Source organism: Pseudopodoces humilis, chromosome 7 (genome assembly GCF_049639895.1).
Source record: "Pseudopodoces humilis isolate 2021_Gansu_Grassland_sample_001 chromosome 7, ASM4963989v1, whole genome shotgun sequence".
In the NCBI taxonomy this organism is placed as follows: domain Eukaryota; kingdom Metazoa; phylum Chordata; class Aves; order Passeriformes; family Paridae; genus Pseudopodoces; species Pseudopodoces humilis.
Window position 1 is genome coordinate 37,670,839 of NC_142206.1, and position 121,896 is coordinate 37,792,734.

A 121,896-nucleotide genomic window follows, 5' to 3' on the forward strand; every position below is an offset into this window, starting at 1 on the left:
GAATGTGCACTAGCAGGCTGCCATGTGCAAGCACATGATGATGGGACACAAATGTGCCACAGTAAACCTGACTCCATAGGGCTGCCCCAGTCCTGCACTCTGCTGAGCTTCACAGGTTTTAAACATCAGGTAGCCTGGTCACTCTAATCCTGTGTCCCTGTAAGCTAAACAGCAGACATAAAAAACCATCTTGGTGCCACTGAAATCCCACTTTTCTGTACTGAGGAGCAAGTGTCTGGTGGGCTGGGTGAGCACTTTGGTGGACAACTTGAAATGATTTGAAAATTGAAGTGTGGGAATGTACATATTATCAAAGGTACTCTGGCTCAACACAGATGCTGTAGATGCTTATGCAATTTGCACAATAAACTCACCTCAGACACCAAGCTCCAGGAAGTATCTTCCATTTTGAGGTTTTATGTCTCATCAAGTCAAAAGTCAATAAAAATTAAAATATGACAGCTGTATAGAATTTTATAGCAACAACCTCAAAATTGTGATTTACAGAAACGTATTTTTCTTTGTTGTAGACAAAATATGAGGGGCAATCCCTTGTGAGTAAAGACATATCCTTCAGCAAACAAATTTAAAAACCTGATAATGATAAAGGGCAAGGTTTAATTTTTCAGTACTTGCAGTACCTGTACCAGTGCAGATATCGTTTATAGCTTTGCTCAACATTTAATCTTTCCCTTTTTTCCCCCCTAAAAAAAATTCTCAGATAAATTTCTAACATATATCCAGAGATATTTTAATATAAAGCTTTGGGTTTTTTTAAAGCTCTTGTATGAACTAATTTCCAAGTATAAGAGAACTGAGCAACAGTTTTCTTTGTCAGAGTTAACAGTAATGTTGTGTCAAGCAGTTGAGCCCAACTTTCCCGCTGTTTGCAGCATTTATTACAATAGTGCTTAAATGAGCAATCTGAAGCTGCCTGCTTTCACTTCTTGCCTGAGCTCTGCCCTTTCCATGGTGAATTCTGTTTTGACTGGGCAATGGGGACTGATAGCCACTCCTCACCCGCGGGCCCCTGACCAGTTGAGTGCAGCAGCAGAGGGAGAGTGCAGGCAGACAAGAACACCACTGCCAGCGGTGCATCCTCAGGACAGCAGGGATCTGATGGGGCTGGGGCAGGCAGCTGCTGGATCCCCAACCACCACCTCTCCTCCTGGGGGTGGGTAGTGAGGAACTTTAACAAGTGGCATTAATGCCACTGCACTTGACAACCAGCAATTGAATTACCCCTCTAAAAGAGTGTCTAATCTTTGAGCCCATTTAAAACCTTGTTCTCTAGTCACATTAAAAAATAAGAGCTGTACAAAATTAGGAGCTGTACAAAACAAGAAGTCTATTTTATTTCCTGCCTGAAAGGTCCACAGGTTACTCAAAAGAAGCTACAGCACTTCTTCTTTTGAGTACTTTTCACTGCACTACTGATACTGATCATGTATCATCATGAGCACTTTCATCTCCCATTGGCTTCAAAAAGCTCTGTGAACTCTTAGCAGCTACTAAAAACCAAGTCAAATATAAACAGATAACCTAAATTACATGCACATTTCCTTTCTCATTCATCTTTCTCTACCCTACAGAAATGCTGACTTTCCTAATGATGTTTTAGACATATTGGGAAAGTGTATAGTCCATTACATAGCCATAAATATAACTATGGAATTACACTAGTTTTCTGATTGTCTAAAGAATTAGTAGGGACATGAATGCCCCAGCTTTCAAAATCAATCTGCATATTCAACTTAGATGTTTACCCATCAAAATATTTTAATTTCCAGTTCAAATCATTATGAGTTCTGCTCTGATCTTCTTGCCAGAGATGTAACTCAAGTAACAAAGATCAGAGAAAAAGCTAAAAAGGAAATCAGTGAAAGTTCTGTGATGAGAAGGTCAAAATATTGTTCAGATTTGAAAGAGAGGCAGTGATGGTGTCTATGCCAAAAGAGAGTCTGTATTAGTCACTGCTGTTCTCCAGCTGGGTAGCTTTGCCATCATATTCTGCTGGGTTTCAGCTACACTTGTGTGGATGTTGATCCACAGATAAAGGACCATAACAGAGGGAGTCATCTTCATAAACGTGCTTCTGCACCACTGATTTGGTTGCAGAGCTATAATAGTTATTATGTTACCACTAATCTTCTCTTTCCTGGTCAGCTTTTACATGTTATGGCTGAGACTGTAGTTATTTCTTTTTAGTGGTACTTCACACAGGTCTCTTGTTCACACAGATCCAGGCAAAGTTCAACTCAGGCATGCTTTAGAAATGCCACCACAGCTTCACAGAGCACAGACGACAGACGTGCAAATTCATGGCCACTGTAAGGCACGGACAGTCAAAGCGGTGATGGAGAGCTTCCACTGGTAAAACATGTGGAAATTTCATAATAAATTTCAAATAACATTCAGAAAGGTTTAACATACTAACTAAAAAAATCAATCAACTCAACATCCAAATCTTCTTTCTCAGTTTTTCTTTTAACTTTCTGCTCTAGGTTTCCGCAGTTCAGTAAAATCTTCATTCTTAGCAGCAAGAAGCTACATTTTTCATGAAAGGAAGTTTCAGCATCTGTGGATGCTAATCCATGATGCAATTGGTCATTTTTTAGTGATTCTTTCTGACTCTCCCTTGCTCTAGCCCATTTTACACAAATGGGTGTAGGATCGGAATCCCCCTTACATAGCATTAGTCCAGCAGTATCAAACCCCACTTGTGTGACAGTTCTGTTTAAAAAAGTGGCATACAGTTCTAATGCTCACGAATAGATAAATATATCTTGGCATTTCTACCCAATATTTATAAAAACCTTTCAGGTCAGTATAACTAGGTTTAAAAATATCTTATATGGCAAGACTTACTAGATTCCTATGGTCCTATTTCTGCCAGACCTGAAGCTCTGCATGAAAAGGTTCAGGACCACATATAAAAATTCACACACATAATCATGCAAGTTAAACCTGTAGATAAAAGTGTTTATTTAGAAGGGAGGAGGCTAGGGGTCAGAGGCAGGAGTGAGAACGTAATAAACACTGAGTAAAAAGAAACCTTTGATACAACATTAATTTTCAAAAGGCAGACTGAAGTGTTTCTTCTCCTTGTGGCATAGGAAAAGTGCAGGAACCTCTCTGGCCAGACACATGTTTAGAGGTAATGCCACTAAAAGGGGGGGAAAAAAACCCAGAGATAATTTGCAGTTTGGGCTTTAGAACACCCTTTTCAAGAGTGTATGGGAAGTGCAAAGCAGACCTCAGCCCCTCACCTGCCCTCTCCTGCTCTGTAAGGCATAAGGAAATGAATCACACTTGCAGGAAAGCAATGTGGCTGATGTGGCCTTTAACAAAACACATTTCTGGGTGCCTTGCTCCCCCAGCTCAGCTCTCAGCCTCTCCCAACAGGGTCAGAAGCCACCTGTGATGCTGTAGCTGCTGGTGATATCACCCATGCAGCAGAGGCTGCACATTAGGACAAGGAGTCCACAGCCACTCCCATTTCACAACTCTTGGCCACAAACTCTTTCCCTGGGTCGGGCCCTTGAATAAATTGGCTGTTACTGTCTTGATGAGCAAACACAAAATATTCCTGAGCCTGTAGACCCACCCTGAGAATTTTTTCTCTTTTACTGTAATCAGATTTTTCCACAGGCAGACAAGCCTGGGAAGGTCTTCTTGGAAATCCCTCCCCAGAACATTTCTTTGGAGCCAACCTGATGACAAAAGAGCGAGTAGCTCATTAGCTATGAGGAAAACTCCAGTGGCCTTGCAAATGCCCCTTGCCAGGAGATGTGAAGGCAGGGGACCAGGGCTTCCAGGAGCTCTGTGTGCCTTTGCATGGGCCAGCAGTGCCTGGTGGGCTGGCCTGGGCTTAGGAGGAGGCTGGTGTGGGCTTCCTTGACTGGCAGGACCTGGCCAAACAACAGTGGTTTGACAGAGCTTAAGCCATGAATCATTTCCAAACACAAGAACAGGCCTGCCAGTCCTAAGTCTCTCCTGAAACTCTGGATTTCCCAAACAAAGGCAAAAAATGGTAAAATGAAGCAAATCTCTCCTGGGCTAAACTACAGACTATGTCCAACCCCTCCCCACTCGTATTAACCTTAGCAAGTCTAGGTGATACTCTTTGTATCCAAAAGAGCATAAAGCAATACTAATTTAACCATTAGTTTTGATTTATAATTTATGACAAATCCTTTACTGAACTTAAATACTTTATGCAAAGAGAGATGCTTGCACATGGGCTTTTGGTGCACACACCTTTTGGGGATTTAATTAGAGGCTGGTTTGCTAAGTTGCACACCTAGTAGGAAGTGTGGCTCTTACTCATCTTTCTCCTAAAGTAAACCAAAGTAACGGGCCTCATGCAATCAGCAGCAATGGGTCTGATCCTTAAAAACAACATTTGAGGAAGCAGGTGTCTTCCAGCGAGCCTCGCGCTCTGCAGATGGGCTGGGCAATTAAGTGCTGTGGGAAGAGCTGCATGGCGCTGCAGAAGCCATACCAACAGCTTGGTAATGGCACTGTTCTCATGAGAAAAGCAGGGTCATTTTTAAGTGGATGGAAACTGTTGGTTGTAAAAGGCATTTATACAAACGTAAACCCTTCTTTACTGCCACATTAAATTTATCACAATGCAAAGAACTGTCAGTAAGAGGGTGTTCAGTCTTCCCCATCTACCACAAGCCCATATAAAGCAGATAACTTCATCACTGGTGTCTTAATCCAAAATTGTATGTTCAAAAGTTGATCAAAATACTAATCCTCCCTTAATCCTTTGCATTCCTGGTAGAATCCCTTTCATTCCTGTTCAAGGTAAAGTTAGTTACTGATTTCATGACATACTGGGAGCAATGCTTATATAGGGTACTTAACACCTTTCCTTATAAAAGAGGACAGAAAGAGAGAGAGAAATCGTTCTTCATTATTGAATGTGCATGCAGCTATTACAGCAGATCTATGACATTTGGTTTGAAGCAAAATGCCTTTATTTTCTTTCATAAAATTTCACTTGTGCTTTTCTTGGCTAGCAGCTGAGAAGAGAAACCTCTCTTCTCTGGCTTCCATTTTCTGGGGAATAGCAGCTCCACAAGCCAATCCATAAGCAACAAGCAAGCACCACAATTTTTTGCTGGAAATCCGAGCAATTTCTGCAGCACTTGGAAAAGCAGAATGGAGAAAAAGAGGCTGACTGTATAGGTCTGTATAGCTTAACACCCCACCAACACCCAGAGACAGCAGAAGCACTCCCAGAAATATGAAAAATAAAAAAAAATAAAAAAGTCTGCCATAATCTTTCCTCACTCTGCTGAACATCACCAAGACCCAACAAGTAACTTTTACAGTCCTATCCATCACTGGGATAACAGGATCTCCTGCTATCATTAGTTTCCAGTTCAAGTGGTAGTAGTCTCTGCTGAAATGCTTAAGGAGATGGATGAAAATCCTATAGGTGACAGGGAAAAGGCAATTCATAGCATCAAACAGTACTCAGTTCAACTGTTTTTATTTAAGGAAGTCCTTGTTTAAAACCAATGCTTTGCTTTTTAAAGAGATGTTCTGGTTTTAAAACAATGTTTTCCCAATTCAAGCACTATGAAATATCATTTCTTCCAGAAATACACCCCCACATGGCACACTTAAGGGACATGGTCTTGGACTAGCATTTCTCCACAGAAACCTGTCTCAGTCAATGTACAGATTGAAAAATTAAAATCAGAGCAGCAACTAAAGCCTTCTTCAATGAAGCTGACTGGGTTTTGAATGTAAAATTAGTCGTGATGCATAATTAAGAAAAAAAAATCAAAACACCCAGCTGTTTTTTACAAAGGAAGTCAATTTCATTTAGTTATTTGTAAAAATATTTTCCTCAAAAAGAAATTAACAGGTGGATACAGACTGACCTTGAAGTGTTACACCATTATCTTTTGTGATATCCAGAAGAAAAAAAACCCCACAAATTATTTTATAGGCACCTGGCTAATTATGCCTTACAAATTAAATCCTCATTTATCTATATGCACCTAACAGTACCTATTCATCGCCTTCACTTAAAAACACATTGGCCTTCTTTCTAGCCTTGTTAATTTCCAGATGCTAATTAAATTTAAACTCATAAGTGTATCTGTTTAGCATGCATGACTAGATCATCCCTCAATATCCATTATCCATTGTACATTCCAACATGTTTACCCACTGCTTTTGTTTTGGTTTGTTTTGTTTGGATCCATTTCCATCAGTTTAAAGGAGGGAGCTTATGAATTTAAGTTTCCTATTTTGATGCTGGGTGGCTGGATTCTCAGGCTTAGTGCTTTTGTAAACACCTTTGTCTCAACCTACTGTGAGGCAGAGGTATTTTCAGGTTATAGCATCAGAATACGATTAATGTGAGAGCAGAATGGAAAAAAATGGAAAAAAAATTAGAAAAAATGGAAAAAAATGGAAAAGTGTTTCCATCCCTCTGCAAAGCTGCATATGGAGCATTTCAGCAAAGATAGAAATTCTTTTTTTCCCCAATCCTGCCCTGCCCATTGCAAAGTCTGGCTAAAATATGTTTTTTGTATTCCCTGCTCCACTCAGTGCAAGCAGCACAGCCCAGATTCATGAGGAAAGGCCTGGGACTGTCACGATGGAAAACAGCACCTGAGTTCCAGCCTGATTCCTCTCACAGTTTGCAGGATCTGGCCAGGAGGATGACCTGGCAGCACAGCCGAGCACTTCCCTGGTGATATGACAAGCAGGTACATGACTGCCTTCAACTTCTGTACCTGACCAAGCACAGAGCCTCGGAGAGAAGTCCAAATGGAGAAAACCTGAAAGGTCTCTAGAGCCCTTTCTAGAGTCTCACTGCATCTGTCCAGACTCGCAGCACTGGGCAGCAGCACCCTGGCTGTCCCTGCAACTGGTTCACAGACTTCCCCAGCCACCATCTGGCTCTTAGGGGACAGACAACAAAAGACAGCTATTTCTTCTTTGTTTCTGAGCCTTCTGTACCAACTCCACGGTCTCAAAGCCTGGTCTACTTCACACTCTCCATTTTTGTGTGTTTTGCACCTTTTTGGCATCAACTAATGCCATCAGCTTTGGTCTGCAACTTAGTGACTTGGATTTATTGTCATGAAGGACACTCATTCTATAAAAAAATCCTATGATTTCAACAAAAGTCTCTATTTCAAAATAGGATTAAAAATCTGCTTTTTAGCAGTGGAGAACATTTGGGGAAAAAAGAAAAATCTGCAAGTTTTGTTCCTCTTCTGTCTCCCTTACTTATATTTCCTTACTGAATTACATCAGCCAGGGAGGAGTTCAACCCACTTTGTCATTTCACAGTGCAGACTGCATATCAACATAGCCTTCCCTGCCCTTCACTGAAATTAAACCTCAGATCTGTCTTAGACTCCTAAGTATCTCATTCCAGGTTGTTCCTTCTCCCCTGCCATGCTCTGTCCCCCGCCATGACCACAAAAAGCGTGACTTCCAGCACGGCTCTTTCAGTCAGAAAGTTCTGTGTAGATGGAAAATGTACCTGTCCAGGAAGTCTAGGGTCAGAGGAGCAGTGAGGCTCAGTGTCCACAAACTTCCACTAGCAGTGGCCATTGCAGCACATTTTAGGACACAGATGAATGTTGATTCAATACAAAAGCTATTCAGTTATGATTGAAATCAAGTACATGCTGAATTGCACCAGTTCAATGCAAAACAGATCCTACCCTCCATTTTTTCTGTGAAAAACATGACTGTGCAAAGCCTACTTTTTTCTGTTAAGAAAATGTAAGTGAAACATTCCCAGCGTAGAACTGGTACATGTGAAACTTGTACATGCAATGCTTACTTAAGGAGAACTCAAAAACTTGGTTTTAGCATGCCCCTAATGCATGTCCCCAAAACTACCAAAATACATCACTGCTCACCAATTTAGTGAAAAATATTCTTAAAAAAAAAAATCGGAAATATTCCAAGAAGGATGGTTTGACTGATGCATTTGGCTTTGAAGATTGCAGAAATGGCCTAGTAGGAAGAAAAGAGGAAATACAGCTCTTGTCACGTGGGCTGGTTTTACTGCTGGTAAAGTGAGGAGACTCCTGCTGTAAGGAATACCTGAGACTCAGTTTGCTGCAAAAGCAGAGGCAAACAATGGAGGCTACTGGTTCACTTACACGCCACCAATTCAGTGATTTGCTTCGGCACAGGATCTGCAGTGATATTTCATTCACTCTAACACAGACAATCATTATCTGCATGTGGGTGCTGAGAGGACAAGGCATGAGCGTGGAAATCAAGGTCAAGGAAGCAAGAAATCCCTAGTTTATCCCAGGGAACAGTTATTCCATTCTGCAATAACGCAGGTTAACAAATAATGTAATAAAGATTGGCGTGCTGCCAGGATGACTGAATTGATTCCTACACAGCACAGCACAAATCTTTTGATCTCCCCATAAAGAATGGGAAATTATAGCCACAGTGTGTACCTTGCAGGGAAAGCAAATAAAAATGAAATGAACATTTCTAGCAGTTTTGACCTTGCTTTGGGGAATACTGCTTTAAATTTGATTGCCCTGCCCACTTATTATTTCACAAGAAGACACAAGCAAGTCACAAAGACAGTTTTTAGTATTCCCTTTGATGAGGTAAAAAACTGGATTGTCTTCTCCCACCCACTTTTTTTTTTTCCCCCTTCGTTCTTACACTCAACAGAAAAGATTTTATCCAGGCTTTGATTTGATTTTCAGGATTTCTGGTGGGAAATTCTTACAGCAGATATTTTGCTTCCATTGGGGTTTATGGTGCTATTCTGTCTAATTATTTCTGGCATTTTGCCCATCAAATTGTGAGTTTCTTCAAAGGAACTAAATGACAGGAGGCCTCCTTTAGAGCAATCATGGATCGGGTTTGAATTTTGTTGTCTTGGAAACAAGCTAGTTCTTGTCATTGAATATATTCATAAAATAATGGTTGAAACATCACTGATAATAATGGGCTCTTTCCTTGTCAAAATTCATGTTCTGGGGACTTCGCTGCAAGAGACTCTGTCAAAGAGTTTTTGCAGATGTTGAAGATAATTTCAACACCTCTTTTTAAAATCTCCAGCTCAGGATTCCCATCTCTCCACACCTGCGGCCAGCTCTGATAATGGGAGGGGTCAGCGGGGGTTAGGAAATCCCCAGCATCCCTTCACAGCCCAAGGAGCACCGACTAACTGCATCCCTACACCTAGACAGGCACCCTCCTGTCCCCTTTGTCAGCCAACAACAGATCCAAATTGGGGGCTGAGCACCCAGCACGGAGAACTTAGTCTGCATTGTGATTAGGTAGGAAAATGTATTTACCCCTTGCTTGCTGATCTAAGTCCCCACGTTCAGGGTATTTACACTCTCTGTCAGGGGTCTTACCAGCTTTCCAGCAGGTTCTTCACTTTTCAAACAGATGGCTATTGACTGATGAGTAAAACCCAGAGAGGCGGCATTTTTCAGGAAGACTATTTAAACCAGGAACCCCCTGTCTCTGAGCTTCTGTATCAGTTAATCTGCCTTTGGTTTCAGTTTTTTTCATATTTCCCTTGGTTTTAAAACCAAGGGGGAAAGAGCCCCTGCATCAAGATGCTGATGGTTTCTGAACAGCGTGAATTAAACTGAGAACTGTGCAGGACTTGACAAACTCCTATGTCTGAGACTTCTTTTGTGTGTGTCTGTGTGGACGTGCATGCACGTGTTCACAAGTGTGGCACACAAATACAGAGGAAGAGGAGGTGAAGCTTTAAAAGCCACTAGTGGGGACAGGTCATAAAAAGCTTCCATTCTGCCAACTTGTCCGTGAAGCATTTGGCTGGATATAGTAAACCTGTGGGACGCTTGAGAAAATTAAAACTCTAAATTATTATGAGTGAGACTAGCTATAATAGATCTGCTGTGAGAATCTTACTAGCAGTTTTATGATTTTTTTCTGTCCTTCTCAAATCACTACATAATGACACTCAATACTCAAATGTCTAACAAGGCCATTTAATGTAGCCTGCAGAAGAGGATTCTCCTGTGAAATTTTACTACAGCCTCTTTAGCACAAAGCTTTCTCAGATTATTAGTAATTTGCATTAGGTCTATTTAATTTTGAGGAGTGCCAGTTCAGTGACCACATGCATATTAGAGCTTAGCAAGTGCATGTGTCTAAAAAGTTACCAAAAGGTCATAGGAATTCTACAAGGCATTTGGGATTTTCAAATTTTTTCTTCATTACAGCAAGGGAAACCAGCACAAACCTTTTCATGAGGCCAGAGCCTCTCATCTGAGACATGATGAGCTGCAGTGCTATGCAATGCTCATGTCCCTGCAGCAGAATCCTTTTCCACTATACATTAGAGTATTTTAGCAAAATTTTCCCATTTCACTGTGGAAGAACAGTCTGATGACAGGGAAAATTCCTTCCAAGAATTCTGAAGGAAAAGCACAGCTTTCCTTGCAAGAACTGGTAAGAGTCCCCTCTTTCCAAGCAAGAATCACATGAGCTGGTGTGACACATATGCTGTCATGGAGCTAGGGGGCACAAGAAACTCCATGGCTCTTGAAGACAGGGCTAACAGAACAATCAAATAAAAAAGGATAGCAGCAAATAAAAGCAATAGAAAGAAAAGTCAGCTTCCTTTCACAAAGACACTCCTACTTTCTCCTTTCAAAACATCCAACTTCATGCTTTAAGTGTCTCTCAAAGCCTACGAGAAGTGTAACACCAAAATGAACAGGTATGACAAACCTTTTTTGGGAACCCAGTTGCTTGGTAGCTGTTTTTCAGCACAAAGGCCACATCCTGCACCCAGCTGTAAGGTTAAAATTGTAATATAGTGGATGTAGCAATTGGTCTCAGAGCCATGTAGTCTCCTGACACAAACATCAGATGAAAACTGCTTCTTCCCCTTGGTGAGATGGAAAAAAGCCAGAGTGTCTGCTGTCCTGTGCACCAAGGGCACATGAGCTGTACATAGCCTCACCACTTTGTGAGGATATTTTTATGCTTTGACTACTTTACACACATGCAATATTTCAGGCTCCTATCACAGACACCCGAACACCAGAAAAAATATGATTATACTTGCTCAAGAAAGCAGGAACTTGCCAACAAAATTAGCTCGTCCTTGTGAGTCAGACACTCCAATCAAGATTATAGAGTCTCCTACAGTAGGTCTGAGAGAAACACAGCTTTACAAGGACAGAGCATTTCAGGCTGTCCCACACCAGGATTCAAAATTGATTGGTGTTATGTGTTGTACCATTGCATTAGTCTGAATGTACACTGAAGCCCAGGAAGGTGAGGAGCAGACAGGAAGGAGAAAACTCTGAAATCTGTTCTTCGTAAGTCAATGATTATGAATCAGTTATCTAATGAAGCAGTAATAGGAATGATGACTAAGTAAAGTAGCTAATAAAGCTAATTTATGTGAAGTTGAAATTTTTAGTACTGTGCATTAAAATAAGCATGATGTCTCAGCATAGTAGGGACAATATTAGTGCTATATATACCAAGCATTTGCAATGCTTCAGGATGGTAATACAACTAGATATGCTGAGCTTCTGCATTTCTGATTGAAAGCTTGGTTCTTCAGCACAGACCACCCCACTGGCCTTTCCATGCCACCCCCATGCTTGCTGCAAAACACACCCCTTTCAGAAGTCCTGGGTGCCAGCATATCTTCTCAGCCCCACAGGAAAAGAGAATAAACAGATGAAGGGCCCAATAAAGCAGACGTTTTTTCCTATTACCAGTGTCTCCATTTATTTAGCTTTTTTTTTAAAAAAAAAAACCATGAAACCAAACACGAGCATCTTACTAACCTTGACTGGAATGAACCTGATATTCTGCAACACATATAGTGGGCAATAAACTATGGCACATATAGCATCCCAATACTTCATTTCCATTTTAACTGCTCAGCTATGAGAGTATTTCACTCATACACTAACTCAAATGATTACAGATTACTTTAATGCAACCTGCTCTTTTTTTGCCTTCATGGGCTTCAGAAAATTAATAGGCATAAGCAAGCTTGCCAGGAAGTTTGAAGGCAGAAACAAATGAAGGTCTTGGGAGCCCAAAACACAAGCTACTTAGCTACTCAAACTATACCCTTCCAAGAGAGGAAATGTGTAGTGTGATACATTTGTTTGCTGTCACTGGCAGGAAGGCCTGCCAGGATAGCCTCACTGTTCTGGCACATGGTCAAGTTCTCTCCCCATACACAAAGTCAAACTGAAGACAGGGGCACAGGGACACTCCAGGGCTCTTGCTACCTTTGGCTGAGAACACTTTTTCTAGAGAAAAGATAGCTGTGTTTAATCAAAAACTGATATTTGGGGTAAGACTTCACAGTTCAAGTTCCCAAGTGAAGAATTTGAATGCACCCATCAAGGCATCGGTTCATCCCAGCACAGAGGTGAAGGGCAATGGGTGCACAGAGATTGCATTCTTGGGACCCCAAAAAGGCAGAGCAGCTGGCAGCTGCCACCACTGAGACACAGAGGAGCGTGTCCAAGAGCCCTGGCCAGACAAAACAGCCCATGCCACCACTAGAGCACACTTTGCACCATCTGCCCCAGAGGAACCAGTGCTCACCGTACAGGATTGCCATGACACATCAAAGTGCTCATACACAGCTGCCTGCAACCCAACATCCTCACCACCCTGAAATCACAGTAGGAACTTTGAAAGTTGATTTTTTTTTTTCTTTTGTACTGGTATCAAAAGACAGACAATACTTTATTAAGATGCAATTTGGGGGCAAGAACGATCTACCAAAGGCAGTAGCCAAAGGGCCAATATTTCTGAACACAGGCATTTTATTGCTTATCATTTCTCCTAACCATTCTCTCTCCCTCTCTGAGCCTCCGCCCATGAAATTGAAAGATTTCTAGTAGAAATGCCTTTGTTGTATCAGCTTTGGAAATATGGATTACACTATTCTGTGAAAAACATTTATTACTCTGAACTGTGACTTGGACATTGTTGCATTTCTAGGGTTATAGATTTTCTTTCAGCTAAACTAAGGCTGTAAGTCACAGTGACAGTTGTAATGTGTGTAATACCACAGTACCAGATTCTATTACATACATATTTTTGCTAGAGGTTTATGATGTTAAAAATATTTCTTTTTTTTCTCCAATACCTTTCCCTACCTGTTGTGTAAATATATTGGAAACTATAACACTGTATAACACTGAAGTCAATTTCCCGATGAAATGTGCATGGGAACAAGTAGTTTTTCCTTTTTCAAAAAAAAAAAAAAAAACAACAAGGATGGGGGAAGGGTACACTGCATAAAACCTAATTATATTCAAGCACAATATTGAATTGTAATAAAAGATGAATGAGAGAAAGTGTGTGTCATTGTGAGGAATGAGGAAGGTTACAGAAAACTGAGACTAGGGAAGGATTTATCATGTGTGATGCTTCAGGCATTGTGTTGAAAGATCTGCAGACTTATTTGCAAGAGTGTTTTACGGGAAAAATAGAGCAGTCTACATAGGAAAGGATTACTATAGATTTTCATCCTTTATACAAGACAAAGATACAAAGATAAAACACTGTTTCTGTTAAAAAAAGAGAATCTGTGGAAGAAGTCCCAGTTGCAATACAGAGGGGGAAACCTTTCAAACTGAGCTCTGAGGCCATCAACTGCATAAATTCAGGGAACAGACAGTTGTTAAAATACAGCTGATCCATAATTTTTAATGTAAGCACAAAAGTGTGCTGGGTTTAAAAAAAAACCCACAACTGCAACAACTAGAAAGCTTTCCAGTTTTGCTTGCAAAATCTCGGTGCACATATACAAGCAAACAAACCTTTTGGCTGGTTGTTAGAATTCAGCTCTAGTACAGTCATAACACAGCTGTGGAAGCTGGGGAAATAATGGCATTCGGGTTGTATTAGTATGCAAACGGGCATGCCAACACTTCACTTCCAGAATTCATCCAGTATGTACATGTCATGTTTCAAACCAAATAGGGCTGGAAACCAGGAGGGTCAAGTACACCTGACATTCCTTTTCAGCCATTCCTCCTTAACCTAGCACCCAGCTGGGGCAGTACAAGGCTGCTCCACTGCCTCTCCAAGCAGAGGTGGGATTAAGATGCTGTAACACCATTCCTCACAAGCATGAACCTCCTGTTGGCGTTATGTTTAATTGCTACAGAAAGACTCTGGTTGGGCTGGCCTGTGCACCAGACCCACAGAGTGCATCGGGAGATTAAGCTCCCTACCAAGAAGCATGTTTTGCTTTTCCATCGTGCTTCCAACCACAGAGTTCTAAGGCCTCTAAAACAGGAATATCTAAATTAAGCTTCAGGAGGTGTTTATCCAGCTCACAAGGGTATTCTGCTCTCTGTTTTACAAATGGAAAAACTGGGTCACTGAGAGGTTAAGTAACTTGCCCAAGGTCATTGTGCTGAATCAATTTCAAAACTAGGATTAGACGGAAATTCATTCTGAGCATCTCATCACAGAAACACAGACAGCATTGACTTTTTTTTTTCCAAAAGAAGCTACTTATATGCTAAGCTATTTAGGGTTGAAAGGCAAAAGTAAAGAGCTTATTTGAGAAGTGAAGGGATTTGTTTTTAAGGAGTTTAAATTCAAGGAAGAAAGAAACAGGATGCCACTGTACAACATCCCCTTCAGACTTGGAGCCTCCCCTTGGGTATCCACCAACCAGCTAATGCAGTCCTTAACCCCAAGGGCTGCACAGCCTGTCCACATGTCAAAGTCCAAACCGTAGCACCTAAAAAGAGCCATTGTAGCAGAGAGGACAGGTTCCAACCCCCAGGGCTCTGCATCCCCACGCATTCCAGTGAAGGGAAGAATGGGATCATGACCTCTAGCCTGCACCTCCATCTCCCACACAGCAGCTTCCCTGATGGTACTGGGCAGCTTGGAGCAATGCCAGCAGCCTCCCAGCCCATGACAGCTAAGAGCCAGGATGGAGGATCTGCCCTCACCCTCTCTGCCCACCCCATCAAAGAAGTTTGAATGGCATGGGGGCATTGACATTTCAGTCCCCTTCTGTAAACTCCACTGCATTCTGATTTCTCTGTGTGGAATTAAAAATAACATTAGGAAAGAAGGCTTACCAACCACAGAAACTCAATTATTGGGGCTGTCAAAACTCTGGCAGACTTCAGTGCCACCAGGATTTCAGATGCAATCCCCATGACAACTTTAGCTTGACCCTTCCGTACATATGAGCTATGATAATGGCTACACAGCTTTAAAAAAAACTTCCTTTTTTTAACCACAGGCAAGTGCATCTGGGCTGATTCCCACAATGGATCACATTAAAGGGGATATAGCACACCCTTCTGAGCTGCTACACAGCCTTTTATCTTGTCTGCAGTCTCAGAGAATCCAAAGCTTCAGCTGGGCTTGAATGAGTTGCATGAGCTATTAGGAGAAGAGAAGACAAGGGTCACTAGAACAACAAATGCCCACTATGTTCTGCTGCTAGTAAATTCATGTCTATTAATTGCAATAAAGTATCAGGTTATATGAGCAAAATGACACACAAGAAGTTCTCAGAAAAATAGATAATGACAGGAAAAACAATCAGGCTACGGGTTTTGTTTGCCACTCCCCCAGAGACTATGTAAATTGAAGCATTTTTTCTTATGCAAAGAGTGGCACCATGTAAAGAACAGAATTTGCAAAACTGCTGAGAGTCATATGGAGTATGAATACGCATTACAATTACAGAACCAATTTTTAACTGCCAGCAGCAGGAGCAACTCCAACAGCAACACCAGCAAATGCAGTGATGCCTGGCTGGGACCAACATCCCATCATGTATGGGATCATTATATCCATTCATGTATGACCACAGAAGGACATTCTTAATCTAAACTGCATCTCATCCAAAGATACATTCAGAGATCTACCCTGCTCTGCTGGAGGGCTTTGAGAAACACTAGTGCTAACAAACACCTAACTGACAATGTCTTCTGGAAAATGTATTATGTATTCTGGAAAACAGGGGAACTTTCTGAAAACTTTAGTGCCTAAAATGAAATTTCACGTGTATTTAATTCGTTCTTAGGCAAGCTTTCCTTTGTGTTTTGCAAAACTCTTTTGGAATTACAGAAAAGCAAAGTAACTTACCATTTTTCTGTGCAAGTAGTGTTTTAGATACTGGCCTATGTGCAGTTCAAAAAAGGGGCTGTGAGACTACAAGCTGACCTCCACAGATTAACTAACAGGTTTAATAGCTCAGCTGAAATATTACATTAACATTGATTTTTATACTTAACAGCCTGCTGAAGTCTAGAGCACTGGCACAAATTCATTCCATTTTCCATTTGTCATAGAAAACCTCCCAGTTTCACCCCCTCCCATTATGTGGCCATCACCACCACTCTTCTTGTTCCAAAAGAGAAATCCATGCGCATCATGCTTCAGCTGCGCTGCTACCAGCATTGTCCAGGCTGGTGCAGTAGAGGTGTTCCCCCAGTGACAGCAGCACAAATGCTGTCTGAGAGCACAATTTAGAGATGTGTTACATCCTTTGTGCAGCTTTTGACCATGGCACACAGGAACAGACCAAATGACATGCTCAAGGTCACACTAGGAAGCAGAGACTGACCCTAATTCAGATCTTCAGGGGTTCCTCTCAAAGCCTACACCACCTGCATGCTACCCTTCAAGGTACCCATACAGTCCAAGCTCCTCCTTCAGCCATTCATTTGGGGAACAAACACCAGAGAGGATGTTTCCTAAACCTAAAAGAGCTTTCTTCTGGATCCTAAGAGCCAGCCTCAGGAGTCAATCCAGATCAATAAGCCTAACAAGCTTCTGGAAGCATTTTATTCCAACAAAAAGCTTTTGGGAAGGGAGGAGACAAGACACACACAAAAACAACACAGAAATCATACATGCTCAGGAGAAAAGAGCAGAAATAAATTGCACAGACAAAAGAGACCAACTGTTCAGAGATCAGATTGTTCCATGGTGCTTCCCAGCAGTCACAGGTAGCTGGACTGGTTTAATTCACTTTCCATAACACAGTGTTATTTGTGAGAGCTTTCAGCAGAAAGTGATCTGCAGACACCTTATTATAAATTTCTGCAGAGGTGAAGTCAGTCTTGAAAAGCACTTCTTGTTCTGTCTTCTTCCTGCCTGCCTTGTTCCTCACATATCATTTTCTTTTATCAAAATGGATGGCAGTATCAAAATTGAAAGGAAGTAGAAGCTGTGAAAATAACAGACCCAGGAAAAGAATTTTTAATTTTGCCTCAATTTCTTTGATGATGAAACCAGTGCTGAATATTAAACACGTCCTGAGAGTTGAACATCAAGAATAGCTGAAAGTTTTGCTTCTGTCAGAAATGTGAGCAGAATTCCTCTATGGCCCACTTCAGCTTCTTTTTCAGATACAGATAAAACTCTCCTCAATTTCCCTGGACAGATCCTGCTGTGTCCACCCTAACCTTGGACTTGCCTGTGGCATCCGAGTTTGTCTGTGTTTTAACCAGAAAGGGTAGGGAAGCTTTCCTCCATTTAAAACCAGGGCAGATTTTTATTCCAATACTTAAAAATAATTTTGAGAAATTTATTCAGTAAATGAAAAAAACTTTTTAAAAATACTGTGATAATGATTATTCTATCATTCTGTTTGGTTTATAAGAACTTAAATTACACTTTAAGGCCTAAGGGCAAAGGAAAACAAATAACATCTTTCTTTTTGACAAAACCCAAAACCACAGTGGAAGACGCTTTCCAAACTAGATTACAGTAATGGTCTCTTCCAGCCCTAAAAACCTCTGAGCCTCCCTTGATGTGATTAATAATAAAATTGTATCTAGGGCAAACAAAAAAGAAAGCTCCACGTTGCCAGCCCTGTGCAGGGACGGTAGCAATTTATAAAACCTGAAGCAGAAACACTACCAGAGGCAAAGGGACTGCTTCCCAGGAGGAGCACTGCAGAATCGTGCTGGAGGGGCAAGCTGCTTCTCCCAGCATGGAGCAGGGGTGGCAAGGGGAGACAGGGACAGCACTGGGTCCTGGGACGGGTACAGAGGCACTCACTGATGGTGGGTGAGGAGAGGACTTGGTTGGACAAGACTTTCCATACACTTCCCAAAACAAGGGGCTTGAAATTACAGAACCTTGGCCAATATTTTGGGTTGCATTACATGTTAAGGGTCATAATAAAAACATCACTTATTAATTTTTAATCTCACTTCCTGAAGCAATGCAGTTGATATGACTGCAACGCCTGAATTTCCAGGTTCTACTTCTATCCAGTAATGTCAAACCTGTTGTCCAGTTTTATCCAAATCTGACAAGAGCATAACACTTCTGCTAAAAAAAATATCATATAATGCCAGAAAATCTATACTGGAGATATTTTATACATGCTATAACCACAAGACAAGTTTTGATCAATCTTTGCACTCTGTTGGGCAAGAGAGATCCTCACCATGAGCTGCAAATGAAGTTCAATAAGTTCCACTGCTCACTGACCTCAAAGCACAAGGGCTGCTATGGGGAGTTCCCCTCTACTCCCCCCATGCAGGTGGGAAGCACCCAGGAGGCACCGAGCCCTCCTCTTCTCACCATCCAACCTGGTCATGTCCACAAGACCCTTCTTACCAACATTGTCTCCGCTGCCATCAGAAAGGTTCTTTAGTCTCATGCAGAGCTTTTGTGGTGCCACTGTAAGGAAATATGAAGACTGTACAAGGACTTCTATGGACGATTAAAATCTGACCACTTTTGCTTGTGTCCACCAGCAGGAGTGAAGGTGAGCTGCATGCCCAGCACCTGCCAGAAACACCTGCAGCACTCAGGAGCAAAGGCAAGCAAAACAAATGACCCAAGGACCATGCTGCCAAGTGGGCAACAGCTCAGGAGAAAGCGCCTGCAGTCCACAAGCAGAGGCAGAAACTGAACAATTGAGAAGGCTCCCAGCAAGCCTGCACAAGGGAATTAGAGGAGGAGGATCTCAACAAGTTTCCTACCTAATTCCATTTCAATCTCTGGAGAGCACTGGGATGGTGTCATGGTTTAACCCCAACCAACAACCAAGCCCTGTACAGCCACTTGCTAGCTCCTCTACCTGCAAGAGCACGGAGAGAACTGGAAGAGTAAAACCTAGGAAACTTGTGGATTGAGATAAAGACAGTTTAAAAGGAAGAGCAAAAGCTGTGCAGATAAGCAAAGGAAAACAAGGAATTTATTCACTACTTTCCACAGGTGTGACCAGGCAGACGTTCAGCCTTCTCCAGGACAGCAGGGCCCCATCATGCATAACAGTGACTTGAGAAGCCAAATCACATCACTCCAAATGTCTCTCCCTTCCATACTGAGCGTGTTTTGTGTTTTGGAATATCCCTTTGGTCAGTTTGTGTCATCTGCCCCAGCTGTGTCTCCTCCCAGCCTGACATGTACACCCAGCCCCTCACCAGCAGAAAAGGCCTTGGCTCTGTATAAGCTCAGCTCAGCAATGACAAAAACATCTCTGTATTACCCTTTGTTCAGCACAAATCCAGAACAGAGCCACTGTGAAGAGAGTTAGCACTACTCCAGCTGAAACTAGCACAGATGGCTGCCCTGCCTTCGACACAGCCACTTTGTCCCTGAGCACTACTCAATCATCCCACTGCAAACCTGGAGCAGGAGAAGACACTTCACTGTCTTGCATCAAGTGCGTTAGGGACTAAAACAGAAAATCCAAATGCTGTCAGAGCTGCTCCCCTACTTTTCCTTATCAACTCTCACACCTTTGTCCTTGCTCTAGTGTCCCACTATACCACTCTTTGGGACCCAACTGCTTCCAGAATTTGTGCTTACTATATATATATATTTATATATCTGTATTTATATTCTATATATTTATATATTTGTATTTATATTTTATATATTTATATTTTATTTATTTATATATATTTGTATTTATATTTTATATATATAATATTTATTTTTATATTTGTATTTATATATATGTATAACTTATCTATAAGTTCATTTGCCAAATGCCTTCTGGCTGTGACTGCAGAAAACAAAACCCCTGATGACCAAGCCTCCCGATGACCCAGCATGGGAGCACCGGCCAGGAGCCCGGCAGGAGAGTCCCTAAAGCAGCACTTCAGCACCAGCACAGGTTCTCCAGCAGAATAACCTCACAAAGAGATTAACAGGCAACTCCAGTGCCCCCAGTGGACACACAGGAGCAGCTGATGAAGGGGGTTTTTGCCCAACGCAGAATCGGAGCACAAAGGAGACTGATCCTTGCGCTAGAACACAGCCTGACAGTCCCCAAACAGTCGCGAGCCCAATTTTGCCTTTGTTGTCAGAGTTATTTAAAGGGCTGACAGACCAGCTTGAGTTGTGCTGGATTGCCCCCTGCAGCCCACGGACTGCATCGTCCCCAGCACGGGGCTGGCCCCACATCGCGGCACGGTGCATAAAATCAATCCCAGAGAAAAGGCTCTGCCATCATTTTAATAACATTTTCCTTTCTGACTGTAACCAGAGAAAGCTGTTTTGCCTGTTTGTTTCCAGATGGTTCCATCTGATTACAAGGGGAGCTTGGCAAAAGAAATTACCTTTTAGGAAACACTACAGCCTCACGTAGTCTTTTCTTTTGCTTGTGGAAAGCAAACATCTTTTCCTAGGTATTTCCTCTCTTTTCACAATATGAAAAGTTGAGGAAAGAGAGAGAGAGAAAGGAAAGGGACAGAGAATAAGTGATAAAATATTTTCTAATTCTCCCAGGTAAATGAAAGCAGCAAAGGAGATGTCAAAAGAAAGTGCTTTTTTCCCCTCTCTACACACTTCAAAGATATGTATCCTTGTATAAAAGATACAGTACAGATGACCAGAGATAACTTTGAAGAGTGCACAGAGCACAGAAGTGGAAAAAACCAGGGTAGGCCCTATTTTGTTTAGCAGCGAAAGCAGTACCAGATAATCAGTAATTTTACTCATGTACTTATGTCTCTGCCTCACCACACTCCTGTGAAACTTTTGAAGTATCATGGTTTACTTGTCAGTAAATGCTGGACTTCAAAGGAATAGGAAATGGATGCTGAATGGCAAAGTGACCTTTTATTACTCCAGCTACAGTTTGTAACCTGGAACGTGACAGAACATTTTTCATTCTACTTTAACAAAAAATATCCCACAAAAGATCACACCTTCAAAGCAGCTTCAGTCCAAACGTTACAGAGCAGTTTTGACAAGATACTGAAGTATATTTTCTAGTTCTAGTCACACAGCATGGACCAGGGTGACAGGAGGTTAGAGCTCATTGCAGAAGTCTCTCTCTGGCTTCATTAGCTGTCATTATAGGCTCTTTTCTGGTCTCAGATATTGCCCTCTCACCATCTCCAGATGTTTTCACTGGCAGAAGCAATCTTCAATTTCTGTAGGTAAGCGGCTGCTACTGTGCAAGGTGGGTACTGAGGTCTCCCCAGTGAGCACTCTCTAATTTCAATATTCACAACCCAGTGGTACATATCAAAATCTGGTGGCCATTTTGCAAATCTGTCTACTTGAATGATATTGCCTCTTAGGAATCGTCTCACCATGAGAAAACCCACCATACAACATCTTGTGTTCATGTGTTTAGTGAATTCACCTTCAGCTAGTGTAAAGCAAAAAGATTCTGGCAGAGATTCAAGATGAACTATTTATTTGAGGCTTCACAGTCCTACCAAATGAAAGCAAATGAGTAGCTTTCGACTGCAAGACAGGGTTCATAAGATATACTACAATATAGTATACAATACTACAATGTTTATATTACCTTGGGCACTGATTAGCTTGGAAAGTAATATGGGTCTATCTGTGCATCAATGCAACCCAGGAAGGACAGCAACGATTTGTGCTACTACACCTAAACTGTGTTATTTAAAATGCACTAACAGTGAAGATCCCATCACTACTTAGACTTGAGTTCCTGGCTCTAAGTCTTGGCAGAATTTCTAGTCTGGGCAAAACAAAATGAGCAGATGTGATGCTTGTCACATCACCATCACTCACATGACATTAAAATACAGCACTCTTGTCCTGTTTTGGCATGCTTGGGTGTCCCTAGGCAGCAAGAGCTAAAGACAGGCAGGGAATTTAGCTCCCCCTGTCATACCCAGCACAGTAAACCTGGCATCTCTCCTTGTAGGCCCCTGCTCAGAGAGGCTGGCACTCCCCAAGACCTCCCCCAGGCTCAGATGAGATCTTTGATCCACCCTCACCTCCTACCACCCACCCCCCTCCAGCCTTTTTTTTATCTTTGAGGTAAAGGCTGCAGGGCCTGACCAAATCCTCTTATGCCAGGGATGCAGAGAGGATGAAAATGTACTCAGTAGCAAAGTAAGTGTGGAAGGACTTTGGAGAACAGGGAGAGTGAACTGCAGCAACCATATGATGACAAGCAAGGTCAAGCTGATGTAACATATTGGCAGAGTAGTCAGGACACAGGAAATAAAAAGAAGAGAAAGACAAAAGCCTGAGAAGGAGAAGAGAAAAAAATATTATACCTAAAAGGGAAAAATGTTCAGCCATTTGAAAATTAAGAAGAATATAACTGGAAAGAAACATATGCTAAGAATAGGTAGGAGAAATAGGAAAAATAGATAAAAAAATCACAGTCAGAAATTCATACAAATTCCATAGCAAAGTGGGAGACTAAATGAAGTGCTCAACAAAGCAAAATATTAACAGTACTGGCACCATATCCTATAACCATTTCAGGTGTATTATGATGTGACTGAATGAAGGTCTATTTCTTTCTGCTTTTCCAGAAATTGAGAACATGTGATAGTGCATCTTGACCAGGCAGAAAAGAAAACCCAGTGGTTAGGAGGATAAGTCAGGACAGGTGACTTACCATGTTCTTTTCTTCATCTGTAACAAATGGATTGAGCACAGAAAAAGTAAAAAGAAAAAAAGTATAATTGGATTAAAGGAAAGGCAGGGGGATCTAGAAAAAGAAAAGTATGGCTAAAAGAACAAAGCAAGAACTATTCAGGATAAACATTAAGGATTTTAAATCCTATCAACATTTAAATATGGCACTTTAGAAAAAAACACTGACTTTAATAATCCCATCTGTGAATTTAATTTCCCTAAGCTTGAGAGGTTCTAAAGTTCCTCAGTCAAAGGTTTCTCTGATGACATCCTTGCTTGACCCTGAAACATCTCTGCTTCCTCCCAACTGGATTTAAGGGTCCCCACCATCCTTGAGAGGGAGATGGGTATGTACCTAACAACAAAAAACTTGCATGGGGAATTTTAAAAAATTCCAGATGAGCTACTCAAAGAGAAGAGCTGGAGAAACCTGCCTCCCTGATACAAAGAAATTAGGGAAGGCCATACTGCCTACACCACCCCAGCTGAAACCAAAGAGTAGAAACTCCACTTAGTCTGTGGTTTTTTAGAGAAATCATTTTTAAAGTGTTTCTCTCCACCTGGTGAGGAATAAAGCCAGCATTTTGGCTGAATGTCAGAAAATTTGTAAACACAAGCATGGAGCCTCCATAACCAGCTTAAATCAAGGTTTTCTTCCAAGCATGCTGATACAGAGAGTGTGTGGGAGACAAATTTAGACATCAAACAAGGGCCCGCACAGTAGAAATCCATCTGGCTACACTCAAAAACGGGCATTCACTGACTCAGACGTGCTTTTACATTATATACTAAGCCATTTGGATGACAGTAAAACTGAGCCAGTCAGAAACATCATCATGTTTATATCTGCCAGTTCTGCCAGGATAAAGTTGGTACATCATTTATGAGCATTCAGCATTTCACAAGACTCACAATATGGGAAATTTATCTACGGCCTCCTGTACATAAATAAATATTGCATTATCTCCTACGCTGGTACTACTGATATTGTGTGGGAACAGATTTTGTCTTCCATCCGCAGACTGGTGGAATTTAATAACATTTGTGGTCATCCCATCCAACTGGAAAGACACATCACACCCATTACACTGAATGGCTCATCATCAGCTGAATATATAAATCTGAGAGAGCTGCAAACAGCAAGAGAGTGACAGAGTTTTTATTGAACATGGATACGTTTTTCTCTGACAAATGGGAGTCTCCAGGGACTTAGAATTTGTCAGTTGTGCACCAATAGTGTGCTAAGTATTGCACATGACTCAATGAGAAGATGGGCCTGATGAATTTGCAATCCAAGGTACTGAATTCTGGAAATGCTCTGGTTGAAATATTCACAGGCATGAAATTAATACGAGATATCTGGTGGATTGGGTGATGTCTAATGTCCATGGAGAAACAAAGTGGAACATTACATTAAATTCAGAACTACCACCACAGTTTTGCAGTCTGAAGGTTTCTCAAATAGCAACCGATACCAGCAGCAGGTAGCAAGTTGCCATCAGAAACACAGCAGCAGTGAATGTCTCCAAGGCTTTCTTTCAGTTTATATGGTGACTTTTTTTCTCTCAGTAACCAAGTCCTTCCTCTACAGGATGAAATATATTGACCAAAAGACTGAAAACCAGTTCATGGCCCTCTGCCTAGGACTACATGGCCATTAGACATTACCTAAAGGTTGTGGAAAGTTCCTGTTTCCCATATGTTGGTTCAAACTGGATTTAGCCCTGGAGCTTCCCTCTAAGTGGTACCTCAGCTGTGGTATTTCCCCACTACTTCCATATGGCATTTTAAGACATCTCAAATACTCCCATGATTGCAGATTCTGGTTTAGATGGCAGCTGCCTTCTTTTGCTTCGGCTTACACCATTTCTCTTTGAAGCAACAACACTCCTCAGAAGGGGACAGTACCTGCTGTGTTCCCACCTTCTCTCTCTCTCATCAGGGACTGAATTTGGTCCTAATCCAAATATGTGATCCTTGGGAAGCCAGAGGAACAGTTACTCTTCCATGAGATTCCACTGAGGAACTCACATATGACTTTGGCCAAAGTCTCAAACTCTTCTCTTTATATTTTCCTGACTCAAGGTCCACTTTCAGCCATCCAAAGACTTGTCTTTTGCCTCCTGCTGCTTTGCTGTAAAGCTGCTGCCTATCAGAGGAAACTCAGAAGCAGAAAATGAGGTAGAGGTTCTGCCATAGAGCATGAGAGATTCATTCCTAGGGCCAGAAGACCAGTGCCATGGGAATAGCCAAAACACAGCCAGCAGCTGTCTGGGCACAGGGAGCAGAAAGAGGGAAGGAGATAAGAAGATGTAAAGGTGATGCAGAGGTTTAGGAAACACCTAGACGAAAATCCCTGACCAGACAACCTTTGAGTTCAGTGGAAGTATGATTTCACTCCAGTTGCCACTCTGGCACATGAAAAAGATACTGTGCTCCCTTCCTCTCCAGTGAGATCTCACCTATTCTAACTGCTCTGAAGTGCTGCTCCATTAACCCTGCTCTGGATGCTGTGCCTTATTTTAATCTCTGTTCTTTGCATGAAGAATAGAGTACAGTTGAGTAGAAATAAAATCTGTGTAAAGTCTAAGGCATTACAATAAAAGCAGAGCACATCTCAGGTGTAAGAACCTGTTCCTAGCTGATGCAAACTAATAGGAGGCAGGTCTAATTCCAGCGGTTTCCCCAAAATTCTCCAGCTGTCTTTTTCAGTTATGAGAAAGATATCAGAAAGGCTGCTGAAATTCAATAATACAGTGAATCTGCTTTTAAAAGAGACTGAGTTCTGGGATCATCCCCATTTCCTCTGGAAATCCCATGTGTTATTTCTGAACCTGCAGACACCATTATGTTTTTTTAATTAAATTAACTTCCAATAAAGCTGCTTATACTGGAAACAATAAAACTCTTTCTACCATGTCACTCTTCCTTCTTTAACACACATGCAAAACACACAGAAGCCTCAAGAAAGCTCCAGGCACTCTAAGAAAAGAAATAACCAAATACCACCAAATATTTAATTTTCTATGCCGGAAATGAGAAACAGGTGTAATTAAAATAACACTTTTTAAATTAAGTGACCTCTCTTGACCAACCATCTGTGAATAATTCAGATTTTTTTCCCATTATTACTGCAAAATTAAAACTAGGGCATATAAATGACGAGATCCTCTTTAACTATCTTTAAGCACCAGCAATATATATTTTCCACCAGTTAAAATCCTTAATGATACCAAAAATCTGTCAAGCATAACTCCCCCAATTCATTTGCCTGAAACCATCAATATTTTATCATGCATTTGCAGTTGGCTTTAATTTAACAGTCCAGGTTACTAATCAAACAAAACACCCAAGTCATTAAAAGTTAGCGTGCCATTTAGAAAGTGCATTTCACGTTTATTAAAATATCTTTCATGGAGCCATTAGAAGGCTAAAGTTTTAATTACAATCAGATATTTAGTTCTACTTCAGTTATGCTTTTGGCACTCTCTTGCAACTGCCTTGATTAATCTTCCAGACAGAGCTCATCCATTACCTCCTGAAATTATTTTCCTCTTAACTTCTTCATAATTCATCTTTTTTGTTCCCCCCTCCAAACATGTGAAATGCATTAAAAAGGTGTGCACAATACCTGCCTAAAAGATAAGTCATTAGAAAGATTCCATTTCAAATGCAATTTATTCTCAAAAGTACCAAATAGCCATAATTCAAACAGATGTATTGAAATTGAAATGTAGGTTTTCTTGTCTTTGTTGTCATTTTAACTATTTTCCTACAAATGAGAGACTAATCTGTGCTGCTCTTTTTCCTGTCTCAGGTTTTGAAATATACAGTTCAGCTGAATTTTGCCTGGGTAATTCTGAGGGCATCTCAAGCTCACACAGAGTCTCTGCCATAGAAAATGTCCCATTTTTTTCCTCCTCTTTAATATAATGGTTATATTGCAATACATTTTACCAAACTTCTGTGCTGAGACCATTTCAATGGCTCTTTTCTATCCATTTTAACTAACATTATATGAAACCTCAGTCAGCAGTAATGAGAATATACTCTCATGTTGATTGATATTTTAGAGCTAAACAGACCCCTACACAATGTCTTGCAAAGCTTCACCCTAAATGGATGTAAAGTTTCAAGGACTGAGGAAACAAATTTGGAGGAATTAATCTGACCCAGAGATCCCTTTCATTTCCAGCTGAGCTTTGACATTTCCCCTGGATCTGGCATAGAGACAGATTCAAATCCTTTAAACTGCACATTTCTTATTCTACATGCTTTTTTGCTGGAGGTATAGACAGATTTGGATTACACACACAAAAGCAAAGCCTTGAAGCTGTCCAAATGGACAACTGAAGATCAAGCTTGTCACCCACTGGTTTAGATTCTTAGGTACGTTGTATATTACAGCCCCTTCTCCAGGGCTCAGCCTCATCCTCAGGTTGAACAGGATCAGAGAACGGTCTTCTCAGACTCTGTTATGCATCACCATCCTTTAACTGATCCACAGCTGCAGTAAGTCTATTGAGAAACAGACTGGAGAGCTCTTGGCAGATCTCAGACAGCCCTTTCCTCCCCCACAGCTGCCCATTGCCTACTTCCAAGAGTCTCCTGGGGAGAACAGGCTGGCCTGGCTCCCATCCCAGACCAGGAGCCAGGTAACATGGGGGAGAGGTTTAGCCATGCTCCCAGCAGAAGGCTCACAACAGCACCACAAAAACCCTTAACCTGTCTCTCCTCCTTCATCAGATGGATCCAGGGCCACAGCCACCTGCATAAGGAAACCTCTATGTTTCTGTTGGTCTGAACCAAATACAATTCAACACCTCTCCTACAGCAGCATCTCACTACAACACTGAAACCTGGTATTTCACACCAGCAGAAATCATATGGTGGGAGGCAGGGAATAGAAAGGATTCAAATAAAGGCCTCTACTCTCATTCACGTGGTCATCAGAATTGGCTCCAGGCAGACTCAGGAGGAGAGCTGCAGATGTGTTTCAAAACAAATCTCAAGCACTTAGGCAGCAAAATGGGAGATGCTTGAAGAGTCTCTCTCCATGGCCCTTGTACAGCACTGTTTGTACTGAAAAGACTGCCTTTATTGTCTTCTGTGCTGGAGATTATTGACTTCTTTCTTTTGAACCTATCCAATCCATTTTTTAATTGGAAAATACAGCAAATTGCTTTAAGCAGATCTGTTAAAAGCAGGTTTGAAGGGATTTTCCATTATATTCTTAAACAACATTTGAAAATCTAAGTTAAGAAATGGGAGCATATGAGGAGGGAGGGAGATGGGGAATTATAGGAACAGATTAGAGATAAATGAGATACTGTGGTTACCAGTAACCTCGGGTCTCTGTTGCCTGTCACATACTCCAAGGAAACACAGCAGGAGCAGAGCTGTTTCCAAAAGAAAAGGAAACAAGTAGATTGGGCTGAAGGATGTCCAGGTTTGGAGCAGAACAAATGCTCATGTTTAGAATTAGGAAAGGCTCTTTTCACTGTCCGCATACTGTTTGAGCGAGCGATAGGCGCGCTGGGGAGCAGCAGGCTGGCACTGCCGGAGCGCTCCGAGCGAAGCCCGGTGCTGCAGCACCATCTAGTGCCGCCTATGAAAAGCAGGGAGGAGCCACAGCCGAGCTCCAAACTGCCCCGAGAGACTCTGCGCTCCCTAAAGACAGACCCTGCTGAAGAGTGAGCCCGAGATTATCGACATGCGACTTCGCGACAGCCAGGTGGGCCAAGGGAAATTCTGGCTCGGGATGTGGAGCACCGGGCTGCGGCAAGAGAAGCGGAAGGAAATGTAGGTAAACTCTTTACAGTTCTTTACAAAAGCGAATGGCAAAAGTTTTGGTTCTGACACTGATGACACCGCATTTAATTTGTCTCAAGAAAGGATTTATATCACTAAGACGCAGAGACACTCAGTTTTTGCACGGAAAACTTCTTGTTCCTTTAACTTTTTGAAAATAATCCTCTTCGGTATTTGACACTTTGTAATCATATAAATTGTTTAGATCCACTCCCCAGCAGAACACTGAGCAATAATAAACCAAAACTATGTTTAAGATCCTCTCACAAAGGACATAAAAGACAATTTCTCCAAGTGGAGCCATTTAAGAGAAGCAAGCCAGGGACATGACCTTACCAATAGAGACCCTGAAATCCTGTCCTCGCTGGAGTACAGAGAGTGTTACTGCTGATTTCAATGGGACTGTGATTTCTTTCAATCCTCCTACCTCTCATCATGGCAAGTGCCAGATGCTGATGTAACTTAACTGAAGCCTCCAGTCATATGTACTGCACTTCACTAAATTCACAGGTGTGCCAAACAATGCAATCTACCAGAGCTATAGGCAGCATGATAGAGCTGAATATAGGAAGAAAATTGACTGCCTTTCATACAGGGCTTCAGTATTGACAGCTGATTGCTGTACTTCACTTAAATGAAACAAAATCTTCAGAGAAGCATACTGACTAGTCTATGCATAAAAATCATTCCATAGCTGTAAAGCTGGAAAACACAGACTTTTCCTGAGAGCAATATTCTGCTCTCCCTTAAGAGGGCTAGGGCTCAAGGAGATGATACTTCAATTACTGAAATTTTATTTTCCTCTAAAAATTAACTAAATTTTCTTTTAAGTAGTAGAATAAGGGCTGCTAAACCAACTAGAGGTGGATTTATTCCTTTGCTTATAGAGCACCTTTTCAATATGGCACTTATATCTGAAGACTTTGCATGCTGTAGTAGTAAAGAAACACATTATTGATAGTAACATTTTTAATAACAATAAATGTTAACTTTAATAAAAATTCAAACCTAAACATAATAACCAGAGACCAGCAAAAATGCCAGTTGCTCTTTTGGCACAGGTGAGTTATACTAAAAGGAGTGGAAAGCATCAGTTCTTTTTTCTTTACCTCTTATCTTTGGTGGTAAGACTAAAGGAATGTAACATAAAAATAAGGGAAAAATCTAATGTGGAACTAATGCAACATTCACCACTTATTATGTGATTATTATCTGATTATTGTTCCCAATGATATTTCCATTTCTCTAATCTTTAATCTTCTTGTATGTAGATTGAAAGACCTTCAGGGCAAGACTCTACATGTCTCTAACATCTGACATAGTTGATCTGATCCTCCTCAGATCCTCATCAACATCTGATCCTCCCTCTAGCCTCCAGAAATTTATTAAATTAAAATATACAAGTGGTAAGAGCCTCCAAGCTTGACTCACAGAATAATTTGGGAAATACAGTACTTAGTTTCTTATCACTCCTAGGTACTTTGCCAGCTTGCAGAACTGGGAGTCCTTAATCGGGTGCCAAGGTTCCACTGGCCTGAGCAGAAGCAATTGCAGCATGGATGACCAGGGCCAACACACAACCAAGAATATGCCAGTGAGGAAAGATCCTGAAGGTCTTTTCCAGCCTGGATGAGTCTATGAAGCATTAAAGGGACCCTGCATGTCCCCTTATCTCCCTGGCAAATCTGCAGCTATTGTTGATGACAGGCTCAACAGAAGCATGTGCATGCACATTACCCCAGAGCACACACAGTCACAGATTTGCCCTGTGTTTTACATTGGCTCAAATGGTTTTGTCACTAAATGTCAAATTGTGTCCAAAAGGAGGCCCAGGTGCTGCTCAAGCATAGCAGTGCTTTTCCACAGCTTCTCCCTTGTTCAGGGCACAGACATGCAAGTAGGAGTCATAAGGTGGGAGATAAAGAGAATTGCATGTGTTAAAGCAGAGACTTGCTGTAAGGAGCATTGCCCCTGTCTGGTCTGGATGCACAACTTTCAGTTCTCCCCTGCATTAAGGGGCTAACCCTTTATGATGGAACCATGGCCATAAGTCACACCTACCAAAGAGAGATTTTGGTACAACTTCTCTCATGTCCCTTGTGAATTCAAACTCGCATGTCTCTCATAATAGGTGTGCAGCATCCAGGGCCAGGACAGTGTCAAAACACCAGACTAAAGCTATTCTATTTTTTCAAGGAATACTTACATATTCCTTGGGCCACAAGAACAAAAGAAAGTCCAGCTACATCCTTAAAGCTTCAACTCGAGAGAGAAGAACAAATTCTTCTTCTAGGGAATACTTTGATGTTTGATTGTAGGGATTCATTAATATTAATTGTTGTGTTTAAAGCAAATTATCTTAGAAGTCTTTCTGAATATTACATTCCCTCCCATAAGTAAAAAACTACTGTAATAAAAAATTTGGGAGCCATCAAAAGGATAGATGAGCTGAGGAAATATAGATGCAAAATAATTTGTCTTTTCCAACAGTTCTAGGAAAGTTTCAGAAACTTTGATTAGGGAATGATTAAATAGTCATTTAGCGCAAAATGCATTGTAGAGTTTAAACCATGATCAAACCAGACACAAAAGCACAAAATTCTTTTTAAGTTTCTAGAACATGCATTTCTTTGAGGGCACAGCATTGCCACTCCCACGTTCTATGAGTATAGCAGCATACCACTTTCATGCAGGAAATGAAATTTGCCTTCTTCACCCATTAGTATGTGGTTATATGTGTTTACATGATAGAACAAATTAATAACAAAAATGTAATTTTTGTTTTTTTAAGAGACAGTAAAACCAGTAAACAAAGCAGGGAAGTGACTTCTGCCAGTTGCTCAGCCACAAAAACTGGAAGACAGAAAGGTGTGAGCCAGAGGATTCCTCCCTGCTGGGATCCCACCAGTGCTACAGAGGAAAATGAAACCCTGCAAGCCCACAGCAAGTAAGCTGCAGAAGACGAAGTGGAATTTAGATGAAGAAGCACCAGACAAATAAATCTATACAAAGCTCCAGTGCTCCTGATGGGAGTCCTCCATGACAACGACACAAACTCGTTCCAGGAGGGCTAGGTGACTATGCTGATTCAAACAGAGATAGTTCAATGCTTTCCCTAGATTTGCAACAAAATGTTTGGATATTTTGAGTGCTTTGAATATTGACATGTTATAGCAAGAATCATTGCTCCTAAAACCCATGTAACTCACAGAAAATAGGGTGTCAGTATGGGACAGAGAGCAAGGCAGCACGTCACTGTGACCAGCCCTACTTCAGCTGCAGCATGAGGAACAGAAACACTCCTTCAGGCCTTTCCCACATCTGATTTTTTTGCTTCCAGGAATGATCTCTCAGAGCCAATTTGTGCCAAGCAGCTACTCAAATATCTCAGGAGTATTTGCAGCATTCAGAGTAAACACAACAAAAATGTGTGTTTGAAGAAGCAGAATAACAGCTACCAGCAGGTGGTCCAGCAAATAAAATAATTTAATCTCAGCAACCATCTACTTGAGACTGACAGTTCTCCTTCCTTGGTGCTTCTGAGCAGTGGGGAACAGTGGCTGAAGGACTCTGTTAAACTAAGATATTACAAGATGTTGACTAAATGTGAAAGATTATATTATTTTAGAGGTCACAGTCTACTACAGAAACAACCAAAGAAAATATATGAGCAAGTATAATGAAATTGTTAAAAAATTACACACACACACAAGGGGAAAAAAAACACCACTAAAACACTTTCTCTGAAGAGCAGTCATCAAGAGGGTGTGCAGAAGAGTTGATGGCAAAAAGGAATTCATAGTGAAAGATGGTCAGAAATACTAAGGCTGGTAGGGAGCCAAAGCATAAGTAAACAGCACACTAACATAAAATTAGACTGGAAGGCATTTGGTGTAAAAAAAAATAAAAATAAACTCAGGTATATGGACATGTCAGCAATACCATTTTAACTGGCTTATAAATCATTACTCATGGTTTGCTAATGTCAAGAAACAAAGCTAGTAATAGTACTAGACTGGATAATCAAAGTTAACAGTCAGTTAAGGTGATATTAATTGTATTTGACTGATGAGAAGGGGCAGGAGAGTGAATAGCTGGCAGAGGGAAAATGTAAAATTTGATGCCTGCTAAATGAGGCATGATGAATAATGGTTTTTCCTGTCAAAACCACTGCTTGATTCCCCTCAAGCTGTGAGCGGGTATTCAGGAACACGTGTCTGGTTTTAACCAGGGGTCTGATCCTTCTCCTAATAAAAACAACAAAAAATATAATAACTGATGCAAAAAGGAGCTGAAAAAGACCAAGATAATGTCCTACAGTCACAAGCTGAAATTCCATCTTATTTCACAAAATGTACATCCAAAGCAAGTTAAAAACAATCCAGGGAGCGTACCTATTATCTTGCATGAACAGACAGCAGTTGTTGACAGGAGTTAATAGCATTTCTCAAGAAACTAGGCTTAATCTGGTTTTTGTTGAAACATTTTTTCCCTGTATTTATTAACAATAAGTTGAATTTCTGACAATATACTCTCTAAACAAAGCATTAAAAGTGGATCTCACCTAAATAAAATAATACAGCAGGAACATAAGTCATTCAGATCTTAGGATAAGGTTATTCAGAGTTAATATTAGTGGTTTCTGTTTATCTCACTTGCTAAATCTTTCCAGAAATTGTTCAGTTGTTAGCCTGCTCTATTTATATATGCAGTTGTCCTGTTACAATGAGCATGAGGTTAAATTGCGCTTTTTTGGGGAGGAAAGCAGAAATAATTGCATCTGTTGACTGCAGTCTGATGTATTCTGAAACTGCTCTCAGATCTTGTTTTAGAGAATCAGGACCTTTCCAATAATCATTATTTAAAAAATGAAATTGTGGTAGGGCAACTAATAAGTCATTACTTTCTTTAGTTTTCTTGCTAAGCACAAGACAACTCTGTCCAATTATTGGGTCAAGAGCCCCAGGGGTTATGCACATAGAAACTTACACCACATAACAAACCAATCAAGATGCTGTAAGTCATATACAGAACAGAGATGTGCAATAAAAGCAATGCTTGAGATTCATTCTGTCTATAAACGACCTTTCCGATATTTTTTCTCTATTGTTGCTGAAGCAAACTGATGCTAGATGTTTAACAGCAGGCTGCAGAAATAATTTAGGCACAGAACAAGCAAAGCACATCCTGGAGATGAACTGCTGAGCAAGGAGAGCCACAGACCCATCAAGGTCCCACTGCTTTCAATGAAGAAAACACTGAGCAGCTACTACATAGCTGGATTTCTAGTCTCCAAATCCAAACTTTTAAATCAAAGGTCAAAAAATCAAAAAGAGCCTTAGTCAGCCATTCCATTACAGAGCTTCCCATGTCTTGCCCAAAGCATCTGTTACTGACCACCTTGAATGACTGTGGAACAAATAGATCCAGTGATTTCCCAGATTTCTAGGCACACAAAGGAAATCAATGTTTTGAGAGATACAGAATTAGGACTCCCAGCCCACTAAATCATGGGGTTGGAAATGAGACTACATCACCAGAGTTCAGGCCAAAACTCAAACTTTCCCAAATTTAGAGGGAGTTCTAATTTAGATTAGTCCAAGTTCTAATTTATATTAGATTAATTAATAAGATCAAGGGTCTGCAAAGTCTGTTTATGAATCATGCTAATGGAATCTATGTTACAAGTGTACAGTGCCACTGAGATAAGTGAGGAGCCCTGAAGACCTTACAGAGCCCTTCCAACTCTTGCAGGCAGCACAAGGCACAAGTAGAGGTCAGGCTGAAAAGCAGACGGGACTTACCTGCAGAGCAGGACTTAAATCCAGCATCCATCTGCACTGTAAATTCAAAGGTGCCACTAGTCATGTGTTAGTACTAATTAACTGATCCCAGGAAACTTACATTTGACAGCTTACTTTCATTATCTTTGCAGCTCTGTGGTTACCCAGTTTTTTTCTAGTCCAAGAGCTCTGCTACACTGCTGGAATACTCAGGGTACTACCTCTGCCAAGTTCTTCTCACTGCAGAGGTGGCTCCAGGCTGTCCCTGCAATGATCTGTAACTCTTTTCTCAGACACAAACATGTCTTCATGACTCACACACACCTACAGCCACAAGCACCATCTAAACACTGCACCTTCTCCATCCCTCTGACACAGCCTCACAGAGCCTGTCGAGATGCTCCAGCATTTACCCCACCAATGGGAAATGCATCAACAGCCCTTTGCAGATGACATGGAAGCATCTACCTCCTGACCACCTATACTGGGATAGGTGGCAGATGAAGCTCTAGCCTGGGTGTGTGCCAGAGGAGGAGTCTGGCTTTGTGGGCAGTGTCTGAGCAACAGAACAGGCAGAAGTGTGCATGGGCCCCATGCAGCCCGCACACTGCTGCTCAGACCACACTGTCATGAATCATTCAGAGAAGACACTGCATGCTATTACAGCCTTCTATCTAACAAAGCCCATGGTGAGGAAAGTACATACTTACTACCCAAGCAGTAAATAATTCAAGGTTTTGATATCCCCTGTTTTGCAGAAGTTTTTGTGACAGTCTTTTATATATATATATATATATTTTTATTTTTTTTTTTAATTGCAATGTTTGTGAAAGTAAAAATACTAGCACTGGAATGGCATAAAAAATTCCACATAAACTTGTAAGCAGATTCCCACAGAAACTTCTTCAGCCCAGCCTGAAATACCCCGCCAATCCTATGCAAAACTTGCCAGTTTCACACAACTGCCTGCTGTTGATGCTACCTTTCAAAGATGTCCGGTTGAGGTGAATTACAGAAGGGTCCAGTATGTCTCAAACAGGCACTGGGAAGAAAGCACAGTAGAATTAGTTGTTCAGGAGAGGGAAAAGCACTATTATGTATGTGTCTTGCTGGAAACCAGCCCTTCATTTATTTCTAACAACAGGGTCTCCCATTCTGCACTCATTTCTGCAAGGAGCACACACTGGTTGGTTTAATAACATAAATGTAAGCAACACACAAAAAAAGGGAACTTTCACTCCTTTTTGATTTTTCCCTCCTCCCCCAGCCCTGCATGCATATGAGATTTCTCCCTCCATGTGACTTTATGTTTATTTTAGTAATATGCCTCTTACACAAAGGTGCTGAGGTTGACTGGGACCCTTTGTGGGTCATCTAGTCCATCCCCTGCTTTGCTACAGATATCTAATCTCTGTTCTACAAGCATGCAAAAGCAGAACATATGCAGGAGGAATTCATCCATGAACTTTTCAAAGGACTCAAAAACCTTCTAGCCTATTAACCTATCCAGACATCACACTTTTATACTTTTCCACCAGATAGAAAAAAAGGTGTCTTCATATGGCACCATGAGAAACAGGCTCCAGTAAATTCCCATAAACACACAGTGGGGATCACCCAGAGGTAGGTGCAAATGAAGGCTTTGTAAATTCACACATTTATTAGCACTGTCTATTGTCAATGGTGAAACTATTGAGAAGGTCGTACTGCCACTAGGTGTCATCTGCCAGAAGCTGCAGCAAAATTCAAGTCACTTCATCTGTAAATGGAAATAACACCATTTGCAGCTCCAGCTCCTTTCCCTGAGACGACTTTGATAGAACCTGTAAAAAGAGCCCCCACGTAAGAGCTGTTGTTTACATGTCAACATGTTACAAACGTGGGCTGAGGGTCTCCTTGTGAGGGTTCTTGGTGGGGTGAAGCAGGGACAACGTTTATCTGTGAAATTTTTGAGAGAATTGATGGAATTATTTTATTTCAAACCAAAAGAAACATTTGTAGCATTGAACTAATATGTAAACACAGTACAACAGCCTGTAGTAAAAAAAAAGAAAAGCACGTGAGCAACATCCCTAAAAGCTGTGTCTGAAAATCGGGCTCATGCAGATGAGCTGAAGCCCGGCTGTGAGGCTTCCCACTCGCTCACAGCAGAGGGCTGTGCTGGGCTGAGCAGAACCAGGACTGACAGCCAGGAGACTTAGCTACAGAGGAAAAAAGAGGTTTTAAACAGAAGGAAATCCTCAGGTCCCTCAAGGTAGGACAGGGAAGAATCAGGAAGGACCAGTATGATCTCCTCTCATCTTCCCCCCTCACAGCACTGGAGGTCCGGCCATCACCTTCGCTTCATCCCAGTAATTCACTGTGAACTCTGGGCTCTGCAACGCCTCCTCCCCTGAAATAAGCTTACTTTTCCTGTGGTCTCACCCAATTTCAATTCCAAACGCTAATTTATTTTGTTACACACATTTATTCCAGGAGAGAGTTGTTCCTTTGCTGCCACTGTATAAATCGATTGTCCACTCTTTGCCGTAGGCACACAGACATTTCTGCTTGCTCCACTACAAAAGCGATACATCAGCACTGACAGTGTTTCTGGGACAAATGTTATGGATGATTAGAAACCCAGGAAGTGTTGAGTAAGTGCAAGGAAATGGAGCTGTTATCTAAGAAAGGAGATGGGTGCTACAACATATCCCTCAAAACACTACAGATCCTGTGTACCTGATAAAACATGAAATATTTTGTTTCCATGATATAAGGTGGGATATTCTGAGATATATAGTATGCACTGTTGCTATAACAACATGTCAGGAGTGCTACATCACAGCATTAAAACTGCAGATACTTGTGATGGAGCTTGATTCATAAGCAAAGAGACAGAAACCTAGAAGGCAGAAGCCTGAGGTCAGATCAAATACTTTTAGGGGAGGAGGGAAATAGAACTGCAGGATTTGAACAAGGCAAAAACAGCATTAGTTGGTAGCAATGACCACTCAGCCCAAACAGCTGCCTAGCACCAATGCTGCTTCATCATAACAGATTCATTTTGCTGTAATGACAAATGTGTCCCGTGTCAACATGAGGAAGAGCTCTGTTTCACCTCTTGTATGACTTAGGTACATAAGTCTGACCTTCATGGCAAGAGGTGTTCATTTAAGGGCGAGCTCTTCTGTTCCTGGCATATCTTTGGAAAGATGAGTTCTTATTTTGCTCACTGTGACATGTCAATACTCTGAAGAAATGACAAGTATTGTAGTCTAGATAAATCTATTGGTGAGCAGCTGCCTCTCATGTATTTTTGAGAAGTAATAGTCCTGGAGTCTCCTGGAGTTTTATCAAGGGAGCTCTCTCCTGGCAATAATATGAGGCAGAACATCAGCAGAGAGACATTCAGTCTTTATGGCACTTAGTGTTGAGCAGGCTCTGTACCCCACTGCTATTTTCATTGTTGAGTCACCCAAGCACTGAGGCACTTCTCACAGGAACGATTTGTATAGAAACCTATTTTGAGAAGGATAAAGTTCACTCTCAGAGGTACAGTGATTGCATATCAAGCAACTCAGCCTGTTCTCAAATGAGTCACAAAAATCTCCTCACAAGGGTAAATGTCAAGGTACAACGGCCATGAGTCACAGCTGTCATTCTCCCTTCGTTTTGAAGGGTATGAACTGTCAGTGAGACTGAGACAGAAACATGATGCTGCTAAACTTGAAACACTAGAATCAAGCATTTCTACCATCATTTAGACAGGTTTGTCCTGTAGCACTATTTCAGGTGACTGAGTTAGCACCTGGACCAGAAAAGTGACAATTCATATAAACAGGAAAGAGCAAGAACTGTCAGAAATTCACTATCCCACAGTAGCAGTATATTTCAAATCTCAAGTCTTATATGAGATAAATCTCATTTAGAGGTTGTGGATTACTGTCTCCCTTTTTATTTTCCTATGCATCCAGTACAACCTAGGAATGGAGATTAGTCTGAATATAAACAATCTAATCAAAGCAAAAATTAGGCAGTGTGAGAAATTGACAAGGAGGTGATACATACTTTTCAACCCTCTTGAAAAAATGGTGGGTCTCATTCAAGAGGTACAAATCAACAGGACAAATTTAAGGAAGTGCTGCTTGGGTTTTTTTCAGACAAAACTAGTCTATTCATACCAGCCTGATACACACAGTGATATACTAATGCAAACAAACTATTCCCACTGTCACAAAATTTGAGGTCTTGAATAATTTGCAGCTAAATTCATTGACAGTTTACAATAAAGCTTAATTGGCTCTAGATTATTGCATTGTATTTTGTACACCTGGCTTTGTTTTAACTTCAATTAGCATTGCTGACATTGTAATCCCATTATTGCTATTATGCTGACAAGGAACAAGTGTTTGCACATGTTGTCTATCTGCCTCCAGAACATAAGCTCCATGACAGGCTGCAAGGTTCTTCATTACTGAGTAGACTGTCCCTCAATATTACATTCAGAAAGCACTAAGCATCTAAAATCATGGGCCAGTGCAGATTCAACCTCCTGTTTTCAGTGCTGACAGCTGTGAGCACCACAGTCAGACCACCCTCATGCAACATCAGCACCCATCCCTGGGGACTGCAGGGTGCACCTACAAGAGATAAGCACTGCCCAGGCACGGCACCACACACATCTGCTTACCTTCTCCATGTCCATCACAAAATCCAAGAGGAGTGACAGCGGAGTCACTAATGTCATTAATCAATAACTACTATTAATTTAATAAATGCACATTCCCCTATGCAGGGGAATAGACAGAGCAGGGATGTTACAAAATCACCAGAATTGGTGATGCCTCAGGTTAGACAGGCATTAGTCTAGTTCAACAAAGCAGATGCTGCTGATCTGCACAACTGGTCCTGCACTTGGATGGGACACGAGCAAAGCCATGTCCAGCATCATTTTTTCTGTGGAACTCAGATTTTGCTATCCTAACATTGCCTTGATCTTTCTCTTTTGTCTGTTCATCAAAAGAAACCACTTACTGGCTTAAAAACCCACAAACATGCAGAGAAGTGAGGGTTACCTCCCCCTTACATCAGACTAACTTTGACCCTTAGCAAGCCGATCATTACACTGTCTGAACAAAAGGAATTAAAGGGTACTGCACCAACCACTCTGCTCAAGGTCACCTCAGCACCGAAAGCACAGGCTGGAACAGTGTCACACTAGTCCCATCTGCAATAAATAATTTGGGTGTATTGCCAAAGAGTAGCTGAAACACTTCAGATCAAGCAGTCAGGTAAAATACCTTCCAGATTAGACATAAAACCAGAGTGCAATTAGAGGTGTGGTTAGGAACATACCCAGGCCAGTCCCACACTGTTGGTGGCCAGCAAACACATCTGACATGGTCAAATCACCTACTTCTGCCACATTTCACCGTGGAGGCAAGATTCATATGGACTTGTGAAAACTACAAAAGCAGGTATTTGTTTCTTCCCCACACCAGACACTTCTGATAAAATTAGCCAGCACTCTGGTTGTACAAGCCTTCCCTGACAATTCCCAATTATTAATTCAAATTCCCCTCACCATTATTAATTATTATTAATAATACCAATTATTAATAATTGGACCTCTGTTACTATCCAGAAGCTGTGGCTGGGAGAAGGCAGTAAGTAATAATCAGGAGTAATTTTATGGCAGACCAAGCCAAAACAACATATGGACACTGTCTCACATGGGGATCTCCTAAATAATCTATAACTAGCACTCCACAGTTCTTTCCTAATCAAAATAACTACAGCTACTGTATGAAAATGACTTCAGCAAAGAAACACAACACAAGTGTAAATTGAAAGAGAAAGCTAAAAGTCCTGGGCTTTATTTGTTACAGGGTATGCTAAAAATGAGACCAAATAAAACCAGAACTGTAGGGTAATAAATACGGAGAGGATATCCATAAGGTAAGTATTACTAACCTTGCCTCAATAGCCTTAAATGGAGGAAAAGTATAACCAACCAAAGATTTAGAAAATGAGATGAATTAGGAAACAGACTATCAGTACAATCAGAAAGAGCACATATTTAAAGTAGCATGGAAACTGAAAGTGAAAACAGTGAGCAAAGAGGGGAAAGAGGGCCAACAGCAGAACAAAAGCAGAAGAACAAGAGAAAGGAGCAGACTTATCAACTTTTGTTCTTCCTAAAAATAGGAATTCTCTCTCCAAAACATCACCAAATTAAAAACAACAACAAAACCCAAACAAACAAAAAACATGCCAGATTTCAAGACTGAAAATACTTCCCCCCTCTTCCTTCTTTTTCTTCCTGTTTGTTTGGGGTTTTTTTAACCAAAGAACAGGCTTAACCTCACTTGGTTTATTAAAGATTTTGACTCTGCAGAGCCTGCACTTGGGTGTGCCTTGTTTGGCACTGAGTTGCAGTACAAACAAACTCCAGCTGTGATGCACAAAAAGCTTAGGAGCAGCAGAGAGCTTAATGACTCTAATTAATGTCTGTTTGGACCTAAAATGAGGCATTGGATAGATAAATCTAGATAAACTTCATCTAGATAAACTTCAGCATGTAACACATTTCAAAGGGGAATTAGGAACCAGATAAATATGAGTTTGTCACTATTGTGCTCTGGATATATTTGAAAATTGAGATGGTGATGAGATCAGAGTATTTTCTTCTGTGCTGTGCCTAGGCATAGTCATTCTTTTGTCTCCCTTTTACTGCATGGCAGGTCAAGAAAAGGAGAAAGATGTGAAAGAATATGTTTAACATAGCTTCAGACCTTTTAAGCACTGCAGCTATGTCCAGATTTGACATGAAACATAAATCACCTAGAAGTACAGGTTCATTCCCTGTAACAGGTTTTCAATACAGATCTGCTTTTCAAACAAAAAATTACTGAAAGTCAGCTGTGAGGATAAAAAAGACCAGTTTTATCAAAGTTTTCATTAAACCCACAAGCCATAAAATAATCATAACCTTTCTGGTCTCTGTGCATCACAAAGAAGAGGCCGCATCACACAGAAGGCACTTCTGCCACTGCTCAAAAGCTGAGTGCATTTGTGGGCACAGGCCATCCCCACTCAGGTCCACCATCCTCAGAGCACAGACCTTTATTTGGCTCCATATTCTCCTGCTGAGGTTTCAGTGACTGTGATAAAAGCACAATTAAAGGCAGTGTACAAATACCATCTGCCTGAACTTACAGTCCAGAAGCCAGGGTATTTAATCCTCACTCACATCAATACTCCTCCTTACCAAGCAATGCTACACATGTCCATGCTTTTGTTTCATCACCTAAGTTCTCCTTACTGCCTACTTGCCCAGGGTTGATCACAAATATGTAGATGAGTAATAAAAAGAACCTTAAGTCACTGTCCTGTTATGTAACATATCTCCCTTTACAGGTGTCTGGAACACATCACAACAGGTCTGGCTCTGAGGCCCATCAGCTCTCACCTTGCAGTGCTGGCACAATCACCAACCCCTCACTCCCCAGTCCCCAAAGATCCTCTGAAGCCAATTCTAGAAAACAAAACAGGACTTGAGGCTGGCTAGGGACAGCAAGGTGGTGGTGGCTAAATAAGAAGATCCTGTAGAAAAAGGGTTATTTCATCTTCTTGTGCATAAGAAGAGACCCAAGACAGCCAGCATATGGCAGCAAATGTGTGTACAGTAGGATACAGCATAGCATGCTCACAGAATGCATGATTACCATAGTGAAAAACAAAAAAGACACCAAGTATAGGATAAGTCAATATAAAACAGAAAGTCAGTCCCTTCTGTTCCCAAAGCAAACCAGACCACTGTGAACAATCTACAAACCCCTCAGCAGAAACTGGCCAGCAAAGGGTTAACTCTAACTCAGGACACCCACTTAACCAATTCCCTCAGCTGCCTGTTGGTCACAGCCTTCAGAAGGGGCTTCTAGGAAAAAGGAGTCAGTAATGCTTTCTGGAAGGCTCAATCTCCCCTCAGAAACACTTTGTGAATGGGAACTATTGACCTCAGACACAGATAATCGTTGCAATTTTCAATGGTATATATATAGTGGCCCATTATTAAAACAATATTCAATGACCAAAATTTTGACATAATTTCCAGTATTACTGTCACAGCTTCCATTCAGGAAGACAGGAGCATTCAATACCAGGTAATCCCATCTTTCAGATTATCACCAGCTTTTCAATACCATATCATATAAAATGGCCCACACTTCAAATCAAGGTTGAATCATTCTATTACCTGACCAGAAGCAGGGGGAAAAGGTATGGAATTAATCTGGATTATCCAATCTTTGGCCCTTCATTATGTCAAAAGAGATTGTGTTTAGCACCACTATAAATCTGCAGGAATTAAAAATTTTGTATTTTTTCTTCTCAGTTATCCCTGATTACTTTCCACTTCCTCAGCTGCTGCCAAGCTCTGTGTTAAAACTAGTGGAAATCAATGTGCACAAGATGAGCAGCAGGAATCCTTGTCCCCAGTTTTCCAGGGCACGTCCTGGTCACACCCCTCACATTTGGGTTGCACTGCAGGGTGCACATGGGGTAGCACCGTCACCAGAGGTGCATCATGGAGGTGGCAGTGCAGTAAATGTCCAAGGGTGAGGCATTAAGTAATGATAAGGTGGAGTTTCACATGACTTTGAGAGGTCTCAAACAGTATCATAAAGCTTACAGAAGTAAGCTCTACTTGAACACCATCCCAGGGAAGGCAAGAATCCTTTTACACACAACCCCCTAAGCACAGCCTGAAGTGCAATCTAAATTAAGAGAAGCTTTTTAGGCAGTTTACCAGAGATATATTCTTTATGAAGTACAGCAAATGGGACTGTCACCAGAAAGTGTATTTTAATTTTATTCTTCACTGAAGTTCAGTGTACCTAACTAAGAAATAAGGTAAAAAAATTCTCATGGAACTGCTCTGTGCTGCCACAGACTGAACTATCTGCTGTGCTGTAGCCAGCTCAGGCTGTCTGAAGTTCTCAGCCCTGTGCAGAGCTGAACTGTTAAGCCAAGGACCTTGTATCAGAAGCTCCCAGTTGATTTGCCCTAAGGATAGAGCTCACCAGTTTTAAAGCCCTCAAATTGGCATCCTACACCAGTGCTACCTTCACTTTACAGAAGCATTTACACTGAGTGCAAGGAAAATATAAGTGCTAATGCTGTGAGAATAGACTTTCACTTATTTCCCACAAATATTCAGCCTCACTACAGCTAAAGGTTTGAATATTAAGTAACCACTTACAAATGGAGAATAAGTGCTAAATACACTGCACTCAGCATTCAATACAGCAAGGTAGCACGATACCTCCAAACAGTCCAGATTCACCAAGATTAAATCCTGGCACTTGGCCCATCAGCAATACCAATCCCACTGACTTGAACAGGGCTGGGATTCCTCGGCATTTCGGCCAAGCTACTTGCTACCCTAACAGCAGAGTTACCTAAGCCTGCTCTATTTGAAGACACCTAGGAAATTGGGCAGAAAAAGAGAAATAAGAGCATTGGCTGAAGACAACCAGAGGCCTCATCCTCTCCTTGCTGCTTGCTGCTGTGCCATCCCCATTAAGGCACAGGGCTGGCAGAGGTCCCACACAGAGCACAGCGGAGCCTGCGGCCACCGCACCTCCAGCTCCTCACACTGACTGCACAGACACAGGAGCACCCAAAGTGACAGGCTCAACCCCTAATGGCTTCAGCAGAGCTTCCAAGCAAGCTACAACGTGTTTTCTCCAGATAGAATATAAATAAAGCCTAGAGAAAAAGAAGAGTCACTACATTTTTGCCTGCTGCTATGTTCTCTATATCCTACAGTACCATTTTCTCTGTTTCTACTCAGTTTCCTTTAAGTCACCAAAAGGGGGACTTTCAGCAGTGAGCATCAGAAAACCACCCAGGGTATCTGTGGCATTTGTTAGCTTTTCAAGTTTTGATGACAATCCAATGATTCTCCCAGCCTTAGTACACAAAGCTTTGCTCTCCATTTCAGAGAATGGAGAACCAGCCATAACACCAGGGGTGGGGAGCACAGCAGGATATAGCCCCGTGGATGGTGACAACAAAAATCCTTTCTGACATGGAAGGTACAGGAACATGAGGAAGCCTTGCTAGACTTGGTGCTAACACGTAAGGAGGGATCACCTGACAAATCAAAGGTGACAGCAACCAAGGAATGATAGACTGACTGATACTTTGGAAGGCTGAGTAAAAAGGATTAAGAAAATTACCTTCAAAACAAGGTAAATTTAAAGAAATATGCCTATTACAAATTCATTCTGTATTTTGGAAATAAAAAAAAAAATAACTCAAGGAGGAATTAGGGTGCCAGTTCATCAAAGAAATTACATAAAAGCTTTTTATTCAGCTCAGATATAAACAGGGAAGTATATGGAAGACAATCTAGGTCTTACTATTAAAGATGAATGTAAAAGAATAGTAGGAGAGCCTAGAGACAAAATCAGGAATGGTAAGACAAAGTGATATGCAAGTAAGGAACATTAACATGCACACTTTGGCAGCTAGAAGAATAGGAAACTGAGCTTAGGAATTCAAAAAAGAAAAATATTTTTAAAAGGCACAAGTCCACTTAATATCATCACAGAAGTGTCTTCACTAGAAACATCAGCAGTATGCAGATGGTTAACAGAATTCATATCAAAACCAAAAAAAGGTAAAAGACAACATATGACACTATTGCTTAAGTATTTCCAAGAAAAATACTTTAAAATAAAGCAATAAATCAAAGAAAATTCACAGATTGCTTGAAATTTTAACCCAAAATCCCCAGTAAGAACAATAAGTTATGATAACTTGGCCATCCTTTATCATATTGGTCAAGTATGATGTTTTCTGTTCTAGGATAATAATAATAAAAAAAAACCACACACAAACAAACAAATAAAAAAAACACACACCAAAAAACACCCCAGAGGAAGTCGGTAGCCATCCTGAAGAACCCACAGGCAGTTTCTAGAAGGCAGAAGATCTATAGCACATCTCCAACAAGGGGAGGAAAAAAAGAGGAGCTGGAAACTAAAAACCTGTCATGTTCAATTATCATAAAACTACTAGAATAAATCATACCATCTGTAAACCCACCAAAGGTACTAAAGCATATGAATGGTAGGGAACAAATCATACCAAACCAATCTAATTTCCTTCCGCAATAGACCAACAGGCCTTATGGACAGGGAAGAGGAAATCAATGTCAAGGCTCAGTTTCAGTAAAGGCCTTTGACATTACCCAGTATGACAAACTTGTAAGTAAGGAAGTTGCAGAAGCAAAGATTAGATAGGATGCCTGCAAAAGCCATCAGACACTATTCCTAAGGAGTAATTATCTGTGGTTCCCTTTCAAAAAAAAAAGAAAATGCATTGAGGTGGATATTTCATGGATAATTGCAGCACTTCAATTTCATTCAGGGCTTTAACTAATAATTTCGACAATGGAATAAACAACCTTATTAAGTCTGCACATGAGAAAGTAGGAAGAACTGCAAGTATACTTGATGACAAACTGAATTCAACATAAACAAACTGGAAAGCAGTTCGGACATGGGAAACGGACACAAACCAAGAATTTATGTCAAGCACTGTATTTTCATAATAACCCCCAATTTAATGACTTTGGGACAGGAAATGGCTGGCAAGGTAGCAGCTCTTAGGACAGGGAAAGGCAGCAGATACAAAGCAAAAGGCAAGTCAGTATAATGCCATCATGAAAGAGAAACATTGGTCAGGGATGTATGAACAGGATTATTTCATGTGGGTTTCAGGATACAATTTGTCTATTTCAGTTGGCACTGATAAGGCCTCAGATGAGGTAACATCCAGTTTCAGAAAATACTTGAGGCAATTTAGCTTATGGAAGATTATTAATTCCCTGCCTTCCAGTATATAAAAACTTGTTGCAAAAGAACAATCACACATCTTTCCACATGGTAGACAGGACAGGCTTAAAGAAATGAAGGATTATGGTTAGAAATAAGGAAAAACATTATAACTGGAAGGGTAGTATCTCCCCCCCCCCCCCCCGAGATTACCTGGTTTGTTACTTTATTTGTACAAGCATATTACACATACAAAAAGCATCTTGAAAAGACTCATAGGGACAAGAAAAATCAGACCACTTTTTAGCTTCCAAAACTACAGAAGACCCTCCAAAATTAATCTCCAATTGGAACAGAGCTCTGCAAAAGCACACAGCTGGGAGCAGCTGGGGAATCAGCCACTTGCAGACAGACAGGTGCCATTTTCTTTTCACTAGTGCAAACTCTGCAACTCACTTGACAGCATCCTTGTTAAAGAGTAATCGTTGCAGGGTTGTCATTTGCTAATGGCTTTGGGAGAAGGTTGTTTGTAGAAACCTTAGATTTACAGCTCCTTTAGAAGCATAGCAGTTGTTTGATGTTTTTAATCCACTTGACATCCTGGCTTGTTATACCAGTATATCAAGATGATATGACAAACAGGCTAATTAAATGGAGAGCAGGGACTATTTTCATAGGCTTCACCCCACACTGTAGAGATGAGCTCTAATTCCTTGAGTGCTGTCATTCAAAACAAGTCACTGAATTTAAAGTTGTTGCCAGGGGAATTGCAGGGATCAGGTGAAGGTGCCCTGAGGTATATTGAGTTGTCAATGGAAAATCTGTCTCATTCCCAGAGGGAAATTTTCAATCAAGGTGTAAAGAAAAACTGGAAGCTAATGAACTTGAGGCCAAATACACAATGTGGTTGAGGGATACCTAGCCTGGACACATGCTAAGAAGGATGCTACAATCTTCCTGATACTCTCCTAAATTTATTTGGATGTGAAAGCAATGACTGGAAGCTGGGTTTCCCCCAGGTGACTGACCATACTACGGCATTTTAGCTACCTAAGTTAAAGCTGACATTAACTTCAGCTAGAAAGGGTAACCACATCCTGTACCCATTAGATTGGACATAGAGACAAGAGGAATTCAAGTTGCAGGGATGTTTGCCAAGATCTCAGAGACCTTACAGTCCACAGAAGCTAAAAACTGGCTCTAGCAAGAAGAAAAGCTCTCTCTCTTTTCAGCTGCTGCAAAAGGCCAAAAAAAAGGGCTACTCTCTGACAAAAGGCATCTAGGTGGCATTTTTAAAGTGTTCTGACCCCTACAATAAAAGAAGTTCTTTACAAGGTGCTTTTTTTTCTTGCAAAGGAAGATCCAGGGCTGGGAGACAACAGAGCATTCCTTTTGAACAATTCTGAACCACCTACCATTCAGGAATACACAAAAGAACAGTAACAGCAATTCTATAATAGCCAAAAGGAAAGAAAAAATTACTCCATATATACTTACTGTGAAAACAAGCTTGTTTCCCCTGGTTTATGGTTTCAGGCCTTTCACAAGAAGAACAAGCTTCCAAAAATAAGTTTTTCAAGTTCCACATGGAACAGCCTCAAACTGAATGAGTGGGAATTAGATTCTTCTTTTTGTTCTCTTCCAGAAACAATACTTTACAGAAAATGAGAGGAAATATTTTGATTTCTTAACAGCAGTCATTCAAGACTATGACATGTTAAGTCTCAAATATAAAAGTCCTCAACTGTGAGTAAGAATGAATCAATGTTTAAGCCCAGAAGACAACTCGGGACACATATTCCAAGGCAAAAATAACAACAAAGTACAGGGCAAGTCCATGAGACACCTCTGAAAACAGAGCTCATGAGAAGGTAAATAACTGCTCAGTATGCAAGCTGTTCAGTTTTATAGGAAAGATACTTGCAAAATATTGCAGCAGATGCCTCTCTTGGTTTTTTTCTTTCTCATTTCAAGCTCAGAAAATAGTGGGGCTTGTTCTGTCGGTTTCAGTCTTTGTTTTATTGACTAAAAGTAGCATTGAGGGAAATACAGTGTTGCTGTAAAGATCATATTGGAATCATGTCACCACTTTTTTTTTTTGTCTCCTAGTTCATGAATAAGCACCTTGCTTATATAAGTAAGCCTTAAAAAAAAAATTTTAAAAAAATTTAAAAAAAAAAGAAAAAAAAAAAGAAAAAAAAAAGAAAAATTCACCCTCACAGGCCAGATGTCTGAGCAGACACTCACCACAGTATCACAACTGATGCTTTCCAGGTCTTGTTTTCCTTTGTTAATGTAATTCAGTGCTTTACCCTTGGCAACTCCAGTCTCCAACTGTCAAAACACACTTGGTAACTCAACAGGTGAAATAAAATGGACATGAACAGATTTCTGTTTCTCTTATCCCTGTTTCCTCAACATATCTACTGTCTTGTCTAGGCCTGAAACTATTTAAGAAAGCATACAGTGGTTGAAACCAGTCTAATGCACAATGCAAATGGTTTACCAGTAGTTTTATGGAGAGTTCCAATGATGCTGAAATGTCAGACAAAAGAGGGTTTTCCATCAAGACTGCTTATCACTGGTATATCACGTGATATACATGTCGGCTTTGAAACAAATGAGTCATCATCTATCAAATTAGAGATCAGAGTGTAATTGTACCTGTTCCCCAGACTGCAGTCACCAGGCAAAGGAGGAACAAAAAACTTGAACTACACTTGTCCCTCTTCTGAACCATCCTTAAGATTTTTCAAAAGGCACAAGACAGAACATTGGTGCTCACATGTGCACATGACATAGAGCAGGGGCAGTATGGAAACCCAAGATGTCATGCAGATATCTACAGGCCGTCTGCCTCACACCATGCAGCACAAAGCAGAGACCAGAGCTGCTATGCTTTACTTCAACTTCTTCATGATTCCTCACAAAGACTTGACATTTTTTCAATGTAAGCATAGCTTAATATAACTCTCTTTGCATGGAAATGCAGAGAAGTGGCACAAGTCCTTCTGCAAGGTACTTGTGATCTCACCATTAGACACCATTACATTGTGCAGGCAGGCACTGAAGCTGTGTCCTGACCCAGAAAGCCTCACATCCACAGAAGTTGTCACTTATTCTCTGGGTACAGATAGCCCCTTGATCCCTCTCCAGTGAAGCCCACCCTTCCATTTCATTAGAAAGCCAAGAGTTCAATGCCCTCTTTGTGGTCTAAGACAAACAGACTGCACATTTTATCCTGTCAAGCTGAGCTGAGCACTACTTTTTTTGTCCAACCTACTGAAATACTCTACAACATAGAAAGGATTTTGAAGTTTGGTTTTTTTTTAAAACAAATCTAACAACAAAACACACCCCACTTCATATAATCACCCACTAATTCTATCCTGAGTTTGGGAACTATCTGCAAATTCTAATTAAAGTTCAGGAAGTATTTTCTAAGTATATAAACTTCTCAGATCCTGGAACAGGAGGCTTTTCTCAAAAATGCTTACTTTGAGCTAGGAACATAACATGAGCAAAATAATAAGCTATCAGTAGTCTAGCACCTAGATAGTAACTTGATATTCAACTTCAGAGTGCATCCATGCCTCTGGTTCACTCCTCAGATGAGCTAATAGGATAATGCTATTATTCCAGCAAGAATATTATTCAAAGACATCTTCCAGAATTTCGTAACCTTACCAGTGTGTATTAAATAGCAACACAGAACAATGTGTTCCGAGGCAACTGTTTCTTCCTTTTTGAAGTATGTACAGCAAGAACATTTTGAAGAAAGAGAGGACAACAGCCAATCATTACAGAGGCAAAAAAGGAACATAAACCTTGGCCAGAAGATTTTTGGTTTAAATTCCAATGTGATTATAACTACTCAACTTTTCTGCCTCAGTAGACACAAACAAATTTCACAGAAAAGACAATACCAGTCATTGCTATGACAGTTTTTTTCCCAAAGTTCTTTTGGGGGTTATATAGTGCATCTTCTTGTCATTGTAAAATCTGGGTCTGAGATATGCTATCCATCTCAAATTGCAGAGAACACAAAATGCAAGACATGCTGAGACAATTCCACCTGCAGATATGAGCATAAATAAAAAACAGATACATTAGTGATGATTAGCAAAGGTGTTGATCATGTGTTAGTTACAATGATGTAATAGATTTTTTACTTCAGAAATTGGATCACTATTTGACTGAGGTACATCAAGGTCTGTTCAATCTTATCCAGCTAAACCCTCAGAAAGAACTCTTCATACCTTCATAACTTCTTAATATTCCATCATGCAGTACTAGTTAAGATGGATTGAGGATCTTGTGGTGATGCACTGAAGGTTAGGAAAAGCAGAGGGATTTCTGTCTAAATCCTACACTGGAATCTAGATCAGACCCAGATATTCATCTCTCTCCATTGCAAGGAGAGGGCAGATCCAGCTCTGGACTATGATGCCAGATTTTCTTAAGTCATCACTATACAAACAAAAGCCAGAAAAGACAAAAGCTATTGTGTTCACTGATGACTACTGTTTAACGCTGACCTAGCAGATCAAACAGAGAAACAATGCATAAAGGTTTTCCTTTCCTTTTGTCTAGGAAACAAAAAAAAAAAAAAAAAAAAAAAAGACCAAAGCACCACACTGGTATCAGGATAACTTGTCAGCAAATGGAGAAAAACTGTCTTCCTACAACAGCTGTTGTAGAAAACATGAGCAAATAAGCAGGTGCAAGGAACTTCTGGCACCGAAAACCTTTATTGGGGTGCAAGTTCTAGAGTCCACAGCTCTGGTATTTTACAGGATAACTGCTATGTCCACACCTTTGTGCACAGCCTGTGGTACCCAATCTTTTCAAGTTGTGTCTCTTCACCTCAATATAACCTTCATTTGTTGTTAGTCAACAAGCAAGTATCCCTTCTTCAGCATTTCTAATGCACACTTCATTTCTTCACCTTAATGGAACAAGGCAATGCCTCATACCACACCAGCTGCACCAGTCTGCAGTAACAGAATGCCCATCTATCTCCCAAGATTCCCCTTTACAGTGCTATGCTTCTTTCACACCTATTTCTTTTTAATATTGATGGATATACAAATATATTTCTTGCAAAAATTCATAAAGAAAGACTCACTTTAGGATTCTCTGGTGTTTTCCTTCATGGGAAAGAAACCAGAAAAGAAACCCCACAGCCTCTGTCTCCAAGCTAATTGCTTTGTAACAATTTCTGACAAGAAATAAACAGTATTTATATATGTACACATACTTCAAAAACAACATTTGTGCATATATATGTATATAAAAATATATAATTGATTCAAACCATACATACACTACACAGGTCCAGGACCTGTTTCTGGCTCCAGCCTGACATCCTGCAATACAATGCCTGTTTTGGTTAGAGCAGCCTTTGCCTTCTGCAAAGGCGTGTAATAAATAATTCTACAGTACCCATCCCTGGAGGCAGCCAAGGAGCCTCTGCAGAGCTGGCTCTGGGAGCCCCAGGGCCTCCAGCACAGCAAGTCACCCTGGCCCAGCCTGCCTGTCTCACAAACTGGAATTATCAGTTCTGCTATATGACACACCTAATGCATTTTTAAATGTTTATTTCTAATTATACAATCTAAACCCCAAGAGCTATTACTATTAAAACATTAACATACAGCCACTTGCAAGTAATTTTTTTTTCTCATTTCTCACATTTTTTTTTCCAATTTTATCTAATGCCTCAATTGTTATCAACATATTTGAACAAAAGCGTAGCTGACAACCTCCAAATGATACTTGAACTGCCTTCGACATCCAGCTTGCAGAGAAAAAACTTATGGTTCTAGCATAGAAGATATGATCCCCCAGCTGATACAACAATAAGGCAGACTGCAATGGGGAAACAACTTGGTAGCCTTCTGATTCATTTATTATTATTCAAATGTAATGATTAATTAAATCCCTACTAATACCCCTACTTTAAAAATGCAAGCTCTGCTTTGTAATTATCACCACTTGAACCATCTCTTCACTAGCTCAATCTAAACAAAAGGACACTGCAAAAACTTTCTTCTAGAAATTTAAACTTCAGTAAACACATATTTTATAAATGAAATTACTCCATTTTTAACAAAGTATTCAGAAGCTAAAAAGAACTGTCCAAGACTAATAGATTCTTGATTTATACTAAAAGAAATACTGGAAAAGACTGTACTCAAATGAGCAAATTGAATTCAAGTATGGTATCAATCAAGCCAACATAACACAAATAACTGCAAATTAATGGTTATTTTTTTTTCTCAACAAAAAGCAGATAGCTAATAAAAGTCAGTATATCAAAGGCCTTTTATAAAACATTCCAAAATTAAAAATTATGCTTAACCTTCCTAATGCCACCACACAGAAGGGATTTTCTCACCCTCATAGAAATAACATATCTACTGCTGAAAAAGAGGTTATCAATCACGGTGGTAGTTCGCAAAGAAACATCGCAATCAAGTATCCATTTAATACACAGAGAAACTGGATTTATGCTGTTACTTCAAAAAGAGTATGTTAACTTATCATTATCTCAATGTATACACTTAAAATGTTCATACATACATCTCTGCATACATTTAAACAAAACCACAATGAAACACCACCAAAAAATAAAAAACACAATCCCAGAAACCTACCTATATTTTGTCAGCCAGCTATTAAGAAGTGAAAGCACTGAATTAGACTCCTACCAACTTCAGTAAAGCTCAGGTTCATCTAAGAAGTTTAAGGCTCACTGTTTTTAGCTCCCAAAACAACAACAGGGTTTTTAATCAAATACATATGAAGTTTTTAAATACAAGGAAAAACACTCTCTTCTCATGAGTATATATTTGAGAAAATGAAATAAATCTGAAAGAAAGTATCTCAATAGATACTGTACATCTACAATTTATGATGCCAACAGACATTGCATAAAAGACGTAACAGTACTGATTATTACTGGGCCATTAAAATCACAGTTCTTTGGTCAAGTATCACTTTTAGAAAGTTATGAGAAAAGCAAGCAGCACTAGGAAACACATTAACTTCTCCAAGAAAGTTTTGCATCAAAGCTCTGCTTTTAAACTTTTATTTTTTAAACAACAACAACAAAAAAATTGTCCACTTAGGAAAGTTAAGTTGTCACCATCTTACATTTCAGAATACAAAACTGAAAAAAATCCCTATTAAAAAAAAGACAGGACTTCAGCCAAGTATTCAGCTACTTATTGCTGTAGTTGTAACTCAAGTCCCTTGAAATCCCTATGTTTTGGTAGTTTGTAGCGAAAACATGTTTGGAACACTAGCAGCAATAGAAAACCCCTTGAAAACCTAGACATAGTTACACTGTTGAGTGAAAATCAGCAAAAACCATAGCCATTGGAACATAATAAAGCATCCTGTAAAAGTGAATTGGTAGCTAGAAAAACAGGGTTGATTTAAAGTGCTATCCCAAAGCCATATGTGGGCAAATGCCAGTAAAGTCCATTTCCTTCCCCACCCCACCCAGATAGCGCCCAGAACCACAGCACTACTTCAAACGTAACGAGGCTTCACTCTGCTTCAATACCTTATCTCCCCCTCCCTCCTGCAACAGGTAGAATGCTTGAAATAATTGCTAATTCCAAATTTAGGTGATATGCACAAATATACTGTTGAACAAAGTTTGGACAGTGAACAGTACACCTGAGTTCAGTCATACAAACTAACTTTTGTAAATAGCATTAACCGAATATATCCATGTCTCTAATATGAATCTAGATGTATTTTCTTACAAAACGCATTAATAGAAATATCCAGGCAAATACATACCATACAATAGCAAAAGCTTTAAGCCCCATTTAATAAGATGACTTTCTGATTAAAAATAGAAGGCAATTAAGATTTACTCAAAATTACAATTAAGAAAAGCTTTCACAGTGCAATATTGAAACTGTCACAAAGTTAAGAAAATACTGATATCAAAGTACAATCACAATGTTAAAGTAGACAAAACTACTATACAAGGGCATATCTTGTAAAATTAAAGGGAATGAACACAACACAGGGGACATCTCACGTCCCTGCTCTACCTATCCCATTTCCTAGTCTTCAGAGTCATAATTGTGTCTTTCAGACATCAGTAGAAATCTTGGTAAAACTAAGAGGTTCATTCTTCTTTGTAGACCAGATTTCAAAGCCCAGTTACTTCTTGAAAATACGATCTTCATCACTGCACAATTTCAAAGTAGTGCAATATTGCCATGATGTGCTGAGGCATGAACACATAGCCTGTGTACAGCGCCATTCCAACAATGGAAACTAGCATGGAATCTGAATTACAGTTGAGGAAAAATGCATCTGAAATAGAAACCGCACAAGACATCACAAACAATAGCATTCAAACTTTAGTGGTTACTATCTTTTAATGTTATGTTTCTGAAAAAGACACGATCAACTGTATTCAGTAATTATAAACCACAAAATAATCTACTGAACACTGAAAAACAGAATGCCAGTAGAACAACCAGCTGAACTGCAAAAGATGCCTTGCCAGCTATCCACTGCCTTGTCAAGCAAGAGGACAAGCCAGAGCATGGAAAGTGTGATGGAGAACAGAAAACTCAGATGGGCACTGAGAAAACACATGTTTTCACATTCATCTTCTCAGATGTTGAGCAAGTCTTGCAGAAGCCGGCCCCATTCAGCCAAGCAGAAAAAAGTCAAGCACCCCAAAAATCCAAAATAAAACAAAACTACAATAATATGTGCAGCTTTACTGAATAACACCGTTTTTATTTGTGGATGACCTCCTTTTTTAAGCAGACAGCATTAGATGTTTTCTAACTACTTCATTCACAAAGCCTCAGAGTTTCAGCATAGCTTTGAGTCATGGTGTGTACTTAAACACACTCATTAGTACTTTACTATAGGAGACAGCACTGCAAAATAAACTTTATATGAAGCTATCAGCTGAAAAATGTGCAACCACTTTATTAGCTGAACTAACAGGGAACTTTTGTAAAACTCATATAGAGAACAGACACAATAGCTTATAAAGTACATGTACAGTTGGATTTTTGTAAAGCTCTATGGCTTTTGAAGCTTTATATAAACAAATTCTGGCATCAGATTACTAGAAGATTATGGTTTCAGAAAGGTTAAATTTTCAGAAATTCAAAAGTACACAAAATGAATAAGCAGCTTTTGATTTCATCCAGCTACCTGCAGAGATTCAGTAAACTTAGCCCAAAACACTATAAAACACATACAGAGATTAACAAGGATGATAACGCCAGGCAGCAGTACTCAGTTTCCACAGGTGAAACCAGAGGAGCTGCGCGTGCAAATCAAGTCTCCACAGCACAGGCGTAACGTGCTCTATGAGCAACTCACCCACGGCACAGCAGAGGTACAAGGTGTGCCTGTTAGAGCTGCTTGGAGTATTTATAGTCCCAGAGGATTATACAGTAAGAGATACTAAAATGAAGGTCAACTCATAAATCCACATTTCCGTATCAGTGCTCACTTCTGGTACTGGAGCAAAGCCACACACCATTAGCTCCCAAGGCCACCGTGTCTGCACTGCATCCATACGGCACCCGGCAGACATGACCCATCTACAGCCAAAGTACCCAGTTTGAGGACAAAAGCATTTTTGCTGATCTGAGATCAGAAGCGATGCTTGTGCCACATTTGTACATTAGGTGGCAATTACAATATGATCATTTTATGAAAGTAAACATGCACATACTTTCATTTACTTAAATATTTTGCACAAGATAAAAAGGAAAAAAATATTCACAACAATTATAATTGCAGGGAAAACAAAAATTAGGTTTCCTCAGTGATACAGGCAAGGCATAAAAGGAAGAAGGTATGTTAACATGGAATACAACATAAAAACCCCTACCTGAAAAAACTGTGCACAGTAATTCTATAAGAATTTACTACTTCTCTTTTCCAGTAATCTCCATTTCTACTGACTTGACACAGACAAAAATAAAACTCATCACACCACTGTAACCTGGGCAACCACTTGTACATAACAAATGTGAGTTTCTTTACAAAACTGAGCAGAATCTCAGTAAAAGCAGCTTCTTGTTACTGCTTATACCCTTCTCTATGTTAATGTTTTAATGAATTTCTCTCTCTACCTCTCAGCATTAACTGGAGATAGCTTAGGGTCACTCGTATTGAGACATCATTTTAAGTTAAGATCAAAACAGTCACACTTCAGAGAAAAATACTTGTGATGCCACAGCAATACTTAAGAAAATGCACTGCCTGGATGAAAGGGCCAGGTAAAGAAGCAAACCTATAAATAGTCTTTATAGAGATGCCTTTACATGAGCATCTATCAAGTTCTTCCGCCCCAAAACAGCCAAGCAAATTTACCAGCTTGAGGATTAAATACCCATGTAATAAAAGCCATGTGACAAAGCAGTGTGAAAGCCTGGGCTTGCAAGGTTTTGCAGCGTGCACATTTACTTTCCTCTAGGCAAAAATACAAAAGAAATCATTAAGGGCACTTAACAGAAAGCTCGGGATTTCAGTGTAAAAGACACAACTACCGTAACTCCAAAGACATAAACTTATGCCGGAGAGGAAACGGACTAGGCTGCCAGACGCCCGGACACAGCATGCGGAACAGCAGAGTGAGGATTATTCCCAGGCCGGGCAGGATGTTAGTTTGGAAGGGTGAGGAGCTGAGTCCCCGCCAGCAAGGAGGGGTCAAGCCTCGGTCCCAAGCGGAGACTGCCGCTCCTTTGGCCGCCGCGGGCTCTGGCCGCGCTCGGCGCCTCAGGCCGGCTGCCCCGGCCCGGCCCGGCCCGACTCTCCTCCATCCCCAGCAAGCCCCGCCGGCGGCAGCGCCCTCAGCACGACCACGGCCCGGGCGCTCCCGAGCACCGCGCAGGGCCGGCGGAGCCGCCACACCCGCCCGGCGGCCTCGGGGCAGCTCCGGAGCCGCCGCCGGACACAGCGCGACAGGGACGCGGGGCAGCCCCGACCCTGCACACACGGCTCCGGCGCCGCACACGCACCCCCGGCCCCGCACATACACCCCCCGGCCCGCCGGGCCCGGCCGGCAGAAGGATACTGAAGACGGTGCGCTCCCAGGGCTCTAGCATGTAGAGCGCGGTGACCAGCAGGTACTGGTAGTACAGCCACGACATCTGCTTCCACGCCGAGCCCAGCGCCATGGCGCTCCCCGCCCGCCAGCGGCCCCACGCCGGGCCCACACCGAGCGGAGACGGGGGCGGTGCAGGCGGGACCGCCCTCCCCCGGCCCCGCCCTGTGCCCCGGCGGCCGTGGCCACGGCAAAGGGGAGCCGCGGCCTGTGGGGGTGGCAGCGGCCGCCGCCGGCGCTCCCAGAGCGGGGGAGTGCGGCGGGGCACACGCCGCTTCCCGGCCCTCCCCGCTGAACGCCGACATCGGGCCCGATATGATTAAATTATACGGCTGACCGTGAACCTGGTAACCTCTCGGCCCGAGTCACACCGAGAAGATAGACGGTGCTGCAACCTACTTTCTGTCATCCTGTTTAATCTGAATTGACGTTCAGGGAATCAGAGGAGAGCCAAAGCCTGTGCTTGGCAGGGCCTAAGGGAGACATCTTAAAAGTGATCTGCACGAGTCTTCAGTTTCTCAGTTGTCGGAGAGTAAAGCTCGCCCAAAAACGTGGCTCAGATAAATGCGACCTTAAGATAGGCCAGCTCTGGCAAGATTAATCCGTATGAATAGGAAAAACAAAGAGGTGATGAATCAGATGTTTACTGTGAGTGTTCCTAATGTTACACTACCCTCAGGCACTCAGAGCCAGAAACTAGAGGGTGTGTGACACCCCTGCCGTGACTGCTGTTTGGCCCAAGACAAATTCCCAGAGACTGGTTTGGGACTGTGTGATTAGGAAGGCCCTAAGCAGTTTATGCTGGCACTGTAGAAAGCATGTGTCAAAAGCCTGCTGGAAGGGGATGTACACAATTATCAGGCACCTTAAACGAGCAGAGCATGTGTTGCAACTTGCAGGCACTGGAACCAGGCCACCAGTTGGGACCACACATTCCAAGTGTGCACAACATAGATTAGAAACTGGAATTGACCCACTGTACTTACTCTGCTTAGTAAATCAATTTGCAATTATGTTACTGAGCAACGTGATTCTGTCCTTGTAGCCATCACACCCCTACCTTCACCTGTGCTATTTATACAATGAAAAATACGGAAATACAACCACAGGAGAATGCACATTTGTTTTACTTACACAGCTACAAAACACAACTACGGGACCAGGAGATAACTGAAGAAGAAAAGCAGCTGGCAATGAAAACTTAAGACTGCACTATTTTGTGTGGCAGGAATTTGAAATGGGATTTGATTTACCCTGAAGACACTTAGACACATCTTTGCAGATCTATTTGAACACTAGGAGAAATGAGAGCATTCATACATGTTAATATCCCAACAAAACTGGCTATGGGAGCTGTTGCCACTATCCAGTCTCCTGTTGCTTGTTGCAGTTGCTGCTGGAGGAGTCCTGTGTTGGTGTTGCTGCTTGAGTAAACGGTGGTAATCATGAAAGGCGCCTTTCTGTATAAATATGTCCAAAGTTCAAGGACAAGTGGGGTATTCATCATAACTAAAGCATTGCTCCTATTCAAAGCTGCAGGAACAGTATCAATATAGAGCAAACAGGTCCAGTCAGTCCTCTCTGTTCCTATAACAAGACGCTCTGCAATTCAAGTGGTAAGGCAAGAAAAATGCAGCAGCAAGAAAGGACCTGGGATGAGAGTAAAGTTAATGCCCAGATGAATGCCAGCTTCAAGATCTCCTACATCTGCCCTAGCCCACCAGGTAAGTGGCCCTTCACACTTTTTTGGTGTGATGCATACTCATTGGAGTTCTTTTCTAGTTAGCCCCATATGGAAATGGACATTATTCCTCTGTATTGTTTCCCCTCCTTCAGCAGCTCCATTCTACCCCTGCTTAGGAACTGTCATCACATAATTGTTTTTCCTGATACCACCCACATCGACACTTGATCCCTTGAACTACATTCTCACGTGCTCATGTTTCCAGCAGGTCAATGCAAACATCCTTAACCTGACACTACAGAGAACCTTTGTGTTTCACCTGGAATGTGAAGAGAGGTAAATCGAGGCCAGCATGCTCTAGAGCACAGTAGCATATTCCCTACTACATGTGTGCCTCCACACTTCTACCAAGAAACAGTTCTTCATACATTCAAAATTTCCTGTGTACACCTCTTGGCTTGTGGCACACAGTAAGAATTTATCCCACTTCATATGATCCCACAGCTATCTAAGACTGCAAGTTAGATACTTCAATAATGAGTCTGAATGTAGGTAGCAAAGATGAGATTGAAATCTTGTCTCATGCATGCCCCAAGCCTCAGAACCAGTAGATCTCCATTTTGTTCATAGATTGCATATGCAGAGGAAAGCACATCATACTGACCAACCACATGTTCAGCAGCTGCATCAACAGTTCTCTATCAAATAGAGGTTAAGTTTCTGCTGATTTGAAAATAGTAATTCACTGTTTTTCTTATGTAATCCTGACAGAAGAACCAGCATGTTTATTTCTTCCTAATCTCGTGTAACAGCATAGAATGAGTGTGTGTAGATCAGTAAAATACCACACCAGGGACTACAAAAGGTAACCAAAGAGTTCCAAGATTTTATTACAATTTAAGGCACAAAAGATGTTATTCAGGTTTCTACCACCAAAGTTCAAATATTTCTGACAATTCCTTAAAGCACATATAACTAGTTATTTCTAGTACTATTACAAGAAAAAACACAAAGATTTTGTGGTTTGGTTTTTTTTTTGGACATACCCATTCAAGGTACAGTTAAAAATATCAGGCTATAAGAGATGTTAATTACAAATAAAAAGCAAGGGTTCACCTCTTGGGGACACACTTGAATGAAGATAGGGAAGAATCCAGTATTGCTTCACAGACATAAATACGAAGTAGAAGCTCTTTTTGCTTCCATTAAAAAGCTGTAAATGTACTAAAGGAACAGAAAAAGCATACGAACTAGTTCTATGGTAATAGATCTGACTACAAATTTCTTCTTAAAATCTATCATCATAAAGAAAAAGGACAATAAAGTCCAGTACTTTCTTCATATACATATTTACATGTACAACATTTATCTGTATTACTAGGCATTACTGTGCATGTTGATTTATATGATCAGTGGCAGAACAGTCCATGCCAGCAAAATCAATATAGCTCATCTTCCACTCAGTATAAAGAAATTTTTTTGAGATCTTGATGAACCAAAAATCCAAATCTCGTGACAATTCCTTATCAGACTGTCTTGGTTTTGGCTGGGACAGAGTTCATATTCTTGTCAGTAGCTTGTCTTTAGTCTGAGAATAATGTTCTCATTAACACCGTGATGTTTTGGCTGTTGCTAAGTACTAAGACCCAAACAACAGGCCCTGAGCCAAAATTAACCTCTAGATGAATATTTCAGTCAAATGTTATGTATATATTCACTCATTAATGAAGTATTGTTACATGTATTCATTTATTGGCAAAACACGTATTTGCCTTTCCATATCTAGAAACCCAGTAAGGTCTTATTAGGGGAGTACAGCATCAAAGATAACTCCCTTGGTTCCTCCTGGAGCCCTGGTGAGGCTTTAGGAAAAAGCCAATAGAAGAATGAAATGAGAAATTATGTCAGCTTGTTTAACAGTATAAAATCTGGGCTACTCTCACAGCAAAGTCAGGGGAGCCTCATTGCCCACAAGGTGGACATGGCACTGGAGTTCCTTTACAGGGCGTGGCTCTCCAGTACTTTGCTGTGACAGCTTTCCCCCACAGCTGTTTTGAGGACTTGGATGATGGCCAAGTATTAGGGTAACTAGTGATGTAGCTTTCTTAATCACTGTAGGCATTCTTTCATAGTAACAATTACATGCATTGCTTATCCTTTTGTAATTCTTTGCTAAGGATTACATGCATTGTGTAGCCTATACTTTTGTGATTCTTTGCAGTTTTGCATTATAGTAAATTACACTGTTCCTTAAGTGGGTGCCTGTTTGTGTCTGTGTCTCTGACCCTGCTCAGTGGCAAAACACTAAGTGGTACTTAGGGTAAGTCAAGGACTTTTCAGTGTCTCATGTTCTGCCAGTGAGGAGCTCCACAAAAAAAAAACTGTGAGGGAGCATGGCCAGGACAAGTGACCAAATTGGGCAAAGGGATATTCCATACCCCAGAATATCATGCCCAGTATATAAACTGGGAGAGTTACCTGGAATGCAGATGATCACTGCTCAAGACAAGCTGGCTCTCGGTCAACAGGTGGTGAGCAGTTATGTTGTGGTGGGTTGACCCTGGCTGGACACCAGGCACCCACCAAAGCTGTTCTATCACTCCCCTCTGCAAATGGACGGGGGAAACACAGAAAAAGGTCCATGAGTTAAGTACTGGGAGAGCTCACTCACCAAATACCATCATGGGCAAAACACACTGAACTTGGAGGTACTGATTGAATTTATTACTAACAAAATCAGAGCATGATAATGAGTACAATAAATCTTAAAAACACTTTCCCCTAACTCTCCCTCCTTCTTGGGCTCCACTTCCTCCCTCAACAGAAGTTCAGGAAGACAGGGAATGGGGGTTAGGGTCTGTTCATCACCCATTGTTCCTGCCACTGCTCCAGTGTAGGGCACCTTTCACAGGAGACAGTACTCCACTAACTTCTCTAACATGAGTCCATTCCACAGGCAAGCAACAGTTCTTTCCAAAGTGTTCCTATGTGGGTCATTTTTCCAGAGTGCTGTACTTCAGGCCCAGCCTGCTCCCAACATGGGTCTGCCACGGGGCCACAAGTTCTATCAGGACACTTGCTCTAGTGTGGGGTCCTCTTGCCATGGGTTTGCAGGTCCAAATTTTCCTCCCCACTGGGGAAGAGGGTGGTAGGAGTGAGCAAGCAGTTGTGTGGCCTAGTTGCCAGCTGGGGTAAAACCATAAAACACAGACCACATGTGCAAATCTACCAAGAACAACAGACTAACGACTTCAAACATCTGATAAAATGCTGTTTATCCCTTGCTATAAATATAAGCAATGCAGCTATGCAAAATCAGTTACTAAAAATATTTATTCCAAGAAGCTGTTCTAATACACACTGAGATAAGGAATGGATAGTATATATACAGGGAATGATTGTAATATACAGATCTTACATGGTATTTACAAAATATTTAATTCCCAACGATGCAACTGCCTGATGGTGGGAAGAGTATTGCATTCATATACACAGTTAACCGTATGCCTTTTATAAACTTTGCAAAAAGTCCAACCATTATAAAGTTCTCAGATGAAAATGTACATTTATAAGACCGCATTTTTAAAAAGGTGAGTGTGCCTGCATTTCTAACACTTCCCATGCTCTTAAAAACAGCACAGGATTTTTTCCCCCTGCATTTGCACATTAGGAGTGGCTGGCCAGAACATTGAAGAAGTGAAAAACTTCATCTTTATCCATTACTGCTACTTCAGTTGAGCACTCAGTACATAATACTGGATGATATATTTCCTCTTCTTCTTGATTTGATTGTGTAGAGACAATTTCTTTGCTGTGCTTCATTTTCTTACTTCTTCTCTTTACCTTCTTTCTGTATTTCAGTACTTCCTCTTTGTTAACAACGCAGTTCATCACAAACATTGCTCTGTACTGTGTTTTGTAAGATTCATGTCTATGGAGAAGGGGAGAAAATGCAAGTCACATCATTCATACAACTCTGCTTCCAAGAAATCTGTTACCATCCCTGAAAGTGGGATTAAAGACAGAAAGTAACATGCCAAAGGGCTGACAGCCAAATAAATAGGAATTTTATAAACAGAAGTCACAGCTACAAAAATAATAAAAACATAGAACTGCAGCCATCTGTTGTTTTTTTAAGGCATTTTTTTAAAAATACTGTCTGTTGCTGCATGAAACACACTGGAGTACCAATGGTATTGGTACTGCAGAATTATGCATTGCTACATATAGCTCATAATAGGCAAAAGATCAGGAAGCTGTGAGTGTAAACGATTCAGCTACTGGCATTGACATCCTAAAATGTCGTGCAAGTCTGAAATTCCTTATTTATAAATAATATCATTGACATATCACACTAGAAGCAGCATATAAAAAAACATAAAATTTCAGCTGTCATCGGTCTTAACAACTGTGTATCTGGAGTATGTAGCAAAATTCAGTACTGTAGTTCAACCTAATGCAATGTCCCTCAGGCTGCAATTTTAGAGCAGCCTAAACCAAGACAACAGTGGCTGCAGAAGTCCAGTCTCGAGTTCTGCTGGCTTATTGCTTGTATGACACTGTGTTGAGCTATGTCAGTGGATTAAACCCAGGAAAGACCAGTATGACAATAAAAATAGAGACTTTTCTGTCAGCTTAGCAAACTGAAATACTTAAACTATAGAACAAGGTCAAGGAGTATTGGAGTCAGCAAAACAAAAACAGAAATACAGGACTCAGTATTTAGATGATTTTAGGCTGCTGTAGAATTTCATCCTCAATCACCAAAAACACTCAATAAATGACAGGTATTTTATTCCTCATTTCAGAAGATTTCTTTCTTCTTTACTCCCAGTTCTAGAGTCCTTTCCTTACCATGGGTTAGGAGCACTAACTAGGCCTGCAATGCAGTCAGAGACTGAAGAGTGTCAAAACATACACCTAAATACCTTCCTGGGACTTTTAAATTTAACAACACTCAAAACTGTGACTGCTAAGTCTCAAACCAATTAAGAATACACTATTTTGCTTAAACCTCCTTCAACAAGGTATTTTTAGACAAAAATAACCTGGAATAGTTTTATGCCTCTAAGTATCAAGCCAAGATATATATATATAGATAGGTATTTCTAAAATCCCCAGTCTGCCTGAAATGCCTGTTGAGTCTCCACAATTATTATTTTTTTAAAGATTTTTAAAGATTTTTTAAGATTATTTTATTTTTTACCTTCTCCACTATGCTAACATTCTTATGTTCTATTCTTCCACATCTCCACACTGCAGGTTAAACTAATCATCATTCTTACAAACCAGCATCTAATCCTAAATCTGACTCACATCTACCTGCCTTTCCTTTATGAGGGCCACCTTGCAAGACAGAGCTGATAAAAATCCATAGACCAAACTGAATATACTAACAATTCTACTGACCAAAAAAATGAAATTACAAGAAGACACCTTATTGTTCACAGTTGTTACCTCTGGCAGTCCAGGCACAATGTTGTCATGCAAGCAGGGCAGTTCAGAACAGCATCACTATTTGGAACAGCTGCAGGTTTTGCCTGCCACTGCTGTGGCACTGCTCTTCTCTGGTTACGGTATCTACCAATTTGAGAGAGGAGGAAGCGGAGACAAAAAGTGAAATTACATGCCCTTTTTGTTGGTCGTAACAATTCAATGTCAAATTTTTCTTTGCATTAAAATACACCAATTAATACTTGGTTCTTTCTGGACACCATTTGCATTAACTCAAAAAACACAGATGAGAAGGTGAGGGGAAAACACATACCAGTATCTTTTGATTTACAGAATACTTTCATTTGGTGAGACAAATACAAGTCTGGCATGAGAATTTGTGCCTAATAACCCACTCCTCTGACTAAGTAGGTATCTCAAGTGCAATGTCTGCAGGCAACATTAATTATCTTATTCAACAGATTTAAGTGGAAAATTTTACTTCTGCTGCAACAACCATTTTTCTACTTCAACCTTCAAAAAACCCTCATTAAAGTAGCTTTCTATTGTTCCTGTTTTCTCTGAACATTTTGTGGCTTGCTAAATTCAAGTTTTCCAAAACCAGAAATACAGTATTTATCAGGAACAAATATTAATCAGCAATCAAATTATCTTGCAACATTTTAATTCACAGCATGGTTGTTTAAATGAGATCTACAGACAAAACTAGCTTACAGAATTTGGAAATCTTTATTTTAAAAATTTTAAAGTTTTGTGTAGTTTTGAAGACTCAACTTCCATTACATACACCTATAACATTTTACAGGATTTGAAGTTTCTTATGCTTTACATTTATATATAAAAAATAGTCACATTGCATGGATTTGACAGCATTGGCTTTTTCTCTACATTTACCATTTTCATTTAAAATTTTCAATTGATGTTAAGCATCTTACAATTCAAATATTTATGGTTACTTACCCTCTCCTCTGTGAGTCTACCCACTCTTGGTCTCTGTTATCTTCTTCTGGGTCATACAGCAGCTCATCATTGGAGAGAATCCGACGTTGCTGATGTTTTCTGTTTTTCCGGCTATCCTGTGTATCTGGAAAAATTTGTTCAAGAACATGTTACATCCATCTGACACAAATTATCAAAATATACAATTTCCAATTTTCATTTTCCATCCTCACAATAAATCTAAACTGAAATTTAAATGCCTGGCTCATCTCTCCTTCAAGTGTAACCCCGAAGCATTACACTGTGATACATCATAGAATTGCAGGAACTACATTGAGATGATACAGGCTGGTAATTCCCCTCAAAAATGCTGCCTTCACAAACAGCCTCTAGACCTCCCCCCCCCCAAAGAGGATTATACAGGATCTGACTGAGTGGTACTATAAAGATGCCCTCCTCTTGCCTCTGTCATTTACCTATTTTATCTTCATCCTCTGAATCAGAATCAAAATAAATGTCATCATAGTATTTTGAAGTGCTGGCAGATCCACTCAGCCCAGTACTTGAGGAAGTACCTACAGGTGAAATTAGAAGTGGTAAGAACACCCCAGTACAAGGAGAGAAAGTATACAGCCCAGAACAAACCTTTACTTTCAAGTTACTTTGTCCAGAGTGTTCTGTTCTACCTGGGTGTGTTAAGTAACAGCCCTCCCAGTTTATTCCCACACCCTTATCATTCACATCACTTGTGTTACTTCATTTACAGGCATTCTCAGAGCAGAGCTGCTCCCTCTCCCTCAAAGATGAACCTCAGGTAACATCTGAAGCAAAGTTTCTCCCAACACTCCCTTTAGACACAGAGGACATCACATCAAGTATACCTGTCTCTGCTCTATGTCATACACACAAGACATCTTTAGTCATGTGAAAGAAATACAAGTGTGGCATTGTTTCACAAACTTTGATTAAAATAAAATTCACTAAAAAACGTCCCCCAAAATTTCAGGCCCACAGAAGTTCAAAAAATACCTAGACAAACTGCCAAGCAGCCACTCTGCACCAAAATTCCTATTCCGTGCTGTATGGATGCGGTGATGTAAATACTGCTACGTATTCTTAACTATACAACCAAAACCTAAAGATGATTTGGCCACTAACACATAATTCATGATTTCATATGCAAGCAGATGTTAAGCATAATTTACCCATTTCAGGTGATTTCCATTTGCCTTCCATAGTCTTCATGGTGGTGTTCAGTTCTGCTTCCATCTCCTTTTGGAACTCATCATCACTGGAAGACTCACTCTCGCCAGTCAGGCACTCCCTTATCAGCTTCCGCTTCTGGTCAGGAGTGCCATGTAGGAGCACATCCACCTCATCCTCTGAGCTACAAACATTTAAGTGGTACACACCTAATTATTACAAATAGGCTAAAACGTGGATATAGTCACTTGGAGAACGACCATCTGAATTGTGTGGGTGCACTGGAAATCACTTCTATGTTTATGGGCAACGTACATATTAAAACACTTTATTAGCTTAGGGGTATTAAAACTGGTTTAAACGCAAAGGAGCTTCAGGGGACTGCGTGGGGCCTGCCACAATGCCTCTGCAGCTCCCGCTCCGCGCAGGGAGCTGGGCGGTCAGAAATGTTATTACACCGGTTTCAAGGAAATCGCCGCGGCCGACGTGAGGCCGATCCTCCTGCACTCCGCGGGCAGCCCGGGGTCGACACCCACTCACGGCCTGGCACCGCCACCGTCGCTGCGCGCCCGGGCCAGCACAAGCCAGGCGGGGAGCGGGGCCCGCCGCCGCCGGCCCGAGCCCACCCCCCGGCCGGCAGCTCCAGGCACCTGCTGAGCGCTCGCTCCTCGTCGCTGGGCTCTTCCACCACGTACGGATCGTCCTCCTCCCGCAAGCGGCTCATGGCGCCACCGCTCCTCACCCGCTGCCGCAGTCAGGCCTAGCCCGGCCCCTTCCGGACGCCCCGGCGGCTTCCGGCGGGCGAGCCCCGCCCGGCCCGGCCGCGCCCCCGCCGCGGAAAGACTCCCCCGCCGCCAAGAGGAGGCCCCGGCAGCCCATGGGCCGCCCCGCAGCGAGAACCGGGCAGGCGGGTCTTTTCCCTTTTCTACTTGGAGCTGTAAGTCCTCGGGTCACGTTTGAAGCACTTTTTTCCAGAGTTACCGATCCAGAGTCGGAGCTTTAAGAGACACACCCAATACCAAGAGGCTTGGAAAAAATTTAATGAGCTAGTAACACTCAACAGCGAGGACTAATCTAAAAACTGTTCTCACATCCTACTTAAAATATTTACAATATTGTTAGCTATATATACATTGTCATTGTTGTCCCTCGTAGTCTATTTATAGATGAGTTCCTTAGGAATTATACCTGTTATATCTAGAAAATGAACAGCACAGTATTAGTGTAGTAGGCATTGCTAGGAATACTCTCTGTACTAGGTAAGTTGCCAAGACCCACTGGGCACTGGTCATCGAAGCCTGAGGTGATGGGTACATGAATCAAAGCACAATGCAAACTTCCCTGCCTTTGATGTGCAAGGCAGTAGGGTAAGGATACTACACTGTGCAATTCACCCTATCTGAGAAGAACAAACACACCTGTGCGGCAGTACAGGGCATCTGTAATCACAGAGACACTGACTTAGGCTGAACTGCATTTCTAATCGTACCATTCACTCAAACTTTGCTGTTCCACTGAAGGCCTAAAAACAGCATATATTGCTTGTAAAGCAGCAATCCCACTGTGAAGAGTAGTTCATCAAGTAAAGCCTAATTTTATGACATCGTGAAATTACACAACATAGCAGCACCACTTGGAAAAGGTCATAGTTCAAGGAAGGAGACCAATCAATACAACTAACAATATTGGATTCATAGTCTATATCTTAAAGTCCAGTTAGCAGAATGAGATCCTTTTCCATTCCTTTATAGGGGATACCTTCACTTTTTTCCTGAAGCAAAACTTTTTATTCGTATCACAGTGGGGCAGTATTACTTTTCACTAATATTTTATGCAGCTCCTTCTGAACTCCCTTCTGCTACTTTATTTCCCCTTTCTCAGAAGAAACCCAGGAAGTTCTCTCAAATGTATTTCTGCCAAAGAAATTGCAGAGTCAGCCACCAAGCTCAAAACAATTTAAGTACACTGGAGAGGAAAGTCACAGACAAACAGATAAAACCTGAGAATGCAAGTGAAAAAGTACTGGGCGAGTAGTGTCAGACCAATCCAATACTTAGTCAATGGTTTTTACATGATGAATAAAGAAAAAAAAATCTAATTTACTAGAAAATACTAAGCTTATAGATGATACAGTATCTGCATCATTTTAGAAAAATCACTGATTTCATGGTTTATTTTACAATAATTGGATTAGTCTACAAGTTAAGGCAAACATACTAATGCATCTGCTTTTCTTTTTAAATCATAGTTATAAAGGTTACACAAAGTTCTCCAAAATTTCTAAGAAATGTTCACAATTGAAAAAAAGATAAGTTTTTTGATATAAGTACATGGAAAAAAAAAAACTAAGACAGTGTATACAATGCCATTATAGTAACAATATTCAAATATCTAATGGTAATACTTAGGCCATTTGAACAATGTGCTTCAAATGGTGATCTTCAGAAATTACTTACAAAGGTAAATAAGATTGCAGCCGTATCATAGTATTCATAACATGAACATTATTATATTGGCTATTTTCACAAAACCCGAGCATTTGGTTTTTGAACAATGAAAGCATATAATGATTAAATAAACATGAATATGTATGTATAACAAGTATGCTGTTCATATAGTCTGGAGCTACTTTCAGGTGTTTAATTCTTTTGAAAGAAGAAGCTTGCTTATGTGCACTTTGTCAAAAGTTTTCTCCAGGGAACTGTAAATGCCTATTTAAAGTCATGAAAACAAAATCCAGAGGAGGGCAGCCCTTGTTAGTGGGAGGACGGAACGTAGCTTATGTGTCACCATTTAACACTGCCAGGCAGCTCTGCAGAAGCTGTAAGTTACCCTGTAAAAATAAAGAAAAATATCACCACATTTGTCTTCTTTCTTTTAAGCTTGTCACAGAACAATGTTTTTTTAGATAGCAATGACACCACTAAAGAGGAATAGACAGGTTTTAAACTTATGGAAAAATATGTGTAATTGTGTATTAAAAGCTTTTTTGAATGTAGGAATATAGCATCATGGAAATAAACACAGCCAATTTGAGATTAAAAAATAAGCATTTAATACTCTTTCATGTCTCTTCCTAGAGGTCTAATCAGGCCACAAAACTATTCACTGCAGAGCACTCTCTTAGCAATGAAATTCACAGTGGCAAAGTTTAAAATATTTTATATAGTAGGACCATTTCTCTGTCTCTAGAATGAGATTCCCAAAGTGTAAATATTCATGTGTTACACTGAATACTATATACACCAACAAATATTAAACAATTCATAGCACTCGGAATCTCCTCGCTTCTAGCAGCCATTTGAGCTGACATCTTTGTTCAAGGAGGAGGCCTTGTAAGACAGCAGACTGATTTACATGCTTAGCCAGGTGATTTAGCCATCAAACTGAGTTTAGCCTTTACAGCTGGAGCTACAGAAGTGATTATTACAACATTAACTCAACTCTAAGCCAAGCTCTGGCCTTCCTTCCAAACACAGGTTTTAATCTTATTTAAAGCATTCTGGCTCTACCATAAAAATATACAGACTGGTTTTCAGGTATCTGAATGAATTTAGAGAACGGATACCCTTGTCAATTAAGCAAATGTGACTGACAAGCCAGAATTTACTTTGCAGTAAAAACCCCACCAAAACAACCCAGTATTCATATGTGCATTCATTTATGCTTACATCATTTTAAATTACTAGTTATTCACTATGAAATACCTGTACTACATTTGTTCCCAAATCTGAAACCTCTATGTAAGAAAAAAATGTTGGGCTGTTGACAGTGTTAGGAATAATTCTTATCAGGTTCAGATAAAATGCAGGAACAAAGCAGTTTGAATGCCCAGTTATGAACATGGAAGAAATTGCTGACTTCTCAAAAAATTTTTGGATCAAGAAAGAAACATATAGAGAAACCTTCAGACACACAAAAGCATGTAAGTATCTGTGATTTGCATGCCTTTCATAAAAGAGTCCACAGAAGTCCTTAAGAATTTGTAATTACTTTTTCAGTTAAAAGCCACTCCAAGTGACTTGTGATAGATAAGCAAGACATTCATCCCTCAGCCCCAAAAGGTAAACCGTAATTCTATGCCCCCCTTCAGGTTCTTATAATCCAGATAAAGCAATTAACTGATTTAAAGCCTTGAAAGCAGATTCCCAGTTATACCTACTAAATCCTTCTCAGTCTTATCCAGAAGACAGCAATTTCAATTCCAGCTTCAACAGCTTTTTTGTTTCTTTATGTCTATACCGGCAGAGGACAGTCACAAGCTATTTTTTAAAAGGCTTGTAATTCAGTGACATGAACAAATTCTATATAAGCAAGATACATAGGGACTTGGTGGCCCATCTTTGTGGTGTACAGGATTCATAAATTTAAGGTCTCTGTTACTGAAAACCTGATTATTGACTGTAATGAACTAATGAATTGAAAGGAATACTTCAGTCTGAAGTCTTCAGTCTTCAAATGGAATTCAATCTGAAGGACACTTACGGACTGCACACATTACCTGTAACTGAAGTGTGACAATAATCTTTTGGCCATCTTATTGCAGAAGCATGAGGTATATTTGTAATTTACAGACCATTGTGTAGCCCTCTTAAAAAAAAAAGTGTTACCAAGACATCTGTGCTGGTTTTGGCTGGGGTAGAGTTAATTTTCTTCTCAGTGGCTAATATGGGGATGTGTTTTGGATTTGTGCTGAAAATGGTGTTGATAACATAGAGATGACATCATTATTGCCAAACAGCTCTTACTCTGCCTTTTCTGCTTCTTGTACTGGCATGCTAGAAAAGTAGCTGGGGGTGCATGGGAGCTGGGGGGGGACACAGCCAGGACAGGTGACCCCAAGTGACCAAAGGGATATTCCAGACCATATGGCATCATGCTCAGTATATAAGGTGGGGAAAATAAAAAGGAAGAGAGGGGCATTCAGACTGTTGTCTTCTCAAGTCACTGTCACACATAATGCGCCCTGCTCTTTTGGAGATGACTGAACATCTGCCTGCCCATGGGAAGCACTGAATAAAGTCCTTGTTTAGTTTTGCTTGTGTGCATGGCTTTTGCTTTCCCTGTTAAGCTGTCTTTAACTCAACCCACGACTTTTCTCACTTTTCTGAATTTTAGTTGCTAGCTGACGTTAAACCATCACAACATCCTTTACACCTCAGTAATTTCCAGACTAAGCCAGTCAGTCTACTAAAATTTTCCAAACAGGCACATAATTCATTTTCATTAGATCAAATTTACAAAGTTCACAAGAACCACCTTATTTGTATTATAATAAATCAAGGACAATGGAAGCTGTGAGCTATTACTCCTTGTGGCTGCAGTATCTGACATATTTCACTTACATCAGCATAGCTTGAGAAAGTTCAATATATTCAGATTCAGAAAAGTGTTTCTTGCCAGCTTACACTCCTAAGCTGCAGGTGTTAAAACTAATGGCAGAACCACAGTGACAGAAACATCCTTTTCAGGAAAGAAAGAATTATTGACAAAACATTTCAGCAAATCCCTTAGCACTGCATTTTGCTTACTTCCTTCTTCTGTAAGTTCCAGGTATCTGTTGCTAGTAACACAAATTCTTTTTCCAGAAAACGCAGAGAGGCAAGCGTGTATATATTAATATTTGTGGAAAATGTATGTTTCTGTTTATTTATGTGAAGGAAGTGGCTGTCCTAGTTACAATTCATATGTCAAAAGACTGTAAATGTACAAGAATGCTCTAAGTATGTGATTATAATCTTAGCAGTGTCACAAGCTGTCAAACCTCCCTTCCCTGAACATGAATTCCAATACAGGAATACCTCAAAATCCAACCATTTAAAATACTGAACAGTACACCAAATGCAGCTTTTGCACCAAAATGGCCAAACATTGATTCAGGTCTTACATTAGCTACAGCTGCACTAAGTCATGAAGAAACACAGAGCTAGCAAAACAGAAGCTAAGCACTACCTAGGGGGATAATCAGCCAGAATGGCCACAGAAAAAGAAACATTGGTATGTTTAGAGTAGGTCACTGACCAATGATCATCTAAAGCTTCAGTTTGGCAGCTACTCTAAATAAATCTAGGGTACATGCTGCTGGTAAGAAGGCAGCTCTCTTTTATTGCCAGACCCTCCAGCCAAAACTGTGTGTTTTGATACAAGCGATATTGTGAAAACAAGACAAAGTAGGAAAACCCAGAGCAACTTTCAGCTCCTTCTTACTATGCAGCTGCATACATAATTGTGCCAACATAAGGGAAAGGAAGAGTCATGTATCATCATCCTTCCTGGCAGCAGTCTGCCCTTTCATCAACTTAAAGCAAACTCAACCCACAGTCTGATTTTTAGCTATTTCAAAAGTCTTGAGTTGTAATTCAAAAGGGTAAGAGGATATTAATCATACTTCCAAGTACTATGTTATAGGGAAATAGTATGAACATAACTGGGCAGAGAGATTTTACTTAGAATTTGTATATAAAGTGTCCCCATTTTACTGAGTTTATTTCCCTATGGCCCTCAAGTCTTCTAGAGCTACAGGCAGGTATAGCTCACAAAATGCAAGCTGCGCCTCAGAACTTTCTCTCAATTCTTTGGTTACTGATTTCCTCCGTGCAGCAACCTCTGTATTTTGATATTTGTGTTTTCCTTTCCACACAGAACAAGTAACTTTAAGCAGCAAGTCAAGCAGCAGCCTTCATTGTGTCTGAATTCCTCAAGAGCTTCTCAGGTGAGTTCAGCATTCACTGCTACTGCACATTTCACTTCCACATTTTTTGTGTGAGGCAGCTTCAAATCCAAAAGACACATAGTTAGACTGATTCAGAAACAGATACATCTGCATGGCATCTAGTCTGGAGGCACTCACTACTGAAAAAGAAAACCCGTAATAGAAGACTTCTAGCAAAAGGTTTCAACAGTGGGTTTCTTCTGTCCCCAGACTGCTTCCCTACTTAGCATTTTTGCTGGAATCAAACGCTTAGACTTGGGTAACAGGTCATGTTGCAAAGTTTGTCAGTGCTGTGCTCCACACTCGATTGACCAAGCAATTGCCATTCTGTTGCTACTAAAACTTCACGTCTGCCTCCAGTAGGTGTCAAAGCACAGAGACGGAGACTGCCAGCATCGGGCAAAGTATTTTGCCAAGAACCTAGAAGCAGGGGGCTTTTGATCTGACGTAATTAATTGACTGCCTACATGAAAAACATAACTTTCTTTTATGCTTTTTCTTTTATGCTTCTACTCTTCTGGCTGTACTTCAAGAGAGATTAGATGTCTAGAAACAGCCCAGCTTAGCCCAGTCAAAAACAGAGCTACCTAGTCCTTGAAATGTGAGTACTGTTCATGATTTGCATTTCAGTCATATTCCTCTAACATTGCTCTGCCCCATCAGGGCACAATATTACATTAAAAAAAAAACCAACAAACAAGTCTTTTAGTATCTCCATCCTTCCTTATATGGAACAAACCTAGAAAGTCTCCACCAAACCACTTAATCCTTCAATACTCCATACAGACTAATAAAAACCTATCCATAAGACTCTCTTCAAATACCTTGGTTTTTGCATTAATAAGAACATTTCCCATTATATAATGTTGAAAAATACAATGTTCTGTACTTGTACATTCTGTAATAATCAAACCCAGAATTCGCAGAAAGAAAAACATAGCAACCAAACTGATCCATCTGTAGTAGCAGCTTAGCTTGTTTCAAATATAAAACAGGAGCATTGAAAGAAGGGAACTTTCAAACCTAGTGAAAAACGAAACATCCTTTCATTCAACAGGTTACGGTATTTGTTAATGTTTCAAGATTTATCATTCTTAGTCCAAATGACCTTTTATTATGGTAAAGCTTTAAAGATTCAAAACTGTCTAGTGAATGTTGTGCTCCATGATGAAGTAGGTGAAAAGGGTCAGCAAAAATTGATCTTCAAAAGCAAAACTACAATTGAAAGCTTCTATTACAGCTTCATGGACTCTATGTTAGTAAAATTACTAAGACGAGATGAGGTAAGTCACAGACAGGCTACTCAAAGAAATGCATTTTAAACACAAGCTGTGTCAACAAACTAAAGCTAAAAATCTTCAAGCACTTCCAGGAATACTGAGGACACAGGAAGCACATATCAAGTTGAAAGCTACAGAAATTAAGCATCTTCCCCCTGTATTCTGCAGTTATTAGCTGACAAAATTCAAGAGAATATTACTCCAACATTGTGACTTGCATAGTTAAAAAAAGGGATTCTTTAAGGATACTTTAGAAGACAGAGACATTGTCTAAGCATTCCACTTCAAGGCATGTGGAGACTTCAGCAAGAGTCAGTTACAAGAGATGATGAACAGTCAATGATTGAAGCAGGACAGAAGCACTCCCTTACTAAAGCACAATATGGCAAATCAATAAAAACTGTTGCAAGTAAGACTGTTAGAACTATTTAAAGGACTGTTCATCTGAAAAAGGAGTCATGTGTTCCATACACTACTGATTGCTTTACCAGCAATATATAAATATCTCATTAAGCTGAACTTACACCTGCAATGATATTTTTTAAAAAAGTCCCCCAAACAACCCTTTTTACAGTGCACTGGTTTTGTAAGCAATGGATTTAGCAGAATGAAGAATGACACCATGAACACTACTGAAAAGAGTGTAAAGAAGCACTACACCTCCTAACAAGTTCTTTCAACAGATATATTCTGAGTTAATTCACAGCTTCCTAACCAATGCAGTTTCAGATTTGAAGAGAAATGCTAAAGAACTGATTTTTAAAAGAAAGCTGCCTCCATGTATATGACTGTTCAACTAAGAGACTGTTGTAGTCGTCCATGAAATCAAATACATTTTGAAATTTAAAGACAGTACAGGCCTCTTAAAGTTATTTTTCCAGAAAAATTTATCTTCCTGACAAGGCTATCTGCAACATGCCTCTTTTGTTAATAGTTTAGAGTTTAAAGGCAAAAAGGTTCAAAAAGCATGCTCATCATCCCAGACAGGCCGGTGTAGTCTCATGCTTAATATCCTATACATCAAGGCCCAAAATCTGGCTAACAGGAGAAACTGCTTCCTATCTCATAGTGAAATGGTAGGAGAAAGTTTTAAAAATAGGTTAAGTTTTCAAATTCTGCAGCTGTAAATATCAAACAGACAAATAAACATAAAACTGAAGGCAAAATTATCTTCCATGACATGAGATTCCCAAAGGCACCTCAAGCATACCAATCTCTCAGAGACACTTGAGCTATACTTCAGTTTCTCTGTGATTAAAGGAAGTTCATCTTTCTGGACAATACTTAACTTAAAATTCACCTTCCTGAATGTGAAGTGTGTATCATACAACAACTGTAGTCATCTTGGTTAATCAAGCATATAATATTCAAAATTACTTGAAATATAGGCTAAAAATTATCACAGTTACCTTAGCATGCTTTAATTCCAGTTCTGCTAGTTCCACCAGATTTTTTCTGAATGCTGCAACTCTTCTTGTCTTAAAGTCTATCAGTTCTATGAGAAATAAAAATGGACTCATTAACAGTATCCCTGCTAGTAACCTCAACTATTAAAAGACATTCCTTGAGGATGAAGAGGTAAAGGGTGAGAGAAGAAAAAAAGAAAAACCTCACATTTAATCTCAGCACATTCTGGGCTCAAAAATACTGCGACTCAGTTGGAAGAAAGCAAACCATCACTGCAGTTCCTCACCTCTACGTAACCTTTTGTGGACACAAAGCTCTTTTGAAAATAGACTGCCAAGTGGATACTTTTAACATTTGTTTCTCTTATTCCATCTGCACTGTTCTTTCAAGGCTGATACTTGAAAGTCTACAGGGAATATACTAAGCTAAAACTAGGATGAACAACAGTATGCCTTCTGCATATACTATTGTGGCTAAGAGGATCACTCATTCTCCATTGTCTCATTTTTAGGAATCATTAACCAGATTTACAGGCTTGAACAACTCTTCAATGATAAAAACAGGAGAGTGTGGTGTTTAAACCTTGAACATATCTGCCACAAATGATGAGTCAGATACCCACTAACTCACTGAAGTATTAACCTAAAAAAGACAGTAAGTTTCCAGAAGAAAAGTAACAGGTAAATAAGGTTCCTTTTCTTGATTAACTCTGTCATTCAGTGAAATATAATTTCATTTTTTCTCCCTTCTCTAATGTACTATCTTATCTGTGACAGATTGGTGCCTTCACAGAAGAAAGCATAAAACCAAAAGGGGAATTTTAACACTGAAATATTTTTTTGCTATTACTGCTAACAGTTATAGTTTTGTATCCTAGCTTATTTATGTAAAAAAAAAAAGCGTAACAAGTAATTTGCACCTAGACTGCTCTACCTATCAGAGCTATGAGAAACCAAAGAAAAATGTAATTTGAACTTTCTAAAATAAATAAATAATAATTAAAAGACCATATATCAGCTTAGAAAACGGTACAAAAATCTATTCTCATTAATTACATTTATTATCATTAATAACATACTACATTAATATTATTATATATTAATTTTCAAGTAGTAACATAGGATCAAGGACTACCCAAATACCTTGTTTTGCTGATTCAGAAATTTTCTCAAATTTCTGACAGCATATTTGCTGAGTAGTTTCAGCTTGCAGCACATCTTTATTTTTTGCTCTTGCTTTATCCAGTGCCTTATTAGCATTTTCATAATCCACTAGTGACCTTGATCTTCTATATAGGAGATCCTATTAAAAAAACAAAGGTTGTATGGAGTTTATAAGATTCTACCCAAAGACTTTATTATATTCCAAGTAATTTTAAAAAATCAAATTAATTTTAGTCCTTCTTGCTGCATTTCAGTTCTTACTAAATTATTTGCATTCACTTTACTTCATCCTGTAAGTCACAGGAATGTCCATACTAGATCAGATCCCCAACATAATGCTGTTTGATCTCCATCTTGTCTGACAGAGGCTAGCAACAGATGGCTTAGATCATACTCCAAAAAGCCAAAGGAGGCAAATCATGGGAAATTTCACAGCTTCTTAGATTAGAAACAAGCTACATTTAGATTATGTATCTGAAATACACACAAAGCCCGAGAAACAGTAGTAACATTTTTTGTGCAACAGTTCGTGATCTTCTAACTACAGACATTTTCTGTCAAATGCTTGCTCATCCTGTGATGTTATTTAATCATCTCACATCAAACAACAGTAAGAACTGAAATTTTCTGGAAGCACAGAATATCAAATTCAGCCTGTGTGTTTTTGTATCAGCACCAGTAGATTAGATGGAATACCCAATTTTAATATTTAACAAAAAGCAGAACTGCTTGCAATTACAAGCACCAAATATGCTGCAAACAGCCTTTCCACTGTTTCCACATGTTTACTGCATGATTTGGCCTTGACAAGTGGCTCACTCAATTCCACACAGTCCCACATCACCAACTGCTTTGTTACTCCTTATATTCAACAGAGACAGGTTTTACAGCTAGGGGAAAAACTGCAGGCTAGAGGTGGCAGTATTTTAATCTATCTATATTGTGAGTTGATGATCCCATATCACTTTCTCCTTTTTTTTTAACGTTAAAAAACCACAATTTCACTGAACAAAAGTGCATAAATTCACCTTAGCAGCTTGAGATTCCCTAAGGTAGTATTTCAGAAGATCAGAAAGTTTAAGATCTTCATCTGCAGATACCCGAGCCTCTATTTTCTGGAATAACAAAACAAAACACCACCACCAAACAAAAACAAAAACAAAACAAAAAAAAAAACACAAAAAACAGTAAGCAAAAGGATCAACTTAAAAACATCCAGACTTTGGGTTTTCATTTGCATTATACCAATTCAATGTAAAATATACAGTACAACAACAGATAGTCTTTTTATGAAACTAAATCAGGCATTAATTATAGGATACTTAAAGATGCAAAATGAGAAGCAGTATTAGTATTTCGTATTAAAATGTAAGGAATAAGCTACTCTGAAAGCAGTAATTGATAACTGGCTTTCTATATTAAAACTGCTTTTTTTCCCAATAGCAATTATATTTATGATATGCTAGAAAAATGTAGAGAAACAAACTTATATTAAGAGCTGTATAAGCAGCTTTATGTTATTGTTGAAATCAAAGGAAAACAAATTTTAAGGCATCTTTGCAGACTAACTGTGTAACTGCATGCGCTAAATGGTCTAAAAAGCCAATAAACTAATAATGGCTTGCATTTGAGACAGATTAGAAATAGAGTCTGCATGTGCATTTCTCAAACCCTAATTTTTATTAAAATAATTCCTGAAATGCAACATTTTGAGTCAAAGCAAGTAATTCTGTTCATTTTTTTTGAAGTATGTGTTAATGCAGATACAATTCTCAGTTGAGAAATGCACACATTATTCATTTGGAAGTTTTCCTGATACATGGCATACATCTTCTCTCTACCAAGCCAAACAAGTAAGGCAAAAGAGAAGATATTTGAAAAACTGGTTACACGAATAAGCAACATTACTTTTGAGTCAAATAATTGCAGAAACTGATCTTGGCTCCAGAAAAAAAGCAGCATGACCCCCATTTTTTTTCTGGATTAAGGATTCGATTTCTTCATTTCTTTTACCCATAACAAGTTCTGTGATTCCCAGTCACAAATATGAAAAATCTCTTTGTATTTTAGAGGAACAGCAGCTTTACAAGGGTATTACAGCAGACTGCCTATAAATGTTTAGTAGACTGAAGAGTCCGAAGGTTCATTTTACAAAACACGACTGAAATCTTACACTTTCTCATTCCATACTACACATTGCTTAAATGCTCCATCTAGAAGCACCCATATTAATCCACATATTAATGCCTTGTTGACACATGATGTCTGTTTCATAGTTACATACCCTTGTTTTGTCAAATAACTCTGACACCTTCAGAAAAAACCTGTGAAAAGAAAACAGCTCATATTACAACATTGTTTTCAACAGTTAATTGCCTTCTAGAACTCACACTATAGTCTGTGTCTTGCAATAAAGACTGCAAAGGCATCGCTTACAATTTTAATTCATAAAACTCAGAACATACTAGATTCACACTTCAAACGTGTGGGAACTGCAATCTAAGAAAGGCAAAGGACAAACAAAGGATAACAGATGGATATTTTTAAGTAAAGAATAATTGCTCAGCTCCTAAAGGATTCTTTATGCTTCTGTGAATTAAACCCCAAACACCAGCACTCTGGTCAATGGTCTTACACTATTATCAAGTGTCCTTTACACAAATTTGAATGTACTTTTCTTCACACAGTAAACATGACATATGTCCTACTTGGAATTCAGGGATGCTGAGCTACAGTGTGGCAACATCTCCATTGCAGGAGACAATACAAAGCTTCAGTCTTACAGCAGACTGAACTACAGTCAAATTATACTATTTTGACAGAAGACAGATGAGATTTCTGACACACCTTAATGGACTACAACAAATATCAATACTATCATCAAAGTACCTGGTATATAAGCAATCACATTTAAAAGTATATCACAGAAATTCAGATAAATTAGAAAGTTAACTTTCATATTCATCTCCTATCTGTCATCACACTGACACCAACATCATGCTAACTAACTATGTGGGTATGTTGACAAGCACTGACATCTTTAAACTAGTTAACTAAGTTTTATTGTCAGTTTTATTTGCTTCATCTTCAAGCAAATCACTGAAAGATTGAAGGACAAACATCTGTACATAGAGACACCCTTCTCAAGTTTTGTGGATCTCTGTAGATTCCTTTGTTTTCCTAAGAGCAGTAAACTTGCCAAAACAGCAGAGCTATTTTTCCAGATGTTGGTACACTCAAAAAAATCCATATACTCAGACTGAGACCCATGCTTGCTGCATATGTCAAAGCATTTGTAACACTTTTTTTTTTTAAATGGTGAAAGAATTGTGGTGTTTTCCTTATTTGTGAGGACTTTTCCATCTCAACTGTGCAATTTTCTACAGACTGTAGAAAGTAGCATTTTTTTACAGATGAATATTAAAACAAAAGTGTTAAATGCAGCCTGCTAAAGAAATAAAATACTAGAAAAGAAAATGTCTAAATGTGATACAGCTGTAATAAATTCTGGTTTTCTCCTAACAAGAGCTCAGTCTCAGCAGATCACCATTAAGACTGCTATACAGCAAATTACCCCATAGGTTATTAACAATATCTTACTTGCATATATCTGTGGAGTCCTGCGTTCCTAATGCATATAATGAAGAACCAATTCTATTATAGTCATCCGCCACATCTAGAAAAACAAACAAGCACTTGTTTTACTACCTCATTTCTTTTCTTTCTGAAAATTTTGAAATTCCTTTCTTCAAAAATAGGTATTTTTCTAAAAGGACATGCTTTAATACGTAAGTAGAAATAAAATTGCAATCACATCACTTAATAGGAAGGATAACTTCACACAATAAAAACAGAGCTTTCACCAAATTGCACAGTCTGTAATTTACCTAGGTGTATTTTATGCAGTTAGAAAGTGTTAGATGAATTTATTGTGCAATTTTTTTAGGTTTTATTTTGGTGGAAGATGTACACACTTAATGGTTAAAGTCTGAATTTAAATTTTCTTTTAAAACTACTTGGAAAAAATAATATCACAGTTCAGCAGTAACAAAAGGTCTGTGTGCTTGAGAGCAGTTGACTACAAATCCTAAACTACCAAAAATACAGCACTATATATACACCACATTTTCTAGCACATCCCTATTTTTAGGAAACCCTTACCTCTTCAACAAGCAGTCACTGGTTAAAGTAGCATTAGTGTCAAATCACTTTAAACAATGAAATTAGAAGCAATATTTTTAAGAAGGCTGCATACTAGTGAGGTATTGCTATATAATCAACATAAAAAATAAATTTTTGCACAAAGAGCTTTTTTAAAAAGCTCTAAGTATTAGCTCAATGGATGATGGAAACTAACAGACCCATGTAATAAACAGAAAAATGTATTTGTTTGTTATTTCTTAAGTTTACATGCCTTTATGCATAATTATTTTTTCTTAATTAACACAACCTTAACAGATTGACGGGGTCAAGCTTCCACATAATTCATTACTTCATACATCATCAATGCAGCTGGTTACAGTGAAGAATGGTTTAAAGAAGCAATTAATCTCCCCTTCTATTCCTCCCATTTCAACACCAAAATGGATGTTCTGCTGGAAATAGCAAGTCAGTGTCTTTGCAAGCCCTGCAGCTCTCTGTTGATCATGTTATCCATAAACTACAGATTGCCCATTTCCAAAACAGGTTTCCCAGGTCATTGCTCTACTCCTCCAGCCAGAATTTCAAAAGGCACCATTTGTCCCACTTCACAGTTTGGCAGAAGTTGTCAATAAACATCATATGTGATTTGAGCCTGGAAACCAATGAAGCTTTGTCATGAGTTTGATCAATCCTTTCCCATCAGATCCTCTACAACCTCATTTCAAAGGATTTTCCCAGTTCTACAACCAATGTAAAAGCCTTCCTCACTCTGTAAATAAATCTTGACACTTCATTACCGTGAATGAAATTCAGTTCTCATTTTAAGAAAGCAACCAAAACCACCAGAAACCACTTCAGGCAGGAACTGAATGCAGACACAGGGCTCCCTTAGCTCATTGAGCCATAACTGACTCTTTCCATCTCCTAGCATAGATACTAAAACTACAAAAGACTCAGTGTTCATACAATGGCAAGAGAAGCACCTGAAGAACTCGGAAAAATCTTGGTTTAACATCTCATCCAACATCCATTTTAGAGATCTTATCAATAGAGATTCATAAAAGGTTTGTGACCTGGTTTTGTATGAGCTGTAGTTCATAAATAGTACTGTAGACAGCAAAGACAGTATCTGTAAATCAGACCTAAACTTCAAGGAAGTAGACAGAATCTGGAAGATCAATTTTGATTTATCTAGGCAGAAAAAATCAAGGGCAACACAGGTCAATTCCTTCTGAGCTTCTCAAAACACAGTAATCCTAAATCAAACACAGTAGTCCTAACCCAAAGATTTTTCACTTTCTCAAATAAAAGAACTGCACTTGAGAAGACCTTCTAGAGCTTTCAGAAATCACATTAGCTAGCACTCAGCTCACGAAGACAAATCAATAGGCAAGTGGTAACTCTTGTCTCAGTAAGAAAAGGGGTCCTGCAAACCAGGCTGCTGAATGTACACACTCCTGTCTCCTCTCTAAACAGTTAAAAAATGGAAACCTAGTCTATAACTGGCCCAAACAGAGTTTGCTATGTGCAAAGGTAACTTTGTCAGCAAGGAAATGCAATGCCCAGTTTGCCAAGAGATTGCACTCAGTGGAATCAACCACATCCAACCAAAAACAACTACACTAGGAGTAAAATCACATGCACTGCCATCTTACCCACCTCTACACCTAAATGACAAAGTCAGACTTCAAAAAAATATTAATACTTAAAGTGTATTTCATTCAAGCAGACAGCATGAAGAATCAACCTATCCTCAGTGTTGAACCAGGCTGTTCTTACTCCATCTAGTCTACTGCAGCAAAGCCTAAACTTAGAAAGTCGGATTGAACTTCTTTACATTCTGAAGGCTACACTTGGAGAAAAATAATTCACTTTTCACATGCAAAAAGAAAATTAAAAATTACTTCTCCTCACAAACAACTTCTGTACACTCCAGTATTATTTTCACCCTGGAAAAAAACTCACTTTTATGTGATCTTGTCATTTTATCAGATTTGGCAGATGCATCTTTGACTCGGTTGTGATATTCTACAAGGAATGTTCTCTCATGTTCAAAGAAGTCATCCACATCCTACAAAAAAAGGGAACAATTAAAAAAACAGGATTTCACCCACTCTCTACAGAGCAATTTCAGAGTAAATTTGCACATTTCACTGTTGCTGTGGCAGGAAATGCATCTGTTTTTATTGTCTAAAGCACTGTTTATATGAACTGATTTATTTTCCACTTATATCATGATCTTAAGTTTTATTAATAATTCAGTGAGAATTAGCAACAAGCATTCTAAAGGTCTACGTAACTAGACATGAATAAATAGCAAAGGGTCACCAAGGGTGACAGAAAAATAGAATACAAGTAATCTACCTAGAAAAAGGGGAGAAGGTATCAAAGTCACCCAGTAGCACAGAGGCTGTGGTCTCACACAAGATGATTTGAACTCCTAGCTCAGAACACTGATCTTAATGACAGACTTCTTTCAATTTTGTAAACACAGGTAAATGTTAGTATTGTCTGTATTATAATTTGAGATAATTGGTTTATACTTATTTTTAAAAACCCTCTAAAATAACACAGATGCTCAATACCATGGAATAACCTACAACATGGGCTTTGAACAATGTTCTTATGAAACTGGAAGTTACTTGGACTTTATATTTTTCTCCAAGTCATAATTAATCCATGGTTATATCCATTTTCCAGCAGTTTCAAAAAACCAAGATTTTAAGCCTAGAAACTTTTAACTCTTGCAAAAATTGCTACCAAATCAATCAATCAAGAAAGGAGATTAAAAATCATCCTCTGCAGAATTTCTGCTTACTATAGAAGTGATCTTGTAGCTTTTGAAAAAGTAAAAATTAAACTGAATTTTCATTACCTTTTTTTTTCTCTCACATTCTTACATCTACTGGGAAAAAAAATATAACTTCTACTGCTGCTCCTTGAAACAGTAGATAGATTCTACAAACACTGGGAAAATTCACTCCATTAGTAACCTCTCAACAGAAGCAGTTTTCAAACCTAGCTCTCCTTACCACTACATAAAATAGCAGGCCTCAACAACAACAACAAAAACCCAACCAGATTATCAATTATCTATGTACAAAAAAAAGGTGATTAATCTCAGAGTACAGAAAGCCCACAAGAAAGCTCTCAATTATTTTGTATCCAGGCCACAAGCTCTCAGCCATGGTCTGCCACTAATTCTTAAATTAGATAAAAATCACATTTTGTACCTATGTAAAATTGTGCTTCATCAAAAAAGGTGACAATGTTAATACATTTTAAATCTTGCTATGTTAAGCAGCAATTACCTTTACTCCTGAAACAATGACACCATCTGCTGATTTAACCATATTTTTGAAGAAGTCTTCAAGTTTCTCTTTCTTATTTTTCCCACGAACACTCAACTGAAAAACAAATTAATTTATCAAGTTAATGTATTTTCTGGAGGCAATACAAGCTTTAAAAAAAATTAAATAGAACTACATACCCCTACTTGCTACACCTAAAACAGTTTTCCTGTTCTCTGTTTATTCTTATACTATGCACTAATGGAGACCCAGCACCTTGTAATGAAGACTACCTCATTTACTCATTTGATTGTTTGTCACCTAAAATACCATTCTAGGGGGAAATAAATAAATAAAGATCAGCAACATTCTAGCACCTGCAGATAGTACCAAATGTATAGAGTGTACATTTCAGTTATCAGTAACAAGTATTTCTCATGCACGGTATTGCTGAGTTGATGTAATGATAGTCAATATAACCATGTTTCACTCTTTGGTGAATGACAGATCTTTGACTTCCAGAGAATAATGCTGGTTTAACCCTCCTCACACTCCTCCTGTCCATCTAACTTCGCCCAGTTTAGGTAAACTGAGTGCCTGAACCTGTAGCATTTCTACATCAAGCAACACAGAAACCTCTGTAACATATTTTGAATTAAGTATGTATGCAGTTTAGTCAGTCTTTGTAACAATTTCTTCCGCTCAATATTGATTCCTGCAATTTTAAAAAGAAACCGAAACTCTTCAGAGAATAGGAGAAAACAATAGTTGTTTGTCTCCAACACCAAAGAGTTATGAATCCAAAAGTACTCTCCATTATCTCAATTCAGTATGTTACATGGGGACAGCCACACTAGCCTAATAATCAGAAAAAAATTAACCACGTTTTCACACACATCATCAACAAAAAGGTTTTACTTATCAGAACATTTCATCAGAAATTCTCTCTAATTTTGTTAGCAATAAAATTTACACCACAGTTACAAATCCTAACAATTAGTGTTCCATTTTGTTGCATCATCTTCCCCACAGCAAAAAAAAATAATTCAAAGAGTGGAAAAGTATACTGTTAAGTGAAATCACCACCAAAAGCTCATCTTTTTAATCCAAAATATACTGGATTTCCAGTAATATTTTTCATGCTGAGGTTAGAGTATATAGTGCATTTGGTTCCCCAGGTGGCAGAAAACGAACTTCTACAGACTAAATTAATTTCTAACTTTTACAATACAAATATGTCTGGCATGAAGGAATTGATGTAATTTGCTCCAGGAGGTAATTCCCTCTTAATCAATTTTCCATCCTACCATAAAAGTACATCTTGATTTCTCTTGCCAGCAATTCAGTTTTCAATACTCACATCCTGATTATATTCCAAGAATACATGGAAATTTAAGTCCTTTCTCAAAATAGGATGTGCTGCCACGCGACACAAAAACACTTCATGCATTGCAACTGTCTTCTTGAATATTGCCAAATATTCACTAAAAACAAGAAATAAGACAGACATAAGAATTTCATATGAAGCAATTAAGTTTGAGATAAACCTAGTGAGCAGTTTTAAGAGATCCTCAGTAAGGGTACAAAATTACAAACCAATATAATGGAGTTTATTACTCCAGTGTTTGATATAGACATAAATAAATAAATAATGCAATGTTAATACTAGGGAGAAATTTTAAGCCCAAACACATCACAGAGAGACCTTTAGTGAAGAATCAACAAAATACACTCTAATTTTTATGGTTAGCTAACAGACACTGGTTCGCTGAAAGTGTAACCTCATTTAATTGTCCTTTCCCCAGCACCCCCAAAATCAAGAAACTGAGGTAAAGACTTGGCATTAAGGCTAAAGTCCCTTGGCACTGTGTATTGATGTGCAAATTCCTTCCTCCCCATCTCCATCCCCTTGCCCATTTGCACCCTCCTTACTTATTTGTATGTTCACATAGTTTTGTTAGCTGTTTAGACAGTCTTATTTCATGTTAAAGCACCTAGCCTTTTTGAGCCAAAGCTTACACTGATGTCTTGATTCTCAATAGTTCTAAAAGTGAAATTAAGAGCTGCATTTGGTAGGTACAACAAAAAAACACATTTAACCACAACAATCACATAGTTGCCCAGTTCAGCCAACTCAACTTCAAAGCAATTACTCACTTGCAATTTAATTAAAGAGGAAGGCACTCTTATCAATACAAGTTTGCCAGAATTCATTGTGCTTTGCAAATTCAATGAGTAAGATGCAACTCATCTGAAAATGAGGAAAGGGCTCTTTTTCCCATTCTGAGGTCAAACAGTGAAATTATAATCAATGCTTTTCCTTCCACTATGTGCAAGGAGGTTAAGATTTACATACCAGCAAACCAGCAGGGCCAGTGTTGGGAGATGTTTGATCTCAGTGAGAGTAGTAGTCATTCAGTGAAGACAAAAAAGGAGGATGCAGAGGATGGAGGTGGCAGTAGAAGAAACCCAAAGTTTTCTGTGTTATCCAACCCCTAACCAGACCACAAGAGAATCATGATCAGGGCCGCTGGAAAACCAGATTCTTTAAAATCTATAGTGTTCTGCTAATTTCCAGTTTTCTGCATATGAAGTGTATATCTACTCTGCTATAAATTATGTTGTACATATCACTAATACAGAGCTTTTTAAGACATTTGCTCACAGCAGCTGAAGTTCGGAGAGAAAGCAGCAGTTCTAAGAGTTCTATGTACTTTTCTTGCCAATTCAGAGCTCTTGATGGAAGCAGTCAAGAAGCAGCGTAAATATACACTTGAAAACTGAAACCAATGACAGGAAAAAGATCAAAGAAGTGAATGCATGATAAAGAAAATGGACGAAGCAAGGAGAAACTTCACTGTGTAACTCAATATGGAACAAGAAGCTTCAGAGCAGTTAATTCAATATAAATTAAATTCATAGTAAGGGAAAATAGTATTTTCAGGAAGTATATTCTCCTTGCACAAAAATTTTAAAAAAAGTGTCAAAAAAGGAATTTTCTAGTAATCTTCATATTTCTTGGGGAACAGAAGGTTGGCATCAATGTATACAGTACCAACCACATGCACAACTCCCTACTCCAAATCACTGCATGTATAACCTTAAAGTCTCATTAGACTTATAAAAAGTGGAACACCAGAACTAAAAAAGATAGAGGTTATCTCCTCCCTATGCAGATGCTCTGTAAAGAACAGGATCTAAGTACTTTCTTTCTTATAAAAGAATGCTTAAGGACAAGCTGATTTATTTCCTGTTTCAGATCTTCCATGGAATTATTTCTACAATTTTCCTAATGGCACTGATCATGATCACTAAGATTAACCTTGGTTAGATAGCAACTGGATTCTCAAGTCTGTGTTTCACAGAGAACCATTACAGTGAAATCAGAAACATGGGACAGAAAACAGCATTAAAAGTTTTGGAATATAAATAAATTAATAAAGTAGTAATCAAGTCTACATACGCTTCCAGTTCTTGTTTCATCTTAGTGAATTCTTCTTTAGTCATTGATCCTTCCCCTTCTCCAAGTTTCTGCAGTTTCTCCCTGGAGGCATCAAAGTCAGGCCTGGGTGGTGCTGGTGGAATCTGGAATTGAATCCAATTTTTTTTAAGTTCTCATTTTCTCGGTCAAACAACACCCATTCACAGTACAGGAACTGTAGACTGCCTGCAGCTTTTTAATACATGTTTCTCTCTTTCATCATTCATTACAGCATTTCTGGATAAAGTCCCTCATTCATGAGTTATACGTGCTGCATTACTATACCAATTTTGGTCAAGTGTCCTTGAAGATTACTAAAGTATTAACTAATGGCTTCAGTTTAATTACAGCAGAAACCAAATAATACTTCATTTCCCATGACAATGGCTTAAAACTTGAAATAATTATTTTTTAATTAGTTTTGGTTTCGCTTATTTGGGAAGGATTATTTCTTGTTTAAAGACAAAAAAAAAAGAATTCCACAACTGTTTTCACACCATCCATGTCTAACTCCCCAAAACTTTAAACCAAGAAAACCATTCCCTATTGTTTGCAGGCACTAGCTGTTTCTTGCAGCACTGTTGACATTAAAGACATATGTGTTGAAATAACAAAGCCCCTGGTCAACAAGGCTCTAGGTTAATTTTATAATACAGTACATTAACACTGAAAGAGAAAACACCAGAGTCAAACTAAATCTGAACTGGTGCCAGGAAAGGAACACAGAACTAACTATGCTTAAATTTTAGTTTACTGATATTGGCCCATTACATTAGCACATTACAAAAAAAAATAAAATCCAGCATCTTGACAGTAAATCATCTGAAACTAGTCATTACCATACTGAAGGTCTAGTCACTTCAAATAGCTTTTTTGACTAAGACTAGGTCAAGAATGGTATGACCATCACAGATTATACTCATTATAATGTTCTCACTAATCAATTAGAAATATCTGTTTACCCTCTGAATCAGCAAACATCCCTCAAACACAAAACAAATACCTAACTTTTATACAAAGATGACAAATATTCCTATTTGAAATTAACATATGAAGAGCAGCACCATTTTCAATATGCAGTATCATACGATGCCTGTTTTGAGATCTCTGTTCCTGGAAGACCTGAAATTAACTTCCAACTGTAAGTTATTATATATCTTGAGGTTCCTTGTAGTTCTTCATGGCATTTAAATTATTTTTTCCTTCCTCTTATTTATGGAAAGAATGATTCTGATCTTTATAATGAGAACTCGAAAAGTCTAATTACTTTACTCTGCCATTCCAGCTAAAACAAAGGCAACATGAAACTTGTAACCAAGTTAAACATTAGCTTGCAAAAACAATACCACCAAGTTATACACTTCAACTCTCTCCCACACTTTTAACACAGTGGCATAAAAATATATTTAAAGACAAATTAAACTACTCATTTCTTAGGAGTAAAGGGCAAGAAAGTATGACAGTTACTGTAGCTTTCTTCCAAGCTTGCTTCAACCATTAATTTTGTGTAATTGCATAAAATTAAATATTAGAGAAGCTGATCTGATTTTATAAGGAATGAACATCTGCTGTTTCCACTGCATTTAAAAGCAGTCTCAAGTAGTTTTGATCCAGCCCACAGAAAACAGCACACATAAACCAAAAGAATACCATTACTTACAATATAGCCAGCATAGTCCTCATTCTCAACAAAAGAATCATGTAGCCAAATAAACTCTTCATGTTGCCGGACAACAGAAAATTCATTTTGTTTGAAATTTGGTAAGGAACTCTGAAAGAGTAAAAGGAGGTAGAATTATGGGGGAAGGAGGTAGGAAGGAAGAAAAGCTCAACAAAAAACTACAAAGGTTTTCATTACTACATGAGAAAAAACCTTGAGGGAACAACAAAAATGTCACCAAAAGTTCCTACCACAGTAATTACCCTCACCTTAATTAGCAATCAGTTGGCATGGGTTGCCATGAGAGGTTGTGGAGTGTCTGCTCTCATAGACATGTCTAATATCTTTATCAATTTAATCCTCATGTTCTGTTTAGTATCTTAATTGATGATCTGGGTTAAGGGACCAAGTGCCCCTTAGTCAGTTTGTAGATGACACCAAGTTGGGTGGAGGTGTTGATCTGCCTGAGGACAGGAAGGAACTGCAGAGGGACCGGGACCAGTTGGATCCACGGGCTGAGGCCAATTGTAGGAGGTTCAACAAGGGGAGGAGCCTGGTCTGTCCTTGGGTCACAACCCCAGACAGTGCTACAGGCTGGGGGAGCAGCTGGAAAGCTGCCCCATGGAAAAGAACCTGGTTAACAGTGGCTGGACATGAGCCAGTTGTGCCCAGCTGTCCAAGAAGGCCAGTGGCATCCTGACTTGTATTAGAAATAACATGGACCAAGGAAGTGACTGTTCCTCTGTGCTGGACACTGGTGAGGCCACACCTCAAGCCTTGTGCCCAGCTCTGGGCCCCTCATGACAGGGAAGACACTGAGGTGCTGGAGCGTGTCCAGAGATGGGCAACAGAGTTGGTGATGGCTCTGGAGCACAAATCTGATGAGAAGCAGCTGAGGGAGCTGGAGGTGTTTAGTCTGAAGAAAAATCAGGAGTTGACCTTATCACTGTCTACAAATATCTGATACCAGGCTACAGCCAGGTGCGAGTTGGTCTCCTCTCTCAAGTAACAGGTGACAGGACTAGAGGAAATGGCCTCAAGTTGCACCAGGGGAGGTTTAGATTGGGTATTAAAAAAATTTCTTCATCAAAAGAGTTGTCAAGTTCTAGAAGAGGCTATCCAGGGAAATGGTTGAGCAAACATCCCTGAAGGTATTTAAAATACCTGTAAGAAGTGGCACTTAGGGTCATGGTTTAATGGACTCAGCAGTGCTGGATTAATGGTTGGACTCAATCTTAGAGGTCTTTTCCAACATAAGTGATTCCATGGTTCTACAATTGAAACCCAAATGGGCAAATCCTGAGCAATGTACTCTTGTCCACTCTAATTTAAAGATGAGAGTAAGGGAGGAGCTAGGATTAATAATGTCCAGATATTTTATTCAACTTTAATTATTCTGTCACTCTACAATCAATAAACATTCAAATATAAAAAAAAGTCATAAACAGCAGTAATTAAATATGATCCCTAAATGTAATACAATTACAAAATATGTTTTTAGAATCTGAAATTATAGTAAGATCTAATAAAATTTAAAAAACTCTTCTGAAGTATATTAATGTATATTAAAGATTCTACCTGCAAATAGGCTAATTTAATAGGCATGGGAATGGCATGACAACACATCAATACAAAAAGAAACGAACATAACTTTCTTCTAAACAATTTTTTAACTCTTAGTCATCTTTTTCTTATGCACTGCAGCTGCACAGTCTTGTAAACATGAGATAGTTCTACTTTCTCATTTCCTTTGGATTGTTACACTTTGTTTCAACAGTTTAAGCAAACTCACTTTCATATATAATTAAGAACTGTTGCATGTACAAACCCAGATTTTTACCTTTGTATGGACTGTGAATTTCACTTTATCCCTCTCACTGAGTGCATCTGAGATATCCACTTGCAGAGCAGCATCAGTCTGGAGATCTACATTTATTGCTCTAAGCTAAAGAAAGAAAAATATATTTAACTTAAAATTAAAAAAAAAAAAATGGTAAACTATGTTTCCATTAATCTTCTTTTGAAATGAACCCTGATCCTGCAATGCTGAAGACAGATCACAAAACCCTCCAACATTAAAGGATTATTTCCAGCAGAAAAAGAAATTCCAGTACTCCTTACGAGCAGCCATACAAATAAAGGTCCTTTACTCCTTGTTAGTGCACTATTTTCATTTCTGTAGATTGTTAACTTGCTAGTAATGGAGATGCTCAACACAAAGTACATTTACAGATAGCAACAAGTATGGCAGATTTTTCTCTTTATTGTCCCCATTCCTCTGAACTGACATGCTACTCTAAGTAAATATACTTGTAAAGGTAATTATAAAGATATTAACAGTTGGAAAGGTACTTTTAAGGAGAAAAGTAGTGCTATATTTCAAAGAAGCAAGAGCAGTTATAGACCTGATTTACTCACACTGTCTTACACTATCTGTTCAACATATCTCATCATATAATGAAAAAGCTTTAAAAGAATATCCTGAACTTCACAGAGCTAAGTCTTGTTGGAAATATTTTCCTGAAAACCCCAAAGCAAAAAACTCAAACCCAAGACTTTGATGTATTCAAAATGAGCATGAGAAATGGCAAAATTGCAAGGAATACACATTTTTTTTCTACAAGACATGAAACCTGAACTCTTTCACAAAATAATTCCCGTCACACTGAAAAAAAAGATAAAAAAATTTGGCAGTAACTGGACTCAAGGCTTCAGTACTTGGTGCAACCTCATCTAGAGCCCAACTGGAAATTCAAGTCCCCTCACCCTTGCACCCTTGTTGTTCTAGAGGAATGTGTCCCATGACAATTTCATCATCATGACCAACAGACATTTGGAATGTTTTTACAAGCACTAAGGCTAACCCTGAAATCTTTTCCAATCACATTGTGAAAAAATATTTCAACATCATGCTCACAAGGCATACTTTTCATTGAGACATGGTGTTTTCTTTGATGCTGCATTTTTTCTACAAATACCCCATTCTACAGTATAAAAAATGCTTTACTACAAAGATTTGGACGTTTTCGCCATAAATTTTTTTCAGGATTGCATTTTTAAGTCAATACTTAAGTACAAAAATGCTTTAAGTATTCACAGTACATAGTACAGAGGTTACACATGAGCAGATTTGAAGGTAATGCTGTGAGGCACTGGAAAAGCTTTAGGACAGAAGCATCAACCGTCACATCTTGTTTTCCATAAATTACCTTTATCTTAAATCACAGTGATCAGATCCCACTCTAGTATTGCTGTGAACCTGGATGCACGGGCAATTCTTGCCTACGTAGCAGCAACCAGACTCATGGATCTTAGAATTAGTATCTTAAAGTAAACCAGAATCATGTAGTCTAGCATATTCTGCTAAGGTTAGCAAAATGTAACAGTTCGATAGCCCTTACACAAGTAGCAATAACTTTTCCTTACAGTGAAGTTGGAAATCATTAAAACAACTGCAATTCAGACATTGCTTTTTATTTTGTTTTCCCAAGGTTTAGAGGGTCACTGCCTCACACAAAGGCGTGTTATCATGGAATGGTTCCTTGCAGATCACGTCTCAGAGGCAGAATCTCCTAGCTCCTACTGAGTTTCCAATGTGCTTACCATCTAATTTAGGAAAGAAAAATATAATGACATACCAATGTCTCCCTTATGTCATGACACCACATTTTTCAGCGTGTAAAAAGGTTTTTGTGGTTACACTGTCTGGGGTACTGTTTATTTTTATCTGGTCCCCCCAGAATACATTAACAGACTGAGTAATCTCAGCAAATAATCTGGATTATCTAAATGGTATTTTGTGGTCTTTCACATGTCACAAATATCTCTACCAAAATGCTTTTGCATCTCCTTTTATTTTTTTTAAACGTAGTACTATACAAAATTCTAAAATTCAGTATAACAGCTGATCACGTTTGTCATTAGAGCATATCCAGTGCAGTGCAGTCTGATCATATGCACCATTCCCAACTTCAGATACAAAAGTCCTATCTGTGTTGAGAAAATTAAGAACTAAATATGACAACTTCACCCATGACATACAGCTGTAAAGGACTATTTGTTTGATTTATACTGAGTTAAGTCTGTAACGGTTTTGAAGAGTTTAATCATATGTTAAATTATGCCATGTAGCCTGACTGCCAACAGGGAATGTTTTCATCTGCAATGGTAATGAAGCATTTATGAAAGGTGTCAAAGACAATCAGAAAGTTGAAGGACTTTAAATGTATTCATGTGACAAAGCAATTCACATTGCATTACTGGAAACTGAATTCACAAACAACATCATCACACCACAAACTTAAACAAACTCTGCATCACTACTTCCAAAATAAAACTGCTACCAATGGATGGTTTTCTAGTCACAAAGAAAGTAGAAAATAAAAACACTGAAGTCTGATAAAGATGAAAACTGAAATGAAAGTACCTTAAATTATGGAAAAAATAGAGATAGGACAGTGCCTTTTTATCTTGCCCCCCTCCAAGTCTAATACATACAACATCGCATAACAATTTTATGCTTACATATGTAATCTACATCCATGCTGAACAACTTGCAAAACAAAACCTACTTTAGTGACTTTACAGTTTCCTATGCTATACCAAGAAAGTCCCTTTCCGTTCAAAGGGTCTAGAAAACACCAGAAGCCAAAACCCAGGCCAAGCCATGTTACAGTACTAAATGAGAACACAATGCAAGGAGAGGACTTAACATCTTGCTTAAGGATCAATTATACTTCAAATGATAATGGAAGGAATCTGGTACAGACAAAGGAAACAACCAAGTGTTACATTCCTAGGTAATGTCATCCATTAACAGTAACTTCCCTGCTCTAAGCTCTTTCAAAAATGTTAGAGTAAAAGGACCCTTTCTTCAGCTGGTTCTTTACAGGCAGATAAATACACAGAGCAAGGCAACAAAGAATACCTTTACAACAAAAGCTTTCTAAGTGCACACAGTATTATTCGAAGTTTCACAGCATTAAGTTTCCAGACCTGTTCCAAAGGATAGCTCATTTCCACTGAATGAGTGTTAGCTTGTCAGCTAAAGTTTATATAGATATAAAATACACAAGGCAGTACTAATGGAGCAACACTACACCACTTTTGAAAGCACGTATTATGTTAGAGAGAGCACAGAAATCCCAAGAGCACCCAAGTTACATCAAACAAACTCAATCCTATCCCATTTCCTACATGAAATTCAGAAAAGCAATTCCCACAAGTTCATTTTATGCAGACCATTTATAATAAGTTCCTTTGACAGACCACCCACTGCTATTTCCTCAAAGATGATTCTCAGTGCTGTTTTACAGTTCTCCAGAAAAGGCTCCATATGGTGTAACACCATTGTTTGAGAATTACTCTTCTGTGTGGCATCAGCATAAATTCCAGCCCTCTTTCATCCCATCACCCCAAGGTTAAACTTAACTCAACTGTAGCCAACAAACATGTTCCTGCAGCATTAGAAGTACAGTCATCACAGCAATATCTGAATTCAACAGAGGTAAGAGTATTGATTTTCAAAACTAAAAGCTCAGTTACTCCAAACAGAAGTTGCCATCCATGCTTTCAAATAAAAGCTTTACCTACTCATTATTTAACTTCAGAGAAAGGCAACAAATCAGAACTAGGGAATCACTTTTTGAAAATATGTTTATTTTTACTGCTTCCACTTATTAAAAAAAAAAAAAAAAGTAGTACAGTTTTGAAGATTAAAGCCCAGCAAATCCATTCATGAACAGACTGCCATATTGCTTTTGATTAATTTCCCATATCACAAACAAAATCATGCAGATGACAACCTGTGTTTCAACCCCAGGCATTTCCACAGAAAAAAATAAAACCCCCACAGTGATTGAAAATAAGAAACCCTAAAAATATTAGAGAAAGGAGAAGGCCACTGTTCTAGTTTAATTCTTCCGTACTGGATGAAGATGCAGAAGAAAAAAAAAAAAAAAAAGATTGCATTTGGCCAACTGAGATGGTAAGTCAGTACAGTACAAATGGTACAAAGAAAAGTAAGTTTGTACAGTACAAACATACAAACGAGACTTCTAAGAGATTTCTTAAGGTTTTCAAATTACATTGTGAACTCTTAACGACCTGTAATCTTAGAGGGAAAACTAATAACCAGCCAAACAAACAAGTTTCACAGGAGGTCAGATCTGCATTATTATGTTCTACCTGCACCTTCAGATAAAGGCAACTTAACTGTGTGCATCAAAGGTTGTTCCTAAGTTCCAGGGACAACCTATGTAAATAAAATTCCACAGTTAGTAAGCTCTTCAGTCCTTGTTCTGAAGACACTCAAAGGACAACAATTACAACCTCCTCTCTCTTTTATCCGACGTTCTTAGTGAAGTAGCTGTATACCTAAAGACAAAAGCTTTATAGTGGCCAGAATTTGGCCTGATAGAATACTAGAACGACTTTTTAAATTTCTGGCCATAAATTGGAACATAAAATGAACTGAATTGAACATCTGACTATGGTGTGCATGATAAAACATTACACCAACACAGCGTTTCTCAGATTTTTGTATTTTTAGTAATATACTATATATTATATACATACAGTCACTTCAACAACCACCAAGTCAAGGGAACCTAAGCAACCCAGAAGCTGCTCTCCTACCTTGCTCACAGTTGGTCTTTCTCAAGATACTAAGTGACAGGGGTAATCAGTCTGACTAAATTATACTAGGTTAGCTAATTTGTTGCTTAAGTGAGGCAGGCAGGTTAAAGACAGATGGATACAGCAGTCAGAAGAGAAACTAAGGCCAGAAACAGGAAGGCAGAGAAAAAGGTCTTCTCAGTAAGAAACGTAATTGTGGCATCCTGTCCCAACAACAGATCTTCTTTTCAATAGTTTATTATGCAGTTTATTATGTGTCTGCAATGTAAATGCCCCATTGTTATCTACGGGAGAGCCCCCCGAGCCTGAAGGGAGAAGCGAGGACAGGACTGCATTACCCGAGCCCTAGACCGCGGCTGGCGATGGCACCTGGAGATCCCCAGGGCTGGTCAGCCTGGGCAGGACCGGCCCCGCCAGGCGTGTGCAGCTGGAGGGGGCCGCAGGGAGCGAACATCCATCTCCGGCCACAAACCCCTGCCAAGCTATTCCAGCGACAGCATGAAATAACTGTCCTTCCAAAACTTGGGTGACAGAATAATGAAGAGCACACGCAACACAGACGCCGATATCAGCGGGAGGCTGTGCCAGGAGCAGATCCTGGCGGGCGGACGGACGGACGGACAGCCAGCCCGGACGCTCGCCACCCATCATCCCGCCTCCCTCCGACACCCACGCGGCGGGCTCGGGCCAGCAGCGCCCGGAGGCCCCCGAAGAGGGGCTGACCCCGTTTCCCCCACGCCCAGCCCCAGGCGCCGGGGTCCCGACGCCTCCCCGCGGCACTTACACCTCGGTCCTCCTCCGAGAGGAAATCTGGGCCGTCGTCCAAGCCTTCCTGCTTGGGGGCGAGGCGGCGGCGCGGGCAGGGGGCACGGAGGGGCACGGCCGGCGGCAGGGAGGGTGAGGGGAGACAAAGCGCACAGGTTAGCGAGTGCCCGGCCGCGCCCCCCGCCCCGCCCCGCCTCGGCCCGGCTCCACGGCCGCCCCGGACCCACCATCATGGCTGCTCGCGGCGCTCTGCGCCCGCCGGAGCCGCGGCCGGGCGGGGCTGCGGTGCGTGGGGCGGGCCGGGGCGGGGCGGCGGCGGCGAGCGGCGCCTCTCGCGAGGGAGCGGCCGCTGAGGGGAAGGAGGTGGAGGGAAGGGAGGGCGCCGGGCGGCGCTTCGGCGGCGGCTGCGGGCGAGGCGGGGGAGCGGGGCTGGCCCCGGGCAGGGCGGTGGATGCCTGTGTCGCAGCCGGCCGTGCGCTGTTACGGTCGGCCATACCGGCACGCGGGTGGTGAGGGCGCTGGGCCTGCCCCGTTTGCGGGGCGGCCGCTTTGCTCGGTGGAAGGCGGTGAAAGCTGCCGCGGGCAGCGCCGAGCCCCGCAACGCCGAGCTCCGCACGCCAGTGCCTCCGCGCTGCTCTGCGCTGCTCCCCGGCGTGCGCGCGGGAGACGGACTTCGTACGTTTGTACGAGCCGGGGCGTGAAACCGTGCAACGACAGCGCGAGAAATGAAGAGGCTTCGATTCGTTGGGTAGTTAGGTGATTTACGATTGACAGCTGCCTATTTCACACTAAGGAGTGGAGCTTTTAAATGCCCCTTCGTCTAATGACAGGGGAAAGGTCAGCATTCGCACACTAAGGCGGGTGTAAGCGTGGATGGAGTCTATGCCTGAGACTGCATTTTTGTGTGAAACAGAACGGCCAAGAAACAGCCTCAGGGTGGGGCTTCACGATCAGCATACTCCCTCCCATCTCGGTGTTGCCGAGGGATGCGGGCAGGTGTGGACATCAGCACTCCTGTGGGCCTGCACTGACATACAGGAGGGCGCCAGCCCACCCGCAAATTAAGACTGTAACAAATTCGTGGTTTCCACCCTAGCTGGCTCCCTAGCCAAGTCCATAGTCAGTTACAAGCACTAGTGGGACAGGAGCACCGCTTGCCACAGCAGCACCGTGTTTTCAGGTGGAATAAGGCCATCAGGAAACTGCACCTTGAGACATTGTGTTCATGTATAGCCTCAAGATAAGTGAAGATAATGCTTTCTGAATTCTGCACTGCTTAGAAGGGTGCTGTAGGACTCAGAAAGGGAAATAATCTCTTAAAAATTGTTCTTAGTATCTCCGGAGAAAGGTATTTGAGTATGCATTTTGTAAATAATTTTAAAAGCTGTTCTTTAAGCAATCTTCACATATGCAGCTTGTTTCTGTTTTGATACAGACATGTGCAACATCATCCAAAATATTGACTTACTACTGTGGTCATGAGAAATAAAAATATTTTATAAAGTATGGAGAAAGAGTATGTGACCCCCGGTGAAGCACCAACTTTGTCATTCTGAAGAGGTAAACAAAGTCACACAGGAAACTGATTTCTGGGGGTTCACCTGCATTAGTATCCTGTTCTGTGCATGGTCTGGGTTCAGTATTGTATACCATTCCACTCAGCAAACATCTATTTTTATGGAAAAAAAAAATTGAGACAGATTGAGTTTTCTTTTTTTATATGTATTATTTACTGCTGATACATTTTATCAGAACCAAAGAATCCAGGCCAAAAAGTTGAAGAAGTGCTTCATGAGGAATAATGACATAATTTTTTTCTTATAGGGGAGAGCTAAGTAGATCAGCTGGCTAGTATGAATCTCACAGGAAGACCATCTCAGGTTTGTCTGTAAAATAATAAAATTATATAGCTTTCCAGTGTGGCTCTGGGAGCAGTCTGGTCAAGTTTTGGATGGCACAGAGGCTCATAAGGGACCTGGTCTAGTGAAAAGTGTCCCTGTCCACAGCAGAAATGTTCAAACTAGGTGATCTTTAGCCCATTCTATGATTCTGTGATATTCCAAAACAGCAGCAGTGTTATGTTGATACCAATGTTGATACCAAAAGTATTAATCTTTCATCCTGCCCTGATCAACTTATCCCAGGTCCATCTCTTGCCCTACTTTTCTCCCCATGCTCCTCCCCTCTGGCAGAGCAGTGCATGCTGCCTGCTGTTTCTGCTTCAGCAGCTGAAACAGATCATATCTGCCATGGGGACACCCTGGCTAGGAAGTGGGAGAAGAGTATTACCTCTTCTCACTGCCCTTCTGTCAATAAACCTGCTCTGCAGCTCTAGGAGCAGTTTCCTTTGACAGCTGAGCTCACCCTACCTAACAAATTTCCATCTTGGCTGTTTGCACACTCTTTTCTATGTCTGGATAATAATAATAAATCAAGTCAATGAACTAAATATAACCCAGGAAGAATGAAATTACAAGTTGTAACTGAGACAATCTGACAGTCCTTTGGTATGACTGCATTCCTACCCTCATGCACACACCTGGCTGTCTACACCAACTCTGGTCTTCAAGCAGGCACTCCTGTCAACCTATTTCACCAGCAGGAAAATTTCATGGGATAAAGGAGGGGGAAGCTCTTTTAACAGTGAGTTTCGCTGACTCTGATAAACTGTAGGGATGGCCCAAAGGAGAATGCAGTTCAAAACCAAAAGAAAGGAAAGTCTTGGGGCTTTCAAATGACATCTAGAGAACTTATTCCCTTTACTAGCAGCATCCTTCATTTGCTCCAGGACACACATTGACTCAGCTACTCATTTTTGGTCTCATTTTTCCTTCCTTTTTTCCTCATTTTTTTCTATTCAGGTGCCATGTTTTCTCAGTCTCATTATCAGCTGCTAAACCCGTGAGGCAAGGGTCAGCATTATCTGGAGTTTACAGAGCTGTAAATACAAAGAGGAACCTTTGTTCCGTGGATTCCGAGGATCCCATGCCAGTTAGGGGAATGCTGCGGAAACCCGTAGGTTTCCAGATTTTTAAAACACTACCACCTGCAAACACCCATAATGTCAGTAGATGGTGCTATATACATATTTTTCGGAATTCTTTTCGGCCGAGGTTTATCCAACCAATAACATTTCCTTTGTGTTTGAGCGTGTTATCCCTGGAAAAGCAGAAGCCATACAATTTAAGAAATATTCGGCTTTTATCAGAGAATCGCTGGGGAGACCTTAAGTCTTCCCACTCCATGGCATCATGTCATATAGTACTATCTGCACTGGATGACTCATCATGGAGTGATTCAATGAATGCAAGCATTTGATATAGGCAGGAACTGTAGTTCTGGTATTTCATTAGCTGATATGTATTTCTTTTCAAGTATGAGAAACTATTCTTCGTGCACTTTTTTCTTTTTGAGAAGTTTCTCGACTTCCCTTTCTAAACCTAATTACTCAGTTTCCTTCAAACTACATCAGGTACTTCACATGCTCATGTGAAGCTCAAATACAGCATCATCTTGCAGCCAAACTGTGGTCGTAAGGATGAGTTTTCCTGTATCTCAGTAACAGATTGATTTCTCCTTTTTTTTTTTTTTTTTTTTTCTTTGAGATGAAAATACTTTATTCCCTTACATAATTCATTTAACTTTTCTCTACTGATGCTAACTGAAACTGTATTAAGGAACCATATCATTAAAGCTTTATGGTGGGGCAATTTTCCTTTTTGTGACAGAGCAAATAATTACATTTTGTGAAATATTAATCAATATGTACTTTTTATTGCTGTGGAAAACTAGAGTTTTAAGTGTAATGTTCTCAGAAGGTTAAGGCTGAACAAGAAAAAGGCTTCTAAACCTTATTATAAAACCTGTCTAAAAAGCTCAGTTAGCAATAGAGGCTTTTTACCTGTTATAGAGATAGATCATTTTACAGCAAAAAATTACTATCAAACTAATCATATTTCCTTAGAACCGCAAAGAAGATGTGACATGTAGGACGAAAAGAACAGACAGGGAAAATTGTATAATATTATACAGAAGAAAGAGAAACATAGCTTAGTACCGCTCAGTAACTTCTAGATACCCAGAGGAATAGTAATTTCCATAAGAAAAGAAAAAAAATTCTGTTTCTCAATGTGGAATAGTCTTCTGTGAATTCCAAAGAATAATGGGGACATATGCAAATAATAAGGATGTGTAGGTTTCTATTCAGACTGCAGGGACCCAGAAAAGGCTTGCTCTGAAGTTTTAAAAATCCTGGCCTCCTTGTGCAAGATGTGGACTGTATGTATGCAGGTATATTGTAGTTCAATTTATCACACTTCTTCCCTAGGAAAGAATCAAATTCTTTCTTTTTAAAATTCATTTACGTGGTATTATAGACACTGTCTTTGTCTGCCATGAATGACTTAATATCCATATAAAGCTACACTGATGCAGAAAGTTGAATCTATCTAAAGCCTCATTTTTCACCAGTGCCATGAACTAACACCAAGAAGCTGTAAGGGGAAGAATATATTGTGCAGTACACACTGTTAAAATTCACTTATTCTGAGCTCTGACCATATTGACAGTTTTTTTCTTCTTTGGATTGCATGCTGTTATCAACTTAATCATCATATTTCTGTAACAGATTGTAGGTGATCACTGATCTGCACAAGTTCTTCATTACAAATGGATGCAAAAGGAGACTCCATCTCTCATAGCTCCTATAGGATTTTCTAGGAATGAGCCTATAAAGAAGTTCTCCCCTCCCTGGTTCACTGAGATACATAGAAACGTTTAGAAAACAAGTCACAGACTGATCAGCATTTCAGCTGTCTCCTCTGGATTTAAAGCAATTGAACTCATCCCTTTTCCTAAACTACAGTCTCTTCTTTATAAACCAGTTGAAACATGGAGTACTTCAGAGAACAATCTGAGAGACTACTTTTTGATCATTCTTCCCAATTCTTAATGCCTTTTTTTAAGAGAAAGCCAAAATTTCCTGCCTCGCCTTTGCTCCAGACTAAGGGTTTTACTTGTACCAAGTACAGCATAAAATTCTTTAATTCTTTACTGTAACAAAATTTATTATTACAACAGAAAAATAAAAACATTTTCAGTGATATGACAGCTGAAAACAGGGAGATTGTTTTCCCATGTTGATTATCAGATTTTTAATTTTAGAGCTGCCTGGTTTAATCCATGTGCTGTGAAGGGCAATAAAAATGCTTTGGGATATCAGCCTCACAGTAGTCTTAACTCTGTCAGTCAGTAACTGCAATGGTAAGAGTGTTATGGGAGACTTCTCCAAAGCAGTGTTATTACTCTTTTTGTGTCAGATGTTGAGGTGGGTTTAATGTAAAAGTGCCAGAAGTCCATTTACAGTAGTGCTTGTCACAGCTAGGAAACAGTAAAATAGAAGAAAACCCTCAGTATAAATAAGGCCTTGTTGATGAAAGTGCAACCAAGAAGGACAAAAAGCAGATTTGCTAAGACTGACCTCATACACACCATTCCTCAAAGGCCAGCTCTGCCCCAGCAGGGCAGCACCAGGCAGGGAAGACAAAGCAGCTCTTGTCATGTCTTGTCACTGGTACAATAGTGGGTATCAGGAAGGGCTGCACAGTGCTGCTTATTTTGTCAGAACAGACTGAATGACACTTTCTGGCTAACTCAGTATATATCAGCATTGTTTGGGACTACTAGTCTTTTGCTCCCTGTTATCATATTTCCTTTTATCCTAATACTTTTTGTTTTTCTCCTTGATAATTTCCCCCTTTTTTTAATATTTAGCATTTTTCCTTCCTAATATCTTATTCTCTTTCCAATCTGTCTCTTCCTTTCTCTTCATTGGATCACCCCATTCTATACCCCAATTTCTTTTGGTCTTGACTGAGGGCAGTAGTCTGTTCTCTCTTGTTTATTGCAAAACTACTACTTTCCCCTCACTCCCAAACCTTTAGATCCTCTGTGTAGTCAGCTGATTCCATTTTTGTCTCTTCTTAATCTCTGTCTTAGATTCAGCCTTCTGTTCTCCTATTCTGCTCCTCGCTGGCTTCTTGGTCACTGTTTTTTGCTGTTGCATTCTTGAAAGCGACACTCTTCTTAGTTCTCCCCTGAAAACCTTGGATGTCTCCCAGTATTTCAAGATAAAAAATGAGGGATGGGACCACCATGCTATTTAAGATGATTTATTGCTCAAGTAAGCCCGATAAGATATCAGTCTCAAAGGCATGAGATTTGGAGAGGAGCAACAAGTCAGCCATAGCCTAAAGGTAGTCACGGGTTTCTTCTTCACACAGCAATATATAACATTTTGGTCCAATAGACAGTTAACACAAAATTTGTTTCTACTTAATAACCTATCACCTTTGCCTAATTTTGCTGCACTGCATCTGTCTCTTAGCCACTAAGCTGACAAGGTCACATACTCATACACACACCTCTATTATAGCTTCTAGATCCCTAGCCTACTCTATAAGTCACATTATTACAGCTCAAACCTCACACTATTTTACCTAATATAATTTCTTACTTACTCAAGACATATTCTTACTTATAACTATAGGAACATAAGTTTATAATTTTTCTACCTAATGTTTGTGTACCTTTATCATTACATTAATCCGAGTTCATTCCAAGGCCACAGATTGAACCCTTCAGCATCTGTGGAATTTTCCATTTTTCCATTTCCCACACCAGTGCTTCCTCTGAATGCCAGCAGTAGTAGGGCATCACTTGCAGTGTGAGAGGATATGATGACCACTAACATGTTCTGCTTGAGGCAACATTCACAAGCCAGCCAAACACTGTGTATTCTTTGTCTTCCTGCACATATCAGATAAGCCTTACCTGGCCAGCATTCTAAAGATTTTCTGACCAAAGTGGTCTCATTCAAAATTATCAAAGATAAGTCAAGAAAAAAACCCAAGCATGCTACTTCTGAAATGTTTACTAGAGAAAAATCTTAGTTCAATAGATGCCATCAAGCAGCATTAAACCAAGAATCATCTGATGCATTATTTAATGGCCAGGAACAGCTCTTCAAATTTGGTGATATCTGACTCAAAAGCAAAGTTGCTTCCATCTCCAGGTAAATCTGTTGTGACATTCAAATTACAGCACAGCTGCATGGGAGTAGCCACCCTAAGACACATCCTATGTTTCATTTATGGTCTCAAACTCCTGCATCCAAATGTGTTCCTTTCTATGTAGTATCTGCAGAGCCAGAGTCATTAGGACTTGTGGGGTAGTCAGAAAAGAAAAAATTGGTCCACATAGACATTGGCTGGCCAACCTTCTTGATTCTGACTTAACAGCTACGGAGATGCAGATGCCTGTTAATTTTAAATTGTGTTGGACAGCCAGTTGCAGAAAGAGGCATGGGTTAAAGTGCAGCCACAGAAAGCACTCACTGTTTAGCTTCACCGTAGTTTTACTTCCAGCTGTCTGCTTTTGAGTTAACATCTCCTGAGACAGCTTGACTCAACTGATGGTGCCCACTGCAAGCAGCCAAGATGTGCAGATTGATGATAATAGCTGCACTGAGTAACTGATTTCCACAGGGCGACCACCAGCACTCAAGCTGCAGCCCATGCTTCCAGACAGGCCGGTTCTCTCGATCTGGAGATGCTGAATGTAAAACAACCAAGGGTGCAGTTTGGATTAAGCTCGTTGTCATCACTGAACTCCAGCTGGCAACTAAGTACCACACAGATGCTCACTCACCCCAGTGGGACCAGGAGGAGAATCAGAAAAAGGTAAAACCACAGGGTTGAGTGTGCTGGTTTCGCATTAATTGACATTTGGCGAGAAGGGAAGAAGTCATCCATGGAAATAAATTTTTTCTGAGAGAAGCTGCTAAGAGCTTCCTCTGTGCCCGGCAAAAACCAATAGCTGGCTAGGTCTAAGAATTGACATCCTATTAAACCATTTAGAAGCTGGGTCCGCCTCTGTGAATTCCACATTTTAAAGATGGGCAAGCCAGGGAAATCTCTCTCTTGCTTCTGGCTGTGAAGAGGTAACGGGGCCCGGAGGCCGCAGGGGCCGAGGCAGGGCCGGGCCGGGCCGCTCCCGCCCCGCTGACACCGAGCCCTGCCCCGCCCCGTGGGGCCCGCCAGGCCCCGGGAGCAGCTCCGGGCCGGGTCTTCCCCCATCAGCGCGGCCAGGCCGAGCCGCGGCTCAGCTGAAAATCCTGCTGCTCCCAGATTTTCACCAGAAACTGCCGGAGATCCTAGAGTCACCCCAGCGCGGCCCCGAAGAACTTTCATCGAATGCAGCTTCAGCTGCAGCCCGGTAAAGATCGTATGACTAGCCGTAGGCCTGGCGAGATAATAACACTTTCACTTCACAGATTAAACTAGCAAAACATTGATCCTCTCTCGAGTGAGAGAAAAGGACAGAGTGAAGACACGTAGAGAAACAACAGGAAGACACCAGGGAAAGGAGTGAAGTCTCAGATGGGAGGAGAATGAGGAGATACCTTAGTCTTGGCTGGAATTCTTTTGGTAAGGCCATGGAGGTGGACTGTGATGCACTAGAATATCCCCTTTAATTCATTAAAAAGTATGGGGGGATGGAGTGTTCAAACTGTAGATGTCAGCAGAGGCATCCATAATGAAGCAAAGCAGATATTGAAGTTGCTGTGATCCCATGAGAAGCTTGAACAGAGAGAGGAGAGTGAAGAAGACCCTTTGTCCCCAGGGAGAGAAGAAGACCTCTTTTCCCAGAGATGAAGATGATCCCAGAGATAGATGAAGAGAACCTTTGCTTTTGAACAGCTCATCCTTAAAATAGTACCCATAAGTTGACATGGCCCATGAATGCAGCTGTGGGAAGGCTGTGAAAGATGGGAGAAACTTCACGACTGCAAATTTTCTGGGCGGCTGCTATTTGTGGAAATTAAAAGCCACGAAAGAACTGTTTCTTGTGGAGAAGTCTCCATGGCCTGGTGAGAGAAACTCCTCTCCCTACAAAAACTGATGAAAGACTAATATAGAGGTGTTAACTGATAGAAAATCTCAGGTTTTGTCTCTACATTGTCAGTGGGGAAAGAAAAGAGGTTGTGGGGATAGGAAGAGAAGTGTTCTAAAGGTTTTGTTCTACTTCTTACTATTTTTATAGTTCTGTTAATAAAGTTTTCTTTATACCTTCTAAGTTTTGAGCCTGCTTTACCCTCCTAATTCATATCTCACAGCAGAAAATGAGTAAATAATTCTAGTAGGTGCATTGGTGATTTTAGCCACTGCTAAACCCACTACAGTAAAGATAAGAGCAATTTAATACTTGAAATTAAATAATAATAATAATAATAATAATAATAGTAATTATTGCAATGAAAAGGTAGATAACAGAAATAAATAGAACTCAAATTAAAAAAAAAAAAACAGTGATGCACTATATAATTGCTAACTACCCACTGGCCAATGCCCAACCCATCACCAAGCAGCACTCAGTGCCCTTCAAGTAACTCCTCCACTTTATATATCCTTTGTTCTTGTCTTTGGTTGGTCACCCTCACAGAGCTCTCCCTGGTTAAAAGATAAAGAAGAATCAGAAGTAGGATAAAAGTACACCACTTATGGATAAGTTATTCTAGACTTGTTTGATATATTTGTTTGATAAAATGATTTTGTATTCTTTACAAAGATAGATTCTAGACCTGATCTTGCTGTACTCCTAAAGGTATTTTTTATAATATTAATTAAGATGAGAATCAAGACTAACATATGAACTGTAAAGCATGTAAGAAACTGACTAAAGAGGAGTCTTCTGTCAGGAGAAAGGGGAATTACTAATAGAGTTTCCTAGATTCACTTTGGGAACAATCTTATTTAATCTTCTCGTTAATGATCTTGGCACAAAAAATAGTAAATGAGCAAGTGAAATCTGCTAAAACAAAAAACTGGAGGGTACTTCTGATAGAGGATTGAAGTCTCACACAGGAAGACCTTCACAACCTCGAGGACTGCAGTAACAGAAATAGGATGGAATTTTTAGGAAATAATGCAAAGTGATGATCATAATTGGTTAAAAGAAATTTCTGTAAGAGCAGAGGAGAAAAAATAATTAGATATACTAGTCATGTGGTATAATCAGACTTCTATGGAAGAAGGCAGAGGATCTTGTGATGCAGAGAAAGCAGTGCATTAGTATCTCCATAATCTGTAGTGTTAAAGCCTGGTCAAATGTGTCCAGAAAAGATAGATTCAGACTGGACCAGGTACCAAGAGGTGCTGCTAGAACAATGAAAGGGATGAAGAAGGAAATGTCTTGGTGTGAACATATAAAAGATAATATAACATCAGAAGATTAAAAAAAAGGAGGGGGGAAGGGAAGGCTATTCTGAATAAAGAACAATACAAGGACAAAACAAAATGCCCAAGAATATATTTTGGCTAGTATTAAAATAAGGCATCAATGCAGGATTCTGAAACATGGTCTCCATCATAGTACTAGAAAAAAAATAAATTAAGTTGCACTTGTTACATTTGAGGGAGTGGGAGGGGAGTGGGGAGGGAGTGTGGAGGAAGAGGGGAAATACGGATTGATTGCAAACAATAGCCAGTGATTGGAATGAAAGCCCGATCAGATGGGATCAGGTTCTCTATTCTCTGTCAGGCAGATTTGCATAAAAAAACAGTGTGCAAGCTTTCACATGTGCTGTATGGAGTCCTGACCTGTACCATGTCTGCAGGCATGGGGCTCTGTGGTGAGACTGGCTGACATTTCGGGTGCTGTGGAACTCCATACAGCTGGAATATGGGTACCTTGGTGAACTTGTGTACCTTTGGCTGTATGGAGTCCTATACTTCAGCAATGCACAAGACCAAGCAATTCCCATGTGAGAAGTGAACCAAGCAGCTTTGACCTGTTCAGTGAGTCCACTCTGCCAGCCTGGCAACATGTGGAGTGCTGAATTTACAGCAGTAACTGATTTTTATAGCAGTAACTTAGAGGGATGCCTATCTCACTTTCCAGATTGTGAGTACATGGAAATATTTCTTGGCATCTCATCATTGGAGCTTAGGCTGAGAAAAATACATTTACCTCTGATCAAAGACAGTGATCAGGAGATGATTCCTGAAGGAATTAAATTAAACTCATGGTGATGTTATGCCATCAAAACAAATAAAGAATTGTTCTGACAACTGAATCTGATTCTTCAAAAAAAAAACCTACCCGGCTTAAAAAAGAGAAGTACAAAACAAACAAATAACATGAGTAAGGCATGTGTTAGATGTGGAGATGTTCATGTTATGGTCTCTAAGAGCTGAATCTACAAAGTGCAAAGTGAGTTAGATATGATGATGTATATGACACAGACATCACTGGGTCTGATTTCTAGATGTCTGCTCCGTAATCACTAATAAACATAGAATATCTGTATAGAGGCAGAACCCAGGCAAACAAGACCCTGACCAGTAACCAGTGTCCTTCAAGGTCCAAAGTTATGCTGCATTCAGTGTGAGGGTGTGTTAAAGCACTGATTTGTACCTTGGCAGTATCAAAGGGTAAGTCTTGGCCAACAGACCAGGCTTTCACACAGGAGCACCAGTAAAACCCCTACCCTGCAGTGCAAACAGAGACTGGAGTTCTCAGACCCAGTTAGGGCACTAACATGTGAATTAGAACTATAACTAGTCACAAGAGAGATTAATTCATGTTTCTTCCATAATGGGTAGATTTCCTAATGTTTTTTCTTACAGTTTTGTATAAAAAATGGAGGGAGCTCACCCATTTATTAATTAATATGGCAGTAAGACTGGGCTGTGCATTGTTTCTGCTGAATCTAGTGCTCTCAGTTTGTGCTAGTCACATTTAAAGTACCCTGACTACACCGGGCCACTGGGGAGACTGGGACAGGAGAGTCCAGATTCTGCCTTACAAATGGCCCCTGATGTTAATACTGTTTTCTGAACTTAAATTCACAAAAATTAGGAGTGCTTCTGTGGGTATGCAAAGAAAACAGAGATAGTACATAGGTGCTGATCCAGAAAAGGCCATAATAGATATGAATGGCCACATGACAATAGCATTTATCATCGCTTTTGATACATTGAAAAAGTGAGTGCTATCAGGTTTAACTAATAACACATATTTAGAATAACCTTTTGATTAAAAGAACCATGCCTGCATTTCTTGTATATATTGAGACCCATCACTTTTCAATCTGGATTCTTTGATTTTGTTGCTTAAAACTGCAAATCTGCGTTGCATGCTCTGAAATATGCAAAATGCTGGTGAAGTGTTTGGCTTCATCTATTGTACACCCAGTGCATTTCCCTGCTGCCATTAGTATCATACCATAGTCTTCTAATGATTCCAGACAGTAATGAACTTCTAATAGGCATTTCTAACTTCTGCTGATTTGAATGGACCTACACCTAATAGTGCTTGGATTACATCAATCCTGACAAAAACTCCCTCCAACTTAATTTATTTTTAGCATATACATGCACTGGTTGAATTCCAAACACACCAAGTGAGCTATTTTGCCTATTATTTTTGTTTTCTAACAAGTCGATAGTAAATTCATAATTTACTTTCCCACTTAAAACACCACTAGATACAATTCATCTGGAATGCTAACAGGAAAATGAAGCTGAAAAAACAAAGTTTTTCTCACTAATTAAGTGAACAAAGCAAAACCCAAACTCTATAGAAGTGCTGGCCCTTAGATATTCAAGGCTCAGTGACTGTGCTGTACAAGGAGCATGCTTGCCTACACCCTTCAGAACACTATGGCATGGCAGGATTCCCAGCCTCTGAAAACTTGTAGTCACAACTTCAGAATCTGAGGAATTCAGTCAATTCATATTGTGGATCTTCACAGGGGAAGGGTGGTCAGAACACTGTTGAAAGGAGTGAAGGGAGGAAGCAAGAGCTAGAGTCAGGCATACATATCTGATGTAGTGTAACTCTGAATTTTACCTTAAATTAAAAACCAAAATGCTTTTACATGTCTTGTGCTGCATGATCAGCAGCTGAGAGTTGATGGACTGAATTTCACTGCTGCTCTACAGGAGTCAGAGTGCTGAGGAATACACAGTTTAAAGTATGTGCATAAGAAGAAGCTAAGATGCCAGTGATCATTGGGCTTTCCAGATTTTTGCCCTAGGTTTGCCAGCTAAGACACAACATGATGATGTCAGAATCATTCATTACTTATCAGAGACCCAAATATCTGACAGTTTTGATCTTTGTTAAGTACATTGTGAGTATACACATCAGCTGTGTGATATATGCACAGAGAATGTTCAATTCTCCCTGGAAGTGCTGGATTTACTGTACAGGATATACATAACACAGGAGCCCAGCATCACCTGGAAATACACTGAGCAACATGCAGGAGCATGGTGGCTGTCGTGAATCATAAAATCATCTATAAAATCATAGAATCATTGAATATACTGAGTTGGAAGGGATTAAAATCACTTATTCCCGCTGTTAACTCAGCAATGTCAAGTCCACCACTAAACCATTAAACCACATCCCCAAGTACCAAATCTACATGCCGTTCAAATTCCTCCAGGGATGGTGACCCCACCACTCCCCTGGGCAGTGTGTTCAAATGCTTGACAACCCTTTTGGGGAAGAAAGTTTTCGTGATGTCCAATCTACACCTCCCCTTGTGCAATCTGAAAGAGTCATTTCCTCTAGCCCTGTCACGTGGGAGAAGAGACCCACCCCCACCTGGCTGCAAACTCCTCCTTCAGGGAGTTGTAGAGAGTGATAATGTCTCCCCTGAGCCTCCTTTTCTCCAGGCTGAACAATCCCAGCTCCCTCAGCAGCTCCCCATCAGACTTGTGCTCCAGACCCTTCCCCAGCTCCACTGCCAGTCTCTGGACACGCTCCAGCACCTCAATGAATACTAAGTTTAGCTCCTCCACGGACACCCTGCATACCAGGTGCTGACCAAAGCAATTCTCAGAAACATCTGAAATATTTCAGGCATTGTGCCTCCATAAACAAGCAAAAGAAAAAAACAAAAAAACACCAACAAAAACCAAAACAACAACAAACAAACAAACAAACAAAAAATAAAAAAAAAAAACAACACCACTTTTCCAAAGTAAGTGAGAAGTAGATTCACAAGTTCACTGCCTGATCAGGCAGAAATGAGAGGGAGCATTCAGCCCAGCATCTGCAGGAATTCCCCTCTTATCCCACTTGTGTCATAAGAACCTTCATTAGGTTGTCAAATAGCACCCTCAGATGGCTCTACTTCATATATCTCTTCATCAGATATTTTTTTATTTCTTTTTTAAGATCAGGAAAAGGAAATAAATTCTTACTGCAATGCTGTCAATTTCTAGTGCTTCTGACTGCAGAGAAAAGCCCAAGGAGATGAATAAGCCTAATACAAGGTTCCATAAAAGGAAGCAGATGAAAACTCTTAAAAGGTATTGTATTAATATAATTCTGATTATACAGAAGGTTACTTCAAGATATATTAAATCTATCATTTTAAACATGTAATAGTATGTTATTACTAATTCTTGCAGCAGTTTTCTATACATTTTTAAATACTGATATTTTCTTGATTTTTCCTAGGAAACAGTGCATTTGGCAATGAACCAGTGAGCCATGTAATTAACTTTGAGCTTCTGTGTTGATACACAGTTTTTTTCACACTATTTCTACAGCTTCAGTTTGCAATATATCATAAATTCATGCATCCTTAGCATTTCCTCACACTGTAAGTACTTAGCCACTTTCATGGAAGTTAACAGCTGAAATCAGATGCTTTAATGATTGCAAAAAAAAATGCGAGTTCATGCTTCTGGCATTGAGGAGAGCATAAAATAACCCAATATGGCAATTTTCCATCTAAATGGTGGAGTCTGGATTTCTGAGTTAAATCCAGTGGACAGAATGGAACTGTTCAAACATCTCAAGAGATTATTTCAAACTGCTTGACACTTTGGTAAACTGTAGTCAGGTTTACTCTTTGAATAATTTCTTCATAAGGATTCATGTTTTTAATAAAAGAAATTTATTAAATATTATTAAAAATAAAATAGATCAAAAGTGTTTTGGTTTGTGGGATTTTTTTTTCTTGTTTGCTCTCTGTTTATGATGAAGACTAAAGGACACTTCTAATATGAAGGAACGGGGATCAGAGGAAAATCAGAACTAGCAGGGGGCAAAAAAGTGATGAAAGGAAGTGAAACTGAGGTAAGTGAGGTAAATAGGAGGATTAGAGGAAGCAGGTGAGCAGTAACTCAGGGAGAATGCTTTGGGGGAGATAGGACACACAGCAAATCAAAGGCAGGGAAAAGGCTCGTGTTTGTCATTTTCATCTTCAGGGAAACAAAGACACAGAAGAACACTTACACCTGTTAAAAGGGAACTAAATGTTACTGTTTATGAAAATTACAAATTCTAATCTGAGAATATTTTTTATTCCTTTTGCATACAGCATGACCTGTAACTTTACTACCATTAAATTGATTTAATGTTGGTGATAACAGATACTGTGTTACCATAACAGCCTTTCTGTGCATTCTTTCATAATGTGCCCAGCAGATGGAAAAGCAAGCCTGATAACATTATAGGAATTCCCCCAAAAAAGATTAATGGAAGTGATTGCTTCTGTAACCTTCACTTTAATTTTCAGACCCATAAAAGATGTATTTCTTCAGAAATACATTTCTACTTTCAACTCCTTTTAAAAGACACAACAGATGTTTGTGAAAACATCAAAACATTGATTGCAGGCAGAAATATTCTCTATCTGGAGACTTCCAAGTTTATAATAATAGAAAATGATCTTGGACTAATAGCACAAAGTAGCTGGAATATTTATGTCTCTCAGATGCTGATGTAATGCTGATGAGATGGTGTATGATTATTTCAGGATTAAGCACTACAATAATAATCTCATTCCCACTGAGTGCTCCTAAAATACTCTCAGCAAACCCATTTGTCCCTCTTCCTTGACTGTGATCCCATCTCTGTAGAAAGAAATGGTTCCATAAAACTGGGTCAAGCAAACCGTTTACTCTTTCCTACAGAAAATGTATATGTTATGTATATGACACCTTCCTTGGATAACTATTTAATCCAGTATTAGGCTGAAACATGATGCAGTGTGGGGAAAGTGAGAACACCAAAACCAAAAAACTAACAAAAAGGAAACAATAGATCCTAGTGAGTAACTTCAGGAATAAAAAGTAAAGAGGAAAATATAAGCTTTTAAAAGTTATTAATTTTTTTCTCCCAAAATATGCTCTTTTGTAATTAAAAGATTTTATCTCATAGCTCAAAAAAGAAACTATGTGCATGTTCACATTAATACTGTAAAATGTGACTTACAAAAATCCTATATTCTTGTCCGTTAACCACTGAATGTCATCCAAACACTATTTTGAGAAGAAACTGAGAGGATCTGTATTTGCACACAATGTAAGATGCTGATGCAAAGAGAAGTAACTCCTCTCACATTTCCACAGTTTGCTATTACAGAATAAAAACTGGTTATTAATACCATTGCTAAAAAAAAACCTCAAAAAAACCAAACAAGGTAAAATCTTACCCTCACTATTTTCCACAGAAGACGGCTGTTAAATTAACATAAGATTCTGAATTACTATTAGTGTTAAATATATATTTATGTGTCATTGTTACTTTGTGCACAGAATAACTGGGGATAAACACAGAGACAGCCACATGCTTCTTGAATCTGGCGTGCACAAAGCAATTACTGGAAGTATCTCAACTTTGTATTTTCTCTTACCACAGCTCTTTTCTGGAGTTTTCCGAGACCATGCACAGGTCATTTGAGAAGGTCACATTTTGTACCTGCAGGTACAATACCTGAAAAAAGGTACAATAGCTGAAAGCAATTATGATGCCTGCCTGTAATTGCAGTGCTGCATTTTGGCTTTATGCTACACCATGGGATGAGACACATTCTTTTCTCCCTTCTGGTAATCAGGAAAAAAATGAAATTCACAGAAAAGATCCTTGACTGTATTACCCTAAGAAAAAAGTTGAAATATCAGTCTGTTCATTCTATTCAGAAATAGAAGGTGAAATACTTTAAATATTGACACCACAGTGACCTCAACATCTCCCAGGAGAGGGAATTCATCCAGATATGCAAGAAAGCAAAGCAAGATGCTCTAATATGAATGCTCCAACACTTCTTCCATCTTATCACAAAGACCTATGGCAGGTGTTCAGTCAGGACCTCCCTGGAAGACCACCTAACTTCAAGAGAATTGTCATCATTCTTGCAAAACTGAGACTAGTCCAATAAAACAAATAAATAAAATTGATTTATATTATTACTAAGTTTGATAATGACTTTTAAATGTTCCTCAAGCCATGTTGTGAGATTACATTGGCAGTGCTGAACACTAGGCAGTTTAAATTGTAATGGAGTTAAAGTGACTGAATTAAAATAATGAGATCAAAGCAATTACCAGAATTATCAAAAGGTTATATATCAAAATATAGCTTGTCCTGAAGATACTTCCAATCAGTGCACCTGTCGAACTAAATTGATAAAACTGGCTAAAGTCAAAGCCAGGTGTTTTTCTAAGGACAGTAAAAAGAAAAAATTAAAAAGTTATCACACCATCTTGTAAAGTCTTTATCTGAGCAAAATTAAAACATTCTTTCCTGTTTCCACAATTTTTTTGTGTTGAGCTATTCAACACAAACCTGAACGAGCTGACCTTTCATCAGAATAACCCAACAGTCAGAGATGGCATGCAGGGCCAAACGTGTTCAGTGGCCACGCAGGCTAATACCATGCATTTGTTTCCTATGGGTGTTCTACTAGATGCCTTTCTACTTTAGTCACACAGAATAAATATTGTTTAGGAATTCTGGTTACTTGGAAGGAGAGTTCTGGGAACTGAATTTGAAGTGTGGATACAGAGCAATAATGCAGCACTACAAAAGGATTTTGTCAAGCAGACGACTAAAAACCCTCAGGTGACAGATTCTGCATCAGCATATTCAGTGAAGAGCTAAAATTATGCTACTGCTGCTTAAAAGAATTTATGCAGGCAATAAATTCTGTGGACTGGGAAGTGTTTCATCTTTAAGTCATGCTTAAATAACAGGGCTAAGATTCAAAAACATGACCATGAATTATATTTGTCACTTGCAGTCACCTAATAAAGAACTACACCCGTTCATCTTCAGTCCCTGTGTGATAGCTTAATTGGTGTAATCAAAACCCACACATTTTTTAAGGATTGTTCAGATGCAGCTTAGGTGCGTCTCTCCATATGACATGGCTAACCAAGAGCACTGTTGTAGCAGGGTTTTTGTAGGAGTAAACCACATTTCACTGATAAAGAGCTGTGTGTTCACATTTCATTGCATGAAAGCATTGAGACAGTTGGTACTGTGGAATCAGTATGTTCAGGCAGAGCAAAAGATAACATAAGCCCAGTCATTACAGCTGCAAGCTTCTCCTGAAATTAAAAGGAAACAAATCCTCTGCTGTAACCCTTTCCCCCCCAACCAGATGTACAGGTCTCTATGAAAAACTGCTGCTTCTAAACCTTCTCTGCACCTTGTTTGCTACAAGCACATTCCATTTTCTGTTGAAACAGCCAAAATGGAAGAAAAGCTTAGCGCTCACATCAGCTTTAATAGAAGGTCACAGATGAAAGCAGTGCTGCCACTAAGAGGAAGCAGACATAAATAAGGCTCTCTAAACTGGTTCTCAAAATCAGATCTCTTTTTTCAAGCCAATGTACACCCCGCAGCTGTGCTCACCAGAGATTAACTGATGCTTTCAACTTTCTGCATAATAGAAAAGGTTCCAAGGAGCACAATATTACCGTGCTTAGTTTTTCTTAATCAAACTCCTACAATCACAAACAAGAGAGGGGGGAAATAGATACTAAAAGGTACAAGTGGAGATTGTCTGTAAACCTCCGCAGAAGACAGTGGGCAGATGGTAGGGATTTGCAGTGACACAGCTGTTTTTAAAAATAAAGAGGTGGAAGAGGAGAGGCATGATTACACACACATTTCTAAGCCTGTATACACAATAAAAATTAGGCTAGCAGTGGGAAACCAAAGTTTGTGTATTATTTTATAATCCACACTGACATTTAGAAACTTCTAAAAATAATCAGCAGCACCTTCAAGTTTATTTTCCAATCATTAGTTTTCTAAGTATGAAGCAAAGCTGGTAACAGAAACATTAACCTACAATGAGTTATTAAAAAGACAATCACAGAATCTTAGGAATATCAAAATTACTTTCAGTACCTCCAATTAGCACATCTTTTCTCTAAGCTTTACAATGTAACAAAAATAAAATTCTATGAAATCATTAAATTAGGTCACCTGTTTGAACTTCCTGTGAAAACTTTAATTTTTAATGTTATATTTATTTTTCAGAGGTTACTAGTAGAATGCATAGGTAAGTAATGCAAGGAAGAGTAAGATGTATAGGGATTGTTTTAACCAGATGGGAGGTGAGGCAGAGAAATGTCCAAAATACGGTCAAGCAATGGATATGAATTTAGTAAAACTAGAACATTTTTTAACTGAACAGTAATTTTTATTTAAAAACTTCAGAATGAGACCTTTCATTCTTTTTTAATGCATGTTTTTATGTATGTTCCCCACAGCCATAGAGAAGCCTTATGTTAGGTAAACAGTAAAGGGTTTTTTAATGTACACTGTAAAAGCCTGCCTTCTTCTGAGAATCCAGTGAAGCTGTTTGACAGCTGTTTACAAAATTAACTTTTCCAGATAACATATTCCTAGATCCAAGAAATCTTATATTAACAAGAGAGATGCCATTGATACCAAAATGGTAATATTTTGGTCTTTCTTCAGGGAGTCAATTTTTTCACACCACATAAGTTCCCTTTCTTCCCTGTATTAGAAATAAAGTCACCAGTGTAAACGTAAGTTTTTCACATTTGCTATATAAAAGCCATCTAATTTTCTAGACACGAGCTGGAATCCAACAAAAGAAAAAGGTTATCTAGAACTAACCCACTAAAAATTTCTTTATATCCATCTCCAGAGCCACTGCTGCTGGCTTTTGCTGCAGTTGGATATTGAACTGAATGGGCAGCAGATGAAACCTGTTACAAAAATCCAGGTATTCCACAACTTCTCCTTTCACAGTATCCGGGCTGCTCCCAGACCAAAGACAAGAAGAAAATGATTAGTGTAGGTGCTGTCTACCACACAAACAAACTCAACAACTGAAGACATTTAAATTAATTTTATTTATACCAGGTTTTCAAAATCAGAAATATTTCAAAGAAATTCAATACTCAGACAGGTGCTACATGGATGATCTTTGATCCACCATTAGTGCCGTGTTTTCACTCTACAATCATTAACTTGCCACCACAAACTAAAGGGAACTTACAGAAGTTTATAAAAAATAGGCAGACATGAAAATTTGGTTTATACTGGAATTGGCATAAGAGAGTAAAGCTTATTATCAAATTGTGGCAATTGCTGTATTCCATCACTTGTTCTGAGGGAATGGTAGAGCAGGAAAACTCTTCCACTTAGCAAAACGCTTTGGGTTTTAACTGAGCATACTCAAATTACACTTCATGATCTGACTAGAAGTGATTTTTACACTCAAGTCCATATAAATTTAAGCTTTGCACTTCTAAAATCGCCACAAGGGTAAACCTCACACACTCTAGTCTTGGATTGATTTCCCTTTTCAGAGAAATCAAACCCATCTATCTATACCTCTTCCAGGATTTACCAAATCAAATGAAACTGCTGGCTTTGAAATATTTTTTTGGAAGAAAAATGCCATTTCTGCACAAGCTACTCTCATGAAAAATTTATTTAGCATTTCTTTATCAATAAAATAACTGAAGCCAAGATATCCAAAAGTCACATCTACACAGAGATACACAGAAGATATTCAACTTGAGAGGATTTTCCTCCACTTCTCGATCACAATGAGGCCCTCACCATTTTGCATAATGACAGAAAACAACAGCTGACAAACCATTTTGGAACAGATGCCAGCTGTCTCTCATTTGTTTCATAATTCAAACAGTAACAGTTCTGTAGCACTTTATTTTTTTTTTTTTTGTCTGTTTTTTTTAAAAGCAAGCCATCTGAATTGGACCTCATGTCAGTCAGTCAGTCATTCATTTACAGAACAAACTGAAGGCAGGCTGATCCTTTTGGATCCAAAACTTTAATTTGGTAGAAATCTTACATAAAGACAGTTTGTGCTTCAATTTCATAGCTAGCTGGACTGAGTGAATATACACCTAAGCTAGTTTAAAAAAAAAAAAGGAACCTATAATATTCAACTAAGAAGCCACAGACATTTTGTCAGACTGCAGCAGAGAGAAACAATAAATTGAAACACGATACTCCTTAAAAAAAGTTAACTGTCTAGAATGAAAATTCAACTGGTTTATTAAAATTTTACATTTTCCATTTTGGCTTTTTCTAAAGAAACAATTTATTCCTTGTGAAAAATCAGTTAAAAGATAATTTCATTGTACTGTACTGAACTCAAGTTAAACATAAAGCACAAAGATCTTTACATTAAAGTGGGCTTTGCATACAACATGAATGACCAGAAATAGACTATTTTGAGGAATAAAAAGTTGTGGGTTTTTTTTTTTTTATCTAGACAACATGCATACCATCAGTTACTTCGCAATCTTAAAAGGTACCTGAAAGGAGAGTTTTGTAGAACAAAACCAAGACTCATTAATACACTTAGTAAGTCAGTGGTCATGCCTTTTTACTTAAATTCTATTAAAGTTTAGTCTACATAGAACAGCTAACACAATGAGGTGTGCAAGTCATAGGGATAGCCAGAAGCCTGAAATAAAGTCTTAAAGTTCTACAGGACAAGAGAGCCTAAACACAGTACCACTAGGTTACTTACTATTGGGGGCGGGGGGGAAGGAAAATATTTGGATTATTATCTGCTTCCTTGTTGAAAAAAGGCTATGGACTGAACATAAAGAGCCCACATTTAAAAGCTCCACAGTTCTACTCTACCAACTTTTTAAAATAAGGTAATGATAAAGGAGCATTCCTCCTAGCAGCATGTACAGTTCAGCTGCCAGTGGCTGCCTAACAGCACTCCTTTATGCATACCAGGAGAATCATGTCCAGTTTTGCCATTTGTGGATAACGATGACAAGATACAAAAGCATGTGTTTGCCATAAATAGCTCTGGCTAACGGAGGATTGCTCACACAGAGCAGATCAAATTCTCTATAAGGAGAGCATTATTTGGCTCCCAGCCAAAACACGTCCCCTATGCAAGCCTCAGTAGTGGCAAACACTTTCCAGTTCTATTTACATAGAAGCTAACAAGCAGAACACTTCATTTAGGCCAATTCTTGTACTGAGTCGGTCTAACTGCAACACTCAAGAAACAAAACTTATTTCCCCACTTCATATTCTGCATGTAACTGTCATTACACATCATCTTACCGAGAAAGACGGCGAGCTGTAAGAACTCGTGCAAGGTTTTACTCTGGCATGTAGAACTTTAAGAACATTCAGGTACAAAACACACTGCATGGTTAATTACTTGGTATTTTTAAGTTTCTGACACAAGTGTTTCATGGAACTAATGGTCTCCAGTAGTGGTAGCTTCTTTACTTTACGGTAAACTAGGAGCAGGTCCTTTACTGAACGGCCAGAACAGAGCCACAAAGTATTGTAAAGCAGTGCCTAAATCAGTATTAAAAACTTGCATTATTCAAGATGAGATTAATGATTGTTTACCTTTACAATACTTTCCACGGAAGTTATTCGAAATATGCTTAAACACTTAAAAACTGTATTTTCCAATGAAAACAAGGCAACGTTCTGTAATAAGCCACAAGTTTTATTGCAACGTGGCCAGTTTTTGATCTCAAAAAACAATGTTCCATTTAAGGCTCTTATTAATACAGAAATTGCCACCATGACTGATGTTTTACAAAACTTTAGTGTTTCAAGACTCATATGGTAAACAGATAACTTCTACTCCTGTTCAGTAGTGTACATTCAATGGAAAACGAAAGGCATCGTAACAGCTACTTCATTTATAAAGATATGCATGTAACAGGAATGAAACTGAGGTACTACAATAATTTGATGACACAGTTACAGCAACTTAATTGGCATTCCTTGGGGGGGGCGGGTCAAACATATTACAAAAAAGTGCTTTAAATGCATAGTGTTGTGTGCTGCCATGTCACAAAAATAGGCTTGTCAAGGCAGGTGAGGTGTATGAATGCACAAGAGCCTCATGGAACTGCAATCAAGTGCAACTGTAAGTAATACTGTAGAGAGTCTACCATCCGACCAGTGGACAATACTTTCAAGGCATTCAATTAGCTTACCCTTTGCTGTCTGCTAGACTATTTACATTAACTATCACATTCATTGAACATGTTGCAAGGAATGCCTGCAACGCCAGTTTTGGCCAAGAGTATGACGTGAAAGCATTCCTTGAATCCTACATAAAACTACCAGGATTAAACAGTCTAATGGCAATCACTGGTAGACTGCTTAACAATGACATCTCCTTCAGGGCGGTGGGGAAGGGACTTATTTTTGAGGAGGGGAGGGGATGGGGAGACTAATACTATTCCAATTGAACGAGCTGCAGAAATGGAAGCTCCTTAGATCCAGATGGCACTTGTCTGTCTTTTTATAAGGGTTTTCCTTCAAGTGAAACTACCACGTTGCCTCCCAATTTCTCTCCAAGTGTTGAACGGTCCTTAATATCATCCAAACCATTTACTTGCCACTCATGTTTAATACCTGAAAGACAGATGGACAACAATGTACTTGTGAGAACCTCAACATCTAAATGGCATTGCAGTTAACGAGAAGAACAATTTTCAGGTCCATACCTGTAAATTTCTTTTTAATGGCATCTTTAGAGCTTGCGTAGATCATCTTGCTTTTTAAAGGTGCGCTTTCAGGAGCCCTTTAAAGAAAAAAGCCAACAACAAAACAGTAATTAAGGCATCCAGTGGTAGCTCCAGAATATTCAATTTTAACAGCAAGCTTTCCTTTCACACACCAGAATATAAATACCAGGTCTTCTTTCTTAGATTCCTTTGTCTCATATGTGGCATCATACAAAGCGTATCGGCAATCATTCAAAGGTAGCAACTTCACAAAGGCTGTATAGGGGTCCTCCACAGTATCACCAATGTCACCAACCAATATCTGCTTTGACTCCTCTACAATTATTTGTTTTTTGTCATCACTTAAGCAGAAGAGAACAGCTTTCTTTCTTTTTTTAATCTCCTCTGGGGTTGAAGATTTCCTTACTTTCATGTCATTAAAAACCTTTATGACTTCATCATTCACTGTTACTCCAGAAGCCTGTAAAATGAGATCAAAGGAATAATTTGAACAGCAAAAATTAACACTCACTAGAAAAATATGATAGCCCACAGTGCTAGATAAAGAAGTCTGCCTGCCCCCGTAAGAATAAAAATACTATACTCAACCTGAACACACTATCAATTTAGTAATATTTGTAGGACTGGAGCAGAGGATATACAGGAGGCGTGAACTCAGTAGTTTCTTATTGTAGATCTCAGCATTTTCAGCTGCAATTCCGGACAGCAGTTTCATACAACTAGTCACACAACTGTACTACTCAGTTTTCCTTTACCTTATCATGCATTTGGTTTATTTGGGGGGAGGGGAAGAGGGAGTGATGAGAGGATAGGAACTGAA

General features: G+C 39.6%; 4 protein-coding genes across 5 annotated transcripts; all 4 read right to left on the reverse strand.

Annotated features, from left to right (window-relative positions):
* Positions 1–53,374: 53,374 nt before the first annotated feature.
* On the reverse strand, positions 53,375–57,540 carry SPTSSA (serine palmitoyltransferase small subunit A). The gene is made up of 2 exons (XM_005520304.2): positions 57,381–57,540; positions 53,375–54,613 (listed from the first exon to the last, which is right to left on the reverse strand). The coding sequence occupies exons 1-2, from the start codon at positions 57,481–57,483 to the stop codon at positions 54,510–54,512; spliced, it is 207 nt and encodes a 68-aa protein (XP_005520361.1). The 5' UTR covers positions 57,484–57,540; the 3' UTR covers positions 53,375–54,509.
* A 2,420-nt stretch (positions 57,541–59,960) lies between these two features.
* On the reverse strand, positions 59,961–67,484 carry EAPP (E2F associated phosphoprotein). Its single transcript, XM_005520303.3, has 6 exons — positions 67,341–67,484; positions 66,693–66,874; positions 65,964–66,062; positions 65,509–65,632; positions 64,552–64,674; positions 59,961–63,025 (listed from the first exon to the last, which is right to left on the reverse strand). Exons 1-6 carry the CDS (start codon positions 67,412–67,414, stop codon positions 62,761–62,763), a joined length of 867 nt encoding a protein of 288 aa, XP_005520360.1. The 5' UTR covers positions 67,415–67,484; the 3' UTR covers positions 59,961–62,760.
* A 230-nt stretch (positions 67,485–67,714) lies between these two features.
* On the reverse strand, positions 67,715–97,505 carry SNX6 (sorting nexin 6). 2 transcript variants are annotated; one of them, XM_005520302.3, is made up of 14 exons: positions 97,455–97,505; positions 97,247–97,294; positions 91,667–91,771; positions 89,827–89,937; positions 88,149–88,270; positions 86,046–86,169; positions 84,707–84,802; positions 83,361–83,466; positions 80,853–80,928; positions 79,537–79,576; positions 78,281–78,367; positions 77,232–77,391; positions 76,092–76,177; positions 67,715–69,523 (listed from the first exon to the last, which is right to left on the reverse strand). In XM_005520302.3, the coding sequence occupies exons 1-14, from the start codon at positions 97,458–97,460 to the stop codon at positions 69,470–69,472; spliced, it is 1,221 nt and encodes a 406-aa protein (XP_005520359.1). In that variant the 5' UTR covers positions 97,461–97,505; the 3' UTR covers positions 67,715–69,469. The 2 variants fall into 2 exon arrangements, with proteins under 2 accessions (XP_005520359.1, XP_014105441.1); XM_014249966.2 differs by having other exon boundaries at positions 97,247–97,297; positions 97,455–97,493.
* Positions 97,506–117,409: 19,904 nt separating this feature from the next.
* Positions 117,410–121,556, reverse strand: CFL2 (cofilin 2). Its single transcript, XM_005520301.3, has 3 exons — positions 121,229–121,556; positions 121,056–121,132; positions 117,410–120,963 (listed from the first exon to the last, which is right to left on the reverse strand). Exons 1-3 carry the CDS (start codon positions 121,486–121,488, stop codon positions 120,851–120,853), a joined length of 450 nt encoding a protein of 149 aa, XP_005520358.2. The 5' UTR covers positions 121,489–121,556; the 3' UTR covers positions 117,410–120,850.
* Positions 121,557–121,896: the final 340 nt, after the last annotated feature.

What these genes read in the sequence shown, in the direction of transcription:
- SPTSSA (XM_005520304.2), bottom strand. Translation starts at nt 57,483, where the DNA reads ATGGCGCTGGGCTCGGCGTGGAAGCAGATGTCGTGGCTGTACTACCAG. An exon ending in CTGGGAGCGCACCGTCTTCA is followed by an intron (nt 54,614 to 57,380) that starts GTATCCTTCTGC and finishes ACTGTAATTCAG; the next exon opens with ATTCCATGCTAGTTTCCATT.
- EAPP (XM_005520303.3), bottom strand. Translation starts at nt 67,414, where the DNA reads ATGAGCCGCTTGCGGGAGGAGGACGATCCGTACGTGGTGGAAGAGCCC. An exon ending in GAGGAGCGAGCGCTCAGCAG is followed by an intron (nt 66,875 to 67,340) that starts GTGCCTGGAGCT and finishes AAATGTTTGTAG; the next exon opens with CTCAGAGGATGAGGTGGATG. An exon ending in TTGTGCCTGGACTGCCAGAG is followed by an intron (nt 63,026 to 64,551) that starts GTAACAACTGTG and finishes CCTTCTCCATAG; the next exon opens with ACATGAATCTTACAAAACAC.
- SNX6 (XM_014249966.2), bottom strand. An exon ending in AATGACAAGATCACATAAAA is followed by an intron (nt 80,929 to 83,360) that starts GTGAGTTTTTTT and finishes TTGTTTTTCTAG; the next exon opens with ATGTGGCGGATGACTATAAT. An exon ending in AGTTATTTGACAAAACAAGG is followed by an intron (nt 78,368 to 79,536) that starts GTATGTAACTAT and finishes TTGTTATTCCAG; the next exon opens with AAAATAGAGGCTCGGGTATC.
- CFL2 (XM_005520301.3), bottom strand. Translation starts at nt 121,488, where the DNA reads ATGAAAGTAAGGAAATCTTCAACCCCAGAGGAGATTAAAAAAAGAAAG. An exon ending in GACCTGGTATTTATATTCTG is followed by an intron (nt 121,133 to 121,228) that starts GTGTGTGAAAGG and finishes TTTTCTTTAAAG; the next exon opens with GGCTCCTGAAAGCGCACCTT. An exon ending in CATTAAAAAGAAATTTACAG is followed by an intron (nt 120,964 to 121,055) that starts GTATGGACCTGA and finishes TCTGTCTTTCAG; the next exon opens with GTATTAAACATGAGTGGCAA.